The sequence below is a fragment of the Oncorhynchus mykiss genome, chromosome 5 (assembly GCF_057628025.1).
Source record: "Oncorhynchus mykiss isolate SJ-2025 chromosome 5, ASM5762802v1, whole genome shotgun sequence".
Lineage (NCBI taxonomy): Eukaryota > Metazoa > Chordata > Actinopteri > Salmoniformes > Salmonidae > Oncorhynchus > Oncorhynchus mykiss.
This window is the reverse complement of record NC_143026.1, coordinates 95,903,639-96,047,817: the sequence shown is the minus strand read 5'-3', so window position 1 is coordinate 96,047,817 and position 144,179 is coordinate 95,903,639. Positions and strand designations below refer to the sequence as shown.

General features: G+C 42.8%; 3 protein-coding genes across 10 annotated transcripts; 2 read left to right on the top strand and 1 right to left on the bottom strand.

Annotated features, from left to right (window-relative positions):
* Positions 1-21,413: 21,413 nt before the first annotated feature.
* On the top strand, positions 21,414-58,049 carry LOC110523047 (ubiquitin-protein ligase E3A). Of its 6 annotated transcripts, none has more exons than XM_036978988.2 (14): positions 21,414-21,683; positions 22,531-22,574; positions 26,605-26,912; positions 27,499-28,166; positions 28,451-28,528; positions 31,385-31,540; positions 31,630-31,956; positions 35,486-35,630; positions 35,976-36,181; positions 37,712-37,876; positions 41,023-41,178; positions 42,761-42,834; positions 46,594-46,737; positions 54,231-58,049. In XM_036978988.2, coding segments are annotated over exons 2-14 (2,550 nt in total). In that variant the 5' UTR covers positions 21,414-21,683; positions 22,531-22,572; the 3' UTR covers positions 54,352-58,049. The 6 variants fall into 6 exon arrangements, with proteins under 6 accessions (XP_036834883.2, XP_036834886.2, XP_036834887.2 ...); XM_036978991.2 differs by having other exon boundaries at positions 21,414-22,400; positions 22,531-22,585; XM_036978992.2 differs by having other exon boundaries at positions 21,418-21,683; positions 26,815-26,912.
* Positions 58,050-70,271: 12,222 nt separating this feature from the next.
* cnga3a (cyclic nucleotide gated channel subunit alpha 3a) lies at positions 70,272-83,984 on the bottom strand. The gene is given in 6 exon segments (NM_001281333.2): positions 70,272-71,662; positions 75,060-75,166; positions 75,304-75,405; positions 82,654-82,827; positions 83,017-83,133; positions 83,878-83,984. Coding segments are annotated over 6 exon segments (1,998 nt in total).
* A 28,405-nt stretch (positions 83,985-112,389) lies between these two features.
* LOC110524867 (basic immunoglobulin-like variable motif-containing protein) lies at positions 112,390-134,010 on the top strand. 3 transcript variants are annotated; one of them, XM_021604823.3, is made up of 10 exons: positions 112,390-113,287; positions 114,696-115,288; positions 124,795-124,921; positions 128,575-128,670; positions 128,903-129,007; positions 129,111-129,205; positions 129,513-129,645; positions 130,417-130,500; positions 130,643-130,739; positions 131,506-134,010. In XM_021604823.3, the coding sequence occupies exons 2-10, from the start codon at positions 114,781-114,783 to the stop codon at positions 131,827-131,829; spliced, it is 1,569 nt and encodes a 522-aa protein (XP_021460498.2). In that variant the 5' UTR covers positions 112,390-113,287; positions 114,696-114,780; the 3' UTR covers positions 131,830-134,010. The 3 variants fall into 3 exon arrangements, with proteins under 3 accessions (XP_021460498.2, XP_021460500.2, XP_090092621.1); XM_021604825.3 differs by having other exon boundaries at positions 112,968-113,287; positions 114,701-115,288; XM_090236495.1 differs by having other exon boundaries at positions 113,172-114,508.
* The last annotated feature ends 10,169 nt before the right edge of the window (positions 134,011-144,179 follow it).

Genomic DNA, 144,179 nt, shown 5'->3' with positions numbered 1-144,179 from the left:
TTATCCCCTCCCCTCTGAATCAGAGAGGTGTGTCTTCCACATTTAACCCCTCTGAATCAGAGAGGTGTGTCTTCAAAATTTATCCCCTCTCCTCTGAATCAGAGAGATGTGTCTTCCACATTTATCCCAACCCCTCTGAATCAGAGAGGTGTGTCTTCCACATTTATCCCCTCCCCTCTGAATCAGAGAGGTGTATCTTCCACATTTATCCCCTCCCCTCTGAATCAGAGAGATGTGTCTTCCACATTTATCCCCTCCCCTCTGAATCAGAGAGGTGTATCTTCCACATTTATCCCCTCCCCTCTGAATCAGAGAGGTGTATCTTCCACATTTATCCCCTCCCCTCTGAATCAGAGAGATGTGTCTTCCACATTTATCCCCTCCCCTCTGAATCAGAGAGGTGTATCTTCCACATTTATCCCAACCCCTCTGAATCAGAGAGATGTGTCTTCCACATTTAACCCCTCCCCTCTGAATCAGAGAGGTGTGTCTTCCACATTTATCCCCTCCCCTCTGAATCAGAGAGATGTGTCTTCCACATTTAACCCCTCTGAATCAGAGAGGTGTGTCTTCCACATTTATCCCCTCCCCTCTGAATCAGAGAGATGTGTCTTCCACATTTATCCCCTCCCCTCTGAATCAGAGAGATGTGTCTTCCACATTTATCTCAACCCCTCTGAATCAGAGAGATGTGTCTTCCACATTTATCTCAACCCCTCCGAATCAGAGAGGTGTGTCTTCCACATTTAACCCCTCCCCTCTGAATCAGAGGAATTATGTTGTTACAGTTGATCCATTTATATTCATACTGTGTTTCAATGATTACCTCCTATTTTGATATGTTCTGTCCTTTCTCATTTTTGTCCTGCAGGGGTCAGTACTGGACCAGTACGTTTTACTGTATGCTACATTATCGGTTTGTCTGTAAAAAAAAAGAAGAAATTTGACATGCACCTGTATATGGACAATACTGCTGTGTATTCTGTTGCCCGTACGGTTGACCCGGAAACTATCATTGACCCGGATTCTATGGTTGACCAGGATCCTATGGTTGACCAGGATCCTATGGTTGACCCGGATCCTATGGTTGACCAGGATCCTATGGTTGACCAGGATCCTATGGTTGACCAGGATCCTATGGTTGACCCGGATCCTATGGTTGACCCAGATCCTATGGTTGACCAGGATCCTGTGGTTGACCCAGATCCTATGGTTGACCCGGATCCTATGGTTGACCAGGATCCTATGGTTGACCCAGATCCTATGGTTGACCAGGATCCTACGGTTAACCAGGATCCTATGGTTGACCAGGATCTATCTGAACCACAGTCTGCTTTCATTGTTTTACAGACAACCTTTATTTTCCTTGGTATTGAACACAGGTATAACAACATCTATGTTGTTTTCTAGAGCGCGCACAAGAAAATGGCTAATGATTTAAGCGTACGTACCTTGAATGGTGCCCACATTGATCGTCTCCCTGCTTACAAATATCTGGGCATTTGGAGAGACAATAAACTGTCTTTTTTTAAAGTATATTAATGAGTTAACTAAGAATTTGTGCATAAAAATGGGCTTCCATAGAAACAGGTCATGCCTCTCACTAAATAGTAGAATGCAGATAATTCAGTCAACGTTCCTTCCTGTCCTAGATTAGGGCGGCATTGTCTACATGAATGCATTTGCCACTTCATTAAAGCTAGTAGATACAATTTACCATAGTGCAAATTAGTTTTATCACTGGCGACACCTCCCACATTACCTGACTTGTTCACTTACCTACAGTAGTAGGAGTCACCAGATCACAGGCTAATACTGTCTGCTGCTCCAGAAACAGCTTTTAGTTTCTTTGCACCCCATGTATGGAACAATCTGCAGAGTTCCCTAAAAATGTATGTATTAGTGCCTTCGGAGCAGTTCAGAGTGCTGATTGAGCACCTCTTCGCTGAGGAATCGTATTTCATGAGTTTTATTGATTTATTTGTGTATTTCTTTTTGTATTTTTTGTTTGTATGTGTAATTCGTTGTGTTTTCAGATTTTAAATATATATATATAATTATCCACTTTTAAAATAATGGTACAAATAAAAGGTCATTTTTGGGGAAAAGTTGGCCTTTCTAAAAACAGTTCCTACAAAGGTTCTATTGATGAACAAAAAGATGCTTCTGGAAACCAAGGTGCAGCGTGGTACATGTCCATATTTATTAAATGAACACGGAAATAACAAAATAACAACGAGAAAAGACCGAAAACAGTTCTGGCTGATGCAGACACACAACAGAAAACAGAAAACAATCACCCACGAAACACAATAGAAAACAGGCTCCCTAAATATGGTTCTCAATCGGGGACAACGATTGACAGCTGCCTCTGATTGAGAACCATACCAGGCCAAACACAGAAATAGCAAATCATAGAAAAACTAACATAGACAAGCCACCCAACTCACGCCCTGACCATACTGAAACAAAGACATAACCAAAGAACTAAGGTCAGAACATGACAAACCGGTCCCTGGATGGCTAGATGGCTGGATGGCTGGATGGCTAGATGGCTGGATGGCTAGATGGCTAGATGGCTGGATGATTGGATGGCTAGATGGCTGGATGGCTGGATGGCTCGATGGCTAGATGGCTGGATGGCTAGATGGCTGGATGGCTGGATGGCTAGATGGCTGGATGGCTGGATGGCTGGATGGCTAGATGGCTGGATGGCTGGATGGCTGGATGGCTGGATGGCTAGATGGCTGGATTGCTAGATGGCTGGATGGCTAGATGGCTAGATGGCTGGATGGCTGGATGGCTAGATGGCTGGATGGCTGGATGGCTAGATGGCTGGATGGCTGGATGGCTAGATGGCTGGATGGCTAGATGGCTGGATAGCTAGATGGCAACAATGAAATGAAACTGCTATGTGGTGGATCGTAAGTGGCTTGTTTGATCTTGTTCTTGATACCATAATGTAGGGTGTCCAATCAAAAACACATATTTTTCCCAATGGGTAAAATAATATGATACTTGTGTAGATAATCGTCTGTACAAACCTCTTGTCTCTTATCACAATCCCGAGTGGCACAGTGGTCTAAGGCACTGCATCTCACTGCTAGAGCTATCACTGCAGACCCTGGTTCAATTCCAGGCTGTGATTGGCCATGATTGGGAGTGCAGACCCTGGTTCGATTCCAGCCGTGATTGGGAGTCCCATAGTGCACAATTTTCCCAGAACATGAAACTTCTCTAGAGTCTAAAGGTCTGAGCAGAACATTAAACCTCTCTAGAGTCTAAAGGTCTGAGCAGAACATTAAACCTCTCTAGAGCCTAAAGGTCTGAGCAGAACATTAAACCTCTAGAGTCTAAAGGTCTGAGCAGAACATGAAACCTCTCTAGTCTAAAGGTATGAGCAGCACATTAAACCTCTCTAGAGCCTAAAGGTCTGAGCAGAACATGAAACCTCTCTGGAGTCTAAAGGTCTGAGCAGAACATTAAACCTCTCTAGAGTCTAAAGGTCTGAGCAGAACATTAAACCTCTCTGGAGTCTAAAGGTCTGAGCAGAACATTAAACCTCTCTGGAGTCTAAATGTCTGAGCAGAACATTAAACCTCTCTGGAGTCTAAAGGTCTGAGCAGAACATTAAACCTCTCTAGAGTCTAAAGGTCTGAGCAGAACATTAAACCTCTCTGGAGTCTAAAGGTCTGAGAAGAACATTAAACCTCTCTGGAGTCTAAAGGTCTGAGCAGAACATTAAATATCTCTAGAGTCTAAAGGTCTGAGCAGAACATTAAACCTCTCTAGAGTTTTAAACCTCACAGAATTTGCACACTTGTGGAATAGTTTTCGTAGCCTAGGATCCCGAAAATGTGGCCTTTTATCAATTAATTTCATGCTGTTCTAAGTCATTTTACATGACTAGAGACTTTGGGCAGAATATTTTTCAGTACCGAACAAATTATGGAATTGACAGGCTACTTTGACACTTACAAACTGAGGATCTGCGATCAATAAAAAACACCTTGTCTTGATCCATCAACAGCCCAGGCCTTGATGTGTGTGGAGATGCATATTGTAGACTACAATATGGGGAGGAAATTATAGTCTGAAAAATGCTTTCCAGTTTCACTGACTCACCCAATTATGCGCAGCTCACTCCCCGGTGAAGGCCGATACAATTCCTGTCAAAAGCCTGTCTCAAAATAATTTATCGAATATGTTGGCAGCCTACAGCATAAGAATTCGACATGCCTTGTTATTGGGCTATACACAATCCACAGCTAAGCAAGAAGCTACTGAGCCTCTGGCTAAATTACAGGCCTTAGCTTCGACCATAGCCCTCATTGTTAAATATGCCGTCCTTAAAAGGCCATTCAAACTAATGTAGAGTCATAGAGAACCTGATAAATATAGCTGTCCTCTCGAACTGAAAGGTCAATGGTAGCATGTTTCAACATGCATTTTAAATAGGAGAGGAGGAGGAGGTGGGGGGTGGTTGATCTTTATTTATGTTGTTCTACAGCAGTAATCCTCATAACCTGATGGATTCCTCCTCCAAAATAACTCAACACTCCCCTCCCAACTCCTTGTGTTTTCCTCTATTTGACCATAGTCTCGGAAGTCCAAAGTTCTCACACACCATGAGCGGAGCCTGGAAGCCGAGGCTAATTTGACCACAGCCCTTTTGAGGTTCTCTGTTTGACCAGACCTCCAGAAATTGATAGCAGAGCTGAGATCAATTGATTGCCAAGTTACTGTCACAGACTATGGTTCCTGTCCAAGTTACTGTCACAGACCATGGTTCCTGTCCAAATTACTGTCACACACCATGGTTCCTGTCCAAGTTACTGTCACAGACCATGGTTCCTATCCAAGTTACTGTCACAGACTATGGTTCCTGTCCAAGTTACTGTCACAGACCATGGTTCCTGTCCAAGTTACTGACACATACCATGGTTCCTGTCCAAGTTACTGTCACAGACCATGGTTCCTGTCCAAGTTACTGTCACAGACCATGGTTCCTGTCCAAGTTACTGTCACAGACCATGGTTCCTGTCCAAGTTACTGTCACAGACTATGGTTCCTGTCCAAGTTACTGTCACAGACCATGATTCCAATCTAAGTTACTATCACAGATCATGGTTCCTGTCCAAGTTACTGTCACAGACCATGGTTCCTGTCTAAGTTACTGTCACAGACCATGGTTCCTGTCTAAGTTACTGTCACAGACCATGGTTCCTGTCCAAGTTACTGTCACAGACCATGGTTCCTGTCCAAGTTACTGTCACAGACCATGGTTCCTGTCCAAGTAACTGTCACAGACCATGGTTCCTGTCTAAGTTACTGTCACAGACCATGGTTCCGGTCCAAGTTACTGTCACAGACCATGGTTCCTGTCCAAGTTACTGACACATACCATGGTTCCTGTCCAAGTTACTGTCACAGACCATGGTTCCTATCTAAGTTACTATCACAGATCATGGTTCCTGTCCAAGTTACTGTCACAGACCATGGTTCCTGTCCAAGTTACTGTCACAGACCATGGTTCCTGTCCAAGTTACTGTCACAGACCATGGTTCCTATCCAAGTTACTGTCACAGACCATGGTTCCTATCCAAGTTACTGTCACAGACCATGGTTCCTGTCCAAGTTACTGTCACAGACCATGGTTCCTGTCCAAGTTACTGTCACAGACCATGGTTCCTGTCTAAGTTACTGTCACAGACCATGGTTCCTGTCTAAGTTACTGTCACAGACCATGGTTCCTGTCCAAGTAACTGTCACAGACCATGGTTCCTGTCCAAGTTACTGTCACAGACTATGGTTCCTGTCCAAGTTACTGTCACAGACCATGGTTCCTGTCCAAGTTACTGTCACAGACCATGGTTGCTGTCCAAGTTACTGTCACAGACCATGGTTCCTGTCCAAGTTACTGTCACAGACCATGGTTCCTGTCCAAGTTACTGTCACAGACCATGGTTCCTGTCCAAGTTACTGTCACAGACCATGGTTCCTGTCCAAGTTACTGTCACAGACCATGGTTCCTGTCCAAGTTACTGTCACAGACCATGGTTCCTGTCCAAGTTACTGTCACAGACCATGGTTCCTGTCCAAGTTACTGTCACATACCATAGTTCCTGTCCAAGTTACTGTCACAGACCATGGTTCCTGTCCAAGTTACTGTCACAGACCATGGTTCCTGTCCAAGTTACTGTCACAGACCATGGTTCCTGTCCAAGTTACTGTCACAGACCATGGTTCCTGTCCAAGTTACTGTCACAGACCATGGTTCCTGTCCAAGTTACTGTCACAGACCATGGTTCCTGTCCAAGTTACTGTCACAGACCATGGTTCCTGTCCAAGTTACTGTCACAGACCATGGTTCCTGTCCAAGTTACTGTCACAGACCATGGTTCCTGTCCAAGTTACTGTCACATACCATGGTTCCTGTCCAAGTTACTGTCACCGACCATGGTTCCTGTCCAAGTTACTGTCACAGACCATGGTTCCTGTCCAAGTTACTGTCACAGACCATGGTTCCGGTCCAAGTTACTGTCACAGACCATGGTTCCTGTCCAAGTTACTGTCACAGACCATGGTTCCTGTCCAAGTTACTGTCACAGACCATGGTTCCTGTCCAAGTTACTGTCACAGACCATGGTTGCTTTCCAAGTTACTGTCACAGACCATGGTTCCTGTCCAAGTTACTGTCACAGACCATGGTTCCTGTCCAAGTTACTGTCACAGACCATGGTTCCTATCCAAGTTACTGTCACATACCATGGTTCCTGTCCAAGTTACTGTCACAGACCATGGTTCCTGTCCAAGTTACTGTCACATACCATGGTTCCTGTCCAAGTTACTGTCACAGACCATGGTTCCTGTCCAAGTTACTGTCACAGACCATGGTTCCTGTCCAAGTTACTGTCACAGACCATGGTTCCTGGCCAAGTTACTGTCACATACCATGGTTCCTGTCCAAGTAACTGTCACAGACCATGGTTCCTGTCCAAGTTACTGTCACAGACCATGGTTCCTGTCCAAGTTACTGTCACATAACATGGTTCCTGTCCAAGTTACTGTCACAGACCAAGGTTCCTGTCCAAGTTACTGTCACATACCATGGTTCCTGTCCAAGTTACTGTCACAGACCATGGTTCCTGTCCAAGTTACTGTCACAGACCATGGTTCCTGTCCAAGTTACTGTCACAGACCATGGTTCCTGTCCAAGTTACTGTCACAGACCATGGTTCCTGTCCAAATTACTGTCACATACCATGGTTCCTGTCCAAGTTACTGTCACAGACCATGGTTCCTGTCCAAGTTACTGTCACAGACCATGGTTCCTGTCCAAGTTACTGACACAGACCATGGTTCCTGTCCAAGTTACTGTCACAGACCATGGTTCCTGTCCAAGTTACTGTCACAGACCATGGTTCCTGTCCAAGTTACTGTCACAGACCATGGTTCCTGTCCAAGTTACTGTCACAGACCATGGTTCCTGTCCAAGTTACTGTCACAGACCATGGTTCCTGTCCAAGTTACTGTCACAGACCATGATTCCTATCTAAGTTACTATCACAGATCATGGTTCCTGTTCAAGTTACTGTCACAGACCATGGTTCCTGTCTAAGTTACTGTCACAGACCATGGTTCCTGTCTAAGTTACTGTCACAGACCATGGTTCCTGTCCAAGTTACTGTCACAGACCATGGTTCCTGTCCAAGTTACTGTCACAGACCATGGTTCCTGTCCAAGTAACTGTCACAGACCATGGTTCCTGTCTAAGTTACTGTCACAGACCATGGTTCCGGTCCAAGTTACTGTCACAGACCATGGTTCCTGTCCAAGTTACTGACACATACCATGGTTCCTGTCCAAGTTACTGTCACAGACCATGGTTCCTATCTAAGTTACTATCACAGATCATGGTTCCTGTCCAAGTTACTGTCACAGACCATGGTTCCTGTCCAAGTTACTGTCACAGACCATGGTTCCTGTCCAAGTTACTGTCACAGACCATGGTTCCTATCCAAGTTACTGTCACAGACCATGGTTCCTGTCCAAGTTACTGTCACAGACCATGGTTCCTGTCCAAGTTACTGTCACAGACCATGGTTCCTGTCTAAGTTACTGTCACCGACCATGGTTCCTGTCCATGTTACTGTCACAGACCATGGTTCCTGTCCAAGTTACTGTCAAACACCATGGTTCCGGTCCAAGTTACTGTCACAGACCATGGTTCCTGTCCAAGTTACTGTCACAGACCATGGTTCCTGTCCAAGTTACTGTCACAGACCATGGTTCCTGTCCAAGTTACTGTCACAGACCATGGTTCCTGTCTAAGTTACTGTCACAGACCATGGTTCCTGTTCAAGTTACTGTCACAGACCATGGTTCCTGTCCAAGTTACTGTCACAGACCATGGTTCCTGTCCAAGTTACTGTCACAGACCATGGTTCCTGTCCAAGTTACTGTCACAGACCATGGTTCCTGTCCAAGTTACTGTCACATACCATAGTTCCTGTCCAAGTTACTGTCACAGACCATGGTTCCTGTCCAAGTTACTGTCACAGACCATGGTTCCTGTCCAAGTTACTGTCACAGACCATGGTTCCTGTCCAAGTTACTGTCACAGACCATGGTTCCTGTCCAAGTTACTGTCACAGACCATGGTTCCTGTCCAAGTTACTGTCACAGACCATGGTTCCTGTCCAAGTTACTGTCACAGACCATGGTTCCTGTCCAAGTTACTGTCACAGACCATGGTTCCTGTCCAAGTTACTGTCACAGACCATGGTTCCTGTCCAAGTTACTGTCACAGACCATGGTTCCTGTCCAAGTTACTGTCACAGACCATGGTTCCTGTCCAAGTTACTGTCACAGACCATGGTTCCTGTCCAAGTTACTGTCACATACCATAGTTCCTGTCCAAGTTACTGTCACAGACCATGGTTCCTGTCCAAGTTACTGTCACAGACCATGGTTCCTGTCCAAGTAACTGTCACAGACCATGGTTCCTGTCCAAGTTACTGTCACAGACCATGGTTCCTGTCCAAGTTACTGTCACAGACCATGGTTCCTGTCCAAGTTACCGTCACAGACCATGGTTCCTATCCAAGTTACTATCACAGACCATGGTTCCTGTCCAAGTTACTGTCACAGACCATGGTTCCTGCCCAAGTTACTGTCACAGACCATGGTTCCTGTCCAAGTTACTGTCACAGACCATGGTTCCTGTCCAAGTTACTGTCACAGACCATGGTTCCTGTCCAAGTTACTGTCACAGACCATGGTTCCTGTCCAAGTTACTGTCACAGACCATGGTTCCTGTCCAAGTTACTGTCACAGACCATGGTTCCTGTCCAAGTTACTGTCACAGACCATGGTTCCTATCCAAGTTAATATCACAGACCATGGTTCCTGTCCAAGTTACTGTCACAGACCATGGTTCCTGTCCAATTTACTGTCACAGACCATGGTTCCTGTCCAAGTTACTGTCACAGACCATGGTTCCTGTCCAAGTTACTGTCACAGACCATGGTTCCTGTCCAAGTTACTGTCACAGACCATGGTTCCTGTCCAAGTTACTGTCACAGACCATGGTTCCTGTCCAAGTTACTGTCACAGACCATGGTTCCTGTCCAAGTTACTGTCACAGACCATGGTTCCTGTCCAAGTTACTGTCACAGACCGTGGTTCCTGTCCAAGTTACTGTCACATACCATGGTTCCTGTCCAAGTAACTGTCACAGACCATGGTTCCTGTCCAAGTTACTGTCACAGACCATGGTTCCTGTCCAAGTTACTGTCACAGACCATGGTTCCTGTCCAAGTTACTGTCACAGACCATGGTTCCTGTCCAAGTTACTGTCACAGACCATGGTTCCTGTCCAAGTTACTGTCACATACCATGGTTCCTGTCCAAGTTACTGTCACAGACCATGGTTCCTGTCCAAGTTACTGTCACAGACCATGGTTCCTGTCCAAGTTACTGTCACAGACCATGGTTCCTGTCCAAGTTACTGTCACAGACCATGGTTCCTGTCCAAGTTACTGTCACAGACCATGGTTCCTGTCCAAGTTACTGTCACAGACCATGGTTCCTGTCCAAGTTACTGTCACAGACCATGGTTCCTGTCCAAGTTACTGTCACAGACCATGGTTCCTGTCCAAGTTACTGTCAGAGACCATGGTTCCTGTCCAAGTTACTGTCACAGACCATGGTTCCTGTCCAAGTTACTGTCACAGACCATGATTCCTGTCCAAGTTACTGTCACAGACCATGGTTCCTGTCCAAGTAACTGTCACAGACCATGGTTCCTGTCCAAGTTACTGTCACAGACCATGGTTCCTGTCCAAGTTACTGTCACAGACCATGGTTCCTGTCCAAGTTACTGTCACAGACCATGGTTCCTGTCCAAGTTACTGTCACAGACCATGGTTCCTGTCCAAGTTACTGTCACAGACCATGGTTCCTGTCCAAGTTACTGTCACAGACCATGGTTCCTGTCCAAGTTACCGTCACAGACCATGGTTCCTATCCAAGTTACTATCACAGACCATGGTTCCTGTCCAAGTTACTGTCACAGACCATGGTTCCTGCCCAAGTTACTGTCACAGACCATGGTTCCTGTCCAAGTTACTGTCACAGACCATGGTTCCTGTCCAAGTTACTGTCACAGACCATGGTTCCTGTCCAAGTTACTGTCACAGACCATGGTTCCTGTCCAAGTTACTGTCACAGACCATGGTTCCTGTCCAAGTTACTGTCACAGACCATGGTTCCTGTCCAAGTTACTGTCACAGACCATGGTTCCTATCCAAGTTAATATCACAGACCATGGTTCCTGTCCAAGTTACTGTCACAGACCATGGTTCCTGTCCAATTTACTGTCACAGACCATGGTTCCTGTCCAAGTTACTGTCACAGACCATGGTTCCTGTCCAAGTTACTGTCACAGACCATGGTTCCTGTCCAAGTTACTGTCACAGACCATGGTTCCTGTCCAAGTTACTGTCACAGACCATGGTTCCTGTCCAAGTTACTGTCACAGACCATGGTTCCTGTCCAAGTTACTGTCACAGACCATGGTTCCTGTCCAAGTTACTGTCACAGACCATGGTTCCTGTCCAAGTTACTGTCACATACCATGGTTCCTGTCCAAGTAACTGTCACAGACCATGGTTCCTGTCCAAGTTACTGTCACAGACCATGGTTCCTGTCCAAGTTACTGTCACAGACCATGGTTCCTGTCCAAGTTACTGTCACAGACCATGGTTCCTGTCCAAGTTACTGTCACAGACCATGGTTCCTGTCCAAGTTACTGTCACATACCATAGTTCCTGTCCAAGTTACTGTCACAGACCATGGTTCCTGTCCAAGTTACTGTCACAGACCATGGTTCCTGTCCAAGTTACTGTCACAGACCATGGTTCCTGTCCAAGTTACTGTCACAGACCATGGTTCCTGTCCAAGTTACTGTCACAGACCATGGTTCCTGTCCAAGTTACTGTCACAGACCATGGTTCCTGTCCAAGTTACTGTCACAGACCATGGTTCCTGTCCAAGTTACTGTCACAGACCATGGTTCCTGTCCAAGTTACTGTCAGAGACCATGGTTCCTGTCCAAGTTACTGTCACAGACCATGGTTCCTGTCCAAGTTACTGTCACAGACCATGATTCCTGTCCAAGTTACTGTCACAGACCATGGTTCCTGTCCAAGTAACTGTCACAGACCATGGTTCCTGTTCAAGTTACTGTCACAGACCATGGTTCCTGTCCAAGTTACTGTCACAGACCATGGTTCCTGTCCAAGTTACTGTCACAGACCATGGTTCCTGTCCAAGTAACTGTCACAGACCATGGTTCCTGTCCAAGTTACTGTCACAGACCATGGTTCCTGTCCAAGTTACTGTCACAGACCATGGTTCCTGTCCAAGTTACCGTCACAGACCATGGTTCCTATCCAAGTTACTATCACAGACCATGGTTCCTGTCCAAGTTACTGTCACAGACCATGGTTCCTGCCCAAGTTACTGTCACAGACCATGGTTCCTGTCCAAGTTACTGTCACAGACCATGGTTCCTGTCCAAGTTACTGTCACAGACCATGGTTCCTGTCCAAGTTACTGTCACAGACCATGGTTCCTGTCCAAGTTACTGTCACAGACCATGGTTCCTGTCCAAGTTACTGTCACAGACCATGGTTCCTATCCAAGTTAATATCACAGACCATGGTTCCTGTCCAAGTTACTGTCACAGACCATGGTTCCTGTCCAATTTACTGTCACAGACCATGGTTCCTGTCCAAGTTACTGTCACAGACCATGGTTCCTGTCCAAGTTACTGTCACAGACCATGGTTCCTGTCCAAGTTACTGTCACAGACCATGGTTCCTGTCCAAGTTACTGTCACAGACCATGGTTCCTGTCCAAGTTACTGTCACAGACCATGGTTCCTGTCCAAGTTACTGTCACAGACCATGGTTCCTGTCCAAGTTACTGTCACAGACCATGGTTCCTGTCCAAGTTACTGTCACATACCATGGTTCCTGTCCAAGTAACTGTCACAGACCATGGTTCCTGTCCAAGTTACTGTCACAGACCATGGTTCCTGTCCAAGTTACTGTCACATAACATGGTTCCTGTCCAAGTTACTGTCACAGACCAAGGTTCCTGTCCAAGTTACTGTCACATCAATCAATCAATCAATCAAATTTATTTTATATAGCCCTTCGTACATCAGCTGATATCTCAAAGTGCTGTACAGAAACCCAGCCTAAAACCCCAAACAGCAAGCAATGCAGGTGAAGAAGCACAGTGGCTAGGAAAAACTCCCTAGAAAGGCCAAAACCTAGGAAGAAACCTAGAGAGGAACCAGGCTATGTGGGGTGGCCAGTCCTCTTCTGGCTGTGCCGGGTGGAGATTATAACAAAACATGGTCAAGATGTTCAAATGTTCATAAATGACCAGCATGGTCGAATAATAATAAGGCAGAATAGTTGAAACTGGAGCAGCAGCACAGTAAGGTGGACTGGGGACAGCAAGGAGTCATCATGTCAGGTATTCCTGGGGCATTGTCCTAGGGCTCAGGTCCTCCGAGAGAGAGAAAGAGAGAAGGAGAGAATTAGAGAACGCACACTTAGGTTCACACAGGACACCGAATAGGACAGGAGAAGTACTCCAGATATAACAAACTGACCCTAGCCCCCCGACACATAAACTACTGCAGCATAAATACTGGAGGCTGAGACAGGAGGGGTCAGGAGACACTGTGGCCCACTCCGAGGACACCCCCGGACAGGGCCAAACAGGAAGGATATAACCCCACCCACTTTGCCAAAGCACAGCCCCCACACCACTAGAGGGATATCTTCAACCACCAACATACCATCCTGAGACAAGGCTGAGTATAGCCCACAAAGACCTCCGCCACGGCACAACTTAAGGGGGGGGGGGGGCGCCAACCCAGACAGGATGACCACATCAGTGACTCAACCCACTCAGGTGACGCACCCCCTCCAGGGACGGCATGAGAGAGCCCCAGTAAAGCCAGTGACTCAGCCCCTGTAATAGGGTTAGAGGCAGAGAATCCCAGTGGAAAGAGGGGAACCGGCCAGGCAGAGACAGCAAGGGTGGTTCGTTGCTCCAGAGCCTTTCCGTTCACCCTCCCACTCCTGGGCCAGACTACACTCAATCATATGACCCACTGAAGAGATGAGTCTTCAGTAGAGACTTAAAGGTTGAGACCGAGTTTGCGTCTCTGACATGGGTAGGCAGACCGTTCCATAAAAATGGAGCTCTATAGGAGAAAGCCCTGCCTCCAGCTGTTTGCTTAAAAATTCTAGGGACAATTAGGAGGCCTGCGTCTTGTGACCGTAGCGTACGTGTAGGTATGTACGGCAGGACCAAATCACAGAGATAGATAGGAGAAAGCCCATGTAATGCTTTGTAGGTTAGCAGTAAAACCTTGAAATCAGCCCTTGCTTTGACAGGAAGCCAGTGTAGAGAGGCTAGCACTGGAGTAATATGATCAAATTTTTTGGTTCTAGTCAGGATTCTAGCAGCCGTATTTAGCACTAACTGAAGTTTATTTAGTGCTTTATCCGGGTAGCCGGAGAGTAGAGCATTGCAGTAGTCTAACCTGGAAGTGACAAAAGCATGGATTAATTTTTCTGCATCATTTTTGGACAGAAAGTTCCTGATTTTTGCAATGTTACGTAGATGGAAAAAAGCTGTCCTTGAAATGGTCTTGATATGTTCTTCAAAAGAGAGATCAGGGTCCAGAGTAACGCCGAGGTCCTTCACAGTTTTATTTGAGACGACTGTACAACCATTAAGATTAATTGTCAGATTCAACAGAAGATCTCTTTGTTTCTTGGGACCTAGAACAAGCATCTCTGTTTTGTCCGAGTTTAAAAGTAGAAAGTTTGCAGCCATCCACTTCCTTATGTCTGAAACACATTCTTCTAGCAAGGGCAATTTTGGGGCTTCACCATGTTTAATTGAAATGTACAGCTGTGTGTCATCCGCATAGCAGTGAAAGTTAACATTATGTTTTCGAATAACATCCCCAAGAGGTAAAATATATAGTGAAAACAATAGTGGTCCTAAAACGGAACCTTGAGGAACACCGAAATTTACAGTTGATTTGTCAGAGGACAGACCATTCACAGAGACAAACTGATATCTTTCCGACAGATAAGATCTAAACCAGGCCAGAACTTGTCCGTGTAGACCAATTTGGGTTTCCAATCTCTCCAAAAGAATGTGGTGATCGATGGTATCAAAAGCAGCACTAAGGTCTAGGAGCACGAGGACAGATGCAGAGCCTCGGTCCGATGCCATTAAAATGACATTTACCACCTTCACAAGTGCCGTCTCAGTGCTATGATGGGGTCTAAAACCAGACTGAAGCATTTCGTATACATTGTTTGTCTTCAGGAAGGCAGTGAGTTGTTGCGCAACAGCCTTTTCTAAAATTTTTGAGAGGAATGGAAGATTCGATATAGGCCGATAGTTTTTTATATTTTCTGGGTCAAGGTTTGGTACCATGGTTCCTGTCCAAGTTACTGTCACAGACCATGGTTCCTGTCCAAGTTACTGTCACAGACCATGGTTCCTGTCCAAGTTACTGTCACAGACCATGGTTCCTGTCCAAGTTACTGTCACAGACCATGGTTCCTGTCCAAATTACTGTCACATACCATGGTTCCTGTCCAAGTTACTGTCACAGACCATGGTTCCTGTCCAAGTTACTGTCACAGACCATGGTTCCTGTCCAAGTTACTGACACAGACCATGGTTCCTGTCCAAGTTACTGTCACAGACCATGGTTCCTGTCCAAGTTACTGTCACAGACCATGGTTCCTGTCCAAGTTACTGTCACAGACCATGGTTCCTGTCCAAGTTACTGTCACAGACCATGGTTCCTGTCCAAGTTACTGTCACAGACTATGGTTCCTGTCCAAGTTACTGTCACAGACCATGATTCCTATCTAAGTTACTATCACAGATCATGGTTCCTGTCCAAGTTACTGTCACAGACCATGGTTCCTGTCTAAGTTACTGTCACAGACCATGGTTCCTGTCTAAGTTACTGTCACAGACCATGGTTCCTGTCCAAGTTACTGTCACAGACCATGGTTCCTGTCCAAGTTACTGTCACAGACCATGGTTCCTGTCCAAGTAACTGTCACAGACCATGGTTCCTGTCTAAGTTACTGTCACAGACCATGGTTCCGGTCCAAGTTACTGTCACAGACCATGGTTCCTGTCCAAGTTACTGACACATACCATGGTTCCTGTCCAAGTTACTGTCACAGACCATGGTTCCTATCTAAGTTACTATCACAGATCATGGTTCCTGTCCAAGTTACTGTCACAGACCATGGTTCCTGTCCAAGTTACTGTCACAGACCATGGTTCCTGTCCAAGTTACTGTCACAGACCATGGTTCCTATCCAAGTTACTGTCACAGACCATGGTTCCTGTCCAAGTTACTGTCACAGACCATGGTTCCTGTCCAAGTTACTGTCACAGACCATGGTTCCTGTCTAAGTTACTGTCACCGACCATGGTTCCTGTCCAAGTTACTGTCACAGACCATGGTTCCTGTCCAAGTTACTGTCACACACCATGGTTCCGGTCCAAGTTACTGTCACAGACCATGGTTCCTGTCCAAGTTACTGTCACAGACCATGGTTCCTGTCCAAGTTACTGTCACAGACCATGGTTCCTGTCCAAGTTACTGTCACAGACCATGGTTCCTGTCTAAGTTACTGTCACAGACCATGGTTCCTGTCCAAGTAACTGTCACAGACCATGGTTCCTGTCCAAGTTACTGTCACAGACTATGGTTCCTGTCCAAGTTACTGTCACAGACCATGGTTCCTGTCCAAGTTACTGTCACAGACCATGGTTGCTGTCCAAGTTACTGTCACAGACCATGGTTCCTGTCCAAGTTACTGTCACAGACCATGGTTCCTGTCCAAGTTACTGTCACAGACCATGGTTCCTGTCCAAGTTACTGTCACAGACCATGGTTCCTGTCCAAGTTACTGTCACAGACCATGGTTCCTGTCCAAGTTACTGTCACAGACCATGGTTCCTGTCCAAGTTACTGTCACATACCATAGTTCCTGTCCAAGTTACTGTCACATACCATGGTTCCTGTCCAAGTTACTGTCACAGACCATGGTTCCTGTCCAAGTTACTGTCACAGACCATGGTTCCTGTCCAAGTTACTGTCACAGACCATGGTTCCTGTCCAAGTTACTGTCACAGACCATGGTTCCTGTCCAAGTTACTGTCACAGACCATGGTTCCTGTCCAAGTTACTGTCACAGACCATGGTTCCTGTCCAAGTTACTGTCACAGACCATGGTTCCTGTCCAAGTTACTGTCAGAGACCATGGTTCCTGTCCAAGTTACTGTCACAGACCATGGTTCCTGTCCAAGTTACTGTCACAGACCATGATTCCTGTCCAAGTTACGGTCACAGACCATGGTTCCTGTCCAAGTAACTGTCACAGACCATGGTTCCTGTCCAAGTTACTGTCACAGACCATGGTTCCTGTCCAAGTTACTGTCACAGACCATGGTTCCTGTCCAAGTTACTGTCACAGACCATGGTTCCTGTCCAAGTAACTGTCACAGACCATGGTTCCTGTCCAAGTTACTGTCACAGACCATGGTTCCTGTCCAAGTTACTGTCACAGACCATGGTTCCTGTCCAAGTTACTGTCACAGACCATGGTTCCTGTCCAAGTTACTGTCACAGACCATGGTTCCTGTCTAAGTTACTGTCAGAGACCATGGTTCCTGTCCAAGTTACTGTCACAGACCATGGTTCCTGTCCAAGTTACTGTCACAGACCATGATTCCTGTCCAAGTTACTGTCACAGACCATGGTTCCTGTCCAAGTAACTGTCACAGACCATGGTTCCTGTCCAAGTTACTGTCACAGACCATGGTTCCTGTCCAAGTTACTGTCACAGACCATGGTTCCTGTCCAAGTTACTGTCACAGACCATGGTTCCTGTCCAAGTAACTGTCACAGACCATGGTTCCTGTCCAAGTTACTGTCACAGACCATGGTTCCTGTCCAAGTTACTGTCACAGACCATGGTTCCTGTCCAAGTTACCGTCACAGACCATGGTTCCTATCCAAGTTACTATCACAGACCATGGTTCCTGTCCAAGTTACTGTCACAGACCATGGTTCCTATCCAAGTTAATATCACAGACCATGGTTCCTGTCCAAGTTACTGTCACAGACCATGGTTCCTGTCCAAGTTACTGTCACAGACCATGGTTCCTGTCCAAGTTACTGTCACAGACCATGGTTCCTGTCCAAGTTACTGTCACAGACCATGGTTCCTGTCCAAGTTACTGTCACAGACCATGGTTCCTGTCCAAGTTACTGTCACAGACCATGGTTCCTGTCCAAGTTACTGTCACAGACCATGGTTCCTGTCCAAGTTACTGTCACAGACCATGGTTCCTGTCCAAGTTACTGTCACAGACCATGGTTCCTGTCCAAGTTACTGTCACAGACCATGGTTCCTGTCCAAGTTACTGTCACCGACCATGGTTCCTGTCCAAGTTACTGTCACAGACCATGGTTCCTGTCCAAGTTACTGTCACAGACCATGGTTCCGGTCCAAGTTACTGTCACAGACCATGGTTCCTGTCCAAGTTACTGTCACAGACCATGGTTCCTGTCCAAGTTACTGTCACAGACCATGGTTCCTGTCCAAGTTACTGTCACAGACCATGGTTGCTTTCCAAGTTACTGTCACAGACCATGGTTCCTGTCCAAGTTACTGTCACAGACCATGGTTCCTGTCCAAGTTACTGTCACAGACCATGGTTCCTATCCAAGTTACTGTCACATACCATGGTTCCTGTCCAAGTTACTGTCACAGACCATGGTTCCTGTCCAAGTTACTGTCACATACCATGGTTCCTGTCCAAGTTACTGTCACAGACCATGGTTCCTGTCCAAGTTACTGTCACAGACCATGGTTCCTGTCCAAGTTACTGTCACAGACCATGGTTCCTGGCCAAGTTACTGTCACATACCATGGTTCCTGTCCAAGTAACTGTCACAGACCATGGTTCCTGTCCAAGTTACTGTCACAGACCATGGTTCCTGTCCAAGTTACTGTCACATAACATGGTTCCTGTCCAAGTTACTGTCACAGACCAAGGTTCCTGTCCAAGTTACTGTCACATACCATGGTTCCTGTCCAAGTTACTGTCACAGACCATGGTTCCTGTCCAAGTTACTGTCACAGACCATGGTTCCTGTCCAAGTTACTGTCACAGACCATGGTTCCTGTCCAAGTTACTGTCACAGACCATGGTTCCTGTCCAAATTACTGTCACATACCATGGTTCCTGTCCAAGTTACTGTCACAGACCATGGTTCCTGTCCAAGTTACTGTCACAGACCATGGTTCCTGTCCAAGTTACTGACACAGACCATGGTTCCTGTCCAAGTTACTGTCACAGACCATGGTTCCTGTCCAAGTTACTGTCACAGACCATGGTTCCTGTCCAAGTTACTGTCACTGACCATGGTTCCTGTCCAAGTTACTGTCACAGACCATGGTTCCTGTCCAAGTTACTGTCACAGACCATGGTTCCTGTCCAAGTTACTGTCACAGACCATGGTTCCTGTCCAAGTTACTGTCACAGACCATGGTTCCTGTCCAAGTTACTGTCACAGACCATGGTTCCTGTCCAAGTTACTATCACAGACCATGATTCCTGTCCATTGTGGATGAGTGTAGGGACTGAGTTTACTGATGTAAAAGTCAAATTACTGTGGGATATGATTCCCTATATGAATCTCTGGGTTGGAATGAGATTTAGAAAATGTACAAAGTGAAATCTATTTCAATGACAACTGGAGCCATCTAAATGTTTTTTATTTATTTTGTTAATTTTTATTTAACCTTTATTTAACTAGGCAAGTCAGTTAATTAAGAACACATTCTTATTTACAATAAGATACTAATTATTTTAGCAAAAATGTTTATCTTTAATTTACAATCTGTAGAAATTAGAAATTATGAGAATAGAAAGGTTCAGTACTTTTGTGAAGCAGCACAGTTGAAAAATATATGGCCAATAGAAATCCAAAATGGATGGTGTTGAGAGATAGATGGGAGGGGTTGAATGAAGCTGAAGGTTGGGACTAATAACAAGATAACCAATGTAAAACATACGGGTCTGTGAAATGTATATTGGTTCAGAACCTTTGTGAAATAGCACAGTTACAAATATATGGCAAATAGAAATCAAACTGGATGGACATCAGAAATAGAGGAAGGACTAAAAACAAACAAAATATAAGTACTGTGAAATAGATTGTCTGTAAAACGTGTATAGTATGTATAAGCTGGACGTAGAAGCCTGAGTGTTGTTGTTTATTAGTTTACTCCAATTGGGGGAGGGGTGGTAGGGTTTGGGAAATAATAAAGATATATTCAAGAAAAGAAAGTATGTGTGTATATATATGGGTATGTGAATGTATGTATATACAGTATTTCAATTGACTGATTTCCTTATATGAACTGTAACTCAGTGAAATGTTTGAATTTGTGTATGTATATATATATAGATATATTTACCCCAAAAATAAATGGGGGATTGGAAATGGCACAGACAATTACATTGATGGAAGCAACAATCTATCCTTAATATCAAAGCTGATCCACCCCCTAAAAAAATAAATATATATATATATATATATATATATATATATATATATATTTTGTTTTTTTTTAATGAAGAAAAACAAATATATGAATACATTTTTAAAATAAATAATAAAATCTTATTTATAATGACAGCCTAACAGCCTGGACAGCCTGGACAACACTGGGCCAAGTGTGCGCAACACAACGGGACTCCCAATCACGGCCGGTTGGGATTTAGCCTGGAATCGAACCAGGGTCTGTAGTGACACCTCTAGCAATGCGATGCAGTGCCTTCGACCGCTGCGCTACCCGGGAGCCCAGAGCATAGGCCTGTGCTGCTGGCAACAATTTAATTCCGTATTTTTGCCAACGTTTACTGGTCATATTCAACAGGTGTTAAACGTTTGTAAATTCATCAGTTATTCTGCTCTCTGGAAAACTCAGACCAGAATGCTCTGAAATCGGAAAAGATAGCCAGAGTAAATTAACGACCGCAAACTAAAGTGCTGGGAAAGTAGTCAAAAATGACAAAAACAGCAGTATCATTAGATCTGTACAATATATTTCTGTTCCGAAATGCAGAGAAGTAGACGGAGATGTCATACCCTCTAATTTGTTGTGTAAGTGTTTGGCAAACTGGTCGAAAGTGATTTGTTACGGTGAACGGATGTTGGAAGTGATGATGTCACAACGGGGAGATTTAGAATGTCGCAACAACAACAAAAATCCCATTAAAGTGACTGAAGACAAAAATAGAGACAAACAAATGTATAGTTTAAAAAGTATAAATCATATGAAAAAAAAAGTTGTACTGCTAGCACACTATTCCAGATGAGTCTGCACGCTTTGAAATGTTGAATGGCATTTCTAGTTTACACAGTGTAAGAGCAGTAGCATGCAGAACAATAAGGAGAATAGTGCGTTGCAAGTCCCACCTAACTATGAAGTCGTCTACTGTCCATTGACCATTTTACCTCATCTATTGATTGCATTAATTGAACAGTCTTGGCAGTTAATTAAAAACATGAATGGAATCATTCTTCTAAAATTGTTTGGCTAGCTAACAAACACAAAGGTCAAATTCATTGTTATCACAAATATTTTATCACAGCACTGGCAAATTAATGTTTGACCAACTCCCTGACCAAAATGGTTTACATCCTGTCATAACAAGGTTCAGGACCCTTCTAGTATTCTAATTCCAAATGTTCTGTTTGGGGATGACCATGCGCTGCATGCCGGGATACATCTCCGTGTTGACACAAAATGGTCGAGTATATTTTGTGACCTGGGAGTTTAGCAGGCCTAAAAGCCAATCTTGTATCGTATTATTTGGCACGCAGGACATCCATTGGAATAGTATATAGTAAGGGCCGAATATAGTGTTCTAGGAAGGACACGTGAGAGCAAGACTGTCGAAGGAAAGCTGATTTGGCCACAGACAGAAAGTCCGCCCCTGAATGACTCGGCTACCGCTCACAGGTCGGTAGTATACATTCTCTATCTAACGCTAGCTAGCTAACACCGGGGATACCGGGATTGGACTGCCATTTACTGTCCGAGGTGATTCCGTAAACAGCGTGAAAAACATCTCCAAAATATTCATACACGTTTGCAGTGATTTGACCTTTTTCTTCTTTTTTTAAAACTCAGTATCCACCCTCCAGTTGTTGACATGTCCAGTTTGACATAATATGGGTTTCACTTCGATTGAACTAGAATCATCTAGCGTCTTCTCAACTCGCTGCTGCTGTGGTGACAGTTCAGGGGCCCGTTTGATGTGAACTAACGTCCGACTAGCTTGTGTTTGTCAACAATGTAACAATGTCGCAACATTGTAATCATTACGCCGATACTGTTGCAACATGACATGTAACCAGGGGTGTAATCATTACGCCGATACCGTTGCAAAGCATTTTGGCAACAGAACCCGTTTACTCTAAATGGGAAACGCAAACGAGAGTTTCCATTGGACAAATTCCCCAGTAGGTCCCTCCCCGTGTCGTTCCGTTTGGTTCTTAAACGGTAAACGGTTTCCGTAATTAATACACCCCAACCTAAATAAAATAATGTTGCAACAATTGTAATGAGTTTGTTGACATCCGGGTGCTGTAGAATATTATCTTCCATGTCAGCACGAACCATATTCTGAATGACGAAGCAAGACTTACTATGTCGAAGGAAGCAAATGAATATGAGGTAGTTGAACTGTATACCTGTTTTATTTCTTGTCTTTTTCATGACTTATTATTCCCGAAACAGAAAGCCTAATATAAAGATGATCCTCAAAGGTTAGTTCTCTAACTTCCTCCCATCTCGTCCGTTTCAGAGTACAGTTACCTACATCACAGAGGACACTAAACCAAGCCGAATGTAAGTGACAGGTACAGGCATGTTACTACTACTAATGCCCCATATTCCCATGAGACACCTCATTTGGCACACAGTTTTTTGAAAACAATTGTTCTGCAATTCCTATTTGGACTGAACATGTCTTGTGAAATATCATTCTGATAAGACACTGTGGTGTAAGGATAGATAATATAATTCTGATATATAAGGATATATATTATCATTCTGATATGTAAGGATATATATTATCATTCTGATATGTAAGGATAGATATTACCATTCTGATATGTAAGGATAGATATTATCATTCTGATATGTAAGGATAGATATTATCATCCTGATATGTAAGGATAGATATTATCATTCTGATATGTCATTGTGATGTAAGGATAGATATTATCATTCTGATACGTAAGGATATATATTAGCATTCTGATATGTAAGGATAAATATTATCATCCTGATATGTAAGGATAGATATTATCATTCTGATATGTAAGGATAGATATTATCATTCTGATATGTAAGGATAGATATTATCATTCTGATATGTCATTGTGATGTAAGGATAGATATTATCATTCTGATATGTAAGGATATATATTATCATTCTGATATGTAAGGATATATATTATCATTCTGATATGTAAGGATAGATATTATCATTCTGATATGACATTGTGATGTAAGGATAGATATTATCATTCTGATATGTAAGGATATATATTATCATTCTGATATGTAAGGATAGATATTATCATTCTGATATGTAAGGATAGATATTATCATTCTGATATGTAAGGATAGATATCATCATTCTGATATGTAAGGATAGATATTATCAATCTGATATGTAAGGATATATATTATCATTCTGATATGACATTGTGATGTAAGGATAGATATTATCATTCTGATATGTAAGGATAGATGTTATCATTCTGATATCTAAGGATATATATTATCATTCTGATATGTAAGGATATATATTATCATTCTGATATGTAAGGATATATATATTATCATTCTGATATGTAAGGATAGATATTATCATTCTGATATGTAAGGATAGATATTATCATTCTGATATGACATTGTGATGTAAGGATATATATTATCATTCTGATATGTCATTGTGATGTAAGGATAGATATTATCATTCTGATATGTAAGGATAGATATTATCATTCTGATATGTAAGGATAGATATTATCATTCTGATATGTCATTGTGATGTAAGGATAGATATTATCATTCTGATATGTAAGGATATATATTATCATTCTGATATGTAAGGATATATATTATCATTCTGATATGACATTGTGATGTAAGGATAGATATTATCATTCTGATATGTCATTGTGATGTAAGGATAGATATTATCATTCTGATATGTAAGGATAGATATTATCATTCTGATATGTAAGGATATATATTATCATTCTGATATGACATTGTGATGTAAGGATATATATTATCATTCTGATATGTCATTGTGATGTAAGGATAGATATTATCATTCTGATATGTAAGGATAGATATTATCATTCTGATATGTAAGGATATATATTATCATTCTGATATGTAAGGATAGATATTATCATTCTGATATGTAAGGATAGATATTATCATTCTGATATGACATTGTGATGTAAGGATATATATTATCATTCTGATATGTCATTGTGATGTAAGGATAGATATTATCATTCTGATATGTAAGGATAGATATTATCATTCTGATATGTAAGGATATATATTATCATTCTGATATGTAAGGATATATATTATCATTCTGATATGACATTGTGATGTAAGGATAGATATTATCATTCTGATATGTAAGGATAGATATTATCATTCTGATATTTAAGGATAGATATTATCATTCTGATATGTCATTGTGATGTAAGGATAGATATTATCATTCTGATATGTAAGGATAGATATTATCATCCTGATATGTAAGGATAGATATTATCATTCTGATATGTAAGGATATATATTATCATTCTGATATGACATTGTGATGTAAGGATATATATTATCATTCTGATATGTCATTGTGATGTAAGGATAGATATTATCATTCTGATATGTAAGGATAGATATTATCATTCTGATATGTAAGGATAGATATTATCATTCTGATATGTCATTGTGATGTAAGGATAGATATTATCATTCTGATATGTAAGGATATATATTATCATTCTGATATGTAAGGATAGATATTATCATTCTGATATGTAAGGATAGATATTATCATTCTGATATGTAAGGATATATATTATCATTCTGATATGACATTGTGATGTAAGGATAGATATTATCATTCTGATATGTAAGGATAGATATTATCATTCTGATATGTCATTGTGATGTAAGGATAGATATTATCATTCTGATATGTAAGGATAGATATTATCATTCTGATATGTAAGGATAGATATTATCATTCTGATATGTAAGGATAGATATTATCATTCTGATATGTAAGGATAGATATTATCATTCTGATATGTAAGGATATATATTATCATTCTGATATGTAAGGATATATATGATCATTCTGATATGTAAGGATAGATATTATCATTCTGATATGTAAGGATAGATATTATCATTCTGATATGTAAGGATAGATATTATCATTCTGATATGTAAGGATAGATATTATCATTCTGATATGTAAGGATATATATTATCATTCTGATATGTCATTGTGATGTAAGGATAGATATTATCATTCTGATATGTAAGGATATATATTATCATTCTGATATGTCATTGTGATGTAAGGATAGATATTATCATTCTGATATGTAAGGATATATATTATCATTCTGATATGTAAGGATAGATATTATCATTCTGATATGTAAGGATATATATTATCATTCTGATATGTAAGGATAGATATTATCATTCTGATATGTAAGGATATATATTATCATTCTGATATGTCATTGTGATGTAAGGATAGATATTATCATTCTGATATGTAAGGATATATATTATCATTCTGATATGTAAGGATAGATATTATCATTCTGATATGTAAGGATATATATTATCATTCTGATATGTAAGGATAGATATTATCATTCTGATATGTAAGGATAGATATTATCATTCTGATATGTAAGGATTGATATTATCATTCTGATATGTAAGGATAGATATTATCATTCTGATATGACATTGTGATTTAAGGATAGATATTATCATTCTTATATGTCATTGTGATGTAAGGATAGATATTATCATTCTGATATATAAGGATAGATATTATTATTCTGATATGACATTGTGATGTAAGGATAGATATTATCATTATGATATGTAAGGATAGATATTATCATTCTGATATGTAAGGATAGATATTATCATTCTGATATGACATTGTGATGTAAGGATAGATATTATCATTCTGATATGTCATTGTGATGTAAGGATAGATATTATCATTCTGATATGTAAGGATAGATATTATCATTCTGATATGTAAGGATAGATATTATCATTCTGATATGTAAGGATAGATATTATCATTCTGATATGTAAGGATAGATATTATCATTCTGATATGTAAGGATAGATATTATCATTCTGATATGTCATTGTGATGTAAGGATAGATATTATCATTCTGATATGTAAGGATATATATTATCATTCTGATATGTAAGGATAGATATTATCATTCTGATATGTCATTGTGATGTAAGGATAGATATTATCATTCTGATATGTAAGGATAGATATTATCATTGGATAATATGGATCAATTTGCAACATTGGAGCCAAATCATAGGCCTGCTACATTTTCCTCCGAATGCATGCAATGCTGTGATTAACTTACGATTAGTACATTTAGCATAACTGTTGCATCGCTAGTTTATTCTGACTGTTTTGATTGTTTTTGTGCTTTTTAAATAACATTGTATCTTCCATGTGTGATTTGTTAGTCATGTGATGAGCAAGCTTCCTTTTCAATGGTCATCGTGCTAAAACCTTGTCACTTCCTGTTTGAATGTCCTGTACAGGAAGAGAGCGGCTGCAAAGCATCTAATTGAGCGCTACTTTTGCCAGTTAACAGAGGGCTGTGGAAATGGGGCCTGCACGAATGAGTTCTGTGCTTCGTGTCTTGGTTTTCAACCGCTGGATCACAACGCGGCGGCTATCAGAGCCCTGGAGCTCTATAAAATGAATGCCAAACTGTGTGGTCGTCACTCTGCTGCCTTCCCTGACAACAGCAGTGCCAAAGAAACCCACCCTACCTTATTGGGCGATCGTCACGGGAAGATGCCAGACCACGAAGACAACCTGTTTCCTCCTAGGGAAGACTTCAGAGGTAAACACAATACTTTTCACAGTCCCAAAATGGCACCCTGTATAGTGCACTGCCCTGTGTGACCTTTTTTCTCGAGAGAATCAAATGGTTGTTCATGCCTTCATTTTAGAGAGAATCAAATGGTTGTTCATGCCTTCATTTTAGAGAAAATCAAATGGTTGTTCATGCCTTCATTTTAGAGAGAATCAAATGGTTGTTCATGCCTTCATTTTAGAGAGAATCAAATGGTTGCCCATGCATTCATTTTAGAGAGAATCAAATGGTTGCCCATGCATTCATTTTTAGAGAGAATCAAATGGTTGTTCATGCATTCATTTTAGAGAGAATCAAATGGTTGTTCATGCATTCATTTGAGAGAGAATCAAATGGTTGTTCATGCATTCATTTTAGAGAGAATCAAATGGTTGCCCATGCCTTCATTTTAGAGAGAATCAAATGGTTGCTCATGCATTCATTTTAGAGAGAATCAAATGGCTGCCAATGCATTCATTTTAGAGAGAATCAAATGGTGGTTCATGCATTCATTTTAGAGAGAATCAAATGGTTGTTCATGCATTCATTTTCCCTGTGATCTCTCTGTGTCCAGAGGTGCATTACCTGACCGAGGAGAAGGTGTATGAGATCCTGAGTATCTGTGAGGGGAAGAAGGACTACTCTCCTCTGATCCGAGTCATCGGGAGGATCTTCTCCAGCGCTGACGGGCTGGTGCAGAGCTTCAGGAAAGACAAGGAGCAACACCCCAACACCAAGGAGCAGCGTAAGACCCACCAGGCCAAAGATGAGGACAAGGACGAGGACGACAAGGAGAGAACCACCGCCATGGAGCAGGAATCAGAGGCCTCGGCGTCCGTGGAGGGAGCGACGGGAGCGACGGAGAACAGACTGGGTCCTGTGGAGGTCTCAGTGGACATAGAAGCTGTGAGGAGAGTGTACGACAGACTCCTCTCCAACGAGAAGATGGAATCGGCCTTCCTCAACGCCCTGGTCTACCTAACTCCCAACGTAGAGCTGGATCTAACCTATCTAGACGTGTACGACACCAACCCAGACTACCTAAACATCTTCATCATCGTGATGGAGAACAGCAGCCTCCACAGCCCAGAGTACCTGGAGATGGCCATGCCTCTGTTCTGTAAGTGTATGAGTAAACTCCCTCTGCCTGCCCTGGCCAAGCTGACGCGCCTGTGGTCTCAGTACAGTGTAGAGCACATCAGACGTATGATGGAGACCTTTCAGCAGCTCATCACCTACACGGTAACGTTACATTCTTTTATTTGATTTTCAGCTTTTTATTTCATTCATGCTCGCAGTCGACCAGACTGAATTATACAGAATGCACAGTTACATGCTCAATATTCTCTATTCGTTTTTGTCATTTTCTACTTACCTAGAGTTTGATTCCTCCGTAATGAATAGTGCTAACTCAATCTAAACCAGAAGTCATTTGTCACATGCACAGGATACAGCAGGTGTAAACAGTACAGTGAAATACATAGCTGTTATACGCATTTTTAAATGTATTATTCTCATTTATTAAGGTAATCAGCAACGAGTACGACAGCGACAGTCTGGTCAACGATGATGAGTGTGTGGTGGCTGCAGCCAAGTGTCTGAAGGTACTGTTCTGATTTGAAACTGCCTTGGTCAATCTGATCTGACGGACATGCTCGTTCCATACAAACTATTAGCAACACCTAGGAGTAGAACCAAGGTCCATTAGCAATACCTAGGAGTAGAACCAAGGTCCATTAGCAATACCTAGGAGTAGAACCAAGGTCCATTAGCAATACCTAGGAGTAGAACCAAGGTCCATTAGCAATACCTAGGAGTAGAACCAAGGTCCATTAGCAATACCTAGGAGTAGAACCAAGGTCCATTAGCAATACCTAGGAGTAGAACCAAGGTCCATTAGCAATACCTAGGAGTAGAACCAAGGTCCATTAGCAATACCTAGGAGTAGAACCAAGGTCCATTAGCAATACCTAGGAGTAGAACCAAGGTCCATTAGCAATACCTAGGAGTAGAACCAAGGTCCATTAGCAATACCTAGGAGTAGAACCAAGGTCCATTAGCAATACCTAGGAGTAGAACCAAGGTCCATTAGCAATACCTAGGAGTAGAACCAAGGTCCATTAGCAATACCTAGGAGTAGAACCAAGGTCCATTAGCAATACCTAGGAGTAGAACCAAGGTCCATTAGCAATACCTAGGAGTAGAACCAAGGTCCATTAGCAATACCTAGGAGTAGAACCAAGGTCCACTAGCAATACCTAGGAGTAGAACCAAGGTCCATTAGCAATACCTAGGAGTAGAACCAAGGTCCACTAGCAATACCTAGGAGTAGAACCAAGGTCCATTAGAAATACCTAGGAGTAGAACCAAGGTTTATTAGCAATACCTAGGAGTAGAACCAAGGTCCATTAGCAATACCTAGGAGTAGAACCAAGGTTTATTAGCAATACTTAGGAGTAGAACCAAGATCCATTAGCAATACTTAGGAGTTGAATCAAGGTCCATTAGAAATACCTAGGAGTAGAACCAAGGTTTATTAGCAATACCTAGGAGTAGAACCAAGGTCCATTAGCAATACCTAGGAGTAGAACCAAGGTCCATTGGCATTATCTCGGAGTAGAACCAAGGCTGGGAGCAGAACACTCTCGCCCCACAGCTATGGAACGACTTGCCCTGTCAGGTAAGAGGTACAGACACAGTCAAGGTTTATGAAAAACACACCTTTTTAGCCTTTAAACAATGATGTTACTGTCCTTTTAATTAAAGATTTCTGTATTATTTTTTTTTTTTTGTATATTTATATTTTATTGTAGACTTTTTTTAAATTTGATTTAATTTGTATTTTCAAACAATAACAACCATATAAGAGACAATAAACAGACTACCACATCAATGACATCACACCTGCTCAGACCCACGTGTTCTCTCTGCTACCGCGCACATCAATGACATCACACCTGCTCAGACCCACATGTTCTCTCTGCTACCGCGCACATCAATGACATCACACCTGCTCAGACCCACATGTTGTCACTGCTACCGCGCACATCAATGACATCACACCTGCTCAGACCCACATGTTCTCACTGCTACCGCGCACATCAATGACATCACACCTGCTCAGACCCACATGTTCTCACTGCTACCGCGCACATCAATGACATCACACCTGCTCAGACCCCACATGTTGTCACTGCTACCGCGCACATCAATGACATCACACCTGCTCAGACCCCACATGTTGTCACTGCTACCGCGCACATCAATGACATCACAACCACGCCCTCCTCATCCTTCATCCCCTGGATCTTTCCCGTACTTGTACACCGTATGTAGTACTACTCTATGCCATATGGCTCATTGACTGTTCTATTCTCATTCGTAGCCCACACCTTTTCAATATTTAAATAAAAGTATACACTTTTACACTACTGTTGTAGTTTATTTTATTTTATTTAAGGCAAGTAAGTTAAGAACAAATTATTATTTACAATGACGGCCTAGGTTAACTAGTGGGTTAACTGCCTTGTTCAGGGGCAGAACAACAGATTTGAAAGGTAACCTTGTCAGCTCGGGATTTGATCTTGCAACCTTTCGGTTACTAGCGAAACGCTCTATCCACTAGGCTACCTGCCTCTAACCACTAGGCTACCTGCCTCTAACCACTAGGCTACCTGCCTCTAACCACTAGGCTACCTGCCTCTAACCACTAGGCTACGCTGCCGCCTCTACACTCTAACCACTATGCTACCTGCCGCCTCTACACTCTAACCACTAGGCTACGCTGCCGCCTCTACACTCTAACCACTAGGCTACGCTGCCGCCTCTACACTCTAACCACTAGGCTACGCTGTCGCCTCTACACTCTAACCACTAGGCTACGCTGCCGCCTCTACACTCTGACCAGTAGCCTACGCTGCCGCCTCTACACTCTAACCACTAGGCTACGCTGCCGCCTCTACACTCTAGGCTACGCTGCCGCCTCTACACTCTAGCCTACGCTGCCGCCTCTACACTCTAACTACTAGCCTACGCTGCCGCCTCTACACTCTAACCACTAGGCTACGCTGCCGCCTCTACACTCTAGCCTACGCTGCCGCCTCTACACTCTAACCACTAGACTACCTGCCTCCTCTACACTCTAACCACTAGACTACCTGCCTCCTCTACACTCTAACCACTAGACTACCTGCCTCCTCTACACTCTAACCACTAGGCTACGCTGCCGCCTCTACACTCTAACCACTAGGCTACGCTGCCGCCTCTACACTCTAACCACTAGGCTACGCTGCTGCACGCGTAGTGATGGAGGATCATTTGCTTTCCAGTTTTTTTTCAAAATCCTTGATGAGAAAAGTGTGAGCCACCCAATTGGGTATCTGTCTTGTTTTACTCTAAAGCGTTTTGCATTGCATATTTTTTTTAAATGCATGTTAAATAAAGTTTGATTGTTTTTGAAGCTGGTGTTCTACGCCAACGTCCTGGGAGGAGACCTGGATACGGGTCACAATGAGGAGGAGGAGCCTGCATCAGAGTCCAGCGAGCTCACCCTGCAGGAGCTCCTGGGGGAGGAGAGGAGTAACAAGAAGGGGCCCCGGGTCGACCCTTTGGAGAAGGTGAGACGACCTCAATGGAAATATATTGTTCTGGTTTCTGTGTTATCCACAATGATTTAAATACAATATATTTCAAACCAATTGAAAAGGAGCTGGGCGTCAGGAGCCTGGACTGCAGACGACCCCTCATCCCCTTCGAGGAGTTTGTCAACGAGCCTCTGAACGATGTTCTAGAGATGGACAAGGACTTCACCTTCTTCAAGGTGGACTCGGAGAGTAAGTTCTCCTTCCAGAGCTGTCCCTTCATCCTCAACGCCTGCACCAAGAGCCTGGGACTGTACTACGACAACCGCATCAGCATGTACAGCGAGAGGAGGATCACAGCGCTCTACAGCCTGGTACAAGGACAGCAGCTCAACCCATACCTCAGGCTCAAAGTACGCCGAGACCACATCATCGACGACGCCCTCGTCAGGGTGAGTCACAAACAACACACACACACACACACACACACGCACACAGACACTTGTTGGTGTAATGTTGAAGGGGAACTGCACCTGATCCAGAACCATCTTTTACATAAAACCATAGAAGAAGTGTTCTTCCTGTGTGATGCCCCGAATATAACAGGAGTTCCCTGATCCAGAACCATCCTTTACATAAAACCATAGAAGAAGTGTTCTTCCTGTGTGCTGTCCATTCAGAGACATCAGTATCTGTCTGTCAGAGTGCCAGGTCTCTCTCCATTCAGAGACATCAGTATCAAGCCTGTCTGTCAGAGTGCCAGGTCCCTGTCCATTCAGAGACATCAGTATCAAGCCTGTCTGTCAGAGTGCCAGGTCTCTCTCCATTCAGAGACATCAGTATCAAGCCTGTCTGTCAGAGTGCCAGGTCCCTGTCCATTCAGAGACATCAGTATCAAGCCTGTCTGTCAGAGTGCCAGGTCTCTCTCCATTCAGAGACATCAGTATCAAGCCTGTCTGTCAGAGTGCCAGGTCTCTCTCCATTCAGAGACATCAGTATCAAGCCTGTCTGTCAGAGTGCCAGGTCTCTCTCCATTCAGAGACATCAGTATCAAGCCTGTCTGTCAGAGTGCCAGGTCTCTCTCCATTCAGAGACATCAGTATCAAGCCTGTCTGTCAGAGTGCCAGGTCTCTCTCCATTCAGAGACATCAGTATCTGTCTGTCAGAGTGCCAGGTCTCTCTCCATTCAGAGACATCAGTATCAAGCCTGTCTGTCAGAGTGCCAGGTCTCTCTCCATTCAGAGACATCAGTATCAAGCCTGTCTGTCAGAGTGCCAGGTCTCTCTCCATTCAGAGACATCAGTATCAAGCCTGTCTGTCAGAGTGCCAGGTCTCTGTCCATTCAGAGACATCAGTATCTGTCTGTCAGAGTGCCAGGTCTCTCTCCATTCAGAGACATCAGTATCAAGCCTGTCTGTCGGTGAGGACTCCATCACATCTTACAAGTCTCCATGTGAACTATCTAGCTAAAGAGAGGTGGTGGCTGATGACGTGGTAGGCACAGCTTGGTAGGCACAGCTTGGTAGGCACAGCTTGGTAGGCACAGCTTGGTAGGCACAGCTTGGTAGGCACAGCTTGGTAGGCACAGCTTGGTAGGCACAGCTTGGTAGGCACAGCTTGTCCCATTATTGAATCATATAATTGAGGATTAGCTGATAACTGCCAGAAAACAAACATTCTTGATAATCTTCAACTATTTATTGATCAGCGTTTTGATACGTTTGAAAAATAATCTGATTAATTGAGAGGCGAACGAGAGAAGACCTTTCCTCAGCGAGCAAAACAACTGAAGGGATACCGCTGTCTAAAATTCCAAATTTAACATTGGAGGGAGACATTTTATAACTATGAGAGAGCAGTTTAAAAAAAACAGGATCTATTGCCTGGGCTGCTGGGGGAGGTTGAGGCCTTTAACAACAGGACTGGATTTCAGTAATAAAATGGAAGAAATACGAGCAGAAAATAAGATCTTGGAAACTAGGACTACATGTCTCTCTGCTGATAGGACTATAACAGGATATAATGAGGACTACATGTCTCTGCTGATAGGACTATAACAGGATATAATGAGGACTACATGTCTCTCTGCTGATAGGACTATAACAGGATATAATGAGGACTACATGTCTCTGCTGATAGGACTATAACAGGATATAATGAGGACTACATGTCTCTCTGCTGATAGGACTATAACAGGATATAATGAGGACTACATGTCTCTCTGCTGATAGGACTATAACAGGATATAATGAGGACTACATGTCTCTCTGCTGATAGGACTATAACAGGATATAATGAGGACTACATGTCTCTCTGCTGATAGGACTATAACAGGATATAATGAGGACTACATGTCTCTCTGCTGATAGGACTATAACAGGATATAATGAGGACTACATGTCTCTCTGCTGATAGGACTATAACAGGATATAATGAGGACTACATGTCTCTCTGCTGATAGGGCTATAACAGGATATAATGAGGACTACATGTCTCTCTGCTGATAGGACTATAACAGGATATAATGAGGGGGGGGGGGGGGGTGCAGTCCTTGTTAGTGAGCCGTGATGGTGGCACTGTATTATCCTCAAAGTGGGCAAAGAAGGTGTTTAGTTTGTCTGGAAGCTAGATGTCGGTGTTCGTGACGTGGCTAGTTTTCTTTTTATAGTCCGTGATTTCCTGTAGACCTTTGCCACATGCGTCTTGTGTCTGAGTCGTTGAATTGCGACTCCACCTTGTCCCTGTACAAGGCATTTCGTGTGTTTGATTGCCTGCCATATGAGTTCTGTTATACTCACAGACATCATTAAAACAGTTTTAGAAACTTCAGAGTGTTTTCTATCCAATACTACTAATAATATGCATATATTAGCATCTGGGACAGAGTAGCAGGCAGTTTACTCTGGGCACCTTATTCATCCAAGCTACTCAATACTGCCCCCCTGTCACCAAGAAGTTAAGCACGTAGTCCGTAAAAATTGCCTCTCCTCAGTTGCAACACTCACTTCTGAGTTCCAAACTGCCTCTGGAATCAACGTCAGCAGGACGTTCAGCGGGAGCTTCATGAAATGGGTTTCCATGGCCAAGCAGCCACACACAAACATAAGATCACCATGTGCAAATGCCATGCATCAGCTGGAGGGGTGTAAAGCTAGCCACCATTGGACTATGGAGCAGTGGAAACGCGTTCTCTGGAGTGATGAATCACTCTTCAGCATCTGGCAGTCCAACGGAAGAATTCGGGTTTTGCGGATGCCAGGAGAACGCTACTTGCCCGAATGCATAGTGCCAACTGTAAAGTTTGGTGGAGGAGGAATAATGGTCTGGGGCTGTTTTTCATCGTTTGGACTAGGCCTCCCAGTGAAGGGAAATCTTAACACTACAGCATACAATTGCATTCTAGACGTTTCTGTGCTTCCAACTTTGTTGCAACAGTTTGGGGAAGGACAGTTCCTGTTTCAGCATGACAATGCACCCGTGCACAAAGCGAGGTCCATACAGAAATGATTTGTTAAGATCGGTGTGGAAGAACTTGACTGGCCTGTTCAGAACCCTGACCTCATCAAACACCATTGGGGTGATTTGGAACGCCGACTGCGAGCCAGGCCTAATCGCCCAACATCAGTGCCCAACCTCACTAATGCTCTTGTGGCTGAATGGAAGCAAGTCCCCACAGCAATGTTCCAACATCTAGTGGAAAGCCTTCCCAGAAGAGTTTAGGCTGTTATAGCAGCAATGTTCCAACATCTAGTGGAAAGCCTTCCCAGAAGAGTGGGGGCTGTTATAGCAGCAATGTTCCAACATCTAGTGGAAAGCTTTCCCAGAAGAATGGAGGCTGTTATAGCTGTAAAGGGGGGGACCAACTCCATATTAATGCCCATGATTTTGGGATGAGATGTTGGACGAGCAGGTGTTCCACATACATTTGGTCATGTCGTGTATCTTGCTGTTTCTCCTAACCTGCTTTTCTGCGTCCTACAGTTGGAGATGATCGCCATGGAGAACCCAGCGGACCTGAGAAAGCAGCTGTTTGTAGAGTTTGAAGGAGAGCAGGGCGTCGACGAGGGAGGAGTGTCTAAAGAGTTTTTCCAGCTTGTCCTCGAGGAGATGTTCAATCCTGATATTGGTAAGATACTCTTCTACTTTAAGATTTTTGAAGATTAGGACAAAACATGTTTATGACACGTCTTACTGATCACTCAGGCGTTTATTTATATTATTTATTCATCAGAAAACTGTCCAACTGTCCTCATGGTGTGTTTATGTTCTTTAAAAAAATAAAAAAAAAATTAGACTGTCACTGTAATATAGATTTTAATGGGTCCCAGGAGAGGAGAGGAGAAGAGAGGAGAGGAGAGGACGTTGGATTATTGAGGAGAGAAGGAAGACAGTAGCAAGTGTTACTGAGTGGACAATTTGTGGCTACATAAATAAAACATAATGAATTAATAAAATGTGTTCCTTCCTTCAGGCATGTTTACATATGATGATTCCACCAAGCTGTTCTGGTACAACCCGTCCTCTCTGGAGAACGAGGCCCAGTTTACCCTGATAGGCATCATCTTGGGCCTGGCCATCTACAACAACTGTATCCTGGATGTTCACTTTCCCATGGTGGTCTACAGGAAACTGATGGGGAAGAAAGGCACCTATCTGGACCTGACAGACTCACACCCGGTACAGGAACATATTTCAACGTGTTTCAATGTGAAATGTCGTTAATGTAACATGTTTAAACCTGTTATGATATGATATAGTAAGTAGGCTTGTGCCAGAACGGCTTCCGAGCTTCTCTCCTGTTTCTGTAGCAGTGGTGGAAATAGTGCCCAACTATCATACTTGAGTAAAGGTAGAAAAAATACCTTCATAGAAAATGACTCGAGTAAAAGTCACCCAGTAAAACTTTACTTGAGTAACAGTATTTTGTTAAAACTATACTTAAGTATTAAAAGCAAATCATTTCAAATTCCTTATATTAAGCATACCAGATGGCACCATTTTAATTTTATTTATGGAAAGCCAAGGGCACACTCCCAACATTCGGACGTAATTTACAAACAAAGCATGTGTGTTTAGTGAGTGCGCCAGATCAGAGGCAGTAGGGATGACCAGGGATATTTCGTTGATAAGTGCGACTATTTTCCTGTCCTGCTAAGCATTCAAAATGTAACGAGTACTTTTGGGTGTCGGGGGAAATTGTATTTAGTAAAAAGTATAATATTTTCTCAAGGAAAGTAAAAGTAGTCAAAAATATAAATAGTAAAGTACAGATACCCCCAAAGAACTACTGAAGTTGTACTTTAAGGTATTTTTTACTTAAGTACTTTACAGCACCAAGCGTGAGTAGCTTGGTACACAAGTATAACCCTTGGACGGGACACTAGTCTATCGCAGGGCCAATATGATATAGGCCGATGTAATTTTTTAATAGAGTTGCCCATAAGTTTTTTTTAAAGAGGGGAAAAAAAGGAAGTCACATTGGATAAAAAGGGTCTGCTAAATGTCATATAATATTATTATTATTATTATTATTATCATTATTATTATTATTATTATTATTATTAGGGATGGGCGTCTTTCCTTTTCAAAACGATTGGATACATGGGCTCCGATACGATACAGGAACCATACATTTAGTGATTCAGTTTGATTTAGAAGAACGAATCGATGCACTAACATTTCCATAAACGCATCCATTTTCTTTTCTAAATTCAAAGCTGCTGCTGATGGAAGTTCATGAGCTGGGCCTCTTTGAATTGGATCTCTCTGAGCTGACGTGTGTGTGTGAATTATACCACCCTACACTCAGTTAGGAAGAGCAACGTTACCTTTTTAACCCCCCCCCCCCCACACACACACACACCTTTTAGATCTGAACACACCCACTAATATTTTTTGCAGATTTAAAGTGTTACAGCTGTATAATGTAACTTTAAAAATGAGCTATTATTATTTGACCAGCAGGGTCAGATAATAATGATGATGATAATAATAATAACAATAACAATAATTGTGAGCAAACATTTCATAACTGCAGATAGCAGTAAAGACATGTTCAAACACTCCACATGGCAGCACCCTTTCATTAGAAATAGTAGAAGAAGAACATGGACTACTTCAAAATGGAGATGCCCATGCTCTCGCAGACGCCACAACAGGACAGATACAACGTTGAGTCCTCTAACTATCTCTATGGTTCTCTGCCAGGTTCTGTACCAGAGTCTGAGGGAGCTGCTGGACTATGAGGGGGATGTGGAGGAGGACATGATGATCACCTTCCAGATCTCACAGACTGACCTGTTTGGAGACCCCATCACTTACGACCTGAAGGAAAACGGGGACAAGATACCTGTTAATGCGGACAATAGAAAAGTAAGATGCCTGTTGTTGTCTAGTCTATCACATGGCTACTGGCTGAAGTATCTAGTCTATAACAGGACCACTGAAGTATCTAGTCTATCACAGGACCACTGAATTATCTAGTCTATCACATGGCTACTGGCTGAAGTATCTAGTCTATCACAGGACCACTGAAGTATTTGGTCTATCACAGGACCACTGAAGTATCTAGTCTATCACAGGACCACTGAATTATCTAGTCTATAACAGGACCACTGAAGTATCTAGTCTATCACAGGACCACTGAATTATCTAGTCTATCACATGGCTACTGGCTGAAGTATCTAGTCTATCACAGGACCACTGAAGTATCTAGTCTATCACAGGACCACTGAATTATCTAGTCTATAACAGGACCACTGAATTATCTAATCTATCACATGGCTACTGGCTGAAGTATCTAGTCTATCACAGGACCACTGCATTATCTAGTCTATCACAGGACCACTGAAGTATCTAGTCTATCACAGGACCACTGAATTATCTAGTCTATAACAGGACCACTGAAGTATCTAGTCTATCACAGGACCACTGAATTATCTAGTCTATCACATGGCTACTGGCTGAAGTATCTAGTCTATCACAGGACCACTGAAGTATCTAGTCTATCACAGGACCAATGAAGTATCTAGTCTATCACAGGACCACTGTCTGAAGTATCTAGTCTATAACAGGACCACTGAAGTATCTAAGTCTATCACAGGACCAATGAAGTATCTAGTCTATCACAGGACCACTGAAGTATCTAGTCTATCACAGGACCACTGAAGTATCTAGTCTATCACAGGACCACTGAAGTATCTAGTCTATCACAGGACCACTGAATTATCTAGTCTATCACATGGCTACTGGCTGAAGTATCTAGTCTATCACAGGACCACTGAAGTATCTAGTCTATCACATGGCTACTGGCTGAAGAATCTAGTCTATCACAGGACCACTGAAGTATCTAGTCTATCACAGGACCACTGAAGTATCTAGTCTATCACAGGACCACTGAAGTATCTAGTCTATCACAGGACCACTGAAGTATCTAGTCTATCACAGGACCACTGAAGTATCTAGTCTATCACAGGACCACTGGAGTATCTAGTCTATCACAGGACCACTGAAGTATCTAGTCTATCCCAGGACCACTGAAGTATCTAGTCTATCACAGGACCACTGGAGTATCTAGTCTATAACAGGACCACTGAATTATCTAGTCTATCACATGGCTACTGGCTGAAGTATCTAGTCTATCACAGGACCACTGGAGTATCTAGTCTATCACAGGACCACTGAAGTATCTAGTCTATCCCAGGACCACTGAAGTATCTAGTCTATCACAGGACCACTGGAGTATCTAGTCTATAACAGGACCACTGAATTATCTAGTCTATCACATGGCTACTGGCTGAAGAATCTAGTCTATCACAGGACCACTGAAGTATCTAGTCTATCACAGGACCACTGAATTATCTAGTCTCTCACATGACCACTGAATTATCTAGTCTATCACATGGCTACTGGCTGAAGTATCTAGTCTATCACAGGACCACTGAATTATCTAGTCTATCACAGGACCACTGGAGTATCTAGTCTATCACAGGACCACTGAAGTATCTAGTCTATCACAGGACCACTGAAGTATCTAGTCTATCACAGGACCACTGAAGTATCTAGTCTATCACAGGACCACTGGAGTATCTAGTCTACCACAGGACCACTGAAGCATCTAGTCTATCACAGGACCACTGCATTATCTAGTCTATCACAGGACCACTGACTGAAGTATCTAGTCTATCACAGGACCACTGAATTATCTAGTCTATCACAGGACCACTGGAGTATCTAGTCTATCACAGGACCACTGAATTATCTAGTCTATCACAGGACCACTGAATTATCTAGTCTATCACAGGACCACTGAAGTATCTAGTCTATCACAGGACCACTGGAGTATCTAGTCTATCACAGGACCACTGAATTATCTAGTCTATCACATGGCTACTGGCTGAAGTATCTAGTCTATCACAGGACCACTGAAGTATCTAGTCTATCACAGGACCACTGGAGTATCTAGTCTATCACAGGACCACTGGAGTATCTAGTCTATCACAGGACCACTGAATTATCTAGTCTATCACAGGACCACTGGAGTATCTAGTCTATCACAGGACCACTGGAGTATCTAGTCTATCACAGGACCAATGGAGTATCTAGTCTATAACAGGACCACTGAATTATCTAGTCTATCACATGGCTACTGGCTGAAGTATCTAGTCTATCACAGGACCACTGAAGTATCTAGTCTATCACAGGACCACTGGAGTATCTAGTCTATCACAGGACCACTGGAGTATCTAGTCTATCACAGGACCACTGAATTATCTAGTCTATCACATGGCTACTGGCTGAAGTATCTAGTCTATCACAGGACCACTGAAGTATCTAGTCTATCACAGGACCACTGGAGTATCTAGTCTATCACAGGACCAATGAAGTATCTAGTCTATCACAGGACCACTGCATTATCTAGTCTATCACAGGACCACTGAAGTATCTAGTCTATCACAGGACCACTGAAGTATCTAGTCTATCACAGGACCACTGAATTATCTAGTCTATCACAGGACCACTGGAGTATCTAGTCTATCACAGGACCACTGAAGTATCTAGTCTATCACAGGACCACTGAAGTATCTAGTCTATCACAGGACCACTGGAGTATCTAGTCTATCACAGGACCACTGAATTATCTAGTCTATAACAGGACCACTGAATTATCTAGTCTATCACATGGCTACTGGCTGAAGTATCTAGTCTATCACAGGACCACTGGAGTATCTAGTCTATCACAGGACCACTGAAGTATCTAGTCTATCACAGGACCACTGAATTATCTAGTCTATCACAGGACCACTGAAGTATCTAGTCTATCACAGGACCACTGAAGTATCTAGTCTATCACAGGACCACTGGAGTATCTAGTCTATCACAGGACCACTGGAGTATCTAGTCTATCACAGGACCACTGACTGAATTATCTAGTCTATCACAGGACCACTGAAGTTTCTAGTCTACCACTGAAGTGAATGATGACATTGTTTTGACTGTTTCCTATCTGTGATCTCCAGGAGTTTGTGTCTCTGTATGGTGATTACATACTTAATAAGAGTGTGGAGCGCCAGTTCAAAGCCTTCAGAAGGGGCTTCCAGATGGTCACCAACGAGTCGCCTCTCAAGTGTTTATTTAGACCTGAGGAAGTGGAGCTACTGATCTGTGGAAGCAGGGTAAGTAGGATTTTTCTTAGGAATTTCACTTTAAGCCTATGATTTATAAAAAACTGAAATAGGCATGAAGGCATGCAGTGCCTTCATAAAGTATTCTCACCCCTTGACTTTTTCCACATTTTGTTGTTACATCCTGAACATAAAATGGATTATTACTAAGATTTTTTTTTTATATTTAAAAAAATGTCACTGGCCTACACACAATACCCCATAATGTCAAAGTGGAATTATGTCTTGAGTCAATAAGTATTCAAACCCTTTGTTATGGCAAGCCTAAATAATTTCAGGGATTTTTGTTGCTTAACCCCCTTCCGGTTGATGCACGGAAATCAAAATTAGCATAATAATAAAATAATCCCCATAACAATCTGTCACTTTAACATCTAGCGACGAGCAATCCCGTATCCGGGAGCGTAATCATAGCCTCAAGCTCATTACCATAACGCAACGTTTCCTATTCATGAAAATCGCAAATGAAATGAAATAAATATATTGAAACACAAGCTTAGCCTTTTGTTAACAACACTGTCATCTCAGATTTTCTAAATATTTTTTTTATTTTTTTACCTTTATTTAACTAGGCAAGTCAGTTAAGAACAAATTCTTATTTTCAATGACGGCCTGGGAACAGTGGGTTAACTGCCTGTTCAAGGTAGGCCGTCATTGTAAATAAGAATTTGTTCTGAACTGTCTTGCCTAGTTAAATAAAGGTTAAATAAAAACATTGTAGTTACTCCACACTACTAACCTAAATGACAGAGTGAAAAGGAAGCCTGTGCAGAATAATAAAAATATTCCAAAACATGCATCCTGTTTGCAACAAGGCACTAAAGTAATACTGCAAAAACATTGGCAAAGCAATTCACTTTTTATCTTGAATACAACACATTACTTGAATACAACACATTACTGAGTGCCACTCTCCATGTGTTCAAGCATAGTGGTGGCTGCATCATGTTATGGGTATGCTTGTAATTGTTAAGGACTGGGGAGAAGAAAGCTAAGCTAAGCACAGGTACAATCCTAGAGGAAAACCTGGTTCAGTCTGCTTTCCACCAGACACTAGGAGATTAATTCACCTTTTCAGCGGGACACTAACCTAAAACACAAGGCCAAATCTAAACTGGAGTTGCTTACCAAGAAAACAGTGAATGTTCCTGAGTGTCCAAGATAGTTTTGACGTAAATCTGCTTGAAAATCTATAGCTAGACCTGATAAATGATTGTCTAGCAATGACGAACAACCAATTTGACAGAGCTTGAAGAATGTTGCGCAATTCAGGTGTGGAACGCTCTTAGAGACTTACCCAGAAAGACTCAGCACTATAATCACTGCCCAAGGTGATTCTAACATGTATTAACTTAGGGTGTTGGATACTTATCTAATCAAGATATATTAGTCTTTTTTTAAATTATTATTAATATTTTTTTTTACAAATGTTAGAATTTTTCTTCCACTCTGACAGAGTATGTTGTGTATATCGTCAATAAAATATGACAATTAAATCCATAGCTGCACTATTGTTTTCTATGCAACCTGATGTAGCTTGATCTAACTGTCTCTTGTGTTCCAACCTCCTCAGAATTTAGACTTTCAAGCCCTTGAACAAACGACAGAGTATGACGGAGGCTACAGCAAGGATTGTCGCATTATTAAGTAAAAAAATATGTTTTTGATGTAATTTATTACCATGTTGTGACAATGATTTCTATATTTTTATACAACGATCTCTTTCAATTACTCTCTTGAATAATAGATCTGCATATATCACTTTCATTTTATATATATATATATATATATATATATATATATACACACACACACACACACACACACACACACACACACACACACACACACACACACACACACATACATACACAGTGGGGAGAACATGTATTTGATACACTGCCAATTTTGCAGGTTTTCCTACTTACAAAGTGTAACGGATGTGAAACGGCTAGCTTAGTTAGCGTGGGCGCTAAATAGCGTTTCAATCAGTGACGTCACTTGCTCTGCAAGGGCCGCGGCTTTTGTGGCGCGATGGGTAACGATGCTTCGAGGGTGACTGTTGATGTGTGCAGAAGGTCCCTAGTTCGCGCCCGGGTATGGGCGAGGGGACGGTCTAAATTTGTACTGTTACAAAAGCATGTAGAGGTCTGTAATTTTTATCATAGGTACACTTCAGCTGTGAGAGACGGAATCTAAAACAAAAATCCAGAAAATCACATTGTATGATTTTTTTAAAGTAATTAATTTACTTTTTTTACATATTTTTTTTTTATAAGGTACAGTGCCTTGCGAAAGTATTCGGCCCCCTTGAACTTTGCGACCTTTTGCCACATTTCAGGCTTCAAACATAAAGATATAAAACTGTATTTTTTTGTGAAGAATCAACAAGTGGGACACAATCATGAAGTGGAACGACATTTATTGGATATTTCAAACTTTTTTAACAAATCAAAAACTGAAAAATTGGGCGTGCAAAATTATTCAGCCCTCTTAAGTTAATACTTTGTAGCACCACCTTTTGCTGCGATTACAGCTGTAAGTCGCTTGGGGTATGTCTCTATCAGTTTTGCACATCGAGAGACTGACATTTTTTCCCATTCCTCCTTGCAAAACAGCTCGAGCTCAGTGAGGTTGGATGGAGAGCATTTGTGAACAGCAATTTTCAGTTCTTTCCACAGATTCTCGATTGGATTCAGGTCTGGACTTTGACTTGGCCATTCTAACACCTGGATATGTTTATTTTTGAACCATTCCATTGTAGATTTTGCTTTATGTTTTGGATCATTGTCTTGTTGGAAGACAAATCTCCGTCCCAGTCTCAGGTCTTTTGCAGACTCCATCAGGTTTTCTTCCAGAATGGTCCTGTATTTGGCTCCATCCATCTTCCCATCAATTTTAACCATCTTCCCTGTCCCTGCTGAAGAAAAGCAGGCCCAAACCATGATGCTGCCACCACCATGTTTGACAGTGGGGATGGTGTGTTCAGGGTGATGAGCTGTGTTGCTTTTACGCCAAACATAACGTTTTGCTTTGTTGCCAAAAAGTTCAATTTTGGTTTCATCTGACCAGAGCACCTTCTTCCACATGTTTGGTGTGTCTCCCAGGTGGCTTGTGGCAAACTTTAAACAACACTTTTTATGGATATCTTTAAGAAATGGCTTTCTTCTTGCCACTCTTCCATAAAGGCCAGATTTGTGCACTATACGACTGATTGTTGTCCTATGGACAGAGTCTCCCACCTCAGCTGTAGATCTCTGCAGTGATCATGGGCCTCTTGGCTGCATCTCTGATCAGTCTTCTCCTTGTATGAGCTGAAAGTTTAGAGGGACGGCCAGGTCTTGGTAGATTTGCAGTGGTCTGATACTCCTTCCATTTCAATATTATCGCTTGCACAGTGCTCCTTGGGATGTTTAAAGCTTGGGAAATCTTTTTGTATCCAAATCCGGCTTTAAACGTCTTCACAACAGTATCTCGGACCTGCCTGGTGTGTTCCTTGTTCTTCATGATGCTCTCTGCGCTTTTAACGGACCTCTGAGACTATCACAGTGCAGGTGCATTTATACAGAGACTTGATTACACACAGGTGGATTGTATTTATCATCATTAGTCATTTAGGTCAGCATTGGATCATTCAGAGATCCTCACTGAACTTCTGGAGAGAGTTTGCTGCACTGAAAGTAAAGGGGCTGAATAATTTTGCACGCCCAATTTTTCAGTTTTTGATTTGTTAAAAAAGTTTGAAATATCCAATAAATGTCGTTCCACTTCATGATTGTGTCCCACTTGTTGTTGATTCTTCACAAAAAAAATACAGTTTTATATCTTTACGTTTGAAGCCTGAAATGTGGCAAAAGGTCGCAAAGTTCAAGGGGGCCGAATACTTTCGCAAGGCACTGTATCTGTGACCAACAGATGCATATCTGTATTCCCGGTCATGTCTAATCCATAGAGCCTAATTTATTTATTTCAATTGACTCATTTCCTCATATGAGCTGCAACTCTGTAAAGTCTTTGAAATTGTTGCATGCTGCATTTATATTTTTGTTCCGTGTATGTAGCAAGATACACCACATGACCAAGAGTATGTGGACATCTGCTTGTCTAACATCTCATTCCAAAATCATGGGCATTAATAAGGAGTTGGTTCCCCCTCTGCTGCTATAACAGCCTCCACTCTTCTGGGAAGGCTTTCCACTAGATGTTGGAACATTGCTGCTATAACAGCCTCCACTCTTCTGGGAAGGCTTTCCACTAGATGTTGGAACATTGCTGCTATAACAGCCTCCACTCTTCTGGGAAGGCTTTCCACTAGATGTTGGAACATTGCTGCGGGGACTTGCTTCCATTCAGCCACAAGAGCATTAGTGAGGTCGGGCACTGATGTTTGGTGATTAGGCCAGTCGACGTTCCAATTCATCCCAAAGGTGTTCGATGGGGTTGGGGTCAGGGCTCTGTGGAGGCCAGTCAAGTTCTTCCACACCGATCTCGACAAACCATTTCTGTATGGATCTCACTTTGTGCACTGGGGCATTGTCATGCTGAAACAGGAAAGGGCCTTTCCCAAACTGTTTCCACAAAGTTGAAAGCACAGAATCGTCTAGAATGTTGTTGTATGCTGTATCGTTAATACGCTATATATGGTATATCAGCCATGGTATATCAGCCATGGTATATTAGACCGAATTCCACTGGTATGCCAAAACATGTATTTTTACCGCTCTAATTATGTTGGTAACCAGTTTATAATAGCAATAAGGCATCTTGGGGGTTTGTGGTATATGGCCAATATACCACGGCTAAGGACTCCACGCTGCGTTGTGCGTAAGAACAGCCCCGTCGTGCGTAAGAACAGCCCCGTCGTGCGTAAGAACAGCCCCGTCGTGCGTAAGAACAGCCCCGTCGTGCGTAAGAACAGCCCCGTCGTGCGTAAGAACAGCCCCGTCGTGCGTAAGAACAGCCCCGTCGTGCGTAAGAACAGCCCCGTCGTGCGTAAGAACAGCCCCGTCGTGCGTAAGAACAGCCCCGTCGTGCGTAAGAACAGCCCCGTCGTGCGTAAGAACAGCCCCGTCGTGCGTAAGAACAGCCCCGTCGTGCGTAAGAACAGCCCCGTCGTGCGTAAGAACAGCCCCGTTGTGCATAAGAACAGCCCCGTTGTGCATAAGAACAGCCCCGTCGTGCATATACCTTCTCGGGCCTTATTACACACACACTAAATGGTCAAAAGTATGTGGACATTCTTTCAAACTAATTTGAAGGGGTGTCCACATACTTTTGTGTGTGTGTGCTTTGTCACATACCGAAGCTACTGCTGTTTTTATTAGGAAAACGTGGAATACAGATTCCATATACACCCAGACCAACAAAAAACATTTTTAATTGTTTTCCTTTATTTCTCACTCATAGAGACTTCTGGGAGACGGTGCATTCGTTTGGTGAGGAGGATAAGAGACTGTTCCTCCAGTTTACTACGGGGACTGACAGAGCACCCGTAGGAGGCCTGGGCAAGTTAAAGATGATCATCGCCAAGAACGGCCCCGACACAGACAGGTGAGACCAGGCCTTGGGTGCCAAATGACATCATGGTCCCTATATGGTGCACGACTACTGACCAGAGTCCTGCTTTTGACCCAAACGGGTGTTTATTATGCCATTTGGGACATAGCTCAGACTTTATGCCTAATCCATACAGTGTATTCGAAAGTATTTATACCCCTTTTTCCACATTTTGTTTCGTTTCAGCTTTATTCTAAAATGTAGTATACAATGACAAAGCAAAAACAGGTTTTATAATTTTTTTCACTTTTATTAAAAAAAAAATTTTTCGCATTTTTTTTTTCACCTTTATTTAACCAGGTAGGCTAGTTGAGAACAAGTTCTCATTTGCAACTGCGACCTGGCCAAGATAAAGCAAAGCAGTGTGACACAGACAACAACACAGAGTTACACTTGGAGTAAACAATAAACAAGCCAATAACACAAAAAAACAAGTCAATGACACAGTAGAAAAAAAAGAAAGTCTATATACATTGTGTGCAAAAGGCATGAGGAGGTAGGTGAATAATAGGCCATAGGAGTGAATAATTACAATTTAGCAGATTAACACTGGAGTGATAAATGAGCAGATGATGATGTGCAAGTAGAGATACTGGTGTGCAAAAGAGCAGAAAAGTAAATAAATAAAAACAGTATGGGGATGAGGTAGGTAGATTGGGTTTACCGATAGACTATGTATAGCTGCAGTGATCGGTTAGCTGCTCAGATAGTTGATGTTTAAAGTTGGTGAGGGAGATAAGTCTCCAACTTCAGCGATTTTTGCAATTCGTTCCAGTCACTGGCAGCAGAGAACTGGAAGGAAAGGCGGCCAAATGAGGTGTTGGCTTTGGGGATGATCAGTGAGATATACCTGCTGGAGCGCATGCTACGGTTGGGTGTTGTTATCGTTACCAGTGAGCTGAGATAAGGCGGAGCTTTACCTAGCAAAGACTTATAGATGACCTGGAGCCAGTGGGTCTGGCGACGAATATGTAGCGAGGGCCAGCCGACTAGAGCATACAGGTCGCAGTGAGTGGTGGGTGGTATAAGCTGATTTGGTAACAAAACGGATTGCACTGTGATAGACTGCATCCAGTTTGCTGAGTAGAGAGCAGTTAAGAGCAGTTGGAGGCCACGGAAGGAGTGTTTTATGGCATTGAAGCTCGTTTGGAGGGTAGTTAGCACAGTGTCCAAGGAAGGGCCAGAAGTATACAGAATGGTGTCGTCTGTGTAGAGGTGGATCAGGGAATCGCCCGCAGCAAGAGCGACATCATTGATATATACAGAGAAAAGAGTCGGCCCGAGAATTGAACCCTGTGGTACCCACATAGACTGCCACAGAGGTCCGGACCACATGCCCTCCTATTTGACACACTGAACTCTGTCTGCAAAGTAGTTGGTGAACCAGGCGAGGCAGTCATTAGAGAAACCAAAGCTATAGAGTCTGCCGATAAGAATACGGTGATTGACAGTCGAAAGCCTTGGCCAGGTCGATGAAGACGGCTGCACACACAAATAAAACAAACGGATCACATTACCATGAATATTCAGACTCTTTACTCTGTGCTTTGTTGAAGAACCTTTGGCAGTGATTTCAGCCTGGAGTCTTCTTGGGAATGACGCTACAAGCTTGGCACATCTGTATTTGGGGAGTTTCTCCCATTTTTCTCTGCAGATCCTCCCAAGCTCTGTCAGGTTGGATGGGGAGCGTCGCTGCACAGCTTTTTTCAGGTCTCTCCAGAGAGATGAGTTCGATCGGGTTCAAGTTCTGGCTGGGCCACTCAAGGACATTCAGAGACTTGTCCCAAAGCCACTCCTGCCTTCTCTTGGTATTGTGCTTAGGGTTGTTGTCCTGTTGGAAGGTGAATCTTCCCAGGTGACTTCCTGGGCTAGTTTTTCATCAAGGATCTCTCTGTACTTTGCTCTGTTAATCTTTCCCTCAATCCTGACTAGTCTCCCAGTCCCTGCTGCTGAAAAACATCCCCACAGCATGATGCTACCACCACCATGCTTCACCGTTGGAATTGTACCAGGTTTACTCCAGAAATAATGCTTGGCATTCAGGCCAAAGAGTTCAATATTGGTTTCATCAGACCAGAGAATCTTGTTTTTCATTGTCTGAGAGTCTTTAGGTGCCTTTTGGCAAACTCCAAGTGGGCTGTCATGTGCCTTTTACTGAGGAGTGGCTTCCGTCTGGCCATTCTACCAAAAAGGCCTGATTGGTGGAGTACTGCAGAGATGGTTGTCCTTCTGGAATGTTCTCCCATCTCCACAGAGGAACTCTGGAGCTCTGTCAGGTTGACCATTGGGTTCTTGGTCACCTCCCTGAACAAGGCCCTTCTCCCCCGATTGCTCAGTTTGGCCAGGTGGCCAACTCTAGAACGAGTCTTGGTGGTTCCAAACTTCTTCCCTTTAAGAATGATGGAGGCCACTGTGTTCTTGGGGACTTTAAATGCAGCAGAAATGTTTTCCCCAGATCTGTCTCTCGGCACAAACCTGTTTTGGAGCTCTACGGACAATTAATTAATTCGACATCTTGTCTTGGTTTTTGCTCTGACATGCACTGTCAACTGCGGGACCTAATACAGACAGATGTGTGCCTTTCCAAATCATGTCCAGTCAGTTGAATTTACCACATGTGGACTCAAATCAAGTTGTACAAACATCTCAAGCATGATTAATGAAAACAGGATGCATCTGAGCTCAATTTCGAGTCTCATAGCAAAGGGTCTGAATACTTATGTAAATAAGGTATTTCTGTTTTTTATCATTTATAAATTTGAAAAAAATATTAACCTGTTTTCACTGTCAGTATTGGGTACTGTGTGTAGATTGTTTTTTTATTTAATACATTTTAGAATAAGGCGGTAACGTAACAAAATGTGGAAAAAGTAAAGGGGTTTGAATACTTTCCGAATGCACTGTAGATTAGAACAACTACAGCAGGGATCATCTACTAGATTAGAGCAGGTATCAACAACTAGATTAGAACAACTAGAGCAGAGATCATCTACTAGATTAGAACAACTAGGGTAGGGATCATCTACTAGATTAGAACAACTAGAGCAGGGATCATCTACTAGATTAGAACAATTAGGGTAGGGATCATCTACTAGATTAGAACAACTAGGGTAGGGATCGTCTACTAGATTAGAACAACTAGGGTAGGGATCATCTAATAGATTGGAACAACTAGAGTAGGGATCAACAACTACATTAGAACAACTAGAGTAGGGATCATCTACTAGATTAGAACTAGAGTAGGGATCGTCTAATAGATTAGAACAACTATAGCAGAGATCATATACTAGATTAGAACAATTAGAGCAGGGATCAACTACTAGATTAGAACAAGTAGAGCAGGGATCAACTACTAGATTAGAACAACTAGAGCAGGGATCAACTACTAGAGCAGGGATCATCTACTAGATTAGAACAAGTAGAGCAGGGATCATCTACTAGATTAGAACAACTAGAGCAGGGATCAACTACTAGAGCAGGGATCATCTACTAGATTAGAACAACTAGAGTAGGGATCATCTACTAGATTAGAACAACTAGAACAGGGATCATCTACTAGATTAGAACATCTAGAGCAGGGATCAACTACTAGAGCAGGGATCATCTACTAGATTAGAACAATTAGAGCAGGGATCATCTACTAGATTAGAACATCTAGAACAGGATCATCTGCTAGATTAGAACATCTAGAGCAGGAATCAACTACTAGATTAGAACAAGTAGAGCAGGGATCATCTACTAGATTAGAACAACTAGGGCAGGGATCAACTAGATTAGAACAACTAGAGCAGGGATCATCTACTAGAGCAGGGATCATCTACTTGATTAGAACAACTAGGGCAGGTATCAACTAGATTAGAACAATTAGAGCAGGGATCATCTACTAGATTAGAGCAGGTATCAACAACTAGATTAGAACAACTAGAGCAGAGATCATCTACTAGATTAGAACAACTAGGGTAGGGATCATCTACTAGATTAGAACAACTAGAGCAGGGATCATCTACTAGATTAGAACAATTAGGGTAGGGATCATCTACTAGATTAGAACAACTAGGGTAGGGATCGTCTACTAGATTAGAACAACTAGGGTAGGGATCATCTAATAGATTGGAACAACTAGAGTAGGGATCAACAACTACATTAGAACAACTAGAGTAGGGATCATCTACTAGATTAGAACTAGAGTAGGGATCGTCTAATAGATTAGAACAACTATAGCAGAGATCATATACTAGATTAGAACAATTAGAGCAGGGATCAACTACTAGATTAGAACAAGTAGAGCAGGGATCAACTACTAGATTAGAACAACTAGAGCAGGGATCAACTACTAGAGCAGGGATCATCTACTAGATTAGAACAAGTAGAGCAGGGATCATCTACTAGATTAGAACAACTAGAGCAGGGATCAACTACTAGAGCAGGGATCATCTACTAGATTAGAACAACTAGAGTAGGGATCATCTACTAGATTAGAACAACTAGAACAGGGATCATCTACTAGATTAGAACATCTAGAGCAGGGATCAACTACTAGAGCAGGGATCATCTACTAGATTAGAACAATTAGAGCAGGGATCATCTACTAGATTAGAACATCTAGAACAGGATCATCTGCTAGATTAGAACATCTAGAGCAGGAATCAACTACTAGATTAGAACAAGTAGAGCAGGGATCATCTACTAGATTAGAACAACTAGGGCAGGGATCAACTAGATTAGAACAACTAGAGCAGGGATCATCTACTAGAGCAGGGATCATCTACTTGATTAGAACAACTAGGGCAGGTATCAACTAGATTAGAACAATTAGAGCAGGGATCATCTACTAGATTAGAGCAGGTATCAACAACTAGATTAGAACAACTAGAGCAGAGATCATCTACTAGATTAGAACAACTAGGGTAGGGATCATCTACTAGATTAGAACAACTAGAGCAGGGATCATCTACTAGATTAGAACAATTAGGGTAGGGATCATCTACTAGATTAGAACAACTAGGGTAGGGATCGTCTACTAGATTAGAACAACTAGGGTAGGGATCATCTAATAGATTGGAACAACTAGAGTAGGGATCAACAACTACATTAGAACAACTAGAGTAGGGATCATCTACTAGATTAGAACTAGAGTAGGGATCGTCTAATAGATTAGAACAACTATAGCAGAGATCATATACTAGATTAGAACAATTAGAGCAGGGATCAACTACTAGATTAGAACAAGTAGAGCAGGGATCAACTACTAGATTAGAACAACTAGAGCAGGGATCAACTACTAGAGCAGGGATCATCTACTAGATTAGAACAAGTAGAGCAGGGATCAACTACTAGATTAGAACAAGTAGAGCAGGGATCAACTACTAGATTAGAACAACTAGAGCAGGGATCAACTACTAGAGCAGGGATCATCTACTAGATTAGAACAAGTAGAGCAGGGATCATCTACTAGATTAGAACAACTAGGGCAGGGATCAACTAGATTAGAACAACTAGAGCAGGGATCATCTACTAGAGCAGGGATCATCTACTTGATTAGAACAACTAGGGCAGGTATCAACTAGATTAGAACAATTAGAGCAGGGATCATCTAGATTAGAACATCTAGAACAGGATCATCTGCTAGATTAGAACATCTAGAGCAGGAATCAACTACTAGATTAGAACAAGTAGAGCAGGGATCATCTACTAGATTAGAACAACTAGGGCAGGGATCAACTACTAGAGCAGGGATCATCTACTTGATTAGAACAACTAGGGCAGGTATCAACTAGATTAGAACAATTAGAGCAGGGATCATCTACTAGATTAGAGCAGGTATCAACAACTAGATTAGAACAACTAGAGCAGAGATCATCTACTAGATTAGAACAACTAGGGTAGGGATCATCTACTAGATTAGAACAACTAGAGCAGGGATCATCTACTAGATTAGAACAATTAGGGTAGGGATCATCTACTAGATTAGAACAACTAGGGTAGGGATCGTCTACTAGATTAGAACAACTAGGGTAGGGATCATCTAATAGATTGGAACAACTAGAGTAGGGATCAACAACTACATTAGAACAACTAGAGTAGGGATCATCTACTAGATTAGAACTAGAGTAGGGATCGTCTAATAGATTAGAACAACTATAGCAGAGATCATATACTAGATTAGAACAATTAGAGCAGGGATCAACTACTAGATTAGAACAAGTAGAGCAGGGATCAACTACTAGATTAGAACAACTAGAGCAGGGATCAACTACTAGAGCAGGGATCATCTACTAGATTAGAACAAGTAGAGCAGGGATCAACTACTAGATTAGAACAACTAGAGCAGGGATCAACTACTAGAGCAGGGATCATCTACTAGATTAGAACAAGTAGAGCAGGGATCATCTACTAGATTAGAACAACTAGGGCAGGGATCAACTAGATTAGAACAACTAGAGCAGGGATCATCTACTAGAGCAGGGATCATCTACTTGATTAGAACAACTAGGGCAGGTATCAACTAGATTAGAACAATTAGAGCAGGGATCATCTAGATTAGAACATCTAGAACAGGATCATCTGCTAGATTAGAACATCTAGAGCAGGAATCAACTACTAGATTAGAACAAGTAGAGCAGGGATCATCTACTAGATTAGAACAACTAGGGCAGGGATCAACTAGATTAGAACAACTAGAGCAGGGATCATCTACTAGATTAGAACAACTAGGGCAGGGATCAACTAGATTAGAACAACTAGAGCAGGGATCATCTACTAGAGCAGGGATCATCTACTTGATTAGAACAACTAGGGCAGGGATCAACTAGATTAGAACAACTAGAGCAGGGATCATCGACTTGATTAGAACAACTAGGGCAGGGATCAACTAGATTAGAGCAGGGATCATCGACTAGATTCAGCAGGGGACCATTTTTTTTTCTTGTGCGGATGGTCGGGCCTGGAAAATAATTGCAAGTAATTTGTAGTCTGCACATTCACTGCAAGAAGACCACTAAAACCTAATTCTTTCAAACCACGCTTACATTTGTATATGTCTCTCTATTATGCGTGGGAAAACTTGGAATACAGATGTGTTAAATTAAAATCAGCCTATTTCCTGGTGTTTTTACAATCTTTTATGTCCAACAATGAAAATGTTAGAAGTATTTCTTTATTTTCTGCTCAGAAAAGTTTGAGGGGCCCAAATAAAAGCACCCTGGGGCCAAATTCAGCCCGCGGGCCGCCAGTTGGGGAACCCTGCAATAGGGTGTCATTTTGGACGCAGAATCATATCTTATACCTGACCTGTTTCATTGGGTCCTCCCAGATTACTTGGATAGATCTGTAACTTCTGTTGCTCTATACCCCTCTCTCTCTCTCTCTGTCCCTCTCTCTCTCTGTCCCTCTCTCTCTCTGTCCCTCTCTCTCTCTGTCCCTCTCTCTCTGTCCCTCTCTCTCTCTGTCCCTCTCTCTCTCTCTGTCCCTCTCTCTGTCATCGTCAGGTTACCTACTTCTCACACGTGTTTTAATGCTTTGCTGCTCCCTGAATACGATTCAAAGGAGAAACTGAAGGAGAGACTTCTCAAAGCCATCACTTATGCCAAAGGATTTGGAATGCTGTGAAACAAGCAAAAACTCTGCCAAAACAAAAACTTCCTGGCTTCAGTTCAATGGTTTTATGTTTTGTAATGGAGGAAGGAAGGAATTATACAATGATGCAACAGTTGAAATGAATGTGGCATTACGACAAGGAAGTGCTCCAGAGACTGTGTGCCTGAACAGCAAATATACTCAATTTAGCAGACATTCGATCTAGCCCCCCTCAGATCCATTTAATATACGTAGAACCTCTCCTTACATTCTAGGTTATTCAAGCTGTTGAAATCAGTTATAATTCTTACTGGAGCTCGCTGGGTTTATTTGATGTGTAAAAACTTTTAAGAAGAAGCAGGTTATCATTGATTGTTGTGAAAGTGCACTTAACTAGACCTTCTGAATGTTAGTGAATGGTATATACATTACTGTATACTGCCATTTTAGGACATTTTGTTAGTTTATGATATTCTTTAATGCCAGCAGTGTTGTCGGTAACACTTCCTAATATAATACCCTCTTCATAATGCATTGAAAAGTACATTTATGAGCTATGCATAATGCATTATAATGCCTTCCAGGTGTTTTATAGCTGCTCATAGACCTCTATAATGCTTTGTTTCAAGTTTTATTGTCACGTGCACAAGTACCGTGAAATACTTTTTCACTGTACTTGAAGGGGGGGTGTTCATATGACGTGTTAGCGTGGTGTCGCGTAAGGCACAGGACTATTCTAACCAGTACACCAACACAGTGTTCCTGCTCTGCTGTAAGCTATGCAAGTGGGACCCTATTCCCTACATAGTGCACTACTTTTCACCAAGGGCCCCTACATAGGGAATAGGGTGCCATTTGGGGCGCCTTGTGTATGATGGCGTTGCATCGTCGTCTGTACCTGCTGCCTCTTTGGCAAATCTCCCTGCTACTTTTTGCTGCGGTTCCTCTGCACTCTTTCTAATGTGTTGAATAGCTTGCTGTTCAATACGTGTATGTTTTTTTGCAATGTTCATTTTGTATGCCAGACAGAACGCTCTCTTAGCCCTGACGGAGTGCTTTCAGTTTTTTTGTATTTTATTTTAATGCATGGTTACAGACACAAAGGAAGTAATTAGCTTTACAAAAGCTCCAGTGAATTGTCAGGTCATGTTAGTTCTTTGATAGCTGTACTCTCACTTACAGTTGCAAAAAAAAATGAGGGGGGAAATGCTTTACCCAGAAATCCCTTGGTTTTCCAGAAATCCCTTGGTTTTTCAGAAATCCCTTGGTTTTCTATAAATCCCTTGTTTTTCCAGAAATCCCTTGTTTTCCAGAAATCCCTCGGTTTTTCAGAAATCCCTTGGTTTTCCAGAAATCCCTTGGTTTTCCAGAAATCCCTTGGTTTTCCAGAAATCCCTTGGTTTTCCAGAAATCCCTTGGTTTTCCAGAAATCCCTTGGTTTTCCAGAAATCCCTTGGTTTTCCAGAAATCGCTTGGTTTTCCAGAAATCCCTTGGTTTTTCAGAAATCCCTCGGTTTTTCAGAAATCCCTCGGTTTTCCAGAAATCCCTTGTTTTTCCAGAAATCCCTTGGTTTTCCAGAAATCCCTTGGTTTTCCAGAAATCCCTTGGTTTTCCAGAAATCCCTTGGTTTTCCAGAAATCCCTTGGTTTTCCAGAAATCCCTTGGTTTTCCAGAAATCCCTCGGTTTTCCAGAAATCCCTCGGTTTTTCAGAAATCCCTCGGTTTTTCAGAAATCCCTCGGTTTTTCAGAAATCCCTCGGTTTTCCAGAAATCCCTTGGTTTTCCAGAAATCCCTTGGTTTTCCAGAAATCCCTCGGTTTTTCAGAAATCCCTCGGTTTTTCAGAAATCCCTCGGTTTTTCAGAAATCCCTCGGTTTTTCAGAAATCCCTCGGTTTTTCAGAAATCCCTCGGTTTTCCAGAAATCCCTTGGTTTTCCAGAAATCCCTTGGTTTTCCAGAAATCCCTTGTTTTTCCAGAAATCCCTGGGCTTTCCAGAAATCCCTTGGTTTTCCAGAAATCCCTCGGTTTTTCAGAAATCCCTTGGTTTTCCAGAAATCCCTTGGTTTTCCAGAAATCCCTTGGTTTTCCAGAAATCCCTTGGTTTTCCAGAAATCCCTTGGTTTTCCAGAAATCCCTCGGTTTTTCAGAAATCCCGGTTGGAAGAGTCCCAGAATCGGGAGGGAATAAAGAGGAAATCCAGAATCTTCCAACCAGGAGTTTTGGAAAACCTGGGAACGTTAGCAGAATTCTGCAACCCTAATCTGACTTCACAGTTAATCTGACCCATATAATGTGAAATATTGACTTGGAGAAAAGTGTTTTATAATAATACCACTGAATTGATGTGCCACATCAATGCTCAGAACAGTGTGTTATTCTCCGAACTATTTTTTGGTTCGTTGGTGTTTGATTTGGTGTGACTGTGGTTTGGTTTTCATTATGCTATACACCTGAAAGCCTGCCAAGCCATGCAGAACATTTTGGTTTGATATCCTGTGATGTGTACAACAGTCTTGGCAGGAAGGGTTTAATGGTTTGATATCCTGTGATGTGTACAACAGTCTTGGCAGGAACGGTTTAATGGTTTGATATCCTGTGATGTGTACAACAGTCTTGGCGGGAAGGGTTTAATGGTTTGATATCCTGTGATGTGTACAACAGTCTTGGCAGGAAAGTTCATTCATAAAGGATTCATTCCCCATGTTGTTTTACTGCCTGAATTCAAAATAGATTCAATATGAATTATTTTTTCCCCACCCTTTTACATACAATACCCCACAATTTTATCAAATATATTACAGAAAATCGATGCAATTTACATCAGTATTCACACCCCTAAATCAATACATGTCAGAATCCCGTTTCTGAATAAGTCTGTAAGAGATTTGCACACCTGGCTCGTACAATATTTGCACATTCTTTAAAAAATTGTTAAAGTTCTGTCAATTGGTTGTTGATAATTGCTAGACAGCCACTTGGACGTCTTGCCGTAGATTTTCAAGCAGATTTTAAGTCAAAACTGTAACTAGGTTACTCAGGAACCTTCAATGTCATCTTGGTAAGCAACTCCAGTATACATTTGGCCTTGTGTTTTCGGTTATTCTCCTGCTGAAAGGTCAATTTGTCTCCCAGTGTCTGTTGGAAAGTAGACTGAACCAGGTTTTCTCTAGTCCTTCCTGATGACAAGCATACCCATAACATGATGCAACCGCCACTATGCATAACACATATTGATTATATGAAGATTAGTACTTACTTAGTGATGTGTTGAATTTGCCCCAAACATAACACTTTTTATTCAGGGTATAAAGTTAATTTCTTTGCCACATTTTTTGCAGTTTTACTTTTAGTGCCTTGTTGCAAACATGATCCATGTTTTGGAATATTTTTTATTCCGTACAGGCTTCCTTCTTTTCACTCTGTCATTTAGGTTATGCTGTTGATCCATCCACAGTTATCTCCTATCACAGCCATTCAACTCTGTAACTGTTTTAAAGTCACCATTGGCCTCATGGTGAAGAATCTCTTTCATCCATTTTCAATTCGGGCTGTAAGACAAAATGTGGATTAAGTCCAACGGCTGTGAATACTTTCTGAATGCGATTGTATTTAGTTGTTTGCTGCCTGGTTTATTTTGATATAATGGAAATTAAGGAAAGTACATACATTTTAATTAAACACTTGATGTGTCAACATAATGCAAAATAAAATAATACATTTTTAACCCTGTCTCGGTGTAATCGTATCTGTGGACACTGTCATCGTATTAACTCTACACTGTCATTCTCATCACATTAACATTCAACTCCATCTTCACTGACATTCTTATGACAAAATGCTTCACTTTAATTCCCCTTCTATGAATTATACACTGAGTATACCAAGCACTAGGAACACCTTCCTAATATTGAGTTCCACGCTTCCCTTTGCCCTCAGAACAGCCTCGATTTGTCAGGGCGTGGACTCTATAAAGTGTCGGAAGAGTGTCCCACAGGGATGCTGGCATGTTAACTCCGATTGCTTCCGACAGTTGTGTCAAGTTGGCTGATGTCCTTTGGGTGGTTGACATAAACCGGTGCGCTTGGCACCTACTACCATACCCTCTCCAAAGGCACTTAAGTCTTTGTCTTGCCCATTCACCCTCTGAATGGTACACATACACAAGCAATAACTCATTTGTCTCAAGACTTAAAAATCCTTCTATAACCGGTCTCCTCCCCTTCATCTACACGGATTGAAGTGGATTTAACAAGTTACATCAATAAGGGGGTCATAGCATTCAGCTGGAAAGAGCAGCTGTTGTGTTTAATGTTTTGTATACTAAGTGTAGTTTCAACTGCACAGTTGTAATGTTTTATAAATCCCAACCACTAACATGTGGCGTGTCTCCTTCCAGCTGCTGTAGATGTGTAGCAAATAGCACTCCTCAGCCTGAAGTATCCTCAGCCAATAGCTAGCTTTCTGCATGGCGCTGACTGGTAAGAACACTTCCTGAGGACCAACCTGGTCTCAGAGCATTGTGGATTATCCTGTACGTAAATCCGAGACACTCCATGTATTATGATATTGTTGTGTTGCATTTCCTTCTATAGTTAGAGGACTCCTGATATCTCCAGGAGTGATACATTTATTTTTTGCCTTCGTCTGTGGTCTAGTAGTCTTTTTGCTAGCTAGGGCCATCTACTTGAACTGCTGACTGTCTTCCCTGTAGCCTAGTTGGTGTGTGAACTGCTGACTGTCTTCCCTGTAGCCTAGTTGGTGTGTGAACTGCTGACTGTCTTCCCTTTAGCCTAGTTGGTGTGTGAACTGTTGACTCTCTTCCCTGTAGCCTAGTTGGTGTGTGAACTGCTGACGGCTCATAACTTGCTGATGATTGTTGACACATCAACCAGGATCAAGGGACAGGGGAATTTTTGACTTGTTTTGGTAATCGGTGGCTGTATTGGAGAGGGAGTGGTTTCTCCTCTCCTAGACAATCACCAATTAGTACAGAGAGGTTGTGCTCTTCAGTCTCCCCTGGTTTCTGAGCGGCAAGTTTAAGCGGTGGTCATGTCAGTGGTGGTCTCGTTGCCGAAACGGTTTCTCAACTATGTGTGTGTTTTCTATACCTGAACTGCCAATCTGCGGTCAAGAACTTTGAGTTAATTTCAGGCTATGCTGAAATTACGGAGGACATTTCACTCCCTCTCTACCTTCTCTTCCTCTGTATCTGCTGTTAAACAGCACATGTCATCAGAGTGCGCAGCTGAACATTGTATGCTGGAAAACACTCGGTTTGTTATGTTTGATTTAATTAAATACGAATACAGAACGAATACAGAACTTGTTAATGCGAGGATTCCGCAAAAACACGGTTAGCTTTTGACAGCTAGGACAGCTATTTCTTGTCCCTCAATCCTGCTTGACAGGGAATCCCGCAATCCTGCTTGACAGGGAATCCTGCAATCTTGCTTGACAGGGAATCCCGCAATCCTGCTTGACAGAGATGCTAAGCTGTTAGCCATCAAGCTAACGAAGTTGGTACCAGATGAGTTTTCCAATGGAGCTTTGTCTGGAGAGTTAAATGAACGGTTCCAGCACTGTAGGATCTGTATCTACTACGCACTGTTTCAGGACAAACTGGATCACTCAGAGTTCCAATGCAGCAATTGTTTACTTGCCGAGGATTATAGGCTCAAGGTGTCTTCCTTGATCAAGCAGGTAGCCAGCCTACGTAAGAAACTGGGGAAAACGCAGAGTGGAATGTTGACCTTTTCTACGCTGGTGGTTGGATGGCGTTAGCGCTTGTTGGATGCATCTCCGCCTTGTCGTTTGTCGTTATCCGACTGGTCGGTGTTGCCCGGGGCTCCCCCATCTGATTTCGTAGTTGAAGGAACACAGCAAGAGTAGCAAGACAATCAACGATGGTCACGAGCCGTGGAAGCCGAAGACAACGACCTACCCCAAAGCAGTCCACACTCCCAACAAGAGCCCTGGAGAGGATACAAACAACAAATAGTTTTGCTGTCCTGGAGCCTGATCTTCCTGTATCTTCGTCGCTGGGGGTGCCTGTGTCTGCGGTCGCAGTGCCTACTACTTCGAAGTCGACATCGACAACCTTCCGCCCCTGCTCTGAATCGAGCGGGGCTTCCCCATCTGTCAGAGGCCTGCCACAGGTGCCGCGAGCAACATGCTCAAGCTATCCTGCCTCTCACCCGTCCATAAAGGGTTCTCCGAATCCTGAGAAGCGTGGGAGTGGGCGGATTTCCTCGTCCTTCTCGCCAGCCGTGATTCTGGACAGCTCCATGGTAAGAAATGTGACTGTTTTTGTACCAGGAACGATGTCTTTTCCCAGAGCTCGAGTAAATGACATCACTACACTGCTCCTGAATGTACAACGTCAGGACATCAATTCTATCCTAGTCCATGTGGGTCTTAATGACATTATGAAGGGCAGTTTGGAAAAGTTGAAACTGGATTTTAAAGAGCTTATTGACTCTCTGCTCGACACTAATAAAGACCCATCATATCTGGCCCTGTGCCATCTCTGAATCGGGACATTGAACGCTTTAGCAGGATTCTTTCTCCTCACAACTGGCTACGTGATTATTGCAGCTCGATGGATGTAACTTTTGTTGACAATTTCAATACTTTTTGCAAACAAAACACATTTTATAAGGAGGATGGGAACCACCCAAATAATTTGGGTTCCTGGATCCTTTCACAGCATTATCAGACTGCGTTGAGACAGTGACTTATCAATGACCCAAGCCCAGCTCAGCTAATCCCTACCATTGTGTCCCTGAGTCATCATAATGCTTCAGTAAATGTACACGATACCAGGGGTGTCAGTAGACACAATGTAACCTAATGTATGTCCCTCTACCTGCTCTGAATGCCTCTGCTGATCCTACAGCTATTGTATGCAGTAAACATGTGTCTATGAACCAGATTTATACTGTTAGCACTAAGCTGATGTTCCCTGGGAGTAGGTCCACTGTGAACAGCTCACCCTGCACTAACATAAAGAACATAAGCACATCTACTGCTGCTAAGCTTCCCTGTAAAGCAATGAAAGCAAGTAAGCATCTCAGAAGACAAGTGCTCAAAATAGCCCACGTTAATATATGTAGCTTAAGAAACAAGGTTCATGAAATCAATAATTTGCTAGTGTTACGGATACAGTTGTCCTGTGTGTTTGTATCCTGTGTTCTTTTCTCTCCTTCTCCCCTCACAGGTGAAAATCATCACTCACCAATCAATCATCAATCAGAAGACACACCTCCTCCTGTTTCCTACCCAATCACAGTTCCTTTCCCTTGGTTTAAAAACCCTGTCAGTTGTTTGCTCTAGAGCTCAATCTCTCTGTAAATGCCATATGTCTGTAGATCGCGCCGTTTCACCCTCTCCTACTATGTCTCTCTATCGCTCTTTATGTATTGAGCTATCTTTTGTTTGAGCACCTCCATATCACTTTGTCCTCACCTGTGAGTATTGTTTTTGGTTATGGTGTTTGTTGCTGGTGGGAAAAGGGGGAACCAATACAAGTCGCCCATGGGCATACACTACCCGTAGGTAAACTTTGTTAAAAACACTAGTTAGAACTGGGTGGACCACCCACTGTATTTTTGGTTAGTTAGCTGTTGTTGAAATAGGCTAGTCTAGCTTAGGGGTGTTTTGGATGCTTATTGTTTCTTTCCTTGGGTCCAGCTCAGACCCTTTTCCTGAGCTTCAAGTTCCTTGGTGTCCACATCACTAACATGGTTCAAGCACACCAAGACAGTCGTGAAGAGGGCACGACAAAACCTATTCCCCCTCATGAGACTGAAAAGATTTGGCATGTGTCCTCAGATCCTCAAAAGGTTCCACAGCTGCACCATCGAGAGCCACTGGTTGCATCACTGCCTGGTATGGCAACTGCTCGGCCTCCGACCACAAGGCACTTCAGAGGGTAGTGTGAACGGCTCAGTACATCACTGGGGCCAAGCTTGCGATCCATCCAGGACCTCTATACCAGGCAGTGTCAGAGGAAAGCCCAAAAAATTGTCAAAGACTCCAGCCACCCTAATCATAGACTGTTCTCTCTGCTACGTCACGGCAAGCGGTACCGGAGCACCAAGTCTAGGTCCAAGAGACTTCTAAACAGCTTCTACCTCCAAGCCATAAGACTCCTGATCACCTAATCAAATTTGCATTTGCATTCCCAGACTATTTGCACTGCACCCCCCCTTTTACATCACTGCTACTCTTTGTTTTCATCTATGCATAGTCACTTTAATAACTCTACCTTCAATACCCTGTATATAGCCTCCACATTGACTCTGTACCGGTACCCCCTGTATATAGCCTCCACATTGACTCTGTACCGTAATACCCTGTATATAGCCTCCACATTGACTCTGTACCGTAATACCCTGTATATAGCCTCCACATTGACTCTGTACCGGTACCCCCTGTATATAGCCTCCACATTGACTCTGTACCGTAATACCCTGTATATAGCCTCCACATTGACTCTGTACCGTAATACCCTGTATATAGCCTCCACATTGACTCTGTACCGTAACACCCTGTATATAGCCTCCACATTGACTCTGTACCGTAATACCCTGTATATAGCCTCCACATTGACTCTGTACCGTAATACCCTGTATATAGCCTCCACATTGACTCTGTACCGTAATACCCTGTATATAGCCTCCACATTGACTCTGTATTGGTACCCCCTGTATATAGCCTCCACATTGACTCTGTACCGTAATACCCTGTATATTGCCTCCACATTGACTCTGTACCGTAATACCCTGTATATAGCCTCCACATTGACTCTGTACCGTAATACCCTGTATATAGCCTCCACATTGACTCTGTACCATAACAGCCTGTATATAGCCTCCACATTGACTCTGTACCGTAATACCCTGTATATAGCCTCCACATTGACTCTGTACCGGTACCCCCTGTATATAGCCTCCACATTGACTCTGTACCGGTACCCCCTGTATATAGCCTCCACATTGACTCTGTACCGTAATACCCCGTATATAGCCTCCACATTGACTCTGTACCGTAATACCCCGTATATAGCCTCCACATTGACTCTGTACCGGTACCCCCTGTATATAGCCTCCACATTGACTCTGTACCGTAATACCCCGTATATAGCCTCCACATTGACTCTGTACCGGTACCCCCTGTATATAGCCTCCACATTGACTCTGTACCGCTACCCCCTGTATATAGCCTCCACATTGACTCTGTACCGTAATACCCCGTATATAGCCTCCACACTGACTCTGTACCGGTACCCCCCTGTATATAGCCTCCACATTGACTCTGTACCGGTACCCCCTGTATGTAGCCTCCACATTGACTCTGTACCGGTACCCCCTGTATATAGCCTCCACATTGACTCTGTACCGGTACCCCCTGTATATAGCCTCCACATTGACTCTGTACCGGTACCTCCTGTATATAGCCTCCACATTGACTCTGTACCGGTACCCCCTGTATATAGCCTCCACATTGACTCTGTACCGTAACACCCTGTATATAGCCTCCACATTGACTCTGTACCGTAACACCCTGTATATAGCCTCCACATTGACTCTGTACCGTAACCCCCTGTATATAGCCTCCACATTGACTCTGTACCGGTACCCCCTGTATATAGCCTCCACATTGACTCTGTACCGGTACCCCCTGTATATAGCCTCCACATTGACTCTGTACCGGTACCCCCTGTATATAGCCTCCGCATTGACTCTGTACCGTAACACCCTGTATATAGCCTCCTTTTTGACTCTGTACCATAACACCCTGTATATAGCCTCCACATTGACTCTGTATTGGTACCCCCAGTATATAGCCTCCACATTGACTCTGTATTGGTACCCCCTGTATATAGCCTCCACATTGACTCTGTACCATAACACCCTGTATATAGCCTCCACATTGACTCTGTACCATAACACCCTGTATATAGCCTCCACATTGACTCTGTACCGTAATACCCTGTATAAAGCCTCCACGTTGACTCTGTATTGGTACCCCCTGTATATAGCCTCCACATTGACTCTGTACCGTAACACCCTGTATATAGCCTCCACATTGACTCTGTACCGTAACACCCTGTATATAGCCTCGACATTGACTCTGTACCGTAACACCCTGTATATAGCCTCCATATTGACTCTGTATTGGTACCCCGCTGTGTATGTGACTAATGATATTTAATTTTATTTGATATCTTTGAAACTCACTTAGACAATACCTTTGATGATACGGTGGTAGCAATACAAGGTTATAACAGTTACAGAGAATACAGGAATGACAAAGGTGGAGGTGCTGCTGTTTATATTCAGAACCACATTCCTGTAAAGCTTAGAGAGGATCTCATGTTAAATACTGTTGAAGTAATATGGCTACAGGTTCATCTGCCTCACCTAAAGCCCATTCTGGTGGGAAGCTGCTATAGACCACCAAGTACTAGCAGTATCTGGATAACATGTGTGAAATGCTTGATAATGTATGTGATATCAACAGAGAGGTATATTTTCTGAGTGATTTAAATATTGACTGTTTTTCATCATCACTCAGGAAAAGGCTTCAACCAGTGCCTGCAACCGGGATCAGGTTATCAGTCAACTTACCAGGGTAGTTACAAACAGCACAGGAATGAAATAATCCACATGTATTGATCACATCTTTACTAATGCTGCAGAAATTTGCTTGAAGGCAGCATCCAGATCCATCGGATGTAGTGATCACAATACTGTAGCCATATCTAGGAAAACCACAGTTACAAAGGCTGGGCCTAATATAGTGTATAAGAGGTCATACAATAAGTTTTGTAGTGATTCATATGTGGTTGATTTTATTTTATTTTTTACTATTTCTGTATGGACCTCAATTTGTGAACTTTTTAGTTAACCTTTATTTAACTAGGCAAGTCAATTAAGTACAAATTCTTATTTTATTAATGAAAGCCTACCAACAGGCCTCCTGCAGCGATGGGGTCTGGAATTAAAAATAAATAAAAATATAGGACAAAACACACATCACAACAAGAGAGACATCACAACAAGAGAGACACCACAACACTACATAAAGAGAGACACCACAACACTACATAAAGAGAGACACCACAACACTACATAAAGAGAGACACCACAACACTACATAAAGAGAGACACCACAACACTACATAAAGAGAGACACCACAACACTACATAAAGAGAGGCCTAAGACAACAACATAGCAAGGCAGCAACACATGACAACACAGCATGGTAGCAACACATGACAACAACATGGTAGCAACACAACATGACAACAACATGGTAGAAACACAACATAACAACAACATGGTAGCAACACAACATAACAACAACATGGTAGCAACACAACATAACAACAACATGGCAGCAGCACAACATGGCAGCAGCACATGACAACAACGTGTTAGCAACACTACATGGTAGCAACACAACATAACAACGTGGTAGCAACACAACATAACAACATGGTAGCAACACATGACAACAACATGGTAGCAACACAACATAACAACGTGGTAGCAACACAACATAACAACAACATGGCAGCAGAACAACATGGTACAAACATTATTGGGCAGAGACAACAGCACAAAGGGCAAGAAGGTAGAGCAGCCACAACTGTCAATAAGAGTGTCCATGATAGAGTCTAGAATGAAGAGATGTATATTAAATGGTCCAGTTTGAGTGTTTGTTGCAGCTTGTTCCAGTCACCAGCTGCAGCGAACTGAAAAGTGACCCAGGGATGTGTGTGCTTTGGGGACCATTAACAGAAGGTGACTGGCAGAACGGGTGTTGTATGTGGAGGATGAGGGCTGCAGTAGATATCTCAGATAGGGGGGAGTGAGGCCTAAGAGGGTTTTATAAATAAGCATCAACCAGTGGGTCTTGCGACGGGTAAACAGAGATGACCAGTTTACAGAGGAGTATAGAGCGCAGTGATGTGTCCTGTAAGGAGCATTGGTGCCAAATCTGATGGCCGAATGGTTAAGAACATCTAGCCGCCAATCTATAAATTACTTCTCCGTAATCTAGCATGGGTAGGATGGTCATCTGAATCAGGGTTAGTTTGGCAGCTGAGGTGAAAGGGGAGCGATTACGATAGAGGAAACCATGTCTAGATTTAACCTTAGCCTGTAGCTTTGATATGTGCTGAGAGAAGGACAGTGTACCGTCTAGCCATACTCCCAAGTACTTGTATGAGGTGACTACCTCAAGCTCTAAACCCTCAGAGGAAGTAATCACACTTGTGGGGAGAGGGGCATTCTTCTTACCAAACCACATGACCTTTGCTTTGGAGGTGTTCAGAACAAGGTTAAGGGTAGAGAAAGCTTGTTGGATACTAAGAAAGCTTTGTTGTAGAACGTTTAACACAAAATCCGGGGAGGGGCCAGCTGAGTATAAGACTGTATGATCTGTATATAAATGGATGAGAGAGCTTCCTACTGCCTGAGATATGTTGTTAATGTAAATTGAGAAGAGTGTGGGGCCTAGGATCAAGCCTTGGGGTACTCCCTTGGTGAGAGTCAGTGGCTGAGACAGCAGATGTTCTGACTTTATAAACTACACTCCTTGAGAGAGGTAGTTAGCAAACCAGACCAAAGGCATCAAGAAAGCCAGTCAGTTGATTATTGACAAGTTTTTCCAACACTTTTGATAAACAGAGCAAAATAGAACAATTCCTATAACAGTTAAATACAGCTTGATCTCCCCGTTTAAATCCCCATGGATGCCTTCCAAGCAATGGGAACCTCCCCAGAGAGGAGAGGTTAAAAAGGTTAGAGATAGGCTTGGCGATGATGGGGGCAGCAAGAAGAAAGGGTCTAAACCATCTGACCCAGATAATGGGGTCAAGTTTAAGGAGCTACCCTTAGCACCTCGGACTCAGTGACCGCCTGCAGGGAGACATTTTGTAGCGGGGAAATAAAGGGAGGCGCATCGGGGATAATAGACATAAGAAGGGGTGGGAGATGAGGAAATGTTGGACATGGGAAGCTGTGAGGAGGAAGGTTTATTCTCCAGGTCGTTAACCATTTTCCAGAACTTCTTGGGGTTAGAGCCACAGAGACAGAACTGCTCCTTAAAGTAACTAACCTTGGCCAATCCAGCCTTCTTATTTCTAATTTGCCTGAACGAGAGCCAGTCAGCCTGAATATGCGTGTGCAGAGCGATTTGCCAAGCGCTGGAGTAACTCTATCAGATCATGGGCGAACCAGGGGCTGAACCTGTTTTAAATTTTTATTTTCTTCACGGGCACGTATTTGTTGACGATATCACTGAAAATATCAAAAAAGAAGCTCCAAGCGTCTTCAACAGAGGGGATCAAGCTGATTCTATACCATTTTACAGAGGCCAGTTCATGAAGGAAGCCTTGCTCATTAAAGTTTTTTTAGCAAGCGTCTATGACTAATCAGGACAGGTTGTTTCACTGAGCAGCCATTACAAACACAGGCTGTAAAACAGTGATCACTAAGGTCATTACAGAAAACACCAGACTGATACCTATCAGGATTATTTGTAAGGATAACATAAAGGAGAGTAGCCTGTTCTGGGTGTTTGGAGTCATATTTTTGGGGATTGAGAAATATTTAGGGAATCCCATTGCTTTAGGACTTGGTCTGGTGGTTTAAGCATGTCCCAGTTTAGGTCACCTAGCAGGACAAATTCAGACTTAGTGAAAGGGGCCAGTAGAGAGCTTAGGGCATTTACGGTACAGGCCGATGCTGATGATGGGTGATAACACCCAGCAACAGCCAACAAAGAGTTATTTGAAAATTGTATGCTTAAAACCAGCAAATCAAATTGGTTGGGGACAGACTTGGTGGAGACAACTGAGCACTGAAGGTGATCCTTGGTAAAGATTGCCACTCCACCACATTTGGAAGATCTGTCTGGCTGAAAAATATTATAACCAGAAAGGTTAACATCAATATTCAGAACTCTCTTTCTGAACCACGTCTCTGTAATGACCAACACATCTGGATTGGAGCTGTGAACCCACACTTTCAATAGATTTTAGGTATAAAAAGCTTATAGTGTTAACGTGCAGAAAACCCAGGCTTTTACGAGCATGAAGCAGATATCAGAGCACAAATCAGAATTGGGGCTAGCAACAGTAGATAGGCCAGGGTGTACATGCACATTTCCAGATATAATCAGCAGAAATACAATTAGGGTATGGCAGAGGACAGGGAGAGCTATAACATTTGAATTTGCATTCGATGGCAACAAGATCACATTGTACAGCAATTTCATCACATGAATACAAAGCCGGCGAGAGGTGGTTAGAATAGGATGGGAGGCCAAGAGTCTGTGTCACCAATAGAGAGTCAGAGTGTCGAGTGTGGGAACAAACATAATCTGTTTACGTTGGGTAAACAAGCAAGTTCATAGTTAACAAAGCAACCAGGAGTCATGAGGCAAAAAGCATAAAGATATAATAACTTGGGGATAGCCATTGTAAGTTCAGAGTCATTTGCCCCAACAGTACGTGTGTGCTGGAGGTGAGAGAAAGCTCGGGAGAGAGGGGGGAGTGTGGCGGGGGTACCTGTACCAGCCAGGGGGAGACAGGCCGGTGAACAGATTGCCAGGTGGAATCCAAGCAGCCTGTGCAGCAAGCAACAGGAGTAGGTGTCACACCTACTTGGGAGAAGCTTTTTCTCTGGAGGCAGATTCCTTGTGGAAAACCCCAGCTAACTAGCTAACGTAGCTAGCAAGTCTTTGTACACTATCTTTTCCATGTGGAAAAGGAGGTTGTTAGCTAGCTATATCTTTTCAGTTTCGGCGAATGGTCCTTTACGACTTCCTAACAAAGTTGTCCTGTGGCTGTTGTATTTTGGATATTCTGAGGATGATATCTGATGTGATCAAAGAAACAATGTTGCTGGTAAAGGATATGAGACACTGGAGTATTGCAATACGGACATGAATAATAGACTTCATATGAATATCAATTCCCTATTTATTTACTAATCGACTATATCTTGTGACTTGTTGACTGCCAGAGCCATACTGAAATTGATCAGCGAACAAACATCCACTCAATCTGCTGCCAGTCAAGTCAATGGCACAATCTCTTAACTTTAGAAACTAGAAAGATGTGAATGGGATTAAGCTAGCTAGCCAGCTAGCTAAACATACAAAATATGAAATGTAAATAGCTAGCTAACAATCTATTGTATTTACTTTTATTTAACTAGGCAAGTCAGAACAAATTCTTACAATGATAGCCTACCAGGGAACAGTGGGTAAACTGCCTTGTTCAGGGGCAGAATGACAGATTTTTACCTTGTCAGCTCTGGGATTCGATCCAGCAACCTTATGGTTAGTAGCCCAATGCTCTAACCATTAGGCTATCTGCCAACCCAAATGTGGAGAATGTGGCTTGGTAGCTAGGTAATTTAGCCAGTTTGTCCCATTGACTTTACATGGAATTGCTAATCGATTAGCATGCATCCCACCGTGGATACTTTTGTTAGTTAAACATAACAAAATTAACACAGTATGCATGTATTAGCGTGTCATGATCAAATATTGCAGTGAGGAAACATTTCACTTCAGAACAGGAGTTAATTTTCTTTCACTTCAGCTCAAAAACTTACATGTTTTCCAAAATAGTTTAGAATGGCAGACTGATCACATGACCAATATCTGCGCTCTGATTGGAGGATAAAAAAAAATGTCTGCTAGGTGGCACTGCCAATCAAAACTCCCCCAGAGTTTTGATTGGAGAGCCTGTAAGGCATTTCTGGAGAATGTGTTTGTTTTCTATAATTGTGTTTCGCTTTTCATGTATTGATGTGTATATTTTTTACATGCTCATCATTCTTAAAAGAGACATTGATCTCAGAATGGCTCCCTGTCAATATAAAGGTTCAATAGAAAAAGTATCTGGGTAAATACGTTGCATTGTGGGACTAAGGAGTCTTGTTGTCAGCCACCACCTCAGATATATCCTCGGGCCGGACTGACTTGACTGTTGACTCTATGTTGGTGATCCTCTGTTTGATCTTGCTCTGGCTGGATGTGAACTCAGCCATGATCTTGGCCAACTTAGTCTTGATGATTTCAATATTACTCTCCAACCTTTGGATCTTTTCCTCCATGTCCTTAGGGTCGGCACCCGCGTTAGCGACGTCCTCATCGATCATGTTGTCTTTCATCAGCATAGCCTTTCCCTTTTCTTCCAGAGCCTTCTTGGCATCGGGGTACTCAGTGAGGGACTCCATGAGATCGTCTTTCGACAGGGCGAAGAGGTCAGAGTAACCTATGCTCCTGATGTTGGCCGTTCTCCTGTTGCCAGCCTTGGAACCCTTGATGCCCAGGATACTGATCTCTCCGAAGTACGCTCCATCGCTGAGCACCACGAACTGTGTCACCCCGTCGTCTGCCACCACAGCCAGCTTCCCTTCCTTAATGATGTACATCTCTCTGCCGATGTCTCCCTTCTTACAGATGTAATCTCCTGGGGAGAACACCTGAGGCTGCAGCTTCAGCACCAACTCAATCAGAAGACCAGCCTCACAGTCCTGGAAGATACGCACCTTCTTCAGGGTGTCTAGATGGACGTTGATGGCGATCTCGGCCTTCAGCTTGTCTGGCAGGTTCTTCAGCACCTCCTTCTCATCGCAGGTCTTCTTCTCCGTCCAGAGGTAGTCGAACCACTTGATGACCCTGACCTCCAGATCCTTGGAGACCTTACGGAACTGCATGTATTGCTTGATGGAGTCGATCTTAGCCTGGAATTCCGCACGGGTTTTGTTCATGTTTGAGATCATGGCACCAACGTTACCAACGATGGTGGCGAAAATCAGCACACCGATGAGGAAGTCGACGACCACAAAGAGGTACTCAAAGTCTCTAACTGGTGGCGGGGTTTCTCCGATGGTGGTCAGGGTCAGGGTCGACCAATAGAGACAGTAGATGTACTTCCTGGCAAGGCGGCCGTGCTCAGGATGACTGATGTTTGGGTACACCCAGGTGTCGGACCCGAACCCGATGGTCTTGGAGATGGCGAAGAAGATGCAGGCGTTCCAGTGGATGATGATCAGGATGTAAAGTACCAGGTTACTGATTCGGAAAACGTTGGGGAAGCTGGTTCTGGTTTCAGTGCGGTCAAAGAACTCAAAGAGACGGTTCATCTTTGCGAGTCGGTTCAGTCGGAGCTCGGGGTAGTTTAAACCCACTTTCAGAAACAGCAGGTCTGTGGGTATCATTGAAATCATGTCCCATTTGAACTGTGGCGTTGATTTGTATTTGTCTCTAAGCTTCTTGTCGTCTTTCACAAGCAGTCCCTGTTCCAGAAAACCTGTTGAAATAATTCAAGAGAAATGAGTGATACCAAATAAGGGACAGTTCTACATTTACTGGGGTGGGGGCTAAAATAGGGGAGGGTTGTCTAACTTTACTTTTTGCTTTCGGGAGGGCTGTGCTTTTTTATTGGGCACAGGGGAGGGTAGTGACATTTCTCCCTGGTTTAAATTCCCTCTTTTGCAGGTTTTACTATGTCATTTCTTCCATCCTAGCCAAATTGTCTCATCTGCTTGCATGCGCACCTCCCCTATAATCAAGGTGTTTTGGTACATTCCTTATGCACTGTGCTTTTTCTGCACTCTAACTTGTACTACATACCAAAGGTCAATATAGTCTACCAATCTAACTGTCTATCCTGCCTTCTATCCACCATCCATAGTGACAATAGTGGTAGGTGGATCGTTTGTACAGATCTGCAATAGGCGAACTAGCAATCATACCACACATAAAAGCATTCAAGCTGCATCAATTGTCAATATGAATCCACAAGAACCAATAGGAATAGCTGATAGGCAGAGGAGAAGCCAGGTGCATCATTGCGTATGAAAGAACAGTGAAGACAATAGGACACGCTGTTCAAAAAACTCCCCTATTGATCTTGTTAAGGAACAATACAATGATCCTGCCAAGACTAGCCTACAATACCACAAGGCAATGAATAACTGCATTATTATTTTCTAATGAGTACAACATTCTACTCTAGGCTGTAAACTGCAGTGAAAATGTCATTTGAATAATGGCGCAAAAGCCCTGTTATTTGAATGTTTCGTTCCATTTGGATCAGTAGTGGGTCTACTCTCCACAGTTGATAAGGATCAGTAGTGGGTCTACTCTCCACAGTTGATAAGGATCAGTAGTGGGTCTACTCTCCACAGTTGATAAGGATCAGTAGTGGGTCTACTCTCCACAGTTGATAAGGATCAGTAGTGGGTCTACTCTCTACAGTTTATAAGGATCAGTAGTGGGTCTACTCTCTACAGTGTATAAGGATCAGTAGTGGGTCTACTCTGGACAGTGTATAAGGATCAGTAGTGGGTCTACTCTGGACAGTTGATAAGGATCAGTATTGGGTCTACTCTGGACAGTTTATAAGGATCAGTAGTGGGTCTACTCTGGACAGTTTACAAGGATCAGTAGTGGGTCTACACTAGACAGTTTATAAGGATCAGTAGTGGGTCTACTCTGGACAGTTTATAAGGATCAGTAGTGGGTCTACTCTCTACAGTGTATAAGGATCAGTAGTGGGTCTACTCTGGACAGTTTATAAGGATCAGTAGTGGGTCTACTCTGGACAGTTTACAAGGATCAGTAGTGGGTCTACACTAGACAGTTTATAAGGATCAGTATTGGGTCTACTCTGGACAGTTTACAAGGATCAGTAGTGGGTCTACTCTCTACAGTTGATAAGGATCAGTAGTGGGTCTACTCTGGACAGTTGATAAGGATCAGTAGTGGGTCTACTCTGGACAGTTGATAAGGATCAGTAGTGGGTCTACTCTGGACAGTTTATAAGGATCAGTAGTGGGTCTACTCTGGACAGTTTACAAGGATCAGTAGTGGGTCTACACTAGACAGTTTATAAGGATCAGTAGTGGGTCTACTCTCTACAGTTTTTCAGGATCAGTAGTGGGTCTACTCTCTACAGTGTATAAGGATCAGTAGTGGGTCTACTCTGGACAGTTGATAAGGATCAGTAGTGGGTCTACTCTGGACAGTTGATAAGGATCAGTAGTGGGTCTACTCTCTACAGTTTATAAGGATCAGTAGTGGGTCTACTCTCTACAGTTTATAAGGATCAGTAGTGGGTCTACTCTCTACAGTTTTTCAGGATCAGTAGTGGGTCTACTCTCTACAGTGTATAAGGATCAGTAGTGGGTCTACTCTGGACAGTTGATAAGGATCAGTAGTGGGTCTACTCTCTACAGTTTATAAGGATCAGTAGTGGGTCTACTCTCTACAGTTTATAAGGATCAGTAGTGGGTCTACTCTCTACAGTTTTTCAGGATCAGTAGTGGGTCTACTCTCTACAGTTTTTCAGGATCAGTAGTGGGTCTACTCTGGACAGTTGATAAGGATCAGTAGTGGGTCTACTCTCCACAGTTTTTCAGGATCAGTAGTGGGTCTACTCTGGACAGTTGATAAGGATCAGTAGTGGGTCTACTCTGGACAGTTTTTCAGGATCAGTAGTGGGTCTACTCTGGACAGTTTACAAGGATCAGTAGTGGGTCTACTCTGGACAGTTTTTCAGGATCAGTAGTGGGTCTACTCTGGACAGTTGAGTTGTTGGAGGAACAGTAGGAGGCACTCTTTCTTCTGGTCCCAACAAATATTGGGGACATTTCCCTGTGTAGGCTGTTGGGATGGCACTTATTGTTTACTCTGCTCTCATGGCTAAATTCTTAGAAATTCTTAAATTCTTAAATTCTTACGACCTCATGGTTTACTTTTTGCTGTGACAGGCAATTTCAACTCTGGGGACCTTATATAGACAGGTGTGTGCCTTTCCAAATCACGTTCAATCAATTGAATTTACCACAGGTGGACTCCAATCAAGTTGTAGAAACATCTGAAGGATGATCAATGGAAACAGGATGTACCTGAGCTCAATTTAGAGTCTCATAACAAAAGGGTCTGAATGCTTATGTTAATAAGGTATTTATTTTTTTGTTTTTTTCCAAATATGCAAAATTACCTCATACCCTGCACATTGACTCGGTACTGGTACCCCGTGTATATAGCCAAGTTATTGTTACTCATTTTCTATTCATTCCTCATATTATTATTTTTCTATTATTGTGTATTCTTGGGAAGGGCCCGTAAGTAAGCATTTCACTGTTAGTCTACACCTGTTGTTTACCAAGCATGTGACAAATAAAACACGAATAACATTTTTCAGTGCCATGCCTCTCTTCCTTTACAAATCACAATTGATCAAATACAGTTGAAGAACCTCAGCTGTTCTAGACCTGACAATGTGTCTGAGTAGTAGAACCTCACCTGTTCTAGAATTAGTCTGAGTAGCAGAACCTCACCTGTTCTGAATCTGACGATGTGTCTGAGTAGTAGAACCATAAAACCTAATCTATTCTAGAATGTGTATGGGTAGTAGAACCTCACATGTTCAAGAATGAGTCTGAGTAGTAGAACCTCATATGTTCTAGAATGTGTCTGAGTCATAGAACCATAGAACCTCACCTGTTCTAGAATGTTTGAGTAGTAGAACCACAGAACCTCACCTGTTCTAGAATGTTTGAGTAGTAGAACCATAGAACCTCACCTGTTCTAGAATGTTTGAGTAGAAGAACCACAGAACCTCACCTGTTCTATAATGTTTGAGTAGTAGAACCACACCTGTTCTGGAATGTTTGAGTAGTGGAAACATAGAACCTCACCTGTTCTAGCCCTGACGAATGTGTCTGTGTAGTAGATGAAGTCTGAGGTGTAGTCCAGGACAATCCACAGAGTTATGTACGTGCTCTGGAGTTCATTAAAACATGCCCTGTGGGATGACAAATAGTCAACAACCAATGTACAACATTAAACACAACAAACATTCAAAAGAAAGACAACCAACATTCAGCAACAAAAATATATGAGCTTAAATGAAGAAGTGAACTGTACTCTATGAGAACAGACCTGGTCACTAGCATCATCAGGTTGTAGAAGCATGGTGCTGCGATGATGGTTAGCCATCTGTAGTATCTGTCTGCTGATGGGTCCATGATCCAAATCTCTTTCCTGAAACATGACTTCGGATTCATTTTTAAGCAAGCTTTTAAAAATATTTTTTACAGATTGTTCAGTCATCACAAAAGGGCTAGTATTTAATTATGATCAAGTAACAAAATGACCACCATCTATCATATACTGTTCATTACAATGAACACATTGTTCATGTGTGTTTTGACATTGTAAAATCAATGGCCACAATGGTGACAAAACCCTGGACTTGGTAGTACAAAGGTTACCCTTTTCTACTGCGTGTGTTCTTACCGACACCCACATAGTGTTACTCTCCCACCCATCCAACCAGAATAGAGCTATTTTTCATGTTAATGTAGCATGATGCCAGGTGTGCCTTGTCCTTCACATCTTGGGGCAGACTACCTCATGGACTACCATGATACTTACGGGAGCTCCACCTTGTCCTTCACATCTTGGGGCAGACTACCTCATGGACTACCATGATACTTACGAGGTCTATTTTCCGGGCCTCCTGACCCTCTGACAAAAATCAAACTGCGGCTCGCTTGGAGTAAGAAGTCATGAATGTATTTATGTGAAATGGCTTGGTTCGCCGTGTATCTCTCTCGGAACCGGGCCGCCTTAGAAAGAGGGTTGGGCCTGTTCGCGGCGCGCTTGGAGTAAGAAGTCATGAATGTATTTATGTGAAATGGCTTGGTTCGCCGTGTATCTTTCTCGGAACCGGGCCGCCTTAGAAAGAGGGTTGGGCCTGTTCGCGGCGCACTTGGAAGGCTCTGATTGGTTCCAGCAAGTCTTCTACTGTTGTTCTTCTCTGCAGTTGTCCGGTATCAGTGACTTGTTGCGTCGTCCTGAACAGAACTACAGAGTTTATTCTCCTACAATTCGCTCTGGAAGATGCTACTTTGAAGATAGGCTAGCCAGCCGTGTCGATGGTTCCCAGTGGGGTGATGAGAGTAGTGTAATACGATGGTTTGAACAGAGTAGTAGAATTAAATTCACTTTCGAAGATACTTTACTTAGGACATCTAATCAGCCATGCCAGTGATTGTCCGGGAGATGTGTTTATCGTCTCTACCTCGTGTTGAGATTCAGAGTTCAAACCACTTTAAATGTAAAGCTGCAGCTCTACATCTGTCTGGTCTGATGTGTTACATTTTGACCCATCCTTTTATACAGTTTGTTCAAATGGGCTGACACACTCTCTGACCTCACTCAGGGGGCGTGACTTGTCACTGTGCAAAGTCTATGTAAACAAATTTATTTTATAGTTTGTCAAATCACATCCCTCTCTTAACAAAAACACTTTCATAATTGTTCATATTTCGTGCACAACGCATAGGATGGACACTTCTTACGTGTAGTGTGTATACTTTCCAAGTTACAGTATTTATTTTATAACATTTTTAATGACATCACAAAATAACAATGAAAATGACATTAGTGTTCTTTAGATCGCCTCTGACCATTCCCCACGTTCTGTTAGAAATATTGTTCCAGTATTCACTTTAGAATCTGTTAAGAGTTTCGACGGGAAAAAGTATTTTGAAACAAAGCACATTCCTTTGGTGAATTTGGAGAGGGATACCTGAATCTTCTCTGTTTGATTTACAACAGGGCGTGAGTTGTTAGCCCCCACCAGATCCCTCCTCCCCCCTCTGCAGGTGAGAGGGGGTCTGGTTGAAGTCCTTCATTGCAAACCTGACCTGACCTATCTGGATCCTCACAGGACAGTCATGACACTGGAGAGACCTGAAAAAATCTGTGCAGCGACGCTCCCCATCGAACCTGACAGAGATTGAGAGGATCTGCAAATAAGGGTGTGCCAAGCTTGAAGCAGCATACCAAAGAAGACTCGAGGTTGTAATCACTGCCAAAGGTGCTTCAACAAAGTACTGAGTAAAGGGTCTGAATACTCATGTTAATGTGAAATTTGCAAACATTTCTAAAAACCTGTTTTTGCTTTATCATTATGGGGTATTGTGTGTAGGTTGATGGGGAAATAAAACAATTTAATTAATTTTAGAACTAGGCTGTAACGTAACAAAATGTGTAAAAGTCAAGGGGTCTGAATACTTTCCGAATGCACTGTATATGTGTAATTGATAGATGCGCACGCACACATGCGCACGCACACACTTAAAAATATTAACATGTAGTGTATGTAAATTGTAAAGCATTTTGTCTCTAATGTCTTTTTCGTTATGTGTCGGACCACAGTAAGACTAGCTGTTGCCATTGGCATCGACTAATGGGGATCCTAATAAATCCAAATCAAACTGTTGCCACAAAGTTAGATGCACAGAATCGCCTAGAATGTCATTGTATGCTGTAGCGTTAAGAGTTCCCTTCACTGGAACTAAGGGGCCCGACCCATGAAAAACAGCCCCAGAACATTAGCCCTCCTTCACCAAACTTTACAGTTGGCACAATGCATTGGGGCCGGTAGCGTTCTCCTGGCATTCGCCAAACCCAGATTAGTCCGTCGGACTGCCAGATGGTGAAGCGTGATTCATCACTGCAGAGAATGCGTTTCCACTGCTCCAGAGTCTAATGGCGGCGAGCTTTACACAACTCCAGCCAATGCTTGGCATTGCACATGCTAATCTTAGGCTTGTGTGCGGCTACTTGGCCATGGAAACCCATTTCATGAAGCTACATATGAACAGTTCTTGTGCTGACGTTGCTTCCAGAGGCATTTTTGGAACTCGGTATTGTATGTTGCAACCGATAGACAGATGCGATACACGCTTCAGTACTCGGTGGTCCTGTTCTGTGAGCCTGTGTGGCCTACCACTTTGTGGCTGAGCCGTTGTTGCTCCTAGATGTTTTCACTTCACAATAACAGCACTTACAGTTGACCGGGACAGCTCTAGCAGGGCAGAAATTTGACAAACTGACTTGTTGGAAAGGTGGCATCTTATGATGGTGCCACATAGAAAGCCACTGAGCTCCTCAGGAAGGCCATTCCAAAGCCAATGTTTACCTATGGAGATTGCATGGCTGTGTGATTGATTTTATACACCTGTCAGCCAAATCCACTCATTGGAAGGGGTGTTCATATACAGTACTTTGTATATGTAGTGTATATATTGGTCATGTAGTGTATATATTGGTCATGTAGTGTACATGTAGTGTATATATTGGTCATGTAGTGTATATATTGGTCATGTAGTGTATATATTGGTCATGTAGTGTATATATTGGTCATGTAGTGTATATTTTGGTCATGTAGTGTATATATTGGTCATGTAGTGTATATATTGGTCATGTAGTGTATATATTGGTCATGTAGTGTATATATTGGTCATGTAGTGTATATATTGGTCATGTAGTGTATAGATTGGTCATGTAGTGTATATATTGGTCATGTAGTGTATATATTGGTCATGTAATGTCTGCTGAAATATGGAAGTGCAGGATATTCAACAGCCCTGCAGGTGGCAGAACCCCTCCTGTTTATTTTCACCATACAGTTCACTCCTCATGAGTCTAATGTAATATTTACGTAAATATGAAACAGTATAGTTCAACCGTTCACTGCATGTTGAATAAGGAGTATTAGTTTTATTCTTAATGCAATCCTATTGTTCTTTCTACTCTTAGATGTATATATTTCAGATACGCTATATAGAACTATATACAGTGCCTTGCGAAAGTATTCGGCCCCCTTGAACTTTGCGACCTTTTGCCACATTTCAGGCTTCAAACATAAAGATATAAAACTGTATTTTTTTGTGAAGAATCAACAACAAGTGGGACACAATCATGAAGTGGAACGACATTTATTGGATATTTCAAACTTTTTTAACAAAAACTGAAAAATTGGGCGTGCAAAATTATTCAGCCCCCTTTAGTTAATACTTTGTAGCGCCACCTTTTGCTGCGATTACAGCTGTAAGTCGCTTGGGGTATGTCTCTATCAGTTTTGCACATCGAGAGACTGAAATCTTTTCCCATTCCTCCTTGCAAAACAGCTCGAGCTCAGTGAGGTTGGATGGAGAGCATTTGAACAGCAGTTTTCAGTTCTTTCCACAGATTCTCGATTGGATTCAGGTCTGGACTTTGACTTGGCCATTCTAACACCTGGATATGTTTATTTTTGAACCATTCCATTGTAGATTTTGCTTTATGTTTTGGATCATTGTCTTGTTGGAAGACAAATCTCCGTCCCAGTCTCAGGTCTTTTGCAGACTCCATCAGGTTCTTCCAGAATGGTCCTGTATTTGGCTCCATCCATCTTCCCATCAATTTGAACCATCTTCCCTGTCCCTGCTGAAGAAAAGCAGGCCCAAACCATGATGCTGCCACCACCATGTTTGACAGTGGGGATGGTGTGTTCAGCTGTGTTGCTTTTACGCCAAACATAACGTTTTGCATTGTTGCCAAAAAGTTCAATTTTGGTTTCATCTGACCAGAGCACTTTCTTCCACATGTTTGGTGTGTCTCCCAGGTGGCTTGTGGCAAACTTTAAACAACACTTTTTATGGATATCTTTAAGAAATGGCTTTCTTCTCGCCACTCTTCCATAAAGGCCAGATTTGTGCAATATACGACTGATTGTTGTCCTATGGACAGAGTCTCCCACCTCAGCTGTAGATCTCTGCAGTTCATCCAGAGTGATCATGGGCCTCTTGGCTGCATCTCTGATCAGTCTTCTCCTTGTATAAGCTGAAAGTTTAGAGGGACGGCCAGGTCTTGGTAGATTTGCAGTGGTCTGATACTCCTTCCATTTCAATATTATCGCTTGCACAGTGCTCCTTGGGATGTTTAAAGCTTGGGAAATCTTTTTGTATCCAAATCCGGCTTTAAACTTCTTCACAACAGTATCTCGGACCTGCCTGGTGTGTTCCTTGTTCTTCATGATGCTCTCTGCGCTTTTAACGGTCCTCTGAGACTATCACAGTGCAGGTGCATTTATACGGAGACTTGATTACACACAGGTGGATTGTATTTATCATCATTAGTCATTTAGGTCAACATTGGATCATTCAGAGATCCTCACTGAACTTCTGGAGAGAGTTTGCTGCACTGAAAGTAAAGGGGCTGAATAATTTTGCACGCCACATTTTCAGTTTTTGATTTGTTAAAAAAGTTTGAAATATCCAATAAATGTCGTTCCACTTCATGATTGTGTCCCACTTGTTGTTGATTCTTCACAAAAAAATACAGTTTTATATATTTATGTTTGAAGCCTGAAATGTGGCAAAAGGTCGCAAAGTTCAAGGGGGCCGAATACTTTCGCAAGGCACTGTATAACCAGTATAATCACTATCAGTACTGTCCATAATGCATTCTAAATATGGACTTCTTTATAGTTTACCATTACCTCATACTATATGTGGTCCATACAATCCTAAACAGGTTCTCTCAAATAATAATGTGTCTTATCATTCTAAAGCTGCAATGATACTAAAATCCAACTGGAGCAAATACATACCAAGGCTACTATTGACAGAGCAGAGGGTCTTACGATCCATAGTCATACATATATATATTTGTTATTATTATTTTACAATGACGGCCTAAACCGGCCAAACCCGGACGACACTGGGCCAATTGTGTGCGCCGCCCTATGGGACTCCTAATCACGGCCGGTTGTGATACAGCCTGGAATCAAACCAGGGTCTGTAGTGACACTTCTAACACTGAGATGCAGTGCCTTAGACCGCTCCCCGAGTGCTTATCTTCAATCGAAGTCGGAAGTTTACAAATATTTGGCAAATATTATTATTGCTATAATGAAGGTGATTGAGGGGAAGGTACAGTTGAAGTCAGATTACATACACTTAGGTTGGAGTCATTACATCTCGTTTTTCAACCACTACACAAATATCTTGTTAAGAAACTATAGTTTTGGCAAGTCGGTTAGGCAAGTCTACTTTGTGCATGACACAAGTAATTTTTCCAACAATTGTTTATAGACCGATTATTTCACTTATAATTCACTGTATCAGAGGTTTACATACACTAAGTTGACTGTGCTTTTAAACAGCTTGGAAAATTCCAGATAATGATGTCGTGGCTTTAGAAGCTTCTGATAGGCTAATTGACATAATTTGAGTCAATTGGAGGTGTACCTGTGGATGTATTTAAAGGCCTACCTTCAAACTCAGTGTCTCTTTGCTTGGCATCATGGGAAAATCAAAAGAAATCAGCCAAGACCTCAGAAAATAAATTGTAGACCTCCACAAGTCTGGTTGATCCTTGGGAGCAATTTCCAAATGCCTGAAGGTACCACATTCATCTGTACAAACAACAATATGCAAGTGTAAACACCATGGGACCACACAGCTGTCATACCGCTCAGGAAGGAGACGCGTTCTGTCTCCTAGAGATGAACGTACTTTGGTGCGAAAAGTGCAAATCAATCCCAGAACAACAGCAAAGGACCTTGTGAAAATGCTGGAGGAAACAGGTACAAAAGTATCTATCCACAGTAAAACGAGTCCTATATCGACATAACCTGAAAGGCCGCTCAACAAGGAAGAAGCCACTGCTCCAAAACCGCCATAAACATGCCAGACTACGGTTTGCAACTGCACATAGGGACAAAGATCGTACTTTTTTGAGAAATGTTCTCTGGTCTGATGAAACAAAAGATGGAGAGATGGAGAAAGAGCAGTCCGGTATGCTCTGGGTTGAAACGTGCTGTGCAGACTGGCAGGAGTTGATCAGGCTAAGATTAGCTGATTACCGCTAGCAGTGGCTAACTGACTATTAGCTAGCAGCTAGTTAGCTGGCTAGCCTCTGTTGGGGGTTCCGGTTCTAAAGTATGAAAAATACCAGATCCGTACCACATTGGGTGAGGCGGGTTGCGGGAGATTGTTGAAACTGAAGTAAAAAATAAAAAATAATAATAATATTCAGAATTCCAGTGTCCAGTATAAACTAGTATCGGAGGCTACTTCCTACTTTCTCTCTATAGAGCTACTTCTATTCTAGTTCCACTTACTCATCTTCACAGGTATATTAAAGGATATTCCAAGTTAGAACTTTTCAGTTTGTTTTCATTTAACCGTTTTTTGTACAGGTTAGACCCGCTGAGATCAGAACATCTCTTTTGAAAGAAGACAACGTTTTTCATTGAGCATAGAGTGGCAAACTTCTGTGAATTTTCCCCAAATTTCCCGGAAATAACGGTTTGGGTTCCAAGACTCCCAGAATAAGCAGGAAGTCCAGAATTCCTCCAATCGGGATTTCTGCAAAAATCAGGGAATTTTGAAAACATTCAGGAAATTTTGCAACCCCAGTTGACCATCCCCATCTCTAGTCCAGACTTACTTCCTCTTGCGGACTCTGTCGGGGTATCCCAGTGACTGTGCGTTGCTCTCTCTGCTGGAGGCCTCTTTGAGCTCAGGGCCCCTGAAGCGTTCCAGAAAGGAGTCTGGTCTCTCCACCTCGTGGTGCATCTTGTGAGAGGCCCAGGTCCGCAGCATGAACAGGAAGTGAGAGAGCCTAGACGATCAGAGAAAACAACACACAGGTTGTGACCAAGAGAATCAGGAGCGGATGACTTTGCATGATGTGAAACTGACAATGGACAAGCAACAAGTGACGATGGACAAGCAACAAGTGACAAGCAACAAGTGACAATGGATTGAATGTTATGGGTGAGATGGTGCAATGCTGTGAGGTGGGATATACCTGGCCAGGGCTCCTGACCCTGTAAAGGAATCTCTGTGAGACTCTGTGTGTCGGCTAGTTAACACAGAGACAGCACCCTGAACCTCTGACAATGTGTCTTCACACTCTGAGTTGGCTCTGAGAGAGAGAGAGAGAGAGAGAGAGAGAGAGAGAATCCACAAGGACGCTGTGAGAGTCACAATCCACAAGGACGCTGACAACAGACAGCTGACATTGGATTGAGACAGCCTGTTTGTTCCTAGCCTGACTGTAGCTAGATCGTTGGATTGGGACAGCCTGTTTGTTCCTAGCCTGACTGTAGCTAGATCATTGGATTGGGACAGCCTGTTTGTTCCTAGCCTGACTGTAGCTAGATTATTGGATTGAGACAGCCTGTTTGTTCCTAGCCTGACTGTAGCTAGATCATTGGATTGGGACAGCCTGTTTGTTCCTAGCCTGACTGTAGCTAGATCATTGGATTGAGACAGCCTGTTTGTTCCTAGCCTGACTGTAACTAGATCATTGGATTGGGACAGCCTGTTTGTTCCTAGCCTGACTGTAGCTAGATCGTTGGATTGAGACAGCCTGTTTGTTCCTAGCCTGACTGTAACTAGATCATTGGATTGGGACAGCCTGTTTGTTCCTAGCCTGACTGTAGCTAGATCGTTGGATTGAGACAGCCTGTTTGTTCCTAGCCTGACTGTAGCTACATCATTGGATTGAGACAGCCCGTTTGTTCCTAGCCTGACTGTAGCTAGATCATTGGATTGGGGCAGCCTGTGTGTTCCTAGCCTGAATGCCTATCTGTTTGTGCTATCATGCCAAATCCGTGTTACTCGTTGTCAAAGCCAGACAATAAACAATGGAGTCTTGACTTGTCACCTGGAGGTTCCGTTGTCGATGGAGTCCAGGTCATCATCGGACGTGCCGAGAAGCGACTGTTGCCTGGTCGTTGCCGGGTAGGACTGGTCTGTGCAGATCTTTGCCATGTTGACTTCTCAGGCCTTGCTGGCCAGGGGACTCCACACTCTGAAAAATAAAACACTGTAAGAAGTCAGAGGTTAGTCAATCAGTGATCAGGATATTGGCCCTTAAAAAGATGCATAGGCATCTTCCAACCAGGATTTCTGGATGACCTGGATGTTTTGGAAAAGTAACCCCTAGTTTTGAAACCTTAACCCTGCGTCTGAATGTAACGGACAGCTAGGCATTTATCTCTTATGTCTGTGAATGGTTCCATTCATTCATCAGTCTTTCAGTGGTCTGTTCTATAAATCCCATGAGACTAAAATATCAAGGACAAGCAGTGCGTCTGTCTATACAGAAGCTGCTAGTTGTAATGAAAGCGAGACCTGTATGGTTTTGGAAGGTGTGTCGTCACTACTATCCAGTCACTCCATCACGAGATCCAATCAGATGCTAGGCTGTAGACAATGTGACAACACAGGATCAGTCCTCCGACCCTCTGACAGATCACTAATGCAGTTTTGAAATATTCGGTAGGCTGCTGTATGTGAAGCACTGTGTTTTTGCCTGTGCTTAGCTCTTGTTTTATACTAAAAAACTGCGTAGTCCTTGCTGATGGCGAGCATACCCATAACATGATGCAGCCACCACTGTACTGGACAATATGAAGAGTGGTACTCAGTGATGTGTTGTGTTGGATTTGCCCCATAACAATATATATTTGCCATATTTTATGCAATTTTCCTTTAGTTTCTTGTTACAAACAGGATGCATTTTTTGGAATGTTTTGATTCTGTCATTTATCTTAGTATTGTGGAGTAACTACAATGTTGTTGATCCATCCTCCGTTTTCTCCTATCACAGCCACTAAACTCTGTAACTGTTTTAAAATCACCAATGGCCTCATGGTGAAATGCCTGAACGGTTTTCTTCTTCTCCGGCAACTGAGTTAGGAAGGGCGCCGGTATCTTTGTAGTGACTGGGTGTGTTGATACACCATCTAAAGTGTAAGACTAATAACTGCAACATGCTCAAAAGGATATTTAAAATCTGCTTATAGGTCTACCAATCTACCAATAGGTCCATTGTTTGTGAACCATAGGAAAACCTGCCTGGTCTTTATAGTTGAATCTGTGTTTGAAATTCACTGCTCGAATTAGGGACCTTATCTGTATCTGTGGGGTACAGAGATGGGGTAGTCATTTAAACATGAGACCATGCAGCTTATGTGACTTGCTAAGCATATTTTTACTCCTGAACTTATTTAGGCTCCTTGCCATAACAAAAGTCTTAATACCAATTGGCTCAAGAGATGATCTTTTAATTTTTTATTAATTTGAAAACATTTCTAAAAACATAATTCCACTTTGACATTATGGGGTATTATGTGTAGAACAGTGAGACAAAATCTCAATTGAATACATTTTAAATTCAGGCTGTAACACAACAAAATGAGGAACAAAATCAAGGGCTGTGAATAATTTCTGTACATGCTGAAACAGTTTTTATTAGTTTTGGGCTAGACTGTAATCTGTAAAAATTATACTACCCTTTCTAAAAAGATGTTGTGTCACGGTCGTCGTCCTCTTCATCTGAAGAGGAGAGGCGAGAAGGATCGGAGGACCAAAATGCGGCGTGTGTTCATGATGAAATTTAATAAAGAAAACACTGAAACACTATACTAAAACAATAAACGAAATAACGACCGTGAAGCTAAACGAGAACTGTGCTGACACAAGCAATCAACATAGACAATCACCCACAAACAAACAGTGAAACCCAGGCTACCTAAGTATGATTCTCAATCAGAGACAACTATTGACACCTGCCTCTGATTGAGAACCATACTAGGCCGAAACATACAAATCCCAAAATCATAGAAAAACAAACATAGACTGCCCACCCCAACTCACGCCCTGACCATACTAAATAATGACAAAACAACGGAAATAAAGGTCAGAACGTGACATGTTGAGTGAATATTCGTTATTTTGATACTGTCTGGTGAGGAAGTGGGCAATATGGAATACATTGGAGGGAGGGAGAATTAATGAGTGATCAGTTGATGAATGTATAAACGGAGGGTATCCATTAAAGAACATGGACAACATCAGGGAATAAACTGGTACAAGTAGAGCCTGTCAATGCCTAAAGAAACAGTACAGAGAAGTAACAGTAGCTAGGATAACATTAGATATTTATTATATATATATATATATATATTATATATACATTAGATATTTGCATGTTATGTACTGGAGAAGGGGGCTAGCAAGCTGTTTTCAAAACATTGGATTACCAATTTGAGCAATGAGATCTCAGCTTGCTAGATAGCAAAGCCAATCAAACATTACACCTTAGCAAACAATCATTGCGTAAAACTAATAGTTAGCTTCAACTAACATGACAAGTACATAGACCTACAGTTGAAGTCGGAAGTTTACATACACCTTAGCCAAATACATTTAAACTCAGTTTTTCACAATTCCTGACATTTAATCCTAGTAAAAATTCCCTGTCTTAGGTCAGTTAGGATCACCACTTTATTTTAAAAATGTGAAATGTCAGAATAATAGTGGAGCGGAATATTTATTTCAGATTTGATTTCTTTCATCACATTCCCAGCGGGTCAGAAGTTTACATACACTCAATTAGTATTTGGTAGCATTGCCTTTAAATTGTTTAACTCGGGTCAAACGTTTTAGGTAGCCTTCCACAAGCTTCCCACAAGAAGTTGGGTGAATTTTGGCCCATTCCTCCTGACAGAACTGGTGTGACTGAGTCAGGTTTGTAGCCCTCTTTGCTCGTGCACGCTTTTTCAGTTCTGCCCATACATTTTCTATAGGACTTCCTGACTGATGTCTTGAGAAGTTGCTTCAATATATCCACATAATTTTCCCTCCCTCATGATGCCATCTATTGTGTGATGTGCACCAGTCCCTCCTGCAGCAAAGCACCCCCACAACATGATGCTGTCACCCCCGTGCTTCACACATGCACCTGATATGTGGTGTGGAGACCACTACTGTTAATATGTGTACCTGATATGTTCTGTGGTGTGGAGACCACTACTGTTAACATACATGATCTGTGGTGTGGAGACCACTACTGTTAACATATATGATCTGTGGTGTGGAGCCACTACTGTTAACATATATGATCGGTGGTGTGGAGACCACTACTGTTAACATATATGATCTGTGGTGTGGAGACCACTACTGTTAACATATATGATCTGTGGTGTGGAGACCACTACTGTTAACATATATGATCTGTGGTGTGGAGACCACTACTGTTAACATTTATGATCTGTGGTGTGGAGACCACTACTGTTAACATATATGATCTGTGGTGTGGAGACCACTACTGTTAACATATATGATCTGTGGTGTGGAGACCACTACTGTTAACATTTATGATCTGTGGTGTGGAGACCACTACTGTTAACATATATGATCTGTGGTGTGGAGACCACTACTGTTAACATATATGATCTGTGGTGTGGAGACCACTACTGTTAACATATATGATCTGTGGTGTGGAGACCACTACTGTTAACATATATGATCTGTGGTGTGGAGACCACTACTGTTAACATTTATGATCTGTGGTGTGGAGACCACTACTGTTAACATATATGATCTGTGGTGTGGAGACCACTACTGTTAACATATATGATCTGTGGTGTGGAGACCACATATATGATCTGTGGTGTGGAGACCACTACTTTTAACATATATGATCTGTGGTGTGGAGACCACATATATGATCTGTGGTGTGGAGACCACATATATGATCTGTGGTGTGGAACCACTACTGTTAACATATATGATCTGTGGTGTGGAGACCACTACTGTTAACATATATGATCTGTGGTGTGGAGACCACTACTGTTAACATATATGATCTGTGGTGTGGAGACCACTACTGTTAACATATATGATCTGTGGTGTGGAGACCACTACTGTTAAAATATATGATCTGTGGTGTGGAGACCACATATATGATCTGTGGTGTGGAGACCACATATATGATCTGTGGTGTGGAGACCACTACTGTTAACATATATGATCTGTGGTGTGGAGACCACTACTGTTAACATATATGATCTGTGGTGTGGAGACCACTACTGTTAACATATATGATCTGTGGTGTGGAGACCACTACTGTTAACATATATGATCTGTGGTGTGGAGACCACACCACTACTGTTAACATATATGATCTGTGGTGTGGAGACCACATATATGATCTGTGGTGTGGAGACCACATATATGATCTGTGGTGTGGAGACCACTACTGTTAACACGTCTACCTGTGGATTAGTGACAGATAACACTAAAACTATCTATCCTATGGAGACCACTAAAGCAATTGTACCCACCTGAATGTAGCCTATTGTGTTCTCTCCTCACGCTGCGACAGCCGAAGTCATTCAGTTCAAGTTGACATTGGATAATTCCTTTTTTACATTTTTTTATAATTGTAATCCTACGTCGTTTGGTTTCTTTCTTCTTTGACCCCCGAAACAAATCCCAATCCCAATTGTAATACAAATAGTAGAGAATTTGTGAGTGACTTTTAGAAGCCCCTTTCTGTGGAATCTTCAGCACCACAGACAGACAGTAGACAGACAGTTCACGCTAACAGGAGAAAATCAACCGTGCTGTCTGCCAGGAGGCGGAGCCACGTGGTGCTCAAATTATGAATATTCAACAGGCAAAGAAACTGTATTTTTCTATCAAGGATGCTCTGCTATTTATGTGTCATTTTAAGTCATTTAAAAAGTTAAACATAAAAAAGGTCAGGGTTTTGTTTCATATTTTTGTTTCCTGTCATGTATTGAGTACAAACAGTCAACAAAAACAATGCACCCAGATCAACGGTAGACTTATTTAATTTCCAAATCATTGCATAGGTTAATACTGAGATTTACTGACCCTACATCTTCATTTAAATGTCAAGAAAACATTCAAGTCATTTTGATTTGGAGATTTGATTTTGAGACGTTAAAATTCTCACTGATCACAAAATAGCAAATGTGAGCTTTAGAAATCCACAGATTCAAAACTAAAGTTATTGTCAATATATGATGTCTGTCACTGCATCAAATGAAGAGGCTGATCACACATAAATGCATTAATATCCGTGTCAACATGAATTCTCTCCTCCTACTCATGATACCTCTCCTCCTACTCATGATACCTCTCCTCCTACTGATGATACCTCTCCTCCTACTCATGATACCTCTCCTCCTACTCATGATACCTCTCCTCCTACTCATGATACCTCTCCTCCTACTCATGATACCTCTCCTCCTACTCATGATACCTCTCCTCCTACTGATGATACCTCTCCTCCTACTCATGATACCTCTCCTCCTACTGATGATACCTCTCCTCCTACTCATGATACCTCTCCTCCTACTCATGATACCTCTCCTCCTACTCATGATACCTCTCCTCCTACTCATGATACCTCTCCTCCTACTCATGATACCTCTCCTCCTACTGATGATACCTCTCCTCCTACTCATGATACCTCTCCTCCTACTCATGATACCTCTCCTCCTACTCATGATACCTCTCCTCCTACTCATGATACCTCTCCTCCTACTCATGATACCTCTCCTCCTACTCATGATACCTCTCCTCCTACTCATGATACCTCTCTTCCTACTCATGATACCTCTCCTCCTACTGATGATACCTCTCCTCCTACTCATGATACCTCTCCTCCTACTCATGATACCTCTCCTCCTACTCATGATACCTCTCCTCCTACTCATGATACCTCTCCTCCTACTCATGATACCTCTCCTCCTACTGATGATACCTCTCCTCCTACTCATGACACCTCTCATGACACCTCTCCTCCTACTGATGATACCTCTCCAAAAAAATACCTCTACTCCTACTCATGACACCTCTCCTCCTACTCATGATACCTCTCCTCCTACTCATGACACCTCTCCTCCTACTGATGATACCTCTACTCCTACTCATGATACCTCTCCTCCTACTCATGATACCTCTCCTCCTACTCATGACACCTCTCCTCCTACTGATGATACCTCTCCTCCTACTCATGACACCTCTCCTCCTACTGATGATACCTCTCCTCCTACTCATGATACCTCTCCTCCTACTCATGACACCTCTCCTCCTACTCATGATACCTCTCCTCCTACTCATGATACCTCTCCTCCTACTCGTGATACCTCTCCTCCTACTGATGATACCTCTACTCCTACTCATGATACCTCTCCTCCTACTCATGATACCTCTCCTCATACTCATGACACCTCTCATGACACCTCTCCTCCTACTCATGATACCTCTCCTCCTACTCATGACACCTCTCCTCCTACTCATGATACCTCTCCTCCTACTCATGATACCTCTCCTCCTACTCGTGATACCTCTCCTCCTACTGATGATACCTCTACTCCTACTCATGACACCTCTCCTCCTACTCATGATACCTCTCCTCCTACTCATGATACCTCTCCTCCTACTCATGATACCTCTCCTCCTACTCATGATACCTCTCCTCCTACTCATGACACCTCTCCTCCTACTCATGACACCTCTCATGATACCTCTCCTCCTACTCATGATACCTCTCCTCCTACTCATGATACCTCTCTTCCTACTCATGATACCTCTCCTCCTACTGATGATACCTCTCCTCCTACTCATGACACCTCTCATGACACCTCTCCTCCTACTGATGATACCTCTCCTCCTACTGATGATACCTCTCCTCCTACTGATGATACCTCTCCTCCTACTGATGATACCTCTCCTCCTACTCATGATACCTCTACTCCTACTCATGACACCTCTCCTCCTACTCATGATACCTCTCCTCCTACTCATGACACCTCTCCTCCTACTGATGATACCTCTCCTCCTACTCATGATACCTCTCCTCCTACTCATGATACCTCTACTCCTACTCATGACACCTCTACTCCTACTCATGACACCTCTCCTCCTACTCATGATACCTCTCCTCCTACTCATGATACCTCTCCTCCTACTCATGATACCTCTCCTCCTACTCATGATATCTCTCCTCCTACTCATGACACCTCTCCTCCTACTCATGATACCTCTCCTCCTACTCATGATACCTCTCCTCCTACTCATGACACCTCTCATGACACCTCTCCTCCTACTCATGATACCTCTCCTCCTACTCATGACACCTCTCCTCCTACTCATGATACCTCTCCTCCTACTCATGATACCTCTCCTCCTACTCGTGATACCTCTCCTCCTACTCATGACACCACTCCTCCTACTCATGACACCTCTCATGACACCTCTCCTCCTACTCATGACACCTCTCATGATACCTCTCCTCCTACTCATGACACCTCTCCTCCTACTCATGACACCTCTCCTCATACTCATGACACCTCTCATGACACCTCTCCTCCTACTCATGATACCTCTCCTCCTACTCATGATACCTCTCCTCCTACTCATGACACACCTCTCCTCCTACTCATGATACCTCTCCTCCTACTCAGAGTGTATAGGGGGTGGGTTCAACAGGTCTACTATCCAGAGTCTATAGGGGGTTGATTCAACAGGTCTACTATCCAGAGTCTATAGGGGGTGGGTTCAACAAGTCTACTGTCCAGAGTCTATAGGGGGTGGGTTCAACATGTCTACTATCCAGAGTCTATAGGGGGTGGGTTCAACAGGTCTACTGTCCAGAGTCTATAGGGTGTGGGTTCAACAGGTCTACTGTCCAGAGTCTATAGGGGGTGGGTTCAACAGGTCTACTATCCAGAGTCTATAGGGGGTGGGTTCAACAGGTCTACTGTCCAGATTCTATGGGGGTGGGATCAACAGGTCTACTGTCCAGAGTCTATAGGGGGTGGGATCAACAGGTCTACTGTCCAGAGTCTATAGGGCGTTATCAAGATGTAGAAGAAGTGCTTACCACGTAGTTACTAGGTTATTGATGGAGAACATATACATACATTACACTCTGTGTAGTCCATCATCTGCCTAGTGTCAGTCACTCTGCTAATACATGTAGATAGGTAGTCTGGTCCATCGTCTGTCTAGTGTCAGTCACTCTGCTAATACATGTAGATAGGTAGTCTGGTCCATAGTCTGTCTAGTGTCAGTCACTCTGCTAATACATGTAGATAGGTAGTCTGGTCCATAGTCTGTCTAGTGTCAGTCACTCTGCTGATACATGTAGATAGGTAGTCTGGTCCATCGTCTGTCTAGTGTCAGTCACTCTGCTAATACATGTAGATAGGTAGTCTGGTCCATAGTCTGTCTAGTGTCAGTCACTCTGCTAATACATGTAGATCGGTAGTCTGGTCCATAGTCTGTCTAGTGTCAGTCACTCTGCATTCAGTCACATAGTCTGTCTAGTGTCAGTTCACACACCAACTAGTCTACAGGGAAGACAGTCAGCAGTTCACACACCAACTAGGCTACAGGGAAGACAGTCAGCAGTTCACACACCAACTAGGCTACAGGGAAGACAGTCAGCAGTTCACACACCAACTAGGCTACAGGGAAGACAGTCAGCAGTTCACACACCAACTAGGCTACAGGGAAGACAGTCAGCAGTTCACACACCAACTAGGCTACAGGGAAGACAGTCAGCAGTTCACACACCAACTAGGCTACAGGGAAGACAGTCAGCAGTTCACACACCAACTAGGCTACAGGGAAGACAGTCAGCAGTTCACACACCAACTAGGCTACAGGGAAGACAGTCAGCAGTTCACACACCAACTAGGCTATAGGGAAGACAGTCAGCAGTTCACACACCAACTAGGCTACAGGGAAGACAGTCAGCAGTTCACACACCAACTAGGCTACAGGGAAGACAGTCAGCAGTTCACACACCAACTAGGCTACAGGGAAGACAGTCAGCAGTTCACACACCAACTAGGCTACAGGGAAGACAGTCAGCAGTTCACACACCAACTAGGCTACAGGGAAGACAGTTAGCACTAAAAGTAGATGGCCCTAGCTAGCAAAAAGACTGTACTAAACAACAGATACAGGCAAAAATGGCCTTTGGCAAAACAAAATATTGTAGTGCCTTTGAACGGGGTATGGTAGTAGTTGCCAGGCGCACCGGTTTGAGTGTGTCCAAGAACTGCAACGCTGCTGGTCTTATAACACAAGTAACAATTCAATGAGTTGAATTCATTAATTCAATGAGTCAACTAAATTACATAATTGCACTTGAGCAGTCGTTTCCAATCACCAGCTGATTACATGTGTGTGTGTGTGTGTGTGTGTGTGTGTGTGTGTGTGTGTGTGTGTGTGTGTGTGTGTGTGTGTGTGTTTCTATAATAGAGGCTTGTGATCCTCTGCTTGATTACACTGCTGAGGAGTGATTGGATTTCCAACCTCTTCGCCAATAGAAATCTTTCAGCCAAAGGAGAGCAGAGTCATTATTACACAGCAGTCTATCAACCACTCATTCAAAATCCCTACAACAATATCTGCAATCCTATTGGAGCAGCTTCATAGTTGATGTCATCACCTAATCCATAAAACAAAAAAAACAGCATTTTGCCATTTTAAAAGAAACACACAGTGACACTAATTTAATCGCAATTTGGGAAAATGGCAGAGGTGGAAAGAGTACTGAAATATATTACTCAAGAAGGAGTCAAATTACGGGTGTAAAAACCCCATCTGAAATAAAAGTACCCAATTTTAAATGTACTCAGAGTAAAAGTAATTGACTTACTTTAAAAATGATAAACAATCTTCATAATTAGCCAATTTCACTAATGTTACCTGAATGTTGTTAACCATGATTTTTTTCCCCATGATTCTACTGTAGGAACTAAGTCATAATATGGAGTTGCTACAAGGCACATCTGAATGGAAAAATATATTATTCTATTTATATTTATATTTGAAAATAAATGAAAGCAATTCATTAATAGAGTCCTGAAATATTCTACTCAAGTAGAAGTACAATTACTGACAAAAGAGTATGAGCACTCGGAAATGCTACTAAATTACAGTAACGAGGCCACAACATGGAGGTCACAACATGGAGACATGGAGGCCACAACATGGAGATCACAACATGGAGACCACAACATGGAGATCACAACATGGAGGCCACAACATGGAGGCCACAACATGGAGGCCACAACATGGAGGCCACAACATGGAGGCCACAACATGGAGGCCACAACATGGAGGCCACAACATGGAGGCCACAACATGGAGGCCACAACATGGAGACCACAACATGGAGGCCACAACATGGAGGCCACAACATGGAGGCCACAACATGGAGGCCACAACATGGAGACCACAACATGGAGGCCACAACATGGAGGCCACAACATGGAGACCACAACATGGAGGCCACAACATGGAGACCACAACATGGAGGCCACAACATGGAGACCACAACATGGAGGCCACAACATGGAGAACACAACATGGAGAACACAACATGGAGGCCACAACATGGAGGCCACAACATGGAGGCCACAACATGGAGGCCACAACATTGAGGCCACAACATTGAGGCCACAACATGGAGGCCACAACACGGAGGCCACAACACGGAGGCCACAACACGGAGGCCACAACACGGAGGCCACAACACGGAGGCCACAACATGGAGACATGGAGGCCACAACATGGAGGCCACAACATGGAGGCCACAACATGGAGACCACAACATGGAGGCCACAACATGGAGGCATGGAGGCCACAACATGGAGGCCACAACATGGAGGCCACAACATGGAGACCACAACATGGAGGCCACAACATGGAGGCCACGACATGGAGGCCACAACATGGAGGCCACAACATGGAGACATGGAGGCCACAACATGGAGACCACAACATGGAGCCCACAAAATGGAGGCCACAACATGGAGACCACAACATAGAGGCCACAACATGGAGGCAACAACATGGAGACATGGGGTCCACAACATGGAGACATGGGGTCCACAACATGGAGGCCACAACATGGAGACATGGGGTCCACAACATGGAGGACACAACATGGAGACATGGGGTCCACAACATGGAGACATGGGGTCCACAACATGGAGGCCACAACATGGAGACATGGAGGCCACAACATGGAGGCCACAAAATGGAGACATGGAGGCCACAACATGGAGGCCACAACATGGAGGCCACAACATGGAGACATGGAGACCACAACATGGAGGCCACAACATGGAGGCCACAACATGGAGGCTGCTAGACACCACACTTCTCAGTGTGTGGCAGTTCAGCCTCTTTGGCAGCCTGTTGAAGGAAGGTGTTTGTCCCATGGTGATCAATCAAATTGATTTATAAATCCCTTCTTTCATCAGCTGATATCTCAAAGTGCTGTACAGAGACCCAGCCTAAAATCCCAAACAGCAAGCAATGCAGGTGTAGAAGCACGGTGGCTAGAAAGGCCCGAACCTAGGAAGAAACCTAGAGAGGAACCAGGCTATGAGGGGTGGCCTGTCCTCTTCTGGCTGTGCCCGGTGGAGATTATAACAGAACATGGCCAAGATGTTCAAATGTTCATTGTGACGACCCTCCCACTCTGTCTGCCGTATTCTTTCTTTGTTCTTGTTTCCTTATTAGGATGCCGGTGGGCGGAGTTGGGAGGGTCGTCAGCTACATGGGAAACACCTGGGCCTGGGTGTGTCCCGGGGATAAATAGACCTCTTCCACATTCATTGGGGAGACTCTCTCCATGCAGACACAGACAGATTTTGGTTGTGGCATTTTTGTGGCTATATGGTTTGGTTTGCGTTGGCACCTTTCAACACCCTTCATTATCATATGTATACACGCTTACACTATGACCACTCACTTACACTACTGACTAAACACACACTCACTTACACTACTGACTAAACACACACTCACTTACACTACTGACTAAACACACACTCACTTACACTACTGACTAAACACACACTCACTTACACTACTGACTAAACACACACTCACTTACACTACTGACTAAACACACACTCACTTACACTACTGACTAAACACACACTCACTTACACTACTGACTAAACACACACTCACTTACACTACTGACTAAACACACACTCACTTACACTACTGACTAAACACACTCTCACTTACACTACTAACTAAACACACACTCACTTACACTACTGACTAAACACACTCACTTACACTACTGACTACTGACTAAACACACACTCACTTACACTACTGACTAAACACACACTCACACTACTGACTAAACACACACTCACTTACACTACTGACTAAGCACACACTCACTTACACTACTGACTAAACACACTCACTTACACTACTAACTAAACACACACTCACTTACACTACTGACTAAACACACTCACTTACACTACTGACTACTGACTAAACACACACTCACTTACACTACTGACTAAACACACACTCACACTACTGACTAAACACACACTCACTTACACTACTGACTAAGCACACACTCACTTACACTACTGACTAAACACACTCACTTACACTACTAACTAAACACACACTCACTTACACTACTAACTAAACACACACTCACTTACACTACTGACTAAACACACTCACTTACACTACTGACTACTGACTAAACACACACTCACTTACACTACTGACTAAACACACACTCACTTACACTACTAACTAAACACACACTCACTTACACTACTGACTAAACACACACTCACTTACACTACTGACTAAACACACTCACACTACTGACTACTGACTAAACACACACCGTTGTTAATTGTATTTACGTTACTTCAGTTAATAAATATATTTTGTTATTCCTTATCTCCACTTTGTCTCCCTTTTGTTGCGGGCTTCGAGCCGGTTCGTGACATCATAAATGACCAGCAGGGTCAAATAATAATAATCACAGTGGTTGGTGAGGGTGCAGCAAGTCAGCACCTCAGGAGTAAATGTCAGTTGGCTTTTCATAGCCGATCTTTCAGAGTATCTCTACCGCTCCTGCTGTCTCTAGAGACTCGAAAAAAGTAGGTCCGGGACAGGTAGCACGTCCGGTGAACAGGTCAGGGTTCCATAGCCGCAGGCAGAACAGTTGAAACTGGAGCAGCAGCACGGCCAGGTGGACTGGGGACAGCAAGGAGTCATCATGCCAGGTAGTCCTGAGGCATGGTCCTAGGGCTCAGGTCCTCCAAGAGAGAGAGCGAATTAAAGAGAGCATACTTACATTCACACAAGACACCGGATAAGACAGGAGAAATACTCCAGATATAACAGACTGACCCTAGCCCCCCGACACATAAACTACTGCAGCATAAATACTGGAGGCTGAGACAGGAGGGGTCAGGAGACACTGTGGCCCCGTCTGACGATAACCCCGGACAGGGCCGGACAGGCAGTGACCTGGTCCCCCAGGAGAGCCAGGTCCTCCTGGTCTACAGGCCTGCTTAGAGACTCCAGAACCTGGATCAGGGGGGCACGATGATCCCTGGGCATGAGGATCCCTGGGCATGATGATCCCTGGGCATGAGGATCCCTGGGCACGATGATCCCCGGGCACGATGATCCCCGGGCACGATGATCCCCGGGCACGATGATTCCTGGGCATGATGATCCCTGGGCATGATGATCCCTAGGCACGATGATCCCTGGGCATGATGATCCCTGGGCATGATGATCCCTGGGCATGATGATTCCTGGACATGATGATCCCTAGGCACGATGATCCCTGGGCACGATGATCCCTGGGCATGATGATCCCTGGGCATGATGATCCCTGGGCATGATGATCCCTGGGCATGATGATTCCTGGGCATGATGATTCCTGGGCACGATGGTCCCTGGGCACAATGATCCCTGGGCACGATGATCCCTGGGCATGATGATTCCTGGGCATGATGATCCCTGGGCATGATGATCCCTGGGCATGATGATCCCTGGGCATGATGATCTCACCTCCAAATCTCTGGCGGACAAGAGCCAGACAGGCAAACATTTTCTGTTCACCTTAATCCACCAAAGAATCAGGAATTTGTCAACTCAATAGTTTATAAATCAACAGTCTTTGGGTGCAGAGTTAAAAAGGCATAGTCCAAACCTTATCCCACCAGAACCAGAACTATTTTAGCCTGGTTGAAAGAGACCGTGATGCCGTCTATCTCCTCCAGAGTCAACGGTCTCCATACAATACTATGCAGACGTCTGGGGGGATAATCAAAATACACAGTTACTCTGTCAGGTATTCTGCAAAGGGATCCAGTATATAATACTGTGGTGGAGGTGGACATGCAACGACAGCAGTCCTAAACATCTATAAGGGCTTATTTAGCCTGTGACCTTTCATAGGTTACACAGAGAGACTGTGACCTTTCATAGGTTACACAGAGAGATTGTGACCTTTCATAGGTTACACAGAGAGATTGTGACCTTTCATAGGTTACACAGAGAGACTGTGACCTTTCATAGGTTACACAGAGAGACTGTGACCTTTCATAGGTTACACAGAGAGATTGTGACCTTTCATAGGTTACACAGAGAGATTGTGACCTTTCATAGGTTACACAGAGAGACTGTGACCTTTCATAGGTTACACAGAGAGACTGTGACCTTTCATAGGTTACACAGAGAGACTGACCTTTCATAGGTTACACAGAGAGACTGTGACCTTTCATAGGTTACACAGAGAGACTGACCTTTCATAGGTTACACAGAGAGACTGTGACCTTTCATAGGTTACACAGAGAGACTGACCTTTCATAGGTTACACAGAGAGACTGACCTTTCATAGGTTACACAGAGAGACTGTGACCTTTCATAGGTTACACAGAGAGACTGTGACCTTTCATAGGTTACACAGAGAGACTGACCTTTCATAGGTTACACAGAGAGACTGACCTTTCATAGGTTACACAGAGAGACTGTGACCTTTCATAGGTTACACAGAGAGACTGACCTTTCATAGGTTACACAGAGAGACTGACCTTTCATAGGTTACACAGAGAGACTGTGACCTTTCATAGGTTACACAGAGAGACTGTGACCTTTCATAGGTTACACAGAGAGACTGACCTTTCATAGGTTACACAGAGAGCCTGACCTTTCATAGGTTACACAGAGAGACTTTGACCTTTCATAGGTTACACAGAGAGACTGTGACCTTTCATAGGTTACACAGAGAGACTGACCTTTCATAGGTTACACAGAGAGACTGTGACCTTTCATAGGTTACACAGAGAGACTGACCTTTCATAGGTTACACAGAGAGAATGTGACCTTTCATAGGTTACACAGAGAGACTGACCTTTCATAGGTTACACAGAGAGACTGACCTTTCATAGGTTACACAGAGAGACTGTGACCTTTCATAGGTTACACAGAGAGACTGACCTTTCATAGGTTACACAGAGAGAATGTGACCTTTCATAGGTTACACAGAGAGACTGACCTTTCATAGGTTAGCAGAACATCCTATAGTCTGCTTTTGTTGTCCTCAAGGTTGACTGACCAGAGGACTGACCAGAGAATTGACCAGAGAATTGATCAGAAGACTGACCAGAGAATTGATCAGAGGACTGACCAGAGGACTGACCAGAGAATTTATCAGAGGACTGACCAGAGAATTGATCAGAGGACTGACCAGAGAATTGATCAGAGAATTGATCAGACAATTGACCAGAGAATTGATCAGAGGACTAACCAGAGAATTGATCAGAGGACTGACCAGAGGACTGACCAGAGAATTGATCAGAGGACTGACCAGAGAATTGATCAGAGGACTGACCAGAGAATTGATCAGAGAATTGATCAGACAATTGACCAGAGAATTGATCAGAGGACTGACCAGAGAATTGATCAGAGGACTAACCAGAGGACTGACCAGAGGACTGACCAGAGGACTGACCAGAGGACTAACCAGAGGACTGACCAGAGGACTGACCAGAGGACTAACCAGAGGACTGACCAGAGGACTAACCAGAGGACTGACCAGAGGACTAACCAGAGGACTGACCAGAGGACTGACCAGAGGACTGACCAGAGGACTAACCAGAGGACTGACCAGAGGACTGACCAGAGGACTAACCAGAGGACTGACCAGAGGACTAACCAGAGGACTGACCAGAGGACTGACCAGAGGACTAACCAGAGGACTGACCAGAGGACTGACCAGAGGACTCACCAGAGAATTGATCAGAGAATTGATCAGATAATTGACCAGAGAATTGATCAGAGGACTAACCAGAGGACTGACCAGAGGACTGACCAGAGGACTGACCAGAGGACTAACCAGAGGACTGACCAGAGGACTAACCAGAGGACTGACCAGAGGACTAACCAGAGGACTGACCAGAGGACTGACCAGAGGACTAACCAGAGGACTGACCAGAGGACTAACCAGAGGACTAGCCAAGAGGACTGACCAGAGGACTGACCAGAGGACTGACCTGAGGACTAACCAGAGGACTGACCAGAGGACTGACCAGAGGACTAACCAGAGGACTGACCAGAGGACTGACCAGAGGACTAACCAGAGGACTGACCAGAGGACTGACCAGAGGACTAACCAGAGGACTGACCAGAGGACTAACCAGAGGACTAACCAAGAGGACTGACCAGAGGACTGACCAGAGGACTGACCTGAGGACTAACCAGAGGACTGACCAGAGGACTGACCAGAGGACTAACCAGAGGACTGACCAGAGGACTAACCAGAGGACTAACCAGAGGACTGACCAGAGGACTAACCAGAGGACTGACCAGAGGACTGACCAGAGGACTAACCAGAGGACTAACCAGTGGACTAACCAGAGGACTAACCAGAGGACTAACCTGGTGTACTGTAAAGTGTTCTGCTAGTGATGTGGACCAGGGGAAGAAGAACCTGGCTATGGAAACAAACACATACATCCAGTAACCACATTACCCTGCTGTTGAACACCTGGAGGTGGGTGTGTTTTACCTCTCCTGTTGTGTTCTGAGCAGAACAACAGAAATTAACTCCATGCGTATTCCTGCTGAGTTACCATGGCAGCATCTTTTGTCATCTCATCTTTTGTCATGTCTCCATCCCATTGAGGGTAGAGTGGTGTGTTCTCGAACCCACGCGATCATCAGTACTCAACATACTCATGTACTGTTTACAAGGCTGGTTCAGACACCTCTAGACTCGGCTTCATTTCTGCCTGAGCTGAATGAGAGGCCTGCAGTAGTTTACAATGTACACTATATATATATATATATATATATATATTTAAATCAATTAAATATATAAATCAATTAAAATGTGAAGATTACAAATTCACTCAATTAAAAGTTTGAGCCCTAATAGCAATTCATTAATTAATGAATGATCCGTTCTTGTGTCACCACATCAAACGGTGACAAAATAATTATGAAACAGCTTTAAAGCTCCCATATATATACAGCATAATGTGAACCCACCTTCAAATGAGTGGATTCAGCTATTTCAGCCACACAAATCTAGCACTCAGCCATGCAATCTCCATAGACAAACATTGGCAGTAGAATGGCCTGCACTGAAGAGCTCGGTGACTTTCAATATGGCACCGTCATAGGTTGCCACTATTTCAACAAGTCATTTCGTCAAATTTCTGCCCTGCTATAAGGAGCAACAACGGCTCAGCAGCAAAGTGGCAAGCCACACAAGCTCACAGAATGGGACCGCTGAGGAGCGTAGTGCTTAAAAATCGTCTGTCCTCGGCTACAACACACACTACCGAGTTCTCAACATAGAAAACAGGAGAGGACAGTCACCGTCATACTGTATGTAATCAACACAATTACACAGCGTTCAATTGGCTCTGCTAATTGAACATAAGCACTCATAATAATCAGGACTAGGAGCCCCAGCAGTGTATTTATAACCTGGACATCATTCAGATCATCAGTAAAAATCAGTATAGAAAACCACTCGTATTACTGCGAATGATTATTCCCTGATTGGTCAAGGTACTGTGTTCTCGTTAAACCCTCCTCCGGGTCTCTCTCTCTCCTTGACTCTCTAAATCTCTCCCCTTGACATCAAAATAAAAGTTGTGTAAGGTTTCCAGATGAGATTGAAAAAGAGTTTCACCGCTTACGTATTCGTTAACATATTGGTAACATCATATAAATGGGAACGAAGAAGCAACATATCGAACGATAGAGATGACGTCGTCCACCATTGGCTCCATTATATAGAACGATAGAGATGATGAGCCATTGGCTCCATTATATAGAACGATATAGATGATGAGCCATTGGCTCCATTATATAGAACGATATAGATGATGAGCCATTGGCTCCATTATATAGAACGATATAGATGATGAGCCATTGGCTCCATTATATAGAACGATATAGATGATGAGCCATTGGCTCCATTATATAGAACGATATAGATGATGAGCCATTGGCTCCATTATATAGAACGATATAGATGATGAGCCATTGGCTCCATTATATAGAACGATATAGATGATGAGCCATTGGCTCCATTATATAGAACGATATAGATGATGAGCCATTGGCTCCATTATATAGAACGATATAGATGATGAGCCATTGGCTCCATTATATAGAACGATATAGATGATGAGCCATTGGCTCCATTATATAGAACGATATAGATGATGAGCCATTGGCTCCATTATATAGAACGATATAGATGATGAGCCATTGGCTCCATTATATAGAACGATATAGATGATGAGCCATTGGCTCCATTATATAGAACGATATAGATGATGAGCCATTGGCTCCATTATATAGAACGATATAGATGATGAGCCATTGGCTCCATTATATAGAACGATATAGATGATGAGCCATTGGCTCCATTATATAGAACGATATAGATGATGAGCCATTGGCTCCATTATATAGAACGATATAGATGATGAGCCATTGGCTCCATTATATAGAACGATATAGATGATGAGCCATTGGCTCCATTATATAGAACGATATAGATGATGAGCCATTGGCTCCATTATATAGAACGATAGAGATGATGAGCCATTGGCTCCATTATATAGAACGATATAGATGATGAGCCATTGGCTCCATTATATAGAACGATATAGATGATGAGCCATTGGCTCCATTACATAGAACGATATAGATGATGAGCCATTGGCTCCATTATATAGAACGATATAGATGATGAGCCATTGGCTCCATTATATAGAACGATATAGATGATGAGCCATTGGCTCCATTATATAGAACGATATAGATGATGAGCCATTGGCTCCATTATATAGAACGATATAGATGATGAGCCATTGGCTCCATTACATAGAACGATATAGATGATGAGCCATTGGCTCCATTATATAGAACGATATAGATGATGAGCCATTGGCTCCATTACATAGAACGATATAGATGATGAGCCATTGGCTCCATTATATAGAACGATATAGATGATGAGCCATTGGCTCCATTATATAGAACGATATAGATGATGAGCCATTGGCTCCATTATATAGAACGATATAGATGATGAGCCATTGGCTCCATTATATAGAACGATATAGATGATGAGCCATTGGCTCCATTACATAGAAAGATATAGATGATGAGCCATTGGCTCCATTATAGAGAACGATATAGATGATGAGCCATTGGCTCCATTACATAGAACGATATAGATGATGAGCCATTGGCTCCATTACATAGAACGATATAGATGATGAGCCATTGGCTCCATTACATAGAACGATATAGATGACGTCGCCACCATTGGCTCCATTACAGAGAACGATATAGATGATGAGCCATTGGCTCCATTACATAGAACGATATAGATGATGAGCCATTGGCTCCATTATATAGAACGATATAGATGATGAGCCATTGGCTCCATTACATAGAACGATATAGGTGACGTCGTCCACCATTGGCTCCATTACATAGAACGATATAGATGGCGTCGTCCACCATTGGCTCCATTACATAGAACGATATAGATGGCGTCGTCCACCATTGGCTCCATTACATAGAACGATATAGATGGCGTCGTCCACCATTGGCTCCATTATATAGAACGATATAGATGATGAGCCATTGGCTCCATTATATAGAACGATATAGATGATGAGCCATTGGCTCCATTATATAGAACGATATAGATGATGAGCCATTGGCTCCATTATATAGAACGATATAGATGATGAGCCATTGGCTCCATTATATAGAACGATATAGATGATGAGCCATTGGCTCCATTATATAGAACGATATAGATGATGAGCCATTGGCTCCATTATATAGAACGATATAGATGATGAGCCATTGGCTCCATTATATAGAACGATATAGATGATGAGCCATTGGCTCCATTATATAGAACGATATAGATGATGAGCCATTGGCTCCATTACATAGAACGATATAGATGATGAGCCATTGGCTCCATTATATAGAACGATATAGATGATGAGCCATTGGCTCCATTATATAGAACGATATAGATGATGAGCCATTGGCTCCATTACATAGAACGATATAGATGATGAGCCATTGGCTCCATTATATAGAACGATATAGATGATGAGCCATTGGCTCCATTACATAGAACGATATAGATGATGAGCCATTGGCTCCATTATATAGAACGATATAGATGATGAGCCATTGGCTCCATTACATAGAACGATATAGGTGACGTCGTCCACCATTGGCTCCATTACATAGAACGATATAGATGGCGTCGTCCACCATTGGCTCCATTACATAGAACGATATAGATGGCGGCGTCCACCATTGGCTCCATTACATAGAACGATATAGATGGCGTCGTCCACCATTGGCTCCATTACATAGAACGATATAGATGGCGTCGTCCACCATTGGCTCCATTACATAGAACGATATAGATGGCGGCGTCCACCATTGGCTCCTGAGTGCTACTTTCAAAACTACTGGCTGAAATGATATAAAACCTTTATAACGCATCTTTAATTAAGTGAGAAACATATGGAAATATTCTTTATGCCCAATGACGAGACATATATGTATATACTGTACTGTGTCTTCGGAAAGCATTCAGGCCCCTTTCACTCTTTCCACATGTTGTTACGTTACAGCCTTATTCTAAAATGGCTAAAATATTTTTTTAAATCCTCGAATATCTACACACAATGCCTCATAACGACTAGGTAAAATACAGTTGTTTTTTTTCTTCAGCAAATGTATTAAAAATAAAAAACAGAAATACCTTATTTACTTTACATAAGTATTCAGACCCTTTGCTATGAGACTCAAAATTGAGCTCTGGTGCATCCTTTTTCCATTTATCTTCCTTGTTTCTGCCACTTGATTGGAGTCCAACTGTGGTAAATTAAATTGATTGGACATGACTTGGGAAGGCACACACCTGTCTATAAGGTCCCACAGTTGACAGCACATGTCAGAGCTAAAACTGAGCCATGAGGTCAAAGAAATGTCCCATGGAGCTCTTAGACAGGATTGTGCCACAGATCTGGGAAATGTTATTAAAAAATGTCTGCAGCATTGAAGGTCCTCAAGAACACAGTGGCCTCCATCATTATTAAATGGAAGAAATTTGGAACCACCAAGACTCTTCCTAGAGCTGGCCGCCTGGCCAAACTGAGCAATAGGGGGAGAGGGGCCTTGGTCAGGGAGGCGACCAAAAACACGATGGTCACTCTGACAGAGCTCTAGAATTCCTCTGTGGGGATGGGAGAATCTTCCAGAAGGACAACCATCTCTGCAGCACTCCACCAATCAGGCCTTTTTGGTAGAATGTCCAGACAGAAGCCACTCCTCAGTAAAAGGCACATGACAGCCAGCTTGGAGTTTGCCAAAAGGCATCTAAGGACTCTCAGACCATGAGAAACAAGATTATCTGATCTAATGAAACCAAGATTGAACTCTTTGGTCTGAATGCCAAGTGTCATGTCTGGAGGGAACCTGGCACCATCCCTACGGTGAATCATGGTAGTGGCAGCATCATGCTGTGGGGATGTTTTTCAGCAGCAGGGCCTGGGAGACTAGTCAGGATCGAAGCAAAGTACAGAGAGAACCTTGATGGAAACCTGCTCCAGAGCGCTCAGGACCTTAGACTGGGGCGAAGGTTCACCTTCCAACAGGATAACGACCCTAAGCACAAAGACAAGACAATGCAAGAGTGGGTTTGGGACAAGTCTCTGAATGTCCTTGAGTGGCCCAGCCAGAGCCTGGACTTGAACCCAATCTAACATCTCTGGAGATACCTGAGAATAGCTGTGCAGCGACGCTCCCCATCCAACCTGACAGAGCTTGAGAGGATCTGCAGAGAGGAATGGGAGAAACTCCCCAAATACAGGTGTGCCAAGCTTGTAGCGTCCTACCCAAGACGAATCAAGGCTGTAATCACTGCCAAAAGAGCTTCAACAAAGTACTGAGTAAAAGGTCTGAATACTTATGTAAATGTGATATTTCAGTTTTTTGTTTGTAATAAATGAGCAAAATGTTCTAGAAACCTGTTTTTGCTTTGTCATTATGGGGTAACGTTTGTAGATTGATGAGGAAAACTGTAATCCATTTTAGAATAAGGCTGTAACGTAACAAAATTAGGAATAGGTCAAGGGGTCACTTTCCGAAGTCGCTGTACACACACTTTGGAGGATGTGATTTTGCTTGTCGCTATTCGTTTGAAAGAGTTGCTATGTCTCTTTTTTTCTCTCTCTCTCCAATTTCATCAAATCCTATTAAGATCTTGTCTCCTCACTGCAACTTCCCAACGAGCTCGGGAGAGGTGAAGATTGAGTTCAACATGCGTCCTCCGAAACATGACCCGCCAAACCATGCTATTTAACAACCGCCCGCTTAACCCCGGAAGCCAGCCGCACCAATGTGTCAGAGGAAACACTGTTCAACTGACGACCGAGTCAGCCTGAAGGTGCTCAGCCCGACACAAGGAGTCGCTAGAGTGCGATGAGCCATGTAAACTCCTGCTGCGTCAGGTTCAGGCTGGGTCTAGAGACAGGATGCTCAGGCCCCTGCTGCGTCAGGTTCAGGCTGGGTCTGGAGACAGGATGGAGGTCAGGCCCCTGCTGCGTCAGGTTCAGGCTGGGTCCGGAGACAGGATGGAGTTCAGGCCCCTGCTGCGTAAAATTCAGGCTGGGTCTAGAGACAGGATGGAGCTCAGGCCCCTGCTGCGTCAGGTTCAGGCTGGGTCTGGAGACATGACGGCTTTAACTGGGGTCTCCTGGGGCCCTGGTGGGGCCACCCTGGAAACGCAGTTGTTGCGTATGGTTCTGCAGCATGGGGGACTGTGGGGCCTCTGTCTGGAACCTCCTTCGGAGAGAGAGAGGTTAAGAAAGTGGCATTTCTCCATTTGACACCATTGATGCCACCAACTGAGTCACACGGAGAGATGCCCCCAACTGAGTCACACGGAGAGATGCCCCCAACTGAGTCACACGGAGAGATGCCCCCAACTGAGTCACACGGAGAGATGCCACCAACGGTGTAAAAATGTGTGAGAGTAGAGAGTCAAATCACATAGTGTCAAGAAAAAGCATGTGAACCCTTTGGATATACCTGGATTTCTGCATAAATTGGTCATAAACTTTGATCTGATCTTCATCTGGGTTTTCATGTCTTTATTGAACACACCGTGGAAACATTCACAGTGCAGGGTGGAAAAAGTATGTGAACCCTTGGATTTAATAACTGGTTGACCCTCCTTTGGCAGCAATAACCTCAACAAAACGTTTTCTGTAGATGCGGATCAGACCTACACAACAGTCAGGAGGAATTTGGACCATTCCTCTATACAAAACTGTTTCAGTTCAGCAATAGTCTTGCGATGTCTGGTGTGAACTGCTCTCTTGAGGTCATGCCACGGTATCTCAATCTGGTTGAGGTCAGGACTGACTGGGCCACCCCACAAGGTGTATTTTGTTCTTTTGAATCCATTCTGTTGATTTACTTCTGTGTTTTTGGTCGTTGTCCTGTTGCATCACCCAACTTCTGTTGAGCTTCAATAGGTGGACATATCTTGATGACATGTCTTGATGACATGTCTTGATGACAAGCTGTCCAGGCCCTGAGGCAGCAAATATGCCCCAAACCATGATGCTCCCTCCACCATACTTTACAGTTGGGTTGAGGTTTTGATGTTGGTGTGCTGTGCCTTGTTTTCTCTCCACACATAGTGTTGTGTGTTCCTTCCAAACAACTCAACTGTAGTTTCATCTGTCCACAGAATATTTTGCCAGTAGCGCTGTGGAACATCCAGGTGCACTTCAGCAAACTTCAGATGTGAAGCAATGTTTTTTTTGGACAGCAGGGGCTTCTTCCGTGGTGTCCTCCCATGAACACCATTCTTGTTTAGTGTTTGTTTTTTTAGAGATGTTAGCATGTTACAGATATTTCTGTAAGTCTTTAGCTGACACTAGGATTCTACTTAACCTCATTGAGCATTCTGCGCTGTGCTCTTGCAGTCATCTTTGCAGGACGGCCACTCCTAGGGAGAGTAGCAACAGTGCTGAACTTTCTCCATTTATAGACCATTTGACTGATGAACATCAAGACTTTTAGAGATACTTTTGTAACCCTTTCCAGCTTTATGCAAGTCAACAATTCTTAATATTAGGTCTTCTGAGATCTCTTTTTTTAAGCATAGTTCACATCAGGCAATGCTTCTTGTGAATAGCAAACTCACAATTCGTGAGTGTTTTTTATAGGGCAAGGCAGCTCTAACCAACATCTCCAATCTTGTCTCATTGATTGGACTCCAGGTTAGCTGACTCCTGACTCCAATTAGCTTTTGGAGAAGTCATTAGTCTAGGGCTTCACATTCTTTCCCTAACCTACACTGTGAATGTTTAAATGACATATTCAATATAGACAAGAAAAATACAATACTTTGTGTGTTATTAGTTTCAGCAGACTATGTTTGTTTATTGTTGTGACTTAGATGAAGATCAAATTTTATGATCAATTTATGCAGAAATCCAGATAATTCCAAAGGGATCACATACTTTTTCTTCCCACTGAGTAGCTAACGTAATGTTAGGAGAATCCATACACTGAGTAGCTATGCTAACATAATGTTAGGAAAATTAAATAAACTGTATAATATAGAGTAAATAAACTGGATAATATATATATAGAGTAAATAAACTGGATAATATATATAGAGTAAATAAACTGTATAATATAGATTAAATAAACTGGATAATATAGATTAAATAAACTGGATAATATATATAGATTAAATAAACTGGATAATATAAGTTTGTCCTATCTCTCCGTACCTGTTTTTATTAATCATCCAACTTCTTACAAATTCTTAAAATAATAGTCCTGTACAAGGTATTTCCATAGCTGGTAAATAAATTATTATAAGTCAGCTGACTGACGATACTACACTTTTTCTGAAAGATGCTAACCAAATTCACATATCGATCAATGTGTTACAATCCTTTTCCAAAGCGTCTGGTCTATATCTTAACATTAATAAATGTGAACTCATGGCTGTCAAAGATTGTGTGACACCTTCATATTATGGTATTCCAGTAAAAGAAGAACTTACATATTTATGCAGAACCATTACAACGGATCAGAAGTCTAGAGGCTTACTACATTTTAACCCTCTTATTAAAAAAAACCAGAATAAACTAAATCAATGGCTACAGAGGGACTTATCTTTAAAAGGTAGAGTCCTAATAACCAAGGCTGAAGGTATCTCTAGACTAACATATAGTGCTCTATCTTTATATCTTGACGGTAAAATAAGCAAGGAGATAGACCAGATGCTTTTCAACTTTCTGTGGAGAAACCGTACCCATTACATTAGGAAAACTGTTGTAATGAAAGCTTATGAATATGATGGGCTGAATTTTCTGGACTTTACTACCTTAATACTTTTAAGATCAATTGGATAAAACAATTCCTAAGAAGACACACTTCCATGTAGAATTTTATTCCTCATCATGTCTTCTCTACTTTTGTTGGCCTTAACTTCATGTTGTTTTGCAATTATAACATTGACAAAGTTCCAGTGAAACTTTCTGCTTTTCATCGGCATGTTTTCTTGTCAGGGTCCTTAATTTATAAACATAATATTTCTCCACACAGATATTATATATGGAATAATCGGGATATATTGTATAAAAATACTTCTTTGTTTTTGGAATATTGGTTTCTAAATAATATCCTATTGGTGAGCCAACTGGTAAATGCAGAGGGTCTTTTACTCAGTTATAAGGAATTCTTATCCCTTTACAAGGTCCCTGTAACACCTAAAGATTTTGTAATTGTTTTAGATGCCATTCCCTCAGGTGTTGCTCTGTTATTCAGGAACGTGTCAAGACCTGACCCTCAGAGCCTACCTTCTATTGACCCTGTTGACTCATCAGTAGGAAAGATTTGTTTCTCTTTTGGTCCATTCAACAACAGAGCGATACGAACCTTGTTTCAGCAGGATGTTGTATGACCTTATTGGATTGGATTTATTGATAATATCTGTTGGAAAAAAGTTTGGATATTGCCACACACATACCAACAAAATTAAGGAAGTTTCCTTTAAAATTATTCATAAATATTATCCTGCCAACCACTACAGGTATATGAAGAAGTTTAAGGAAAAGATCAACTCAAATTGCTCCTTTTGTAATGACCAGCCAGAAACAGTGTTGCATCTTTTTTGACATTGTATTCATGTAAGAAAACTGTGGCAAGACATCAGTAGATTTAGAATTGAACACTTTTATGAAGATTTAACACTATTGTGGAGAGATGTACTGCTTGGATTCTTTATCTACGATAGGAATAAGCTGAAACATTTTTATGTAATTAATTTCATTATTCTTTTGACCAAATGTCATATTCACAAATGTAAATTTACAAACAAAAAAACACATTTTCTTACCCTACAAAAATAAATTGAACTGTATTTCAAGACAATTAAATACCCCAATAACAAAAAATCTGTTAGAATTATAAGTATATGTATGTCCCTTAAGGTCCTTGTGTAATGTGATATTGTACCCCCTAGCTCAATTGTCCATGTCAAATAACACGATTATATTATGTTATAGAATGTTGTGTGTGAAAGCCAAGCGCCACCAGCACTGTCAAAGTTGTACAAAATAATATTACAAACAAGCACCCACACCGGCCACAATGTGTTTACAATACCACGTTGGTAATAACGCATTATTTGTTCCACCGAATGGGAAAACGTCTGTGTGAGCATTTGAAATAAGATCAGGATCAAAACTGCTTGGAAATATGTTTGATACAGATGTTATTAGCAACCTCTGGGGGTAGCTAGCTAGCTTTAGCTTGGTACCTAGCTAGCATCGATGCAACCAGCCTGAAAGCAATGACCAGTAGAAACTGCAGTCATTTTCAATATTTTTTAGCAATGATTTAGGAATCCATGAGAGTAAGTATTAGCTAGGTAGCCACTTGTTGTTCCCCTATTGAAATCGAACTTCATTTCATGAAAATAACTAGCTATCAAGCTACTTAACCCTGTTGACCACAGCTAACGTTATAAGCAGCCAGTTAGCTTCATCTGGCTAGAGAGGCGTGAACCGGAACCGGAACCGTGCTGTGAAGCTATCCACAATAAGGATTATCCACAATAGTGGAATTTGCCGTTTTCCTTCAAAATAAAAGTTCCTCGTTGAAAGTTACGCAGGTTACACAATTGATGGAATCATGCCATATTTAGACTAGATAATATTAACAAGGTTAAAGGGCTGGAATTTATGGAGCAATAAAATAGTGTATCAGTCTGCTCCTTAACACCCACAGAACGCAACTTTTTACGCAAATATTAGCGTCGTAGATCTTATTGTGGCACTTTGACTGTGGGAAAGTCCTCAGAGTTATCAGACTCCAGAAAATACACTTGATATTGTTTTTTCTCTGGAATATTGTTCAATACATAGGTTGACAGGTACAATACATGTGGCTCAATTCACAGTGGTTTCAGAGTCCTGCAATAAGTGCCTCGACGCTAATGTTCTGTGGGTGTCACTGGGTAGACTGATACCCCATGTCATTGATCCACAATCCAAAGGGTAAGGCTGTACAGTGAAACAAGTATGCAATCGATGCAATTCTGAAGTCTAATACATCCACAGTGGGATTTCAACAGATTTTTGTCAAATTAACAAATTATTGTCTTTTTTTTGAATTTATATAACAACAATCCAACCTCGTTTCGCATGATATATTCCATTAAGGCATGATTCCACTATTCGTATTCATTTGTAACACTTTCAATTAGACATAAGGGGGCGCACAATTGGTCCAGCGTCGTCCGGGTTAGGTCGTTATTGTAAATAATAATTTGTTCTTAACTGAATTTGCCTAGTTAAATTAAGGTTCAATAGAATATATATATTTTTATATTCTATTTTCTTTTTAAGGCGAACAGCAAATTCCACTATTTAGGCTAATCCTTGTTGTGGCTAGCTTCACATAGGTGGGGTCTGACCATTCATCAAATTAGAACTGTTTTATAAATAAGGGGTATTTTAGATGATGACACCTAGATAGATAGCTAGCTAGCTAACTATAGCTACTGAAACAGATCATGTCGTTTTGCTATGTTTTTGGGGGAAGAACATTGTTTGTGTCCATTAGCTAGCTAGCTTTTTTATAGCCAGCACCGTCCATAGCTTGGGGGAGTGTGTCTGCGGTCGTGAGGCAGCAGCCGGTGAGCGAAACAAAACTTTACCGGCATCATAGCACACGTATCAGTGAATCGTTGTGACATATGAAATACGAGTGATAGTCTAATCAATGTGTAATAATTACATAAACAATGAATGAACGTGTTGAATGATTACATGACGTGAGAGTCATATTCAGGTCCTGGTTGGTCAACAAGCTTATTTGACGCTTCGAATAGTGTAAAACGGCGTTCCATACCAGCGAGGTAAATCAAGTGCACCCCACACAGGCAAATGGCTTGTTCTGATTGGTTAAAGAAAACCGGATGGCTGGTTAGGGGTTGATGACCCTTCGTGAACGCCGAATATTGTGTGTAAATGATGAAGAAATAGGGTCAGTAATGTGAAATCCCTATAAATTGAACAATTTTAAACTCCCATTTTTATTAGATTTTTTTTTTTAGCAAAGCGTTAATTTAGAACTGTCTGTGAGAAAATCTTGTGGAAGATTACGGTTGAGCACCCCTAGTTACGTAATGGGTTAGTTCATCATTACTGTACAGCGGAAGGAGGAGGACGTCAATATACAACAGCGTATTTATCCCAACAGGAGAAATTCATACTATGTGGCTACCTAGTTAACTACCAAGTTAAAAATCCACGACACCATGCAAGGTATGTGTACCAAATGTTACAGGTTTATTGCGTGCATATTTTAGAGTGTCTGATGCTACTGCATGTTTTTGCTGCCATCTTCTGAGATGACAGGTGGTGATGGTGACGGCCGTCTAGCCTAGTGTGCTAGATACAAAATACATATTCTTATCTTTGTCTCTATGATTGAACGGCCGGGTAATGTAAAAAAACATTTACATCACTCCTAAGTGTGTTTTGTACTCAATGTCCAATACATTATCATTATCAAGTGTTCATGCTACTGTAGATCAGGTTATGGCTGAATTAATATCAGGGCTTGCCGTAAAGTTAGCCAAAAGGCTGGCAGATGACGATATTGAGTCGTTTCATCTTACCATTCATTCAATGGGAACGCACCTATCCCTGAACCGGGTTGTACATAATATATTTTCCATTGAGGCTGCAAGGGTGTAGTTTTCCTCCTTAACTAGATTTAATGGTGATACGTTTTGTGATATCCAATTGGTAGTTACGATCTTGTCTCATCGCTGCAACTCTCCAACGGGCTTGGTAGAGGCGAAGGACTGAAACATCACCCGCCAAGCCACACTGCTTCTTAACTAGGAAGCCAGCCGCACCAATGTGTTGGAGGAAACACTGTTCAACTGACGACTGAAGTCAGCTTTCATGTGCCCGGCCCGCTACAAGGAATCGCTAGAGTGCGATGAGCCATGGAAAACCCCCCGGTCTAACCCTCCCCTAACCCAGACGACCCTGGGCCAATTGTGTGTCACCCTATGGGACTCCCGGTCACGGCCGGTTGTGACACAGCCTGGGGTCGAACCCCAGGTTGTAGTAAAGCCTCAACACTAACATGTAGTGCCTTAGACCGCTGCGCTACTCAGGAGACCCCATACTTTCTTTATGAAGCACCAGTTTCCACCACCATGCTAGAGTAGCTAATGTTAGTCCTGGATGTTGCATATTCCATTCAGCCAATCAGGTTGCAGTAGTCTGTTTGGCTGAACACAATACGCAACATCAGGAAGTAGCATTAGCCACTTTAGCATGGTGGTGGAAAATAGTGTTTTATAAAAAAGTATGTAAATTTCCCCGTTTTTTTCCCGACCTTCTCCCCGTTCAATTGAGTTCAGGAGGAACATTTCACCCTAACAGCCTGAATGGAGAATGTTTAATGTACAAACCAGTCCATGGGGGATACGAGTGCATAGCCAGCTGCATAGCCAGTCCATCTGGACGGTAAGATTAAATTACTCAACATCGCCATCTGCTGGCCTTTGGGATACCTTCAATTCTATGTTAGTTACTGACTTTAAATTACCTTCCAACACTTTACCTTTATAAGCCCATAAACACAATTCCTGGTTGATATCTTTAAACCCAATTTGAAGTTTTAATAAATATATATTTTTAACCCTTTCTGCAGCATAGATGACATCCCACCCCTCTAAACAGACCAACCACTTCAACTTTAAACAATTCTCTCATCCATCATCCCAGTCCTCTCTTCAATGCCTAACAGTGGGGATAGTTCAGGACCTAATGTGTCTGGGAGTCAGCCAGGCGACCAGGCTAAGCCCTTGTCCCAGCGACCCCCACCTCCTGGCAGAGAGGATGACCAACGCGGCCTGCTGACCACTCTCACCCGGGACTCCCTGAGGACCCGGAGAGCCTCCAGTGCTGAGCTCCAGCTCCCATGGACCTGCCCTGTCACTCACTCCAGAGAGAAGTTCTACACGGTCTGCTCAGACTACGCCCTCCTCAACCAGGCTGCCTCTCTCTACCGGCTCCCCAGCACCCCCAGAGAGGTGGCCCACAGCAAGCAGGATGGCAGCGGGGCCCCATTAGTGAAGTCCAGCACTGTGGACCTGTCTCAGGGGCAGCCTGCAGGTGTAGAGGAGGCTTCAGATGAAGACTTTGACATGGAGGGGGTGTCCTGCAGCAACACCAAGCCTATCCTGGCTTGGGAGATTGATACCACTAACTTTGATGCTGTGCTAACTCGAAAGCCCAGGGCAAGTAAGCAAAATCAATAACATAAATCATATACAGTTCTGCTTGCTTTTGGAGACATCATTTCCAGTATGTTTTCAGTCTCATGAATATGCTATGAATTACTTAGTATTGTTCTCATGCTGATTCATCTGTTACTAAGAAATATGTGCCCGTAACTGGTCATCCAGGTCATACAGATCATCTGTTGTTGGTACCGTGGGTATCATGAGTATTCACCCCCCCCCCCACCCCTTGGATTACTTCACATTTTATTGTGTTACCAAGTGGGATTAAACTGTCATTTTGTTGTCAATGAGCTACACAAAATACTCTGTCAAAGTAGAAGTAAAATCCTAACATTATTTTAAGATGAATGAAAAATAAAACATTTAATATACGTTAATTAGATACGTTTTCACCCCCCTGAGTAAATACATGTTAGAAACACCTTTGGCAGCGATTACATCTGTGAGTGTTCTTTGGTAAGTCTCTTAAGAGCTTTGCACACCGGGATTGTGCAATATTTACCCAGTATTCTTTTCAAAATACTTCAAGCTCTGTGAAGGTGTTGGGGATAATGACTAGACAGCAATTTTCAAGTCTTGCCATAGATTTCAAGAAGATTTAAGTCAAAACTGTGACTTGGCCACTCAGAATTGAGGAACATTCACTGTCTTCTTGGTAAGCAACTCCAGTGTAGATTTGGCCTTGTGTTTTAGGTTATTGACCTGCTGAAAGGTGAATTCATCTCCCATTGTCTGGTATAAAAGCATACTGAAGCAGGTTTTCCTCTAGGATTTTGTATGTGCTTAGCTCCATCCCATTTATTTTCATCCTGAAAAACGCCCCAGTCTTTGCCATTGTCAAGCATACCCATACCATGATGCAGCCAACATCACGCTTGAATATAAGGAGGCATTTACTCAGTGACGTGTTCTATTGGATTTGCCCCAAACGTTAGGCTTTACATTTACTTTAGGCTTTGCAAAGTGTATTCCGTACTTGTTGTTTTTTCAGTAGTACTTTAGTGCCTTGTTTCATACAGGATGCATGTCTTGGAATATTTTTATTCTGATTTTCACTCATTTAGGTCGTTATTATAGAGACACATTTCTCCTATCACAACTTCGTAGCAGTTTTAAAATCACCAATGGCCTCATTGTAACATCCCTGAGCAGTTTCCTTCCTGTTCTGTAACTCAGTTTCCTTCCTGTTCTGTATCTCAGTTTTCTTCCTGTCCTGTATCTCAGTTTCCTTCCTGTCCTGTATCTCAGTTTCCTTCCTGTCCTGTATCTCAGTTTCCTTCCTGTCCTGTATCTCAGTTTCCTTCCTGTCCTGTATCTCAGTTTCCTTCCTGTCCTGTATCTCAGTTTCCTTCCTGTCCTGTATCTCAGTTTCCTTCCTGTCCTGTATCTGTTTCCTTCCTGTCCTGCATCTCAGTTTCCTTCCTGTCCTGTATCTCAGTTTCCTTCCTGTTCTGCATCTCAGTTTCCTTCCTGTTCTGTATCTCAGTTTCCTTCCTGTTCTGTATCTCAGTTTCCTTCCTGTCCTGCAGCTCAGTTTTCTTCCTGTCCTGTATCTCAGTTTCCTTCCTGTCCTGTATCTCAGTTTCCTTCCTGTCCTGTATCTCAGTTTCCTTCCTGTCCTGCACTTCAGTTTCCTTCCTGTCCTGTATCTCAGTTTCCTTCCTGTCCTGTATCTCAGTTTCCTTCCTGTCCTGTATCTCAGTTTCCTTCCTGTCCTGCATCTCAGTTTCCTTCCTGTCCTGCATCTCAGTTTCCTTCCTGTCCTGTATCTCAGTTTCCTTCCTGTCCTGCAGCTCAGTTTCCTTCCTGTTCTGCATCTCAGTTTCCTTCCTGTTCTGTAGCTCAGTTTCCTTCCTGTTCTGTATCTCAGTTTCCTTCCTGTCCTGCATCTCAGTTTCCTTCCTGTCCTGCATCTCAGTTTCCTTCCTGTTCTGTATCTCAGTTTCCTTCCTGTTCTGTATCTCAGTTCAGAAGGATGACTGTATCTTTGATGTGTCTGTGTGGTTAAATACATCATCCACAGCATAATTATTAACTTGACCAGAGGTAAAAAATATATTCAATATCTGATTTTGTTATTGTTTTATACTTATGCAACAACCACATTTGTGTTATTACATTTGTATTAATCTGTAAATATTTCTAGAATTTTCTTTTTCCTTTGGCATTATGGAGTATTTTATGTAGTAGATCAATGACACACAAAAAAAAAATCACAATTAAATCTATTTCATTCCCACTTTGTAACACAGCAAAACTCCATGAACTTCCAATAAATTCCCTGTTTTCCCTGAAATCCCAGAATATTCTCCGGAAACAGGTGGGAATAAGAAGGAAATCTATAATCCTCCAACCAGGAATTCTGGAAAACCAGGAAATTTGAATGTTTCCCAGAATTTTGAAACCCTACTCATGATACTCCTCTTCAACACAGGCAGTGAAACTGCAGACAGACAGGGAAACCACAGACGGGCAGGGAAACCACAGACAGGCAGAGAAACCACAGACAGGCAGAGAAACCACAGACAGGCAGAGAAACCACAGACAGGCAGTGAAACCACAGACAGGCAGAGAAACCACAGACAGACAGGGAAACCACAGACAGGCAGGGAAACCACAGACAGGCAGAGAAACCACAGACAGGCAGTGAAACCACAGACAGACAGGGAAACCACAGACAGGCAGAGAAACCACAGACAGACAGGGAAACCACAGACAGGCAGTGAAACCGCAGACAGGCAGTGAAACCACAGACAGGCAGGGAAACCACAGACAGGCAGTGAAACCACAGACAGGCAGGGAAACCACAGACAGACAGGGAAACCACAGACAGGCAGTGAAACCGCAGACAGGCAGTGAAACCACAGACAGGCAGGGAAACCACAGACAGGCAGTGAAACCACAGACAGGCAGGGAAACCACAGACAGGCAGTGAAACCACAGACAGGCAGTGAAACCACAGACAGGCAGTGAAACCACAGACAGGCAGTGAAACCGCAGACAGGCAGTGAAACCACAGACAGGCAGGGAAACCGCAGACAGACAGGGAAACCGCAGACAGGCAGTGAAACCGCAGACAGGCAGTGAAACCACAGACAGGCAGGGAAACCACAGACAGGCAGTGAAACCACAGACAGGCAGTGAAACCACAGACAGGCAGGGAAACCACAGACAGGCAGTGAAACCACAGACAGGCAGTGAAACCACAGACAGGCAGGGAAACCACAGACAGGCAGGGAAACCACAGACAGGCAGTGAAACCACAGACAGGCAGGGAAACCACAGACAGGCAGTGAAACCACAGACAGGCAGTGAAACCACAGACAGGCAGTGAAACCACAGACAGGCAGGGAAACCACAGACAGGCAGGGAAACCACAGACAGGCAGTGAAACCACAGACAGGCAGGGAAACCACAGACAGGCAGTGAAACCACAGACAGGCAGTGAAACCACAGACAGGCAGGGAAACCACAGACAGGCAGTGAAACCACAGACAGGCAGTGAAACCACAGACAGGCAGTGAAACCACAGACAGGCAGTGAAACCACAGACAGGCAGGGAAACCACAGACAGGCAGGGAAACCACAGACAGGCAGTGAAACCACAGACAGGCAGAGAAACCACAGACAGACAGTGAAACCACAGACAGACAGTGAAACCACAGACAGACAGGGAAACCACAACCAGTAGGTCATGTGTCAGTACACACAACCAGTAGGTCATGTGTCAGTACATACACACAACCAGTAGGTCATGTGTCAGTACATACACACAACCAGTAGGTCATGTGTCAGTACACACACACAACCAGTAGGTCACATGTCAGTACACACAACCAGTAGGTCACATGTCAGTACACACAACCAGTAGGTCATGTGTCAGTACATACACACAACCAGTAGGTCATGTGTCAGTACACACACACAACCAGTAGGCCACGTGTCAGTACATACACACAACCAGTAGGTCATGTGTCAGTACACACACACAACCAGTAGGCCACGTGTCAGTACATACACACAACCAGTAGGTCATGTGTCAGTACACACACACAACCAGTAGGTCATGTGTCAGTACACACAACCAGTAGGTCATGTGTCAGTACACACACACAACCAGTAGGTCATGTGTCAGTACACACACACAACCAGTAGGTCATGTGTCAGTACACACAACCAGTAGGTCACGTGTCAGTACATACACACAACCAGTAGGTCATGTGTCAGTACACACACAACCAGTAGGTCATGTGTCAGTACACACACACAACCAGTAGGTCTCGTGTCAGTACATACACACAACCAGTAGGTCACATGTCAGTACACACAACCAGTAGGTCACATGTCAGTACAGACACACAACCAGTAGGTCACATGTCAGTACACACAACCAGTAGGTCACATGTCAGTACACACAACCAGTAGGTCATGTGTCAGTACACACAACCAGTAGGTCATGTGTCAGTACATACACACACCCAGTAGGTCATGTGTCAGTACACACACACAACCAGTAGGTCATGTGTCAGTACATACACACAACCAGTAGGTCATGTGTCAGTACATACACACAACCAGTAGGTCATGTGTCAGTACACACACACAACCAGTAGGTCATGTGTCAGTACACACAACCAGTAGGTCATGTGTCAGTACACACACACAACCAGTAGGTCATGTGTCAGTACAAACACACAACCAGTAGGTCATGTGTCAGTACATACACACAACCAGTAGGTCACATGTCAGTACACACACACAACCAGTAGGTCACGTGTCAGTACATACACACAACCAGTAGGTCACATGTCATTACACACACACAACCAGTAGGTCACATGTCAGTACACACAACCAGTAGGTCACATGTCAGTACAGACACACAACCAGTAGGTCACATGTCAGTACACACACACAACCAGTAGGTCACGTGTCAGTACATACACACAACCAGTAGGTCACATGTCAGTACACACACACAACCAGTAGGTCACATGTCAGTACACACACACAACCAGTAGGTCACATGTCAGTACACACACACAACCAGTAGGTCACATGTCAGTACACACACACAACCAGTAGGTCACGTGTCAGTACACACACACAACCAGTAGGTCACGTGTCAGTACACACACACAACCAGTAGGTCACGTGTCAGTACATACACACAACCAGTAGGTCTCGTGTCAGTACACACACACAACCAGTAGGTCACATGTCAGTACATACACACAACCAGTAGGTCACATGTCAGTACATACACACAACCAGTAGGTCACATGTCAGTACACACACACAACCAGTAGGTCACATGTCAGTACATACACACAACCAGTAGGTCACATGTCAGTACACACACACAACCAGTAGGTCACATGTCAGTACATACACACAACCAGTAGGTCACATGTCAGTACACACACACAACCAGTAGGTCACATGTCAGTACACACACACAACCAGTAGGTCACATGTCAGTACACACACACAACCAGTAGGCCACGTGTCAGTACATACACACAACCAGTAGGTCATGTGTCAGTACACACACACAACCAGTAGGCCACGTGTCAGTACATACACACAACCAGTAGGTCATGTGTCAGTACACACACACAACCAGTAGGTCATGTGTCAGTACACACAACCAGTAGGTCATGTGTCAGTACACACACACAACCAGTAGGTCATGTGTCAGTACACACACACAACCAGTAGGTCATGTGTCAGTACACACAACCAGTAGGTCACGTGTCAGTACATACACACAACCAGTAGGTCATGTGTCAGTACACACACAACCAGTAGGTCATGTGTCAGTACACACACACAACCAGTAGGTCTCGTGTCAGTACATACACACAACCAGTAGGTCACATGTCAGTACACACAACCAGTAGGTCACATGTCAGTACATACACACAACCAGTAGGTCACATGTCAGTACACACAACCAGTAGGTCACATGTCAGTACACACAACCAGTAGGTCATGTGTCAGTACACACAACCAGTAGGTCATGTGTCAGTACATACACACACCCAGTAGGTCATGTGTCAGTACACACACACAACCAGTAGGTCATGTGTCAGTACATACACACAACCAGTAGGTCATGTGTCAGTACATACACACAACCAGTAGGTCATGTGTCAGTACACACACACAACCAGTAGGTCATGTGTCAGTACACACAACCAGTAGGTCATGTGTCAGTACACACACACAACCAGTAGGTCATGTGTCAGTACACACACACAACCAGTAGGTCATGTGTCAGTACATACACACAACCAGTAGGTCACATGTCAGTACACACACACAACCAGTAGGTCACGTGTCAGTACATACACACAACCAGTAGGTCACATGTCATTACACACACACAACCAGTAGGTCACATGTCAGTACACACAACCAGTAGGTCACATGTCAGTACAGACACACAACCAGTAGGTCACATGTCAGTACACACACACAACCAGTAGGTCACGTGTCAGTACATACACACAACCAGTAGGTCACGTGTCAGTACACACACACAACCAGTAGGTCACATGTCAGTACACACACACAACCAGTAGGTCACATGTCAGTACACACACACAACCAGTAGGTCACATGTCAGTACACACACACAACCAGTAGGTCACGTGTCAGTACACACACACAACCAGTAGGTCACGTGTCAGTACACACACACAACCAGTAGGTCACGTGTCAGTACATACACACAACCAGTAGGTCTCGTGTCAGTACACACACACAACCAGTAGGTCACATGTCAGTACATACACACAACCAGTAGGTCACATGTCAGTACATACACACAACCAGTAGGTCACATGTCAGTACACACACACAACCAGTAGGTCACATGTCAGTACATACACACAACCAGTAGGTCACATGTCAGTACACACACACAACCAGTAGGTCACATGTCAGTACATACACACAACCAGTAGGTCACATGTCAGTACACACACACAACCAGTAGGTCACATGTCAGTACACACACACAACCAGTAGGTCACATGAAAGTAGACCTCTCTGTTTACATCACATAGACTATCAAGCATTTCACACGTTATCTAGATACTGACTGTTCACTCTTGGTAGCCTATAGCAACATCCTTAAATAATATACTTTAGGTGAGGCAGGTGAACCTGCAACCACAACACTTCAATAACACTTGGGACATGGGATCTTCTCTTTGGCTCTGAATATATATATATATATACACACACACACACACACACACACACACACACACACACAGTGGGGCAAAAAAGTATTTTGTCAGCCACCAATTGTGCAAGTTCTCCCACTTAAAAAGATGAGAGAGGCCTGTAATTTTCATCATAGGTACACTTCAACTATGACAGACAAAATTAGAAAAAAAATCCAGAAAATCACATTGTGATTGTTCATTTTGAATGAATTTATTTGCAAATTATGGTGGAAAATAAGTATTTGGTCACCTACAAACAAGCAAGATTTCTGGCTCTCACAGACCTGTAACTTCTTCTTTAAGAGGCTCCTCTGTCCTCCACTCGTTACCTGTATTAATGGCACCTGTTTGAACTTGTTATCAGTATAAAAGACACCTGTCCACAACCTCAAACAGTCACACTCCAAACTCCACTATGGCCAAAACCAAAGAGCTGTCAAAGGACACCAGAAACAAAATTGTAGACCTGCACCAGGCTGGGAAGACTGAATCTGCAATAGGTAAGCAGCTTGGTTTGAAGAAATCAACTGTGGGAGCAATTATTAGGAAATGGAAGACATACAAGACCACTAATAATCTCCCTCGATCTGGGGCTCCACGCAAGATCTCACCCCGTGGGGTCAAAATGATCACAAGAACGGTGAGTAAAAATCCCAAAACCACACGGGGGGGACCTAGTGAATGACCTGCAGAGAGCTGGGACCAAAGTAACAAAGCCTACCATCAGTAACACACTACGCCGCCAGGGACTCAAATCCTGCAGGCCAGACGTGTCCCCCTGCTTAAGCCAGTACATGTCCAGGCCGTCTGAAGTTTGCTAGAGAGCATTTGGATGATCCAGAAGAAGATTGGGAGAATGTCATATGGTCAGATGAAACCAAAATATAACTTTTTGGTAAAAACTCAACTCGTCGTGTTTGGAGGACAAGGAATGCTGAGTTGCATCCAAAGAACACCATACCTACTGTGAAGCATGGGGGTGGAAACATCATGCTTTGGGGCTGTTTTTATGCAAAGGGACCAGGACGACTGATCCGTGTAAAGGAAAGAATGAATGGGGCCATGTATCGTGAGATTTTGAGTGAAAACCTCCTTCCATCAGCAAGGGCATTGAAGATGAAACGTGGCTGGGTCTTTCAGCATGACAATGATCCCAAACACACCGCCCGGGCAACGAAGGAGTGGCTTCGTAAGAAGCATTTCAAGGTCCTGGAGTGGCCTAGCCAGAGTGCTAGTAGGACATGCAGAGACACCACAGACGGGCAGAGACACCACTGTCCAGAGTGCTAGTAGGACATGCAGAGACACCACAGACGGGCAGAGACACCACTGTCCAGAGGGCTAGTAGGACATGCAGAGACACCACAGACGGGCAGAGACACCACTGTCCAGAGTGCTAGTAGGACATGCAGAGACACCACAGACGGGCAGAGACACCACTGTCCAGAGGGCTAGTAGGACAGGCAGAGACACCACTGTCCAGAGTGCTAGTAGGACGGGCAGAGACACCACTGTCCATAGTGCTAGTAGGACAGGCAGAGACACCACTGTCCAGAGTGCTAGTAGGACAGGCAGAGACACCACTGTCCAGAGTGCTAGTAGGACAGGCAGAGACACCACTGTCCAGAGTGCTAGTAGGACATGCAGAGACACCACAGACGGGTGGAGACACCACTGTCCAGAGTGCTAGTAGGACGGGCAGAGACACCACTGTCCAGAGTGCTAGTAGGACAGGCAGAGACACCACTGTCCAGAGTGCTAGTAGGACATGCAGAGACACCACTGTCCAGAGTGCTAGTAGGACAGGCAGAGACATCACAGACGGGCAGAGACACCACTGTCCAGAGTGCTAGTAGGACAGGCAGAGACACCACTGTCCAGAGTGCTAGTAGGACAGGCGGAGACACCACAGACAGGCAGAGACACCACCTAAAGAATCAGTGTGCTGTAGGGAGAGGGTGAATGAGAGGACTGTGTTTATTTCACAGTGACTACAAGAGAGATTACTTTTCACAGTGACAAGATTACCCAGCTGAGTATTATTTTTGTTGAAAGAAATGGAACAATTAAGTACCGTGTGGTTCTCAGAAACAATTAGAACTCGAGGAACATTAGTACGCCACACTGATTATATATATATATATATATATATATATATATATATATATATATATATATTCAGACCTGATGAACGCTTGACAGATATAGCCTACTTTTAGTTTCTGTCTTTATGAGCGATTGCTTTAACTTTGTGTCCTATTTTCAGGCAACATAAAGAGAGTCGGTACTAAGAAGATGAAGTCTTCAGGGGGCAGTAGGAACCTGCAGGACCTTCCTCTCCACGCCTCGCAGGACGAGATCAAACAGCGGAAAGTCCTGGACCTCAGGAGATGGTAATATAGCACACAGCTCATTATACTGTAACTACTGAGGTAACACACAGCTCATTATACTGTAACTACTGAGGTAACACACAGCTCATTATACTGTAACTACTGAGGTAGCACACAGCTCATTATACTGTAACTACTGAGGTAGCACACAGCTCATTATACTGTAACTACTGAGGTAACACACAGCTCATTATACTGTAACTACTGAGGTAGCACACAGCTCATTATACTGTAACTACTGAGGTAACACACAGCTCATTATACTGTAACTACTGAGGTAACACACAGCTCATTATACTGTATTAACTACTACTGAGGTAACACACAGCTCATTATACTGTAACTACTGAGGTAACACACAGCTCATTATACTGTAACTACTGAGGTAACACACAACTCATTATACTGTATTAACTACTACTGAGGTAACACACAGCTCATTATACTGTAACTACTGAGGTAACACACAGCTCATTATACTGTAACTACTGAGGTAACACACAGCTCATTATACTGTAACTACTGAGGTAACACACAGCTCATTATACTGTATTAACTACTACTGAGGTAACACACAGCTCATTATACTGTAACTACTGAGGTAACACACAGCTCATTATACTGTAACTACTGAGGTAACACACAGCTCATTATACTGTAACTACTGAGGTAACACACAGCTCATTATACTGTAACTACTGAGGTAACACACAGCTCATTATACTGTATTAACTACTGAGGTAACACACAGCTCATTATACTGTAACTACTGAGGTAACACACAGCTCATTATACTGTATTAACTACTACTGAGGTAACACACAGCTCATTATACTGTAACTACTGAGGTAACACACAGCTCATTATACTGTAACTACTGAGGTAACACACAGCTCATTATACTGTAACTACTGAGGTAACACACAGCTCATTATACTGTAACTACTGAGGTAACACACAGCTCATTATACTGTAACTACTGAGGTAACACACAGCTCATTATACTGTAACTACTGAGGTAACACACAGCTCATTATACTGTAACTACTGAGGTAACACACAGCTCATTATACTGTAACTACTGAGGTAACACACAGCTCATTATACTGTAACTACTGAGGTAACACACAGCTCATTATACTGTAACTACTGAGGTAACACACAGCTCATTATACTGTAACTACTGAGGTAACACACAGCTCATTATACTGTATTAACTACTGAGGTAACACACAGCTCATTATACTGTATTAACTACTGAGGTAACACACAGCTCATTATACTGTAACTACTGAGGTAACACACAGCTCATTATACTGTAACTACTGAGGTAACACACAGCTCATTATACTGTAACTACTGAGGTAACACACAGCTCATTATACTGTAACTACTGAGGTAACACACAGCTCATTATACTGTATTAACTACTGAGGTAACACACAGCTCATTATACTGTAACTACTGAGGTAACACACAGCTCATTATACTGTAACTACTGAGGTAACACACAGCTCATTATACTGTATTAACTACTGAGGTAACACACAGCTCATTATACTGTAACTACTGAGGTAACACACAGCTCATTATACTGTAACTACTGAGGTAACACACAGCTCATTATACTGTATTAACTACTGAGGTAACACACAGCTCATTATACTGTAACTACTGAGGTAACACACAGCTCATTATACTGTATTAACTACTGAGGTAACACACAGCTCATTATACTGTAACTACTGAGGTAACACACAGCTCATTATACTGTAACTACTGAGGTAACACACAGGTCATTATACTGTATTAACTACTGAGGTAACACACAGCTCATTATACTGTAACTACTGAGGTAACACACAGCTCATTATACTGTAACTACTGAGGTAACACACAGCTCATTATACTGTAACTACTGAGGTAACACACAGCTCATTATACTGTATTAACTGCTGAGGTAACACACAGCTCATTATACTGTAACTACTGAGGTAACACACAGCTCATTATACTGTAACTACTGAGGTAACACACAGCTTATTATACTGCATTAACTACTGAGGTAACACACAGCTCATTATACTGTAACTACTGAGGTAACACACAGCTCATTATACTGTAACTACTGAGGTAACACACAGCTCATTATACTGTAACTACTGAGGTAACACACAGCTCATTATACTGTAACTACTGAGGTAACACACAGCTCATTATACTGTAACTACTGAGGTAACACACAGCTCATTATACTGTAACTACTGAGGTAACACACAGCTCATTATACTGTAACTACTGAGGTAACACACAGCTCATTATACTGTATTAACTACTGAGGTAACACACAGCTCATTATACTGTATTAACTACTGAGGTAACACACAGCTCATTATACTGTATTAACTACTACTGAGGTAACACACAGCTCATTATACTGTATTATAAACTGGGTGGTCCCTGCCCTGAATGCTGATTGGCTGACAGCCATTGTATATCAGACCGTATACCACAGGTATGACAAAACATTTCATTTTTACTGCCCTAATTACATTGGTAACCAGTTTGTAATAGCAATAAGGGTTTGTGATATATGGCCAATATACCACGGCTAAGGGCTGTATCCAGGTACTCCGCGATGCGTCGTGCTAAGAACATCCCTTAGCCGTGGTATGTTGGCCGTATACCACGCCCCCCTCGTGCCTTATTGCTTAAGTATATACCATATATACATAGTCTTAGCAAGCACTTTGGCATCAAGCTACTATTCTTTTGCAGTAATATTTAGCTACCTAGCTAGTTATCGTAGCTAACGTTAGCCTAGCTAGTTATCTTAGCCAACGTTAGCCTAGCTAGTTATCTTAGCTAACGTTAGCCTAGATAGCTAGCATCAAGTGAAGGAGATATAAAAATGGCCGTAAAAACAGCTAAGACTGATGTTCATTTTTTTATCTGAGAATTACTTTTAAATTGCTTTTGATGCACCGTAGCAAAGATTTGTATAACTTGCTCTTTGTTCTGTCTGCGCCCCTAATTATACTGTATTAACTACTGATAGACCTATCACAGAGCTAGTTCTACTGTATTAACTACTGATAGACCTATAACAGAGCTTGTTATACTGTATTAACTACTGATAATGATGACAGTGGGTTTGCATCCCAAATGGCACCCTATGTAGTGCACTGCTGCCCAATAGGGCTCTGGTTAAAGCTAGTGCACTATATAGGGAATGTGGTGCCTGCTGCCCAATAGGGCTCCGGTTAAAGCTAGTGCACTATATAGGGAATGTGGTGCCATTTCGGACAGAGCCAGAAATTTCTGCAAGTGGAGGAGGCATTCATTAGTGTCATGCTTTTCTCCCTCCCTCCCTCCCTCCCTCCCTCCCTCCCTCCCTCCCTCTTCCTTCCTTCCCTCCCTCCCTCCCCCTTCTCTTCCTTCCTTCCTTCCTTCCCTCCCTCCCTCCCTCCCTCCCTCCCTCCCTCCCTCCCTCCCTCCCTCCCTCCCTCCCTCCCTCCCTCCCTCCCTCCCTCCCTCCCTCCCTCCCTCCCTCTCTTCCTTCCCTCCCTCCCTCCCTCCCCTTCTCTTCCTTCCTTCCCTCCCTCTCTTCCTTCCCTCCCTCCTTCCCTCCTTTCCCTCCCTCCGTTCTCTAGGTACTGTATCAGCCGCCCCCAGTACAAGACGTCATGTGGGATATCTTCATTAGTTTCCTGCTGGAACTTTCTGTACAGCACACTAGGAGCAGGGAGGTAGGCATTTTATCGTCGTCTGTAGCTCTGTACGTGTGGCAATGGGATCACCGCTCGTTGGGGGAACAGACTCCATCTTTTATACTTGTTATATAGGTAATATATAGGTAATAGGTAATAGGTAATACAAAAGACAAATGTTTCCATCACATTATAGCGTGTAGTCTCATTTTTTATGTGTCATAAATAAGAGGATTAACAACTATTTGATTGTTATTGTGTGTATTTTCAGTCTCCCACCCATCTCCCAGGAAGGGGCTCTTCAGATCCTAGGCTTCCAGCCTCCTTTCGAGGAGATTAAGTTTGGTCCCTTTACAGGCAACGCTACTCTGATGAGGTACAGTACTCAGAAATACTGACATTAGAAACAAGGTGCACACAGCTTATGGCTACAGATTATTATTATATATATATATATTTATTTTTATCTTTGTGAACAGATGGTTCAGGCAAATCAATGACAATTTCCGTGTCCGAGGATGTTCCTATATTCTGTACAAACCCCACGGGAAACACAAGACAGCGGGAGAGACTGGTGAGTTTGTCTACTCTCTCCTCTCGTCTACCCTCTCTACTATCAAATTGGCCATGATGTAACAAGCTGCCCTCAGCTTTGGAAATACAAAGTGTAAAATGTGTTCAAATGTCAGTCAATCCAGTGGCTTGGGGCCGGCCTTGACTTTAGTTTGTCATCCAGTTCGTCTGTTTTATAAAGAAATCGTTGTTTTTTTTTGACAACAGAATAGATGAAAAAGCATACAGTAGTTCAGACTGTCTGCATGATTCTGTTTTGCTTTTAAATGGAGTGTGTTTGAATTGAGTATTTGTCCTCCCTGTTCCAGCTGAGGGGGCGTTGTTGAAGTTGACCCTGGGGTTAAGAGATGAAACCATGGCCTATATTTACCACTGTCAGAACCACTACTTCTGTCCTGTGGGCTTCGAGGCCACACCTTTCAAAGCAGCCAAGGCCTACAGGTACATTCTTCTCATATCCCTGTGTGCATTTACTTTCTAACAGTTCATCGTTTAGGACTAATTCATTACATTTTATTATTTTCGATTACTAATCATTTTATCTTACTGTCAACCACATAACTCCTACTGTCAACCACATAACTCCTACTGTCAACCACATAACTCCTGCTGTCATCCACGTACCTCCTGCTGTCATCCACGTACCTCCTGCTGTCATCCACGTACCTCCTGCTGTCATCCACTTACCTCCTACTGTCAACCACGTAACTCCTACTGTCAACCACGTACCTCCTACTGTCATCCACTTACCTCCTACTGTCATCCACTTACCTCCTACTGTCATCCACTTACCTCCTACTGTCATCCACGTATCTCCTACTGTCATCCACGTACCTCCTGCTGTCATCCACGTACCTCCTACTGCCATCCACGTAACTCCTACTGTCATCCACGTAACTCCTACTGTCATCCACGTAACTCCTACTGTCATCCACTTACCTCCTACTGTCATCCACGTACCTCCTACTGTCATCCACGTACCTCCTACTGCCATCCACGTCCACGTACCTCCTACTGCCATCCACGTACCTCCTACTGTCATCCACGTACCTCCTACTGCCATCCACGTCCACGTACCTCCTACTGCCATCCACGTACCTCCTACTGCCATCCACGTACCTCCTACTGTCATCCACGTACCTCCTACTGTCATCCACGTACCTCCTACTGTCATCCACGTACCGTGTTAACTTGTTGTTGTTTACTTCTAAGGGGTACATTACCAACTAATGAAATGGAACACTGGATCCTGATTGGTGAACCAAGCAGGAAACACCCTGCTATTCACTGTAAAAAGTATGATCCTTTCTGACTTCTAATGTTTACAAAAAATTATATGCAGTATTTTTGTTGTTGTTGTACAACGTTGTCGTCTTCTTTAGTTGATTTGTATTTAGTCGATTACTGTTTCACTTCTGTATCTTGCTGTTGTTTTTAGGTGGGCTGATATTGTTACAGATCTGAACACACAAAATCCAGAATACCTTGATATTCGTCACACGGAGAGGGGAATTCAGTGCCGCAAAACCAAAAAGGTTTTCATTTTCGTTTCAGTTTATAGTTTTGTTAGTTGTTAAGATACCAGTTATGCTAACAATGGGATGAGGATGCGTTAGAGCCCAGAACTGGCATGAATTTTAAGCCCTAGCCATGCCCGTGACATTCAGACCCCTGCCCAGGCCTGATTGCTTTTGCCAAATTTAAGGCCCTGCCCGAAACCAGAAATCAGAAATAACTCTGTAAGTAAATCCATTAGCTACTCCTCTGTGTCACTGGCTTCCTGCGCGCTGCTCACTCTGCATGCACTCTGCTCATGGTGGCTCTGAGTCTGTGAGTGACCATAGCAACGGCTACGCTTGGGCTGCTCTGCTCAATGACGAAACATGAGACAAGCTGTTAGTTACTTTTCATCCCTCTCAGACAAACTCGAGGAATAATATTATCATCTGTGAAATAATATCTCCTGTCTTCTATTTATTTGAAGCTCATCTGGCACCATGTTATGATCTTAGTCAGATATGTCTGTACTGCAGAGCACGAGCAAATGGCACAGCTTCACAATGCTAGTGATACCCAAGCCCTGCCGTACCGTACTTATTGATGAAAAATTTAACAGGCCCAATGTATAATGTCAGGTTGGCCCGATGGGCTCGGGTAGCAGAGCTCTAGTATGAGTACTGCATTTCTGACGTGAACCTCTCCTCTTCTCAGTTTTTATAGTTATGTTAAAATGTAAAAGTTGAAGGTACCATTCATGGGTCTGTTACGCATTTCTGACATGAACCACTCCTCTCCTGGCAGGTGGGAGGGAATCTTCACTGCATCATGGCTTTCCAGAGGGTCAACTGGCAGAAGCTAGGCCCCTGGGCCCTCAACCTGGAGAACCTGAGGCATGACCTCCACCACCAGGGGTCTGAGAGGGCCCAGGGGGGCTTAGCAGAGGTCCAGGAGGACAGGGAGAAGACCTCAGGAAAACACCAGGCTTTGGCCCGGCTAGGCCGCTCCAACAGCACAGGTACCAGTAACCAGAAGGACGTAGCTTGGAAACACCTGTCTAACACCACAGAGTACCGACACAGGAGCTCACCTGAGAGCGACGTTGAAGAAGATACCACAGATGACTGAGATTCAATGAGAAGGCTGTGAAATGAGTGCTGCTAAAATATACTGGTTAGTATATCAAACGTTTCTCAATAGTTTTTCACCAAAAAAAAAGAGCGAAAGACGAAAGTGTTGTTTTACCCCGTCTAGCATCATCCAGATTCCATCCAGGATTTTGCCTGATTATTGTAATGAAAAGTTAGTACAACATACAAGTTGATACACTTTAGTGTGAAAGCTACGTTTAATCGTCTAGCAATGTATAGAGGACTGCTGCTATTAATCAGAACGTCTGATAACATTGCATTTAAAAGCCATTTAAGAAATAAGAAGAATAAGAATAAAATCTATTAATTTTACACTTTTAAAGTGAGTGTGTTAGTTTGCGAATGTGACTGAAATCCAGTGACTACTGTAAGCCAAGTTTTTCTCAACTCCACGATGCACATCACATCAATGGAGTTGAGCGGAGACAACTACAACGAGTCGCTGTCGGTCGATAAACCCTTACCTTGTACCTATGTTTGTCCTCTGTAGCTGCCTTTCTTACTTCCTTACCTTGTACCTATGTTTGTCCTCTGTAGCTGCCTTTCTTACTTCCTTACCTTGTACCTATGTTTGTCCTCTGTAGCTGCCTTTCTTACTTCCTTACCTTGTACCTATGTTTGTCCTCTGTAGCTGCCTTTCTTAATTCCTTACCTTGTACCTATGTTTGTCCTCTGTAGCTGCCTTTCTTACTTCCTTACCTTGTACCTATGTTTGTCCTCTGTAGCTGCCTTTCTTAATTCCTTACCTTGTACCTATGTTTGTCCTCTGTAGCTGCCTTTCTTAATTCCTTACCTTGTACCTATGTTTGTCCTCTGTAGCTGCCTTTCTTAATTCCTTACCTTGTACCTATGTTTGTCCTCTGTAGCTGCCTTTCTTAATTCCTTACCTTGTACCTATGTTTGTCCTCTGTAGCTGTCTTTCTTAATTCCTTACCTTGTACCTATGTTTGTCCTCTGTAGCTGTTTGTAGCTGTGTGCCTTTCTTTGTTTGCTGATATCCATACTTTTTAATAAAACCTTTATCCAATACAACCACAGACTCCTTCCTTGTATCGACTGACAGCGACTCCGCCCACAGTTGTTGCAAACAAACTCCACCGAGATGTACATATGGTAGAGTTGAGAAACCCAGCTACAATAAAACTAACTACAGAAACAACCATGGTAGACTTCAGAAACCCAGCTACAGGAAAACTAACAGTAGAAACAACGATGTACATATAGTAGAGTTGAGAAACTCAGCTACAATAAAACTAACTACAGAAACAATCATGGTAGACATCAGAAACCCAGCTACAGGAAAACTAACTACAGAAACAATCATGGTAGACTTCAGAAACCCAGCTACAGGAAAACTAACTACAAAAACAATGATGTACATATGGTAGAGTTGAGAAACCCAGCTACAATAAAACTAACTACAGAAACAATCATGGTAGACATCAGAAACCCAGCTACAGGAAAACTAACTACAGAAACAACCATGATAGACTTCAGAAACCCAGCTACAGGAAAACTAACAGTAGAAACAACGATGTACATATAGTAGAGTTGACAAACCCAGCTACAGGAAAACTAACTACAGAAACAACCATGGTAGACTTCAGAAACCCAGCTACAGGAAAACTAACAGTAGAAACAACGATGTACATATAGTAGAGTTGAGAAACCCAGCTACAATAAAACTAACTACAGAAACAACCATGGTAGAGTTCAGATACCCAGCTACAGGAAAACTACCATGGTAGACTTCAGAAACCCAGCTACAGGAAAACTAACTGTAGAAACGTGAATCAAACAGTACAGTGGGTACAATTGACATTGTGTAAGCCTGTGAAACTATGTTAAGTGTAGATGTTCTTTTCCCAAAGAAAATACCTGAGAAATCAAGTCAACGGATGCTAATCACCTACCAAGATGTAGAGATTTATCTTTGTGTTGTTGTTGATGTCCAACGTGAGAGACAAAGGATAATGAGTGCATGATTGTGTCCATGTTGTGTCTAAAGCCACAGTTAAGTCTCCTGCTTAACTCTCCTGCTCAAGCATCTGTGGTTTTGTGTTTAGATTTATCCCAACACTACTGTAAAATGTATCATTATTTATTCATGTGATTTTAGATTTGCTCCTTTTTCTTAATAAATAACAATTTATATCAATTCATATCAAAAAGTGTCATCATTTTACAAATAATGAGTCCACAGTTTAAGTCATAATACCCATAAAACCTAGAGGACAAACAAGGAAATGTCCCCCCCCCCCCTTCATTTATTTTTCCCATAGGGGATTTTAGAAACACTTAAAATAAGGGCTGTGTTTCGTGTAGGGTTACCCTGGCGTGAATACATAGGCTGAATTGATACAATACTCCAGAGTGGCACAGAGGCGTCACTGCAGTACCTGGTTCGAATCCAGGCTGTATCACATCTGGCCTGTGATTGGGAGTCCCATAGGGCGGTGAACAATTGGCCCAGCGTCGTCCGGAGTAGGCCGTCAATTGTAAATAAGAATTTGTTCTTAACCGACTTGCCTGGTTAAATAAAGGTTCAAATAAATAATACCTGTTAGCAAAGGTGTCAGGTAGAGACGGCGTTCAGGAGCATGCTGGGATTCGTAGTCTTGCATGATGTCTACTTTGATGCTAATTAGCATTTTCGAATCTGAATATATTGATATTGAGTCACCTTGTCCAAGGGAGATTTTTTTACATGTTTATTAAACCATCACGCCAGGGTAAGCCTACACAAAACAGAGCCCTTATACCTTACGTATAAGGGCCCTTATTTTAACACAGCCCTTATTTTAACACAGCCATTTTGTTTCGTGTAGGCTTACCCTGGCGTGATGGTTTGATAACCGTGTCAATGTTAAATGTTTCTGAAATTCTCCATGAGAAAAATGTAATGGTGTGAAAACGATCGGAGCCATTTCCCTGTTTGACCGGCAGGTTTTATGGGAATTGGGACCCCTCCACTGTGAGGCTCTATTACATGATATTAATGTGTGCTTACATAACAAGAGTAATACGAAGACCGAAGATCACAAAGTCAACAAGACGCGTGACCGTATTTTACCATCCTCTGAAGCATCAGACCCGGGCCTATTGCCATGGATCTGTCTTCGTAGCTATGCGATGTGAGCAGGGTCTGAAGCAACATAACCCTCCAGGGTTGGACCACAATGCATCCTGGTTATTTAATACACACAGAGGACAGAACACTGGCTACATTCCATCATCTGTTCTCCACTATTTTCCTGACTACATTAAGATTAAATTAACATTCAAATGATTCCCCTTAACCCATTAGCGGTTTCATCCACTTCAGACTCAGTTCAGCAATTGATGATAATCTATTCTCTGGTTTTCTCTCATCTTTTTTTTTTTTCAAATGTTGAAATGATTAAATCAATACAAGATATTCACTCAGTACTGAACGTGAGACGATTGAGGAATCATCACGATACTGTGAAAAAGTTATCACCTGGATTTCTTATACTACGACAGACATCGGTGCGTAACCTAATCCCTATTTAGTGCGCTAGTTTTAACCAGAGCCCTATGGCACCCTATTCCCTATATTAGTGCACTAGTTTTGACCACAGACGTATGGGCCCTGGTCATATAAGTAGGTATAAGGAACCATTTGGGATGCAATCCAAGGTGATTTAGTCGTACCAGGAACGTGCATCCCACTGCTCTCCACTGTTGGATTAGACCACCCAGCTGAGGCCTGGTCTCCTCTGTGTCCTGGCTGAGTCTAGGAGAGGCTGGACCAGTGCTGCAAGATAGACTGGACTAGAACCAGGATCTCTAGTGACACAGCTAGCAACTGTCTTAGACCACTAGCAACTGCCTTAGACCACTGCGCCACTCGGGAGGCCCAAAAGTCTAGAGGTCAAGGACCTTGAGGATTTAAAGAAACTCATACTTCTCAAACAGTTCCAAAAAGTCCTTCACGGAAGGGTTGCTGCCTACATTTATGAGTGCAAGGGTCTCACTTTTGAGAAAGCTGCAGTCCTTGAAGATTATTTTGATAAATATCCACATAAAAATGGTTTCTCTTATCAGCCAGTTTGTCATTACTGCTATGAGAAAGGACACGTTGTCTCTCAGTGTCCTATATTGAAACAGAACAATGGTTTCTCTTATCTGCCAGTTTGTCATTACTGCTATGAGAAAGGACACGTTGTCTCTCAGTGTCCTATATTGAAACAGAACAATGGTTTCTCTTATCTGCCAGTTTGTCATTACTGCTATGAGAAAGGACACGTTGTCTCTCTGTGTCCTATATTGAAACAGAAAAATGAGAGCGATGAAAGAACTGGGAACACTCCAGCCCATCAAGTCTCTGGTTGGGACTGGGAACACTCCAGCCCATTAAGTCTCTGGTTGGGACTGGGAACACTCCAGCCCATTAAATCTCTGGTTGGGACTGGGAACACTCCAGCCCATTAAGTCTCTGGCTGGGACTGGGAACACTCCAGCCCATTAAGTCTCTGGTGGGGACTGGGAACACTCCAGCCCATTAAGTCTCTGGTTGAGACTGGGAACACTCCAGCCCATCAAGTCTCTGGTTGGGACTGGGAACACTCCAGCCCATCAAGTCTCTGGTTGGGACTGGGAACACTCCAGCCCATTAAGTCTCTGGTGGGGACTGGGAACACTCCAGCCCATTAAGTCTCTGGTTGAGACTGGGAACACTCCAGCCCATCAAGTCTCTGGTTGGGACTGGGAATACTCCAGCCCATCAAGTCTCTGGCTGGGACTGGGAACACTCCAGCCCATTAAGTCTCTGGTTGGGACTGGGAACACTCCAGCCCATCAAGTCTCTGGTGGGGACTGGGAACACTCCAGCCCATTAAGTCTCTGGTGGGGACTGGGAACACTCCAGCCCATTAAGTCTCTGGTTGAGACTGGGAACACTCCAGCCCATCAAGTCTCTGGTTGGGACTGGGAACACTCCAGCCCATTAAGTCTCTGGTTGGGACTGGGAACACTCCAGCCCATCAAGTCTCTGGTTGGGACTGGGAACACTCCAGCCCATTAAGTCTCTGGTGGGGACTGGGAACACTCCAGCCCATTAAGTCTCTGGTTGGGACTGGGAACACTCCAGCCCATCAAGTCTCTGGTTGGGACTGGGAACACTCCAGCCCATTAAGTCTCTGGTGGGGACTGGGAACACTCCAGCCCATTAAGTCTCTGGTTGAGACTGGGAACACTCCAGCCCATCAAGTCTCTGGTTGGGACTGGGAACACTCCAGCCCATTAAGTCTCTGGTTGGGACTGGGAACACTCCAGCCCATCAAGTCTCTGGGTGGGGACTGGGAACACTCCAGCCCATTAAGTCTCTGGTTGGGACTGGGAATACTCCAGCCCATTAAGTCTCTGGTTGGGACTGGGAACACTCCAGCCCATTAAGTCTCTGGTTGGGACTGGGAACACTCCAGCCCATTAAGTATCTGGTTGGGACTGGGAACACTCCAGCCCATTAAGTCTCTGGTTGGGACTGAGAACACTCCAGCCCATTAAGTCTCTGGTTGGGACTGGGAACACTCCAGCCCATTAAGTCTCTGGCTGGGACTGGGAACACTCCAGCCCATTAAGTCTCTGGTTGGGACTGAGAACACTCCAGCCCATTAAGTCTCTGGTTGGGACTGGGAACATTCTGTCACCAAGGCAAAGAGCGGCTACTTTGAAGAATTTTAAATATATTTTGACTTGTTTAACACTTTTTTTTGTTTACTACATGAATAGATGTGTTATTTCATAGTTGATGTCTTCACTATTATTCTACAATGTAGTAAAAAGAAAGAAAACCCCTTGAATGAGTAGGTTTGTCCAAACTTTTGACTGGTACTGTAGGTTAGCATAATTAGGAGCCATAGTGTTTAGCTAGCATAATAGTTAGCACAATTAGCAGCCAAAGTCGCACACTCCATGTCGCACATAGCCATCACTGTCCCTTTGGTCTGGAGGAAAAAGTATATTCTGAAGAGAAAATAGTTGGAGGTTAGTACCAGTTTAGCCAAGTTCACAATACATATTGGTGCTGTGAAGAGCATTAGGGAGACGTTCATTGAGGTAGAACATGAGGGCCTCTAGGCCACCCTGATGGGGGATGTTAGTATATAGACTGGTGACATCACAATAAAGTCGCACACTCCATGTCGCACACTCCATGTCGCACACTCCATGTATAAACTCCCAGCAATTAAAGGGCATCACTGTGCCTTCTTCAGGGTGGGGAAGACAGACACAGTGATGCCGAAACGTTGATAAATAAATACCCTTTAATTGCTGGGAGTTTATACGTGGAGTGTGCGACGTGGAGTGTGCAACTTTCTTTATTTTGATAGTTTATAATTTATTCGCCGTTAGTCGGGCACCTCCACACAAACAATTTTTCTGGGTGTGCGCCGGCTCATGTTTTTTAGTATATAGACTGGTAACATCAAAAGTACACAGAATAGAATTGTCAGGTTTATGGTCCACAGATTTCAAAAGATTGATCAGATCAATAGAGTGTCTAGTATACGTGGGGAGAGAAAAGATCTCGCCCAGGGTTTCACAAAATGGTCTACAAAGGTAGAGATATTCTCTGTCAGAGATCCGTTACTACTCACAATGGGCGTATGGGTGGTGTCATGCTCTTGTGAATTTAGGGTAGAGCTTATATGACAGGTGTGGTTGGGCAGTCAACTTTCATATACTCATATTCTGTCTTTGTAATTTCCCCTTCATTCAAAAAAAAATGTAGCCAATTTATCATTGATCAGAGACTTTAATTGATTAGTACTGTCCTTTGGGAGTCTTTTGTAAAAATTCATCATCACCAAGTTGTCTCGGAATTTCCTTTTTATAGTCTTCTGCATTTAGTGTCTGTCACGATCGTGGTAAGAAGCGGACCAAAGCGCAGCGTGGTGTGAATGCATCATTTTAATGGATGACGAAAAATACGAAGTAAACTGAATAAAACAATAAATGAACAACGACCGTGAAGCTATATACGAAATGTGCTGACACAAGCAACTAACATAGACAAACAAAACCTATAAACATACAAAGCAAACTATGGTCAGGGCGTGACAGTGTCACTGTTGCCCCTCCTTTGTCATTAGGTTTTATGATGATACTGGAGTCATGTTTCAGTTCCATAAGAGATTCTTTCTCTACTTTGGACATATTGTGGAATACCTTGTTTTCTTTTAGTCTTAGCCAGGAGATTATGTCCATCTTTCTCAACTAGGCGGCAATATGTTTCAAGAGAGGGATTTCCTTTGGTTGGTAAAAATGTCATTTTCCTGTTAAAATGTGTATTTTCCCTTGTCCATGTCCTCGGGGAGAGAGTCAGGTTCATTATCATTCAGGTTATCAATGGGGAAAAGATTACCACTGTTTCCTGTCTGGTTACTAATATCGATCAATAGATTAACATTGGCAGGTGCAGAGGGAGGAACCCCATTATCAAAAAATAAATCAAAATGCGGAAAAACTGTTGAAAGTCTATAATTGTATCAAATTCATTGGCCTGTGATGTTGGGACAAATGATAGCCCCTTACCTAGGGCAGATGAACATGTATCCGATATAGGCCTGTTGGACAAGTTAATTACCGTGTCTTGCTCCGTGTATGTGGCGGGGACTTTGGGTGTTGCCATCTTCCTACGTAGTCCTTGTGTGATGCTAGCACATTATCCAGGACCAATGATTGGATTGTATTTACTGTACTCACTCCAAAACTCATGCCCTTTCCTCCCTGTAGAAGTCTCCCAGACTTCCCCCTTTCCCCCAGGTGAGTCTGCTGGACTATGGAACTCTAGAGCAGCACATCAACAAACCTGTCACCCTGTCCGTCCGTCTGTCCCCAGGTGAGTCTGCTGGGCTATGGAACTCTAGAGCGGCACATTAACAAACCTGTCACCCTGTCCGTCCGTCTGTCCCCAGGTGAGTCTGCTGGGCTATGGAACTCTAGAGCAGCACATCAACAAACCTGTCACCCTGTCCGTCCGTCTGTCCCCAGGTGAGTCTACTGGACTATGGAACTCTAGAGCAGCACATCAACAAACCTGTCACCCTGTCTGTCCCCAGGTGAGTCTACTGGACTATGGAACTCTAGAGCAGCACATCAACAAACCTGTCACCCTGTCCGTCCGTCTGTCCCCAGGTGAGTCTACTGGACTATGGAACTCTAGAGCAGCACATCAACAAACCTGTCACCCTGTCTGTCCCCAGGTGAGTCTGCTGGACTATGGAACTCTAGTTCCTGGACTAGAGAACAGGAACTCTGTTGTCATCTATCTGCAGACTTTCATTGGACATATTTTGAGGATGACCAAATTCAATAAAGTTTTGTATAAACAACTCATTATAATTTTTTATTCAAAAGATTATACAAAACCACTTTTTCATAGCATGTTTGTCATGTTGGTCATTTTTACAAGCTTCTGTCTGTGATAACTTAAACATCTAGACAAATACGCTTAGTCTAAAATAAATACAAGTCTAATGTCCAGAGTGAATACATTTGTATTAATGTATGTCATACAGGTGTCTCAACTAAAACATATATCCCAGACAAGATTAAAGAATGGGACAAAGTAAATACAAGTCAGTGATTTCATCCGTAGCACTTTGTATGAACTGAAGTGGTTACATACAATGAATGTTGACAGAATGGCTGTGAGACAGAGACTGTTGCTGTACTCTGAGGTAAGGCCCTTCCTTCTAGATACATGTTGACAGAATGGCTGTGAGACAGAGACTGTTGCTGTACTCCCAGGTAAGGCCCTTACTTCTGGAAACCCTGAAGACCCCCAGTATTCAGTGAGGAAGCTTGAAGATGTGTGTCACTGTAACAGTATAGCTTCGGTCCCTCTCCTTGCCCCTACCTGGGCTTAAACCAGGGACCCTCTGCACACAACAACAGCCACCCTCGAAGCATCGTTACCCATCGCTCCACAAAAGCCACGGGGGGACAACTACTCCAAGTCTCAGAGCAAGTGATGTCACCGAATTTGAAACAAACCTGTCACCCTGTAAAGGTAAAATAAAAAGTAAAATATAAAAAAATATAGATTATATACAATGGACAATTGAGCTAGAGGCGGGGCTGGAGGCGGGGCTAGGGGGTACAATATCACATTACACAAGGACCTTCAGGGACATACAGACACTTATAATTCTAACAGCTTTTTTGTTAGTAGAGTATTTAATTGTCCTAAAATACAGTTCAATTTCTTTTTGTAGGGTAAGAAAATGTGTTTTTTTGTTTGTAAATATACATTTGTGAATATGAAATTTGGCCAAAAGAATAATTAAATTAAAATGTTTCAGCTTATTCCTATCGTAGATAAAGAATCCAAGCAGTACATCTCTCCACAATAGTGTTAAATCTTCATAAAAGTGTTCAATTATAAACCTACTGATGTCTTGCCACAGTTTTCTTACATGAATACAATGCCAAAAAAGATGCAACACTGTTTCTGGCTGGTCATTACAAAATGTACAATTTGAGTTGATGTTTTCCTTAAACTTCTTCATATAGTGGTTGGCAGGATAATATTTATGAATAATTTTAAAGGAAACTTCCTTAATTTTGTTAACAAGTAGGTATGTTTGTGGCAACATTAAAACTTTTCCCCAACAGATATTATCAATAAATCCATTCCAATAAGGCGTGACAACTTTCTGCTGAAACAAGGTTCGTATCGCTCTGTTGTTGAATTGACCAAAAGAGAAACAAATCTTTCCTACTGATGAATCAACAGGGTCAATAGAAGGTAGGCTCTGAGGGTCAGGTCTTTCCTACTGATGAGTCAACAGGGTCAACAGAAGGTAGGCTCTGAGGGTCAGGTCTTTCCTACTGATGAGTCAACAGGGTCAACAGAAGGTAGGCTCTGAGGGTCAGGTCTTTCCTACTGATGAGTCAACAGGGTCAACAGAAGGTAGGCTCTGAGGGTCTTGACAGGTTCCTGAATAACATAGCAACACCTGAGGGAATGGCATCTAAAACAATTGCAAAATCTTTAGGTGTTACAGGGACCTTGTAAAGGGATAAGAATTCCTTATAACTGAGTAAAAGAGCCTCTGCATTTACCAGTTGGCTCACCAACAGGATATTATTTAGAAACCAATATTCCAAAAACAAAGAAGTATTTTTATACAATATATCCCAATTATTCCATATATAATATCTGTGTGGAGAAAAATAATGTTTATAAATTAAGGACCATGACAAGGATCCTTCTGATCCTTTGTAATGGTTATGCCTAAATATGTAAGTTCTTCTTTTACTGGAATACCATAATATGAAGGTGTCACACAATCTTTGACAGCTATGAGTTCACATTTATTAATGTTAAGATATAGACCAAACGCTTTGGAAAAGGATTGTAACACATTGATCGATATGTGAATTTGGTTAGCATCTTTCAGAAAAAGTGTTGAGCTCCGACCTGTACATCACCGACCGTCATGACTTCGTATTTTTCCGAGTTCCCAGTTCTTTGAAACGCGGCATTAACCAGCTACAAAAAGACACTTCCGGTTGTAGCTGTACACCGTCTAGTCACGACCAGAGAGGAAGAGGAAGACAGAGAGGCCCAACTCCGGGGAAAATATGTCTCCGTCCAGCAGGCGGCGGTTTTTCGTTGTTGCGCCTACCAGGCAAAGAGTTTTATGAGTAAATGAGAAAGTATCGAATTTGGTCAACAACAAAACAATTAATGGCTCATTTGCTACGTGAAGTTTATTTGATCTAATAGAAGGTTCGCAATGCTTAAGTTGTAACGAGAGTGTACTGATTTGAAGAAAAAAAAAGTATATTGGTTCTTTCGAGATGGCAATGCATATTCATGACATGAGGCTAGTAAGCATATTACCTCTATCCGTTGAATACAGGCGGGTGACGTCAACAACCCTCATCGACTATTCATTTATTAGATTGCCCGCCATGTTGCCTATCTGGACTTCCATTGTTTAGTGCGGAGATAGATGTATCTTGTCAGTATATCCATCATCTTCGTTGACAACAGGGTCGTCATGGTTGTACTCCCAGGAACATCTGAAATATTTTAGCGTTTTCTTTTTATGTATCAGTTGTTAATTCTGTGGAAATACATTTTGATAACTTAAAAAACGTAACGTTATACAAATGTATCTATTTGTTGCTAGCTATAAAGTCCCCTTTTGCCCGTGTTTAAAATAGTCGTGCTCATGTTGCTATGGTGATAACGCTTGTTGTTAAACGACGCGTACCTAGCTAACGTTAGCTTTTCTTTACAAGAATGATAACCTAGCGCTAGCGGTGCTTTATCTTCATTATTTTATTAATGTAGGTAATACAAAATTACTTGCTAAAACTGTTTGAAATGTTTTACGACGAGCTTTTTATTTAGGTAGCTAATTAGATGGGTATCAGTGAACTGTTAGCGATGTGAACTGCTAACGTAGACAGACATTTACTCGTGTGGTTGTTAATTGTGACATCCAACAAAAATAGAAAAGTAGTTTAGTCAGTTGACATAGTTGTCTAGCTACATTTAGACTAAATTGCTTGCTACCGTAATATCATTGGTTCTCCTACCGGAAGATGGCGTAATTTCCCCACAATGCTTTGTCCAGGATGTGTAACCGTCAGAAATGGAAATAGAGTGGAAACATGTTTGTTCTATTAATTAGATTTGTTTATCTCTAACAAACGTCGCACAATATTCATCCTCTATAACTGCCACGAAGGCATCTGTGGGGAGAGGATGGTTTCAGGGCAATTCCATGTTAACAAAATGATGCAGATGACAGATTTTTCACTTTAAAATGTATGCCAAACAAAAAAAATAATGATTTCAAAGTTAAATCAACCATTCAACTCTGTTCACAAGGATGACTTTTTAACATACATTTTTAAAGTGAAACATCCTAGTCTCCGCATCATTCTGTTACCATGGAATTTTGTCTTTCATATTATTTTCCATGGCTGGCCTCATCCTTCCACGTCCAACTAGGAGATCAGTACAGTAAGTATGACACAGTTTGAGATAAACTGATTTAAAATTAGGCTTGCCTGTCAAGCAATCAGTTAACCAACTCTGTGTGATAACGCACTGACTGTATCAAATACAACGGGTGTGTTTAGTGTGAAATCCTTACTAACGAGCTCTTCCCAACAATGCAAATAATAAGAAATTACTAAATTACACAGAAATTGCGTTATATACAGGGAGTGCCAGTACCAGATCAATGTGCTGAGGTATAAGTTGGAAGTTTACATACACCTTAGCCAAATACATTTCATCGCAGTTTTTCCACAATTCCTGACATTTAATCCTGG

Excerpts from the sequence above, each read along its gene's own strand:
- LOC110523047 (XM_036978989.2), top strand. The coding sequence starts at position 22,374 with ATGTCGAAGGAAGCAAATGAATATGAG. Across the intron at positions 31,541-31,629 it reads GGGTCGACCCTTTGGAGAAG|GAGCTGGGCGTCAGGAGCCT; the intron begins GTGAGACGACCT and ends CCAATTGAAAAG. Across the intron at positions 37,877-41,022 it reads TTAATGCGGACAATAGAAAA|GAGTTTGTGTCTCTGTATGG; the intron begins GTAAGATGCCTG and ends TGTGATCTCCAG.
- LOC110524867 (XM_021604823.3), top strand. The coding sequence starts at position 114,781 with ATGCCTAACAGTGGGGATAGTTCAGGACCTAATGTGTCTGGGAGTCAG. Across the intron at positions 129,646-130,416 it reads AAAGCAGCCAAGGCCTACAG|GGGTACATTACCAACTAATG; the intron begins GTACATTCTTCT and ends TTTACTTCTAAG. Across the intron at positions 130,740-131,505 it reads AGTGCCGCAAAACCAAAAAG|GTGGGAGGGAATCTTCACTG; the intron begins GTTTTCATTTTC and ends CTCTCCTGGCAG.